Source organism: Neolamprologus multifasciatus, chromosome 7 (assembly GCF_963576455.1).
Source record: "Neolamprologus multifasciatus chromosome 7, fNeoMul1.2, whole genome shotgun sequence".
Classification (NCBI taxonomy): domain Eukaryota; kingdom Metazoa; phylum Chordata; class Actinopteri; order Cichliformes; family Cichlidae; genus Neolamprologus; species Neolamprologus multifasciatus.
This window is the reverse complement of record NC_140445.1, coordinates 3,350,315-3,494,493: the sequence shown is the minus strand read 5'-3', so window position 1 is coordinate 3,494,493 and position 144,179 is coordinate 3,350,315. Positions and strand designations below refer to the sequence as shown.

Sequence of the window (144,179 nt, the reverse complement as noted above, 5' to 3'; positions counted from 1 at the left end):
CTAGAGTTGTGCTCACATCCTTGGACAATGAGGCTTCGCACTCATACAAACATGTTCTGTTACAGAAAGCAATCAAGTGTTCAACGATGGCAAGAAACCAACATTTAATCTAAAAAGAAAGCCCCAAACATTCCTCAGCACGTGTGTTTCAGTATGAAAAAGATAAAAAGATTCAAACCCAGGTTAGTCCCAATTTGATGTTTTCTGAATCAAGGTTATTATCGTTAACGAAAACTAACGAAATAACAAAAACTAGAAGTGAAAAAACATTTTCGTTAACGGAAATAAAAATAAAAACAAAAAAAGGAAAACTAACTAAAACTGGAATGAGTGTTCACAAAACGAACTAAAATTAACTGAATTTATAGCAAAAATGTGTTTAGTTTTCATTGATGTGTGCGTGTCATACAAGAGTCAAGGGTGAAAATGAAGTTTAGTTTCCAGATTTTTTTCTTGCTGTGTCTCATTATGCCAGCAGGTGGCAGCACGTTAGTCGAGTCGTCTGTGTTGCTGCTCCGTCCACGCGCAGAATCATGTCAGGAAAAGTCGGAAGAAAGCGCCAGAGTCCAATTTGGGATTACTTTGAATATGACTGTGTTTTGGATAAAGCAAGTGTCTTGTAGTGGAAAGAGACAAATTATGAGGGACATTTCTAAAGGGAAAAAAATCCCACAAACCTTAAAGTGCACTTGAAAAGCTCACACAAGAAGGCTAACCTAGCTTACCTTGAGAAGGTAAGGTAGCACACTCAACCCTCATCCCCAGAAAACAGAAGCTAACCCCAGGCAAGGCAGCGTGATGCATCCCGAGACAACAGGACGGGGATATCTACACAACTGTGTGAGTCAATTACCTTCAAAAAGTTTATCAATTCACTTCAACCAAAATTACGAACACCCGGTGCTGCGAGAGTTAATAGTCTCATTGGGGCCAAGATATACATTTTATAGTTGCCTGGTATCAATGGTTGTTCATCTGCCTTTATTTATTTATTTAAAGAACCCATAGGTGGGAATGTGAGTTGTCTGTCTCTGCGTGTTAGCCCTGCGACAGACAGGCGACCTGTCCAGGGTGCAGTATGGTAGCTGGAATAGCAACATACCCAAGGATGAGCAGAATGACTGATATGATGAAACTGGGATTTTGTTACACTTAATTATTGCAAACACGACTAAAACTATAACTGAAACTAATCAAAACTAAACTGAAACTAAGGATTTTCAAAAAAATAAAAACTAAACTAAACTAGCAAACAATTGGTAAAAACTAATTAAAACTGATAAAATTGAAAATCTGAAGTCAAAACTAAATAAAAATAAAAACTAATGAAAATTGCAAAACTATTAAAACCCTGTTCTGCATTGATGTTGACGAAACACATTTGTTTGCCATGGTATCTTTGTTTTCTCTTCTCACCATCTCAGTAAAGATTAAATAGACTTTTTTTTAAAATAGATTTTTCAATGGACACAAAGACTTGTGTCTTGGCTGTAAACAGTCTAATCTAAAAGAACAGGAGCCATCCTTTGCTCTATCCTGACCCGAGATCAAGCTATATGCTGATGACAGAGTTATTTAATGGTTGCACAGAGCACTTCCAAACTTCCTGGTACAATCGGCTATATTATAATATCCATAATGTCTAAATTTGGACGGTCAGTAGGAACACTCCTACCAGATTTAGAGCATGATTGATTGGCATTGTCATTAATCTTACCAAGAAAACTCTTAAATTCATTTATTCACACGTATCTGACATGTAAGGCCATCGCGAGAAACCAAAGTTCTTACGACCAGGCTACATTTTTACAGAAACACAAATAAAGTGCTCACTTTTACACGGTTTATCTCTTAACCCTTAGTTTATCTCTTAACCCGTGGGGTCAAAAATGACCTCATTCTCATAAAATATGTTTGTAACAATTCAAAGATTTAAAGATATTTGCCGTTTCTTGCACTTTGATGACAAGAGGACCAGAGCCTACCGACTGAAAACAAACCACATGACAGCTTCCTGCTACATATGGGGCCTGTTCCTGGTCAACTGCAGGCAGAAATTCATCCCTAGTGATTGTGTTACAACTTCTTTCAGAGGGAAGGCCCAGCGTCTGCAGTATATGCGAAGCAAGCATACAAAAGTGATACAAGTGATACAGAAACTGCAATTTCTTAAAATTAATGAAAAAATAAATAAAAATGCAAAATGCCTCATGTCACAAACATGTTTTATCAGGAATACCTCAAATATGAAAATATAAAAACTCTTCATTTTAAAGATTTTGAAGAATAACAACCGAGTTTATAGCAAAATGCATTGTTTCTATTTGGGGTCATTTTTGACCCCACTCGTGGAAGAGTGTAGGTATTGGTAGGTTGTGCATCCAAGGGTTAAAACACACTCCTGTCAGTTTCTACCAGTCGTTACAGAAACAAAAATGTTGCAGGGACCATTTTCTGGCTACAGGACCAAAAAAGTGAGTGATTTAACCGAAATAAACGAATGTGAGAGAACCTTAAAACTGTTTTTGTTCATCTTTTATCATCAGAATGATTTTGCTGTTCAACCTGATCACAGTCTTTATGATCAGTGATGCACAACTAGGCTTCACCTCACCAATGAAATTCTTTAACATCTCCACAGACTGATCAACCAGTCCTCCCCGCTCTGCTTCTGGATCTTCCTGGTCAGAAAGTCATTTGTCAGTATTAAGGTGGATCATGTCAGGAGCCACCGTAGGTACCAAGGTTAGGACACAGCAGTTGAGTAAACATCAGTTGGGGTATCGCTTTCAGTCTGGCTGCTGGCCTCACCTCAGAGTAAACACAGTTCTGCTGGTCACGTATCAAACTGACATACGAATGTGCAAAAGAGGAAAAAAAACTTCTGACTTGTGCCACTGACTGTAGAGTAGACCGATCATGGCTGGGGTGTTTATGTCTCCTCCTAGGATCCTGTCTGAGTGGAGGCTTCACTGCAGGTCAACCTGTGACCTGCTGGACATGAACGTTCCCCCCAAACTTAAACCACAGACGAGAAAGATTTACATGTTTGTCTAATTAAAATACTGGCATTGGGTCCCATTAAAACACACCTAAAATGACCAAGTGAAGCTAAAACACTGCAGCAGGAAGTGTTAAATGATATAATTCAGTTTTCAATATCCAAAAACTGTATCCAAGGATGTGAGCACAACTCTAGTCATTCAAATTACAACAAAAGCAAACTTTCCAAACCTGACATTCAGAAAAAATATATACTTGAAAAGTCTGGTACTGGTGCAAAATCATGATTTGATGTCAGATCTGTGGTTAAAGATCCAGCAATCTTAAAATGTTTTTCCGATTCAATGAGTCAATCAGAGAAAACGTATGCTAGTTGTGTTTCTGAATTCCCAATCCACTCTTTAAAGCTAAAAAGAGGGAATGAACAGAAAGGTCATGACCTTGTTGCGACCATCCTTTTGCAGTTCTGAGTCTGTCATTGAATCAGCGAGTTAATCCAATCTTGTCAGGACCTAAAACACTCAGGGGAAAACAACTTCACTCCAAACAATGCAGACTTCCCTGTGTTGTTTTGAGCGATTTTCAGATTTCCAAAGGACTCTATGCAGTGCTGTGGAATTTAAAAATTAGCCCACTGCTGCTAATCACAGATGATTAACTGATCATCAGCTTCTGTAACCACATCTGTAAAAGCAGATGTTTTGGCACTTTGTTGGTCTTAAATATTCACGTGTATATTAATCTTTTAAGGTTTGGACTTGTCAGTAAATTTGTCCCAAAGTTATATCGTGCTTAAGTTGCAAACAACCTCAGAAAACTGTTAAATGTTAAATTTCATGAAAATACAATCAGAATAAAACTGAATGAGTATCGCTCGTTTGGAAGGGTGGCCAGGAGAAAACCTTGTTTCTCTATAAAGAGCAAGGCAGCGTGAATTAGGTTTACAAAGCTGCATCTGAACAAATTGAAGGGTCGTGCAACACAACAATGACCCCAAGCACAACAGCAAAAAGTGCAATAAACTACAAAAAAAATTGAAAATTGTTTTTGTCTTTTTTAACATATATTTCTAGTTTGAGAAATTTAAGAGTCTTATCCCTCAAAACTGTAAATACAAAAAAGTTGCACAAAATAGCTTCCCACCACAGGAAATTTATTTTGAGTGTCTTCATAGTTTTATTTTTGAAATACACCAATTTTTATACACTGCAGGAAAAACGAAAATAAATATTATAATGCAAATTTGCAAAAAAGCAGCATCTGCATCAAAATAAACTATTTCCAGCAGTGCAATATGAGTCCTAAGCATCCCAGAAACGACACAGAAAGTCATAAAGTCAAAGATAACTTTTAAAAACACCAGTATAGGCTCATGAGGCTATATGGTAAAAAAAAAAACTACATTTCCGCGAAAATGGCGTCACTTCCGGTTTCGGGCAGGTAATGGCGGACATGCAAAAGTTCGCGCTGACGTCTGTTCCAACGTAGGAAGTGTTATGAACAGCTGATCGGATCGGCAAAGCGTGTTTCTGGAATATTATGTTTTTGTTGCTGCAAGTGCTTTTTATGCAGTTTTTGCAAAGTTATATGTGGAAGGAAACTGTGACCGAGGACAAGCTGATGACATAAGATGTAAGTACAACTCCTCCGGTTTCATATGCAAAAAAAATTATTGCGCTAGCTCACGTGGTTGCAGAGCTACCGGGATTTAAAAATAGTTATGCAAAACAGAGCGTGCTGCTCTGACCGGTTTTAAAGGGTTAATGCTTGTTTAGAAAAAAATCCACAACTAAGAAGGTGAACAACTGTATTTGTACAATTGTATTACTTTAATCCCACACGATAGTTTGATTAGTTTCAGAATTTCAAAATTTGTTTCAGTGCTACAACTTTACCGTCTTCCAATTGGGATCAAAAGGGCCAAGACGAGCTGCTTTTCATGAATAACTTGATACGTCTCATTGTTTGTTGCTGTTCTAATTTGACATTGAACTTGGCATCCTGCATGTCTGCGACTCACTGTTTGACACTAAACTATCACGTTTCCAAAACAGCAGTGACTCTCCACATGGCCGATGAAATATTCAATGATGCTTGGGTTTCAGTTCTTCTCCGGCCTGAATCCAGCAGCTTTCTCTCTGGCGTCCCGTGAGGCAGTGGCCACAGGAGCATCGGCGTCCTCTGCAGTTTGGCCCTCGTCAGTCAGAAGCGGCCCCCTGAGATCCATTTATAACCCCAACCCAGGCCTCGCAGGGCAGCACATATTCTCCTGCACTTCTCTGCAAGTGTTAAAAGAGGGGTTCTTAAAAATGGTGCAGCCATGTACGCCGGCTCAGAGCTTTAAATGAGCTTTCATCGAGATGGGGGTCGACTTTTCTCTCCTTACATCCAAAAGCACTCAGAACCAAGGCCGGCCACCTGCTGACAGGTCAGCTATCCTCGAGGATTTCTCCTGTGGTGATGTGTGGCATTCAGTGGAGAGCACTGATCCACTGCCGGAGGTTGTGTATCACAAACGACGAGATTATAAATCATACGATTAAAAAAAAAAGTTTAAAAACTGATTTTGAACAATTTGAAAAAGATTTGAAAATAAGATCAAAACTGGTGAAAACTAGACGTGACAAATTCAAAATAATGATATTCTTACATAGACTGTATATAAAAGATGGTTTTGGACTCCACATTCTGAATGGCCGTTGCCGTGAGTTTCAAAATTATTGACCAAAATGTGTAAAATTGCAAACAGTAATAATAGTACAGGTGTATATTCTGTATACATTTATTCTCAAGGAATTCCCAAATTTTATTTATGAGTTTGAACTTATTAAATGAAGCTTATGCGTAAGTTCAATAAGGAAAATCGACGGTCTCCTAGGTGTTGCTGGCTGAATCCAAGCGTCACATCGCTTCCTTCCCATGCTGTCAAGCTGTTTGTGACATCACTGGTCTTGTCCAATCATATTTCTCCCGGCCTTCTTCAGGCCAATCAGCAGTCATGCCACGTACTTTAAATCTGCACATTCTACTTTACAGACGCCTTCATGCAATGGTGTGTTGGTTGCTTTCAGTTCTAGGGCTGTCTTTCCTCGTATCGATCATGTCTGATTCTGCTGCTGACATGTTCGAGGACACCTCCTTTATGGGTTCCCTTTCCAGGAGGAGGAGCTCTTTCATTGCTTCCCATCAACAATCTGCTATGACAGTGGTTCCGAAAGTTGGGAGCACGCCCCCTAGGGGCCATTGCGGTGGGGGGAAGCAGTATGAATTAAAAAAAGCCTAATGGACAGGTTTTTTGACGGGGCTCCCACACAAACGCAAAGCAGAAGATGAAGCATTGCTAAATATGCTTCCAAACCAACTTCCTTTCAAGCCAAAGTCTAGAAAATATGATTAAGCATATGTTGCCTTTTGCTTCACCTGCAAAACGGTGGCACCAAGTGTGGGTTTCAATAATCAATTTTCCAGTCGATTTATTAAAAACTGAATCGACTTTTGAATATAAATGTATTTTGCCCGAAACTTCAGAATCTCAGGTCAAATCACAAAACTTTTTCAACAACCACCAAACAGCTAAAACAGTGAAGCAGGTACACGGATACCACACAGACGTAAACAAAAGCGCGAACCCAACGCATCAGAATCAGTGAGATGTCGGCTTTCTCACCCGACGACACGGACACGCCATCGGTGCTGAAAGCCGACATCTCACTGATTCTGTTGCTGCAGGATTTGTCTCTCTCCAATCAAAATTCACTGAACCAGCAGCAAAAGAAGATCCGAACTACGCTTCACATTGGATAAACATCATTAATTCCCTCTGACTTTTGCTATTTTGCTTCCACCTCAATAAAAATCACACTTCCTGCACAGCTCTCTCTCTCTCTGTAATTCAAAAACAGTTTCCCATCTAAAAATCTCAGTTTTTTCCATTATTTGCTTGCTTATTATGCACGAGTCTACCATTGTGTACAGCGCTGTCGGCCGTTGTATTTATTTATTTTTCAAGAATGACCTCCGACGAGAAAGCCTCATTTCTGCTGTTCAATACTGAAGAAATATAATTAAACTTATTATAATTATGCCAAACAACAAAACACTGAGCTTCACTTCAGCAGCATCAGGTTATGTTCACGTGTTGATTCATTGTTTTCTTCAGTTTTTCATCTACTGCAGAAACTTTTTAAGGTTATCTGCTATAAAAAGCCGGGCCAAGAAAATCTGCTTCATGTTTTTCTGTTTTCCTCAGTTACTGTGACACAAAGACATCTGCTGTGACGCTTATACCTCTGATGAAATCTCACAAGTGTCAGTCATGATAAATGATCAGAATTATAATATTTCTGACTGTCTGAGTCAAAATGGAATCGAATCAGAATCCAATTGATTATGGAAATAAGTGACGATGCCCTGCCCTAGTGCCGAGGTCGTGGAGCACGCACCGGGCTTTCCAAATCACACACAAACAGTATCCCACAGTTGTTTATGTTTTTAAACCCATTTTGCACAGAGAGGCATTTTTTAAGAAATATTGAAAGCAATGTTGAATATTCTTACACAAAAAAACCAACTACTCGTACAATAATTACACCATAAATATGTAAATAAATAAATAAATATGTAAGTAAATAAATAAATAAATAAATACCTCCGGGCCTCGGACCGATACCGGTCCGTGAGTCGTTTGGTACCGGGCCGCGAGAGTTGAGGCTCAGGTGTGAAATGTATAGTTTTCAGGGTTATAATCTGTTTTTAGCGTTATTTTGTTATTGTTTTTATTGTTTACTCGGTTTTCCTGGGTCTTTCCACGTGTGTTATGAATAAATCTTCTTTTTTTCGGTACCGGTACTAGTTTTATTTTGTTGTATTTATCCGCGACACCTTAAAGGCCGGTCCATGAAAATATTGTTCGGCACAAACCGGTCCGTGGCGCAAAAAAGGTTGGAGACCGCTGTTTTAAAAGAGGTAGTGGTTTATTTTATTGCTGTAACCTGTATGTAGTAGCGGCACTCCGTCTCTATTTCACTCTTCTTTACCACCTTTAGGAGTCAGTCCGGCAACATGCATTTGAAACGCGAGCAAGTCCAGGTACTTTTCTTGCAAAAAAGATGTTTATTGAAACTTTTCATTTACATGGCAAGACTCGGTCAAAAAACTGTGTTGCTTCCAGCTTATCCGACTCCCCAACTACGTAATTACAGTGTGCCGGAAGCCCAAAATACTAAAAAGTGCATTAGAATGTTGCACTTCTATATTCTATACCTTTAACAAAACAGTATTTTGAAATTAACTAGAAATTATATTCTTAATATCAAACATGTATATTTCTCCTCTAATCATTTTACAAGTACCAATAAAATTAACCTTTAATTGGCTCTTACATTGTAACTTTTTGATTTTCTTGTAAAACAAAGGGGGGGCTAGCAAGAAAAGTTTGAGAACCACTGTGCTATGATAAATCCTCTCAGCTGCCAATATCAATCCAGTTCCCAGCCTCAGTTCAATTACAGGAGCTTGTTGCTGCATCAGCCCCTCCAGGGAGTCACGTCTGCCCTTCTCTTCCTCCGGCCCTGTCTCCTGGTGCTTCTGCTCGGCTCAATTCTTCAAATGAACATAAAAGAACCAGGAAGTACAGCTATCACGGTCTGCAGTTCTTGCTGCCAAGGCTGGCAAAAGCAGTTATTAGGTTATCTTGAGTGTTGACTACAGCTGCTCAAGCTATTGGGTGAAGGTAAGTACAGAAACCTGCATTTCTCTGCATGTGTGCATTGAAAAATGAGCCAGCAGCAAATCCTCCAAGCACACCCACACTAAATATTGCTGCATTTAATAGTTTGAACTTATCCCGGAAGAAAGCACCATTAGGAAATATAGACGACACCTCATATTTACACCATTCCCAGACAACTGAAGCTGAACGTATAACTTTATACAGAAAAAACCTGTGAGCTTCACATAATTCAGACAGTTTTTTAAAGCTGGAAAACAAAACTCTAAAAGCCCCAGTCCTTTTAAGGATCTGCCACAAATGTTTTTTCTTAAATGTTTTCGGAAATCAAACATCTGGTACAATTTGTTCCTGAAGTTTGAGCAGCCCAGCTGTTGCCCGGCCATGACAGAGGCATGTCTCTGTGGATGGCGATGTTAATATCTCAAACTAACACATGGACCACCGTGACATTTTCTAGAAATGTTCGTGGTCCCTTGAAGAATAATCTTACTGACTACCCAAAGATAGGATTTTAACAACATTTTCACTTATCCAAATTTTGTAGACGTAGTGACGCCACATTTTTAAAACTCCATGCAGCATAGTTCGAGTTAAAGGCTGCGAGAAAGCTCAAAGCAGCAGAATATCCTCCATCTGGATGTTTTCACAGAGGAGAGCAAAGCGAGAGAAAGAGAGCAGCAGCAGCTTTGTTTATAATAAAGTACTGACCATAGGTTTTGTGCTACATGCTTTTTTTGGGAGTGTTAATTAATTTAGTGATGAAACTGTTACGTTGTGACACTGAGATGAACAATCACCGCTGTTAGTGAAGTGATCAAACTGAGATGGCATTTCCAGATGAAAAGTAAAACACAAAACTGGAATCCATCCATCATATTCTGCCGTTCCAAAGTCAAGTTTATTTATAAAGCACATTTAAAAACAACCAAGGCTGACCAAAGTGCTGTACAATAAAATACAAATATAAAATACAATAAAATGCATTCCTACTAAAGATGCATTCATCTTTAGTAGGCTTGATTACTGTAACAGCATCTTTACAGGTCTACCTAAAAAATCAGTCAGACAACTACAGCTCATTCAGAGCTCTGCTGCTCGAGTCCTCACTAAGACCAAAAAAGTGGACCACATCAGTCCAGCTCTGAGGTCTTTACACTGGCTGCCTGTCCGTCAGAGGACAGACTTTAAAGTTCTGATGCTGGTCTATAAAGCTCTGAATGGTTTAGGACCAAAATACATCAGTGACCTCCTGACCCAGTATGAACCTTCCAGATCCCTCAGGTCATCTGGATCCGGTCTTTTATCAGTTCCCAGAGTCAGAACCAGACACGGAGAAGCTGCATTCAGCTTTTATGCTCCTTATATCTGGAACAAACTCCCAGAAAGCCTCCGATCAGCTGAAACACTCAGTTTATTTAAATCCAGGTTGAAGACTCACCTGTTCTCAGCTGTATTTGAATAAAACACCAAATCCACACTTAGGCTTAAATTTCAAAACTCACATTTTAACTACTGATTTTATCTACTGTTCTGATTTTATCTGTTTTGATTTTATATACTGTTTTGTTTGTTTGTTAATTAGTTAGTTTGTTTGCTTGTTTTAATCAATTTTAAATCATGCTTTTTATTTGTTTTTGTTTCTAATGTCTCTGTAAAGCACTTTGAATCACCTTGTTGTTGAATTGTGCTATACAAATAAACTTGCCTTGCCTTGCCTTGCCTAAAACACAAGAACATAAAACACCTCACTGATAAAACAATAAGTTAATACAGTAAGTTAAACCTTGCTAAAAGCCAATGAGAAGAGGTGAGTTTTAAGAGCAGTTTTAAAAGTTCCTAGGCTTGTGGAGAATCTGATGTGAGGAGGTCAACTGTTCCACAGTCTGGGTGCAGCCACAGCAAAAGCCCTCTCTCCCCTAGTCTTTAATCTGTACCTGGGAACATCTAAAAGCATCAGGTCTGCTGACCTCAAAGATCTCCTGGGGCGGTAAATGCTAAGAAGCTCTGCCAGGTAAGGAGGTGCAGAACCGTTAAGAACCTTAAAAACCAGCAGTAAAATTTGAAAATCAATCCTAAAGTCAAAGTTTCAAGTTCCAAAGTCGGGTTGCAGTGGAAACAGGGTAAGCAGGTATTGCAGTCCTCCTTCCCAGCAACACGTCCTAATAATAGATCTCAAGGCATTCCCAGGCCAGATGACAGATATAATCTCTCCGGTGGGTTCTGGGTCTACCCCAGGACCCCCTTCCGGTTGGGTGTGTCTGGAAAACCTAGAAAGGGATGTGCTCAGGATGCACTTTAATCAGTTCCCCAAATCACCTCGACTGATACGGAGCCAGTTGAGGTGATTTGGGCATTTGTGGAAGCCCATACTGGAATATTGAAAAGCTTTATACCAATTCACTGATTAAAAAAAAGTTGAATTAAAATCTGAAATGTTAGCCAAGCTATTGTTTATAGCCTGTAAAGCAAAATCCTTAATATTAACTACAGTAAATGACATAACAGGAAGCTCTGTGTTGAAATAGGAGTCACGGCTCTGCAGCAGAGAACCGGAATAGTTGCATGATCCCAAAATAAACCCCAAAGGTCTGAATGTCTTCGGTTGGGAATGTGCGCTATGGACACCCTCTAAGCCCGGGACCAGATTCCTCCTTAAAATAGCGTATTGGGTGAAGAGAGACGTTCTGAGGAGGGAGAGGTGTTCTCTGATGGTATTTACACTTTACGCTACTTCATAGCTTTGCTGGACTGTAATGAGACCCGAGAATATTTGTGAGCAGTGAGACTTTAAACTTTGACCAGCTTTTGCACATGTTGGTTTTGCAAAAACAGCAGAAATAAGTGGGATATATTTTATCTTCTATATTGTAAATTAAGTAAATTTGGACATGTCTATCATTGGTTAATAACAACTTTCCATGAAACAAACAAAGCACATGACCACACGCTACATCTGTATCCAGCTCCAGCTCATTTAAATCCTCTTTAGCTGTAATACCTCTGCTTTCCTGAAGCCTGTGAAGACTATGAGGCTGTTAGTCACAGAAAGAGCCTACACTGGAGATCCAGGGGCCACAGGAAGCAACCTGCAACTTAAAGTTATCCTCTCACTGGTTACTCTCAAACTACAAAGACAAAACACTCAGGCTTTTGCTAGGTGTCTCAGCAATAAAGATGAATGAGCCAGTGTGGAAAATGTCACCTTAAAGTGGACTGAGAAGCTCTAAAGGCCTAAAAGTCACTTCTAATAACTGAAAAAGGGAAGAAAAAAGAATATGTGGTGCAGGGTTAACATTTTATATTTTTATTCTTATAGAGTAGCGTCACATTATGCACATTTCTCTCAGTTCCTCCTCAAAACGGTTCAGATATTTTTCACAGTGCATGTTTGATATTCTTATATTTAAAATAGCTTAGCGGACTACATACTGAACTTAGAGCAGGTGTGTCAAACTCAAATACACAGTGGGCCAAAATTCAAAACTGGAACAAAGTCGTGGGCTAACGTTAATATTTATTGAAATATATTTATTGAAATATATTTATTCCTCTAGATATAAGAATGAATCTTTTCTTATGGACTCAAACACGTTTTGCTGAAAAACTGAATATGGAACAAGCAAAGCTTAATACTAAACAATATATATATTAGCTGTTTAATACCAGTAATAACCAGCTCTAATAGTAATTTGGTATGGCTTCGCGGGCCAAATGTAATTAGCCAAATTTGGCCCGCAGGCCAGAGTTTGACACCTATGACTTAGAGGATAGAAACAAAAATATGGATATTATCATTCTAGTACTGATCTGATATTTGGTTCGATCTGCTCTCCTGTACTTCGTCTGATTAGCTGCCTGTAAAGGACAGTAATGCTGTCTAAACCAGGGACACCTTACGTTCATTCTAATAAACCCCACAAGATGCAAAAGAGGGGAAACCTGGTCAACCAGTTACCATTCTGTGCTGCTCAGGATACAGATGCGTGTGAGTATGGAGTCTTTATTTTTTTATTTCTTACAATCAACTGTATAATCTACTTTAACCCTCTCAGGCTCAAATTAAGTTTTTGTTGCTAATGCACAAACAAGTCCTGCAGTGGTACTTCTGAGTAAAAAAAACTCATAAAATATGTATGTGGGGCAATCAGGTTGTTAGCTTTTAACTGTTGCAAATCTGCAATTGAGAGGGTTAAAATACCTGTCGACAGTTGTCATTGTGGTGGATCATAAATTTGATTCGTTTTGAAGTTGTACATCTCTGTTCCTTACGTTTCATGTCATGCCCTTTATTAATGTTTTATTTGTTGCTTTGACTGTTTTCGAATAGAATATGCAGTGGGAATATAGAGGGAGATATGTAGTGAAAGTTTTGCCTGGGTTGATTGTGCGTCGATCCATTGGTAATGCCTCAGGGCTCCAGTAGGTGGGTTCGCGCGCTTCCTCCTTCACTCAATACAGACGAGTGAGAGTGAGAGCTGCGTGCCGTTCTTTCACCTCTCCTCACTATTTCCCCAGTTTAAGGTAACTGTCATGGACAAATCTGTATAAATGTGTGTTACCGTTGATTATTACGTTGTTATCGTTGTTCATTGTAGCGAAAAATGTGAATTGCGGACTATTTTGCTGAGAAGTTTCAGTTAATCTCTGTTGCTGTGTATGCTAGTTTTCGCTATTACTCCGCCATATTGTGTGAAGATTTTTCTGTTACTATGTTTATAAGTTAACTACTGAAAGACATGCAGTACTTAAAGTATTATTTCATTGCTGTGGAAAGTTAGTGACTGTGTCAGCTAACATGTGCGAGTTAAAAAGATGTTTTTGCCTAATGCTACAGTTCATGTTATCTAAAGTATTCTCATCAGCTAATGCAGCGAACAATAGTGACTTAGTTTGGATACAGTTGTCCTGAGACTGAGAGCATCCATAAGAATATTGTTTTGATTGTATTGCTTCTGAAACTCAATACAGACGAGTGAGAGTGAGAGCTGCGTGTCTGTGCCGTTCTTTCACCTATCCTCACTATTTCCCCTGTTTAAGGACACAACATCATGAACAGAAGAGTCTAACGGCACAAAAATAAGTGACTGGGAGAAGATTACACAAACCCTGTACCTACACGGTTGCCTTAAATGAAAAGTTGAAACTTTCCAGTGACTCCACCAACCTGATTTCTGTGGTTCCAGAGCCTGACTGCAAACACCTGTTTAGTTTTCAGCTGAATCAGACAAAAGAGCTCAGACAGAAGATGCATGTGGTACTCAGAGGCCAGAGGTCTCACTATAGAAGCAAGGTGGTGAAGGAGGTGAAATCCTAAAATCCAATCAGAAATATGCTGGGAAACACTGTAACTGTGCTCTTTCTGTGTGCTTTGGTAAAGTTATGGCTACAGGTTCTCTTGCCGCTTCCATACACCTGCACACCAGCAAAACAAACAAACAAACAAACAAAAGACAAAACAACACTCATTAAATAAAATTATAGATGAATTTTACAGACAGCTTTGCCACTGTTATTATTTTTTCTCTAGAGATATGATGATAATTCACGTATATCCATAATTTACATGTGTCTATCCATCAGGATGAGTCAGCGCTGTTAATGGCTCACAGTGAATCAGAGCTGTTATATGTTTCACAGATGGGCAGACACCTGTTATACCGAGACAGGGAGCCACTGTTAGCAGGTCAAAGGTCGTAAGGAAATGCAAACACGATGAACGACTTCTGAACAGACAGAAATATAATTCATCTTTACTGAATTAAGAACTCAGAAACAACACAGAGAATATTATATGTCATATATATGTTAGACATATACTGGATAGTGCTGGACACTGTATATCTGCACAGAATAAAATAATGGGGCTGCTACAGGAAATCATCTTTTATGATGTCACTGCACTTTTGTCCACATTAACTTGGGAACTTTCAGATTTTTGTCCGGAGGCTTTCTTATTATACATTCTTGCATATGCACAAGGAATATGGACATCTCAAAGTAAATAACTGATTTTATGACAAATAAATAGAACAATCCGCCTCAGCTTGTCACTTGTTGCACAGTATGAACGACGGAGATTGTGTCAAACCAACAATATAAAACCCTAAACTGAGGATTAAGTGTACACAAACAGAGCAAAGCTGCGGTGTCAGCAGTCCAAACACTGGTGGAGCATCTGGAAACTTCATCCACTTCCACCTCTGACACTGCTGCCAGCCTGCAAACACCCACCACCCCCTTTACAGGCTGAAGGCCGCAGGTTGAGAGCCTACAGGGAGGGAAGGGGACAACAGTAAGCTTGAGGACCCGAGGGAAGTGTGCAAGGAGGAAACTCCCATGGGAGGCCAAACGATCATGCCATGTTACCAATCAGGGTGACGCGACCTGGAAGTCTTGTTTTCTACATCAGACTCAATATGGTAGACCACTCTCTCCACAGCCAGCCTGGGAACCCAAAACATCAGCAAAGCACGAGAGAAAGTAGAGATCCTACAGGGGGCAAAACTGGACACAGCACAGAAATGACTGCAATTTATTTTATTTTTTCATTTAACGCCAGTAAGAAAACGAACAGTAATTTAATAAAAGGTTCAAATAAAGTACAAAAAGTACTAAAGAAGAAATAACAATGAAACACACACACAGAGACACATATATTCCTACTGGACCCACTGTATAAAACACTTAAAACTGAACTTCATGAAGCGCTATATATATATATATATATATATATATATATATATATATATATATATATATATATATACATATGCTTGAGATAACAAAGCACCAAAAATAAAAAAGCACAATAAAGAATTTAAACAAGGTCAAAGGTGTGAGCAGAAGTAAAAGGGTAAAATTAATTCAAGCATCTTTTCTGCTGTAATCATGAAACAATAGAAACCAATAAAACAATCCTGAAATCTATTCTGAAGTTGACAGGAAGCCAGTGCAAAGACTTTAAAACTAGTGCTATATGTGCTATAATGCAATGAATAAAATCCTCCTGATACTGATCAGTATTTTTAATTACAATCAGCTTCAGTTTCAGTACTGATGCTTTTTGACTCACTGTATCTGGACTCCATGAAATAAAAATGTCTTGTTGATGTCAGAGGTCAGAGGCGACCTTATAAATAAAATTGAATTGAAATAGTAGAATGGCCAAACAGTTTCCAGCTGATAGGAAGGCAACAATAACTCAAATAACCACCTGTTACAACCGAGGTGTGCAGAAGAGCATCACTGCAGCAGAAGACCACACCAGGCACCACTCCTGTCTATGAAGAAAAGGAAACTGAGGCTTGAGGTTCACACAGGCTGACTAAAACTATTGAAAACTGGAAAAATGGGATTGAGGGTTTTTTTTCTGCTGCGACATTTGCGACAAGTGCTGCCCTCTGTCTCCTCACATTAAAGAGGAAGTTTGAGTCAAAACACACCTGAGGCTGCAGCCTAATTCTCCATGCCTGCTCAGGTTACACCCTCAGACCCTGCAGCACTGCTCGATCGACTGATTCTGTGAGCTTCAGTAGGTTTGATGTTAAACCCGAAGCCGACTGGTGGTCCTGCCGTCCAGTGCTGATGCAAAGTCTGAGAAAGAAATCAAGTTCCTCAGAGTCCACCTATTAACAGAGAGGACTTTAGAGCAGGTGGGATTCCAGTTTGATTTGGCATATATGTTTTTTTTAACAACTGAGCTTCCTTCTTCAAAATGGTGAGAATCACACATATTTATGTCAAAATGATCCAGTTCACTGAGTGGAAAGTTCTGACCACAAACGCTGGTTCAGGAAAACTTTTGTTTTCCGGCAGCCAGCCCAGTTCTCACAGCTTCTTCATCTCTATCATCATCTGAACCCCACACCGCACTCCCAGATAGCCTGTCGGGTGGGTGTGTTCTTGCTGTCCCTGGTTGGTTCGAACTGGGGACCCCCCACCCTGCCCCTGGCTGAGTGCCGGATTGCAGAGGGCAGTACGGCGCCTTCACTACTTAGAGAACGAAATTCACCAGGTTCAGAGCTCTGTCTGCGAGTGGAAAATGGGATTATGTCCTGCGGTTTGTCTAAATCCACCGACTGGGGGAAAAGCAAAGCTCTCACTGTGTTTTTTCTGCGGCTGGTGTCTGATTAAGAGCCTGAAACACCATTACAGAACATTTGAGGTATTCAACTGGCGAGAGAGCAGAGCGACGGGCACTGACTGCAGCAGGTGGAGCTTTATGAGGCTGAAATTCAAACATTTTAATGATATAAACAGTTGAATGTATGAATGAACTGAAATCTGACCTGGGTTTGATGAATAAAAAATAAAAGCAGAAACACTATATATAGAAATGCACAAGGACAGCGGAGACCTCAGCCAAAGCCAATACACTGATCAAATGTTACAATTATTTATTCAATAACATGAAATCCCTGAACTTTGGTCGTTTTAAGTCCAAGGTAATGTTTTTTAATGTTACATATTCATATCATCACATATTCACTCTTATCTTCAGAGAATGGGACTACTATTGTTTTTGACAAGTTATTTTTTGATGCTACAGTTTACAGATCTTCCTTAAAAGAAAAACATGGAGGTAACCATAAAATTAGTGTTTTTAAAAGAAGAGTGCTATGGATAAAGTAAATGATGTTTCTGTGGGAATGTGTCATTTTTCAGTGGAAAAAATATATAATAAAAACACGAACAAATAAATATAATACATAATTATGTAATACAATACAATTATGTATGCAATACATATTATAACGTGGAGATGAAGCTAGCCACTGAGGTGTGCGGGTGCATCGAGCAACGACTTGTAACTTTCCACAAGCACTTATTTATTTTTACTTTTATCAAAAGTCAAAGTGCCAGCTTTACCACACTGGAGAGCACACTAGTGCGACTACAGGTGGAGGAATCCGTTACATGAGGGTTAACAATGAGGAAGAGTGAAAAAAAGGTGACCTAATGGTCATAAGACAAGTGGCGCCACCATGTGGCGATACACTGTATTGCAACAGCAACAATTCAATTCAATTCAATTTTATTTATATAGCGCCAAATCACAACAAAAGTCGCCTCAAGGCGCTTCATAGATACAGAGAAAAACCCAACAATCATATGACCCCCTATGAGCAGCACTTTGGCGACAGTGGGAAGGAAAAACTCCCTTTTAACAGGAAGAAACCTCCGGCAGAACCAGGCTCAGGGAGGGGCGGGGCCATCTGCTGCGACCGGTTGGGGTGAGAGAAGAAAAACAGGACAAAGACATGCTGTGGAAGAGAGACAGAGATTAATAACAGATATGATTCAACACAGAGAGGTCTATTAATACATAGTGAGTGAGAAAGGTGACTGGAAAGGAAAAACTCAATGCATCATGGGAATCCCCGGCAGCCTACGTCTATTGCAGCATAACTGAGGGAGGATTCAGGGTCACCTGGTCCAGCCCTAACTATATGCTTTAGCAAAAAGGAAAGTTTTAAACCTAATCCTAAAAGTAGAGATAGTGTCTGTCTTCCGAATCCAAACTGGAAGCTTGGAATCCAAACTGGAAGCTGTTTGCTACTGTTACAAATACATATTGTAACAGTAGCAACTGTTACAATATGTATTTGTTGATCAATTCAATTTTATTTGCTGATAATATTTTACTATAGCCTTTAGAGCATGTCAGTGCAGTGGTTTGAATCATATCCATCTTATAACTCCAGTTTGTTCATGTAAACGGAGACTCCCCGGAGCATAGACCAAGCTAATTATGGAGTTAATAATAAATAATAATAATGGATTGCATTTATACAGCGCTTTTCGAGACCCTCAAAGCGCTTTACAATTCCACTATTCATTCACTCCCACAAGTTAGAGTTCTACAGGGTTCCATGCTAGGAACAATCGTGTTTACATTATGCATACCTCCCCTAGCCAGAATCATTAGAAGAAACATGCATACAAAGTACATTTTCAATGCTATGCAGATGATACCCAGCTTTATCTATCCTTTATCTGTATCTATAAAGCTCTCTATAACACTACAGGAATGTCTTAAAGACATAAAGACCTGGATGACCTCTAACTTTTTTTTTTCCAAACACTCTAAGTACTCTAACTTTCTGCTTCTAGTAAAACTGCATTTCCAGTCTTACCTTCACCCTCTACATCTTCTCGAGCTCTTCCCGGAGCCCTTGGTATTCTCCAGTCCGAACGACATTCCGATATAATTGCTGTATATCCTGGTGGTGTGGATCAGTGAATTGATGTCTCGTTCACTCTTGGCATACAGATTGATGTCATCCATGTACAGGAGGTATTATCAGGATGTCCAAAAAACTCACTGAAAAGCCTTCAGTTAATCCAAAATGCTGCAGCAAGAGTCCTGACAGGGACTAGAAACAGAGAGCATATTTCTCCTGTTTTGGCTTCCCTTCATTGGCTTCCTGTTAAATCCAGAATTGAATTCAAAATCCTGCTCCTCACATACAAGGTCTTAAATAATCAGGCCCCATCTTATCTTAATGACCTTGTAGTACCATATCACCCTATTAGAGCACTTCGCTCTCGCTCTGCAGGCCTACTTGTTGTTCCTAGAGTATTTAAAAGTAGAATGGGAGGGAGAGCCTTCAGTTTTCAGGCCCCTCTTCTGTGGAACCAGCTTCCAGTTTGGATTCAGGAGACAGACACTAGCTCTACTTTTAAGATTAGGCTTCAAACTTTCCTTTTTGCTAAAGCATATAGTTAGGGCTGGACCAGGTGACCCTGAATCCTCCCTTAGTTATGCTGCAATAGACGTAGGCTGCCGGGGGATTCCCATGATGCATTGAGTTTTTCCTTTCCAGTCACCTTTCTCACTCACTATGTGTTAACAGACCTCTCTGTATTGAATCATATCTGTTATTAACCTCTGTCTCTCTTCCACAGCATGTCTTTATCCTGTCTTCCTTCTCTCACCCCAACCGGTCGCAGCAGATGGCCCCGCCCCTCCCTGAGCCTGGTTCTGCCGGAGGTTTCTTCCTGTTAAAAGGGAGTTTTTCCTTCCCACTGTCGCCAAAGTGCTGCTCATAGGGGGTCATATGATTGTTGGGTTTTTCTCTGTATCTATGAAGCGCCTTGAGGCGACTTTTGTTGTGATTTGGCGCTATATAAATAAAATTGAATTGAATTGAATTGAGGTGGCTGACAACTGCTGTTCACTGGGGGGGGGGGGGGGGGGGGGGCAGAACAGCAGTGGGGACAGAGCATCTCCTTGGTAGATCCCGCACTTGATGATGATGATGATGATGATGTGTGTATATATATATATGTATATATATATATATACACACACTGGTAATTAACGGATGGATAAAACTTCATAAAGGATAGATAAACTTGGCCCCACGTTCCACGTTGGCCTGTCGATATCAATTACTCTCCTTGTCAGGACACATGCCAATTTTGGTAGCAATAACATGGATTCCCTGATTAGTAACATGCTTGTTTTGGACTAACACATTATTAGTCAGCTGGATTTAATACTCTGGTGCATTGCTCTATAGTTATACAACTTCTCCTTTTGAATTTGTGAGTCATTTTTTCTCTCTTTGTCGTCAGTTTTTGGTTGTCACATTGTGTCCCAGAGGCCATGCTGTCTCTCTTTGTGGTTATTTTGAACCTCTTAATGCTAATTTTCTTACTTTTATTGGTCATTTTGGACCGTAGTTATCATTTTGTCTTTTATAGTGGTCTTTTTTGTTTCTTTGTGGTTTGCTTGCATCTTTTGAGCTCCATGACCTTTTAAAATAAAACGTAAAGGTTTGATACAGAACTTCTGACTCGCCCTCAACATTTAGTTCAAAGCACAACTATATTCTCACAAAGCTGCAGTTTTTTGAGTTCTAAATAAAGGCAGTCACATACACCACATACAGGAATACGCACTACATTTATAGAGATGCTACACACACATGTGACATTTCCTGTGTGAAGCATCTTGCAGTAGCTTAAGCGAAGATATTTGCAGTGTCTGCATCCCCGAAGGGACTCAAACCCTCCACCACAGCCGTGCCTTGCTCTCCTCGTGGAGCTGCACAGGACACTTGATCCGAGTCATATCAGAGGGTTTAAATGGCTTTAAATGAGGGCTCTGGGGAGTGGTGAAGGGGTAAGGAGGTGTGTGTGTGTGTGTGAGGGGGTGGAGGGTGGCTGGCGAGGGGGCATTCTGGGAACTGGTCATGCTGAGGCCTTCCTTATGGCTCTCTATGAGAAATGGAGAGAGTGTGACAAGAGCCAAATGGAGATGACAGCCAACTGGTTTGACTTCCTCTGCCATTCACACACACACCTACACACACACACACACACACAAACTTCCATCCTCTATTTTTTTGTTTTTGTGTTTTTTTCTCTTCCATAATTTTGTTTTGGAAATACACCAGCTCGTGTTTCGTCTCGCTGAGAGCCACCAGCGCTCTCCAGCTTTCATGTGTCCATCCTGCTCCAGCCCTCTGCTACTTAAGGACCTTTGTTTAGCCGCGGCAGAGCTGAGGGCAGATTTTGGCAGACAGGCAAGTGCTGATAGGGACAAACTCCATAACGCAGAGAGAACCGCGTGCCAAGAGGCTAATAGCAGCTTAAAAAAGGAGAAGCTGGAGGAACAAAGCGTCAGCTTTGGTGGGTCTGCCAGCGGAAAATATCTTCTGCATGCTGTTGTTCTTCAGAAGAGTGATGAGCTCATTATGTGTGTACTGAGGGGCGGCTCAATCTCTTAGGACAGGTCACAGTTTAAAACCAGAATCATTACCTTTGATATTACCATCACAGGTCATTTAAATTCAATTCAATTTTATTTATATAGTGCAAAATCTCAACAACAGTTGCCTCAAGGTGGTTTATGTTCTAAAGTAAAGACCCGACAATAATACAGAGGAGCCCCAACGATCTAATGACCCCTTTTTTGCAAGCATTTAGAGAAAGTGGGAAGAAAAAAACCTCATTTAACAGGAAGAAACCTCTGGCCGAACGAGGCTCTGTCTTGATCAGTTGGGGGTGATGGACAGAAAACAGGACAAGAGATATGCCAGGACTTCGGTTCTTTCTAGAACAGAACTGTGGCTATATTAGATTAATCACAACATAATGAAAATCCAGACCTCCTTGGGTTAAACAGATGTGAAGGAGAACATTTTCTACTCATTTGTCAAAATTAAGAATGAACTGAGATGATCCAAACTGCTCAAACTTCAGAGAAGGTACGTTAAATTCACCTGACTATCTTAACCTGCCTGCTTTAAAGAGAGACATTAAATCTGTTCTTTCAAGATACCAAATGCTGACACTGGGCACAGAGTACCAGAAAAGGTTTACTGTTCTTGTAGAATAGAATAGAGTAGAATAGAATAGAATAAAATAGAATACCTTTTATTGTCACTATACACATGTACAATGAGATACAGAGCATCACCTAGGCCAAACCTTCCCAAAGTGTGGGGCCCGCCCTGTAGGGGGGGCGCAGAGCCATTGCAGGGAGGGCGCGGTATGAAAAGGGGGGGAAAAAACTCTTGGACACTGCTAGCACGGGGCGCCTACACAAACGCAAAGCAGTAGATGAAGCATCGCTGAATATGTTTCCGAACCAACTTCATTCTAAGCCAAAGACTAGAAAATATGGTGAAGCATATCTGCCCTTTGGTTTCACCTGCACAAGTGCCGAGGTAGGTCTCCCTGCAGGATTGGTTTTCCCTTCGTCGGGAGCAGCGCTGGGCTGCTCAAATCACGGACAAACAGGATCCCACATTCTTGATTTTTAGTTCACAAACACTTGTTGTAATGACTAACTACTCCTGACATGTTGGAGATGTTTGCTCTTTATACAGTAAAGTTACAGCTGGATACAAATAACATCAGGCTGATCCTGCCACGATTTGTTCCCTGGTTCAAATCACAGACAAACAGGATCCTACAGCTGTTTATGTTTTTGAACCCATTTTGCACAGAGAGGCATTTTTTAAAAAATGTATTGATAGCAATGTTGAATATTATTACACAGGAAAAAAACAACTACATGTAAAATAATTACACCGTGACGCCTCTGCCTTTGTAAATGGAGGGACAGTAACTGTGTGTGTATGTAAGCGTGTAAAAACTGAAGATAGTCAGATTAACAGTATTTTGTCTCTATCTGCCATTCTGCAATTCATCTCATGTAAACAATCCGATTATTAAGTGATGACGTGACGAATCCTACTTCCGGGCCTAAAGTAGCTGCGTTTAATATGGCTTTTGTGTTGTTAACATGTTTAATGTTTTGTATTTTCTTCTATTTAATCTCAAAAAGCTCCTAAAACAGTCAGTGATCACTGTTGACCTCCCTCGGCTTTTATTACCGCTAATTATTTATTTAAGCTCAGTTTTTAAAACCTTAGGATGTAACTACAGCCCAGCCCATGCAGCAGTATATGAATGACTAACCTCGTATTGTGGATGGATTATCTCAGTTGTTCTCCTGGCTGAAGTTTAGTCCTTTTACAGCATCCTGCCATGTGATTACATTTGTTCCTGACCACTGAGAACACTCACGTTAACTTTTATCGAGTGGAAAAAAAAGTTAGCTTGTTTATATTATGCTAACATAGCTGTGTCGCTAGCGGTCACGTAGCACATCATTATATAGCAGCTAGCCAAACTTCAGTAACCCTACAAACGTCACTGCTGTTTAGTTTTCTGTCTTTATTTGTGTTGGAAGTAATAGCAAAGCTTTACGTTTTAATTTGTTTCCAAAACCCCGCAGTCAGGACATGCTATATTGTATTTAGATGGAAGCTAGCGAGCTAACTTCCTGCTAACTTCTAACTCCGTTAAATGTCATAAATTCCGTTTTCATGGATGCCTGGATGTTAAACTCAATTGTTACACCTGGTAGAGCAGAACGCTGATCATTTTATTAAAGATGAAAGACTTTAGACAGTTTTTCAACTCTCAGTAATGCCATAGTGATCGTTTGATATATGGACCTGCAGCGGAGTTTAGGCCCAGACACGGCTAGTGACGTCAGACTGAACGATCGGATAACGTGGCGCACAGCGTGACGTGAAAAAAGGCACATACCTTTGACATTGCCTGACGAACTCTGTATTCCTCGTCCACACGTAAACGCAAAAAAGGAATTTTAAAAAATCCAGTACTTTACTGATTACTTATTTTCAAAAGTAATTAATTACTTAGTTACTTTTTAAAAACATGATTTACAACCTGAATAGGTGATAAAGTGATAGATCTTTCAGCCCAATTCTACTTTTTCTGCATAATCATCATACAAAATGTAATCAAATGGAAAAGTCTCTTTTTAAAACTTGTTTTATTAGTTTTAATCTTTTAACTTTATGCATCAAGTAAAAATTTAATTATCTGCAACATTCTCTGACTGGAAGAAATTAGTTTAATATTTAAACTTATTTTCTGCACATTCCAGCACATAAAATAAAATATTTTTTTGTGTTTACACTCAGTCTTTCAAATAGATGCAAGTAAAACACAGCAGAAAATAAATAAAGTCAAAGACTAGCGGTCCCGTTGCTCTATTTTCACCTGTAAAGCAGGAGTGGGGTAGGCGGAGGTTTACCCTGGTGCAGGTGTGCCGCAGCGGTCAGTGGAAGAATCCGCGAGTTTCTCTGTGAGTTTCCCATTACGTCGTAGCTACTCGGTGCTTGTTTGGAAGTTTAGGGGTTTTTTTCGCTGTAAAAAGAAGTTTTCTTCCCACGCACAACGGACACTAATGTTTTTGTCACTTTTTATGGAATCAAACTCAATATATATATATCTATCTATATATATATATAGATAGATATATGATCCATTGTTGATCTACACACAGCTGTTGTCACGAACGTCGCACTCGCTTACGTCACTGTCATGAGACATTCTCGCAAAAAAATCACGGTTTTAGTAACGCAGTAACGCAGCGTTCCTACGGGAAAGTAACGGTAATCTAATTACCGTTTTTGCAATAGTAATCCCTTACTTTACTCGTTACTTGAAAAGAGTAATTGGATTACAGTAACGCGTTACTGCCCATCTCTGCATATTGGTCAACAGTATCTCGTTGTGCTGTCTTGGGAGGGAGACAGGACAAAAGCCACACCATGTCTCAGAATGCATTCCAAGAGCAAAGTCAGAAAAGCAAGAAAAAACAGGAGGTGTTTTGATTCTTAGCAGAGCAGTACATGCATCATGTTTCTCAGTGTGCGTGAAGGAGATTTTTAAAATGCAGCTTCAATCTTAAGCTTAAATTTTTATGTTCTGTATCCCTGCCTGTTCCTTCTGCTGCTGGTTTATTTGCTGTTAACAGCAGGTTGTGTCTCCCTCTCAGACCTCAGGATGTAGAATTCATCATGGTGCACATGCTGAAACCAGATCCCCATTGGTTCCTGGGGCCTCCCTTGTCCTCGCGCCGGGCGTTTATGGCAAGCGTGCTACAGTTACAGCACTGCAGTTGAGGCTAGACGGCCTTTTACTGCCAAAGGATGGAGCATTCCTCCATTTTTGTCACAGCTATTTGCTCCTCGCTGCCCCTCTGTCCCAAAGGAGAAACCAGAAGAAAAAGAAGAAGGAGGAGGTAGGAAATTGAGATGATGCAAAGAGCTGGATCACACTCGCTTCGCTTTCCAGGATGAGGGAATTCCGCATCCATGTAAAAGAAACATATGAGCAGCTCTGCTGACTGGCATGTACACAGCACTGCATCATGAGAGAATCACACTGGCATGCAAATGACTCCATTTTACATTTAACCAAGCAGATGCAAGATTATTCTCATCAAACATGCAAATTCTGCGCAGGATGTTAAAAAGTGTATAAAACTAAAAAACTGGCAGAACAACTCACACAGTCTCCACAGGCCTCAGACAGCATGTTAAATATTAAAGTTCGTGACAGTAAAGTTATAAAAAGGCTTTGCTGCAAGTTAATTCAATTCAATTCAATTCAATTTTATTTATATAGCGCCAAATCACAACAAAAGTCGCTTCAAGGCGCTTCATAAACCCAACAATCATATGACCCCCTATGAGCAGCACTTTGGCGACAGTGGGAAGGAAAAACTCCCTTTTACAAGTTATTGCTGCTAAAGGTGTTTCTACAAGTAACTGACTGATGATTCAATGATGCATTTAGTTTTTTACTGTAGTCCTCTGAAAGCGTGCTTTTACCTATCACTCTGTGAGACTAACCAACACATTTGTCAACTGAAGTGATGTCAGAGACTCAAACTGTGTCCAACTGTCAAACAGGAAAGAGGTTTGGAGGTGTGATGAGTCCTGATTGCAGCAATTCAGAGGAAGTTAGTTTGTTAGCCACTCAACAGATGAAACAATACTTAACTACTTATTTCCTACCCTTAACCTTTGGATAACAAATGAGAGAAAAGAAAAAAAATGGAAAATGATGTAAATGACAAGATAGAGCTCTCTCTGTTTGAGAGATGAGGAAACATGATAAAATATAACAAAAAGAGCTTTTTTTTCTGTCTTTTGTGAAGCATTTGAGTCATAAACCTCAGTGTGTCTCTTTTTATTGCCTGTCTATAACAGCCTGTTACTAAAAAGATTACCGTTTTTCTATTCGAGTGTGTAAGCTGATGAAAGACTGCTGGAAAACTTTGAGTACTGACAATAATTCTTGTTAGTTTTCTCTTTAATTACCAGCTTCGTTATTAACAGTCAGGGATTGCGTGTGTTTGGTTATACTGCAGTCCTGTGTTTTTATGATAATGTTAAAATAAGAGTCAGTGATAGGGTTAGGATTGTTCCTAAAATAACTCTGCTTGCTGCTTGGTGTACAATAAGTTTTTCTAACCATCGAAAGAATGTTTGGATCCAAACTGCCGACTCTCAGCTCATCAGATGATCAAATGGTCCTGGAAGGGTGTTGATGTTTGATGGATACTTCACCATTTGTACAGAACAAGAATGTAACAAAGTGTGTGGACCACCAGGACAGAGCTTACAGGACACCTTTGAGCCATCGTTAGGCTCTGACATCCAGAGGACGTCGTTCTTGGCTTGGATCTGCGTCCGTGTTTGGAGTCCCATCAGCCCTCCTCTTGCTGTGAGTCCCCTCTGGCAGCTCAGCTGGAAGTCTGAGAAGACATGGGGACTCAAACTGTCAGTAAACACCAGGTTTCTGTGATCTTAGCTGCAGGTCTGCTGAGCCCCCACAGTGCCGAGCATCCAGGGGAACACCCTGTCTGCAGGGACCAGACCAACTCCAGTAGCACACAGGTCACCTCTGAAACTGCCTGCACATGTTGTGTTTCTTCTTCATTCACCTCGTTCACTCACCATGTTTACACACCTCTTTGCATTTAAATATGAGTTATTATTATTCTCTCTCCCAACCAGTCACGGCAGATGGCCCCGCCCCTCCCTCAGCCTGGTTCTGCTGGAGTTTTCTTCCTTTTAAATTGGAGTTTTTCCTTCCCACTGTTGCCAAGTGTTTCATAGCAGGTCATGTAGGGGAGACCGGGGATAGTTGTAACGTGGGTCAGTTGTAACACTTCCAATTTCTCCAATCAGGGCTAAGTTTTCAATTCAATTCAATTCAATTTTATTTATATAGCGCCAAATCACAACAAAAGTCGCCTCAAATGATGTGATTCATCCTGTACATGCCCAAGTCAGTTCTGCTATCACATGTGAAAAATCAGCACATTTTGTCAAACACAGACAATTTAACACGAAGAAAAGTAATTTGTATGCCAAAAAGTAAGTTTTTCTACTTTATTTCAATTTCTAATAGCATTATCTGCTTTGCAGTTAAACTCATCAAACTTAAATTATGTTATTTGTATGTCTATGAGGATATATTCTGTGTAGGTCTTTAGTGCTAATGTTTTAGCCGTTGGCTGAAATGTTAGCTAGTTCATGGCTATAGGAGTCTGGGTCAGTTGTAACAATAATGCAGATGTTACAACTTACCACACTATTACTTTAACTTATATTAAACAAGTTGGGGCAAAGACATCAGCAGAGAGGTTCACTGGTCGCTTTTGTATATGTGGTTAATGCCATTGGCAACACAATTCCTCCACTGTTTGTGTTCCCACACATACATTATGCAGACCACTGTGTCAGAGATGGACCAGTAGGAAGTACTGGTAGTGGAAATAAATCAGGATGGGTGCAAGAAACAGATTTCCTCATCTTTCTGAAGCACTTTGCAAACCACACCAAGGTAAGCCGTGATAAAAAGTAATGGAATTGTGATGCTGGTGAACAACTACATTTTTTCAGCTTCATTGTTATGTTCAAAATTGGTGCAAGAGTTGTAGGTTATAATGGCCACTGAGCCAATGAGGCCAAACTCAAGGAAGACCAACCAAAATTAATGAAATATTCAGTTGCAGAAAATTCCATAATTTGTCTTTTTTGGGGGGTTGGAATATGTTCAAAAGCTAGATTTCTGCACTCTGTCACACACACACACACACACACACACACAGCTACATAAATGGCTCTAAGTGCATTCACGTGTTGAATAAACAAAGATTACATGTTAATGTTTTGTTAGTACCCTTATTTCATTGTGTTACATTTCACCCCAGGATATGTTACAACTAACCCAGACTATGGGGTTAACTGTAACATTTCACTCTTTGTGTTTGAGACCATACCATGCAATGGGTAATTGTGCTGCAGAGAAAATAGCTGCACTATTTAATAGCAGAGACATGTAAATACTTTGCATTACATTTTGAATCCACTACCTTAAAAGAGCTCCAATTTACAGACAGAAATGTGAAAAATGTTACAACTATCCCCGGTCTCCCCTACTTGTGTTATTGTAAGATATCTACCTCTACTGTTGTTGTCATTTGGTGCTATATAAATAAAGCTGAACTAAACTAAATCAAAGTTTTGTCACTTTGAGGAGAAAGAGCAATTTGCACCTACGTCACATATCTATCAGGTCACCCCACCATCGTATTCTCCATTCTGGACACATTAGCATACATGAGTGCTCCTCACTGTAGTATAATCTTCAAGTTATGGTTGTAGCTTTTCCCTAATAAAACCACTATTCTTGCATGATTTCATTGTATAAAGTGGCCCAGAAAGAAGTCACTGTGAGCACTCTGACATCTGAATCTCCACTCTGCCGCTTTCTGCTGTAGGTGGAAGCTCAAAGGTGAACACGGTTTGGTGTGCTTAAAGTGTGAAGCGAGGCTCTCAGTGTGTTGACTCAAACTGTGGAGCCTCCTCATGCCTGCAGGTTAAAGGGTGACAGACCACACACACACAGACACACACTGCAAAACCTCCAAACACTCGGTGTAATCTGAGTCTCATCTCTGCTCATCACAACATTAAATGCTGTGTGACACAACCAGACAACAAAGTGTATTTACTGCCACTGGTGTGTTAAACATGCCCAAACACACACAGACAACACACTGACACTGTGAGCTGTAACAGGTGGAGAATTTAGGTGGAGATTTCCAAAGACCTCAAACCATCATGAGGAAAACTGAGTCCTCCTTTACGGTTCTAATAAGGATTAAGAAGGAGGTATCAGCCAGGTGCTGCTTATCAAATGCACTTAATTAACTGATCATCAGGAAACATGTTGTTGCTGATGATGATGTTGCGTGTGTGCTACAGCCTTTATCCCAGCCGATTCACCTCAAGGTCAAAGCTTCGCAAAGCTACAGCTGATATAGATGCAAGATTCCCACAACAAGTCTGTGCACACAAATGTTTCCCGCACAAATCTGTGATTTATCAATATTTTTGTCCCTGGGTTTGTTCGTACTTCAGGAACAAATCAGAAGCTTACAAACAAAGACCAGCTTGACATGAATTCAACAAACATGTGTTCATTTCAAATTTACTTTTAATATTGCAATAATTATTGTTGTTATTTTTATTATTGCCTTTTATTGGTTGTAGGTGATTGTTAATAGTTTTCCAAAACAGTCGCAAAATTCTCAGAATTAAAAGTTTTGAAAAGCATGTGAATAAAAAAACCACTAAAGGCCAAAAGTTTATGGTTTAACACTTGAATTTAAACATTTTGTTATTTCTTGTCTTAACTTATTGTCAATGTTCTTAAATGTTCTTACTGCTTATTAAAAATGACTTTCATCATTGCTGGACGTCGTCGCTCACGGTATCATTTGTTGGCATTATGTCATCAATGCTGGAGAATCTGGATTTTTTCTCACCTCTGGCTGACACACCACCTTTACTCTGCCTATTTTCTTCTTTTTCTTTGAAGTCTGTTTGTCTTTTTCATAACTACTTTGATTGCAGATCTTTTTTTTTACACTAACCAGAGTGAGTGTTTCAGGGGGAATAATTGCCGTTGTTTCAGCTCCTCACTTTTTATTTATTTGTTTTAAATTGCCATCACTCCTGTGGAAACACTTTGGAAAGCTACGCCTCTTCTGGCTTCCTCCTTGGATCTCAGACACAATCCTTCCTGTTTTCTACAATCACAGATAGCAGTATCCAAACTGTATAGAGATTACACAAGACTGCTGGACTACTCAAAACAGGCCAGTATGCATTTTTCATACATCAGATGGTATTTTTATGCTTTTGGTTTATTTTTTCTTCTAGGCAGTTTTAATGCAAATATTAACCAATAGAAAGGCTGACTGAAATGCTGTGGTGTGTATATAAAAGAATGCTTGTGAAAGTAAAACTGATCCAGAAGATGCCCAAACTACCAACATAGTCACAATGTCTCCTTCAGTTCAGTAAGTTGACTAAGCAGAGAAGAACTCTTGTAGATAATGATAATAATAATGATCTGCAGCTGCTTTTATCAGCACAACTCTCAATCATCCCTAACTTTAAGCCTTCACTTTTATGGAACGCCAGGACTGCCATAATGAATTAATTAAATACACCATTAAATAATTAATTAAATGTGGCAATAATTAATTAAAATGGGAAATAATTAATTAAATAAATAGTTATGACACATGTAATTAATTAATTATTGACACATTTAATTAATTATTTATGTATTTCTAATTTTGATTAATTATTGACACATTTAATTAATTATTTATGTATTTCACATTTTAATTAATTATTGACACATTTAATTAATTAATTATTGACACATTTAATTATTTATGTATTTCACATTTTAATTAATTATTGACACATTTAATTAATTATGTATTTCACATTTTAATTAATTATTGACACATTTAATTAATTATTTATGTATTTCACATTTTAATTAATTATTGACACATTTAATTAATTATTTATTGACACATTTAATTAATTATTTATTGACACATTTAATTAATTATTTATGTATTTCACATTTTAATTAATTATTGCCACATTTAATTAATTAATTATTGACACATTTAATTAATCATTTATGTATTTCACATTTTAATTAATTATTGACACATTTAATTAATTAATTATTGACACATTTAATTAATTATTTATGTATTTCACATTTTAATTAATTATTGACACATTTAATTAATTAATTATTGACACATTTAATTAATTATTTATGTATTTCACATTTTAATTAATTATTGCCACATTTAATTAATTATTTAATGGTGTATTTAATTAATTCATTATGGCAGTCCTGGCGTTCCATACACTTTAAGCACCAGCCAGTAGTATATAGATATCTATAAGATAACTAATCCCCTGCAAGGTTTTAAAAGGAATAAATTAGCTTTTTTTGTAGCAGGATTAAACATGTTTACTTCTGCTGTAAAGACATTTTAACATGCGTGTCTATGGGGACTGACAAGCTTCTGCATTCACCTTCGAGTGGACATAAAAGTAACTGCAGCTCTTGGTGCCTCCACTTGGTTCCACTTCGCAGCTCTGAATACAAATGTCTGTAAATCTTCTTTTGTGATTTTGAATTTGAGTCAGAAACCTGAAAGCTGAATTGTCCTTCATCACAATGGTCTAATTTCCCACAGACACCTCACATGTGTAACAATGTGTTTCTGCCATCTCTTGAAATAGTCCTGGTTTTAACCTTTCCCTCCTCTGAGCATCGTCATTCATCATTGTTTAATTTCTGCTACATAACACCGCAGCATCCATTTACCCTCCATCCCTTGCTGGAACACACCGCGCTATATTTGTCTCTTCAATGAGGAAGGGGGCATTCCACAGGCTTTCCGGGTAATCACGGCGTCTGGCTCAAAAGGCATCCGAGGAGTCTCGCTGGACCTCAGTGCCAACCTTGGATTTACTTTCCTCCTATTTCAGAGGGCAGCGACATCTTTTAAATGGTGGGGTTTATTCATCCACAACAACAACAAACCCAACCAAAGGCTCGTGAAATCAGGGCCAGCACTGAGACGGGCTTACGGTCCCTGTAACGAGGCAGAGTGTGGTGTCAGGTACCAGCAGTGAAACGGGGCACCACTGTTGGCTCGGCTGTCCCTGCTCTCTGATCAGTAATAGTATTTACCTTGTCTCTCTTTTCCCTCCATTAAGGGCGGTAATGAGAGGAGTTGTGAGTTGAGGAGTTTGCTGCTGATGACGGTCCTGAGGATTCTTAACAGACAGCTGCTGGCTCGGTGTCAGGAGAAGTCCTGCTGATCGGTTTGACAGCTGTGACCCGCTGCAGGCTGGGCCAGCACCGGCGCTGCTCGCTGATTTCCAAAACAAGAAACTAAAATTTCTGCAGATGGCTAACACAACTAATATTGATATTAACTGTACCTAAATATTCTCATTCCATCTCTATATTGTATTATTACTTCTGTCTACTTGTTATGTGGGACTATTCCCTGTCTGTGCATCCTTGATGAGAGATTTCTCCTTATATTAATCTTTTGTTATATGTTGTAAAACGAGTCTATGACTCTGTGCTTGATACATAAACTGCACCTAGAATTGAATTGCTATTTTTTAAAACCAATAATGGACTTGTAATATTTCTCCCTGTAATCTACTGATTAATAATGTAACTATAACTACTTTGCTATGCCTATATGATGGAAAGAGTTTGTGGAAAAATCCAAAATTTAGCCCATTTGCAGCAACAGCTTCCAGCGCGACTGTGTCGTTTTCACCACCTGTGTGCACTTCACAGATTCTTTCAAACTGACCTAAATTCACTGTGGACTGTCACTGCTGATGATTAGAGTTGAGTCACTGGTTACATCCAAGCATTTTTCCCCAAGGAAGAGACCACAGTGTCAGGTTTTGCACCATGTTTTTGTTCCCTGGAGTGAGGCTGTCAGTATAGACTTCTACTGTAATGTCCTGACCAAACCATTTAAACTAGACAGTGGCGCTGGCTCGGTGTCATTTGAAAACTTAGCATAATCCTCAGTCACCATCTAGTGATGTGATACCACTGATTTGCTTTCCGATCCGATACCAAGTAAAATTCAGGGTGGCTGATCCGATACCGATACTTTGTACAAAAACATTTTTTTTACTGTATCTTTTATTGTATCTCAAATTATAGCTTCATAATTATTACAGGACGTCAGATTACTTGTTCTTATCACTTAATAATTGAAGTGATATGTTTTTATATATATCACTTCAATTATTAAGTGATAAGAACAAGTAATCTGACGTCCTGTAATAATTAATACTTAATAATGCAGAATTATTATACAGAAAACTGAAGTTGTATACCATTTCAGCACGTTGCCTGCCTGCAGCACTAAAGGACTCGAGAGACGTCTGTCTCGCCCCAGCAGCACCTGTCCCCGTCCTCGTCTTCAGTTCGCCTCAACATAAGCTCGTCATATTCTGTGATATGATTTACTCTGAGGTGTTTGACGAGGTAAATTCAATTCAATTTTATTTATTTATATAGCGCCAAATCACAACAAAAGTCGCCTCAAGGCGCTTCATAGATACAGAGAAAAACCCAACAATCATATGACCCCCTATGAGCAGCACTTTGGCGACAGTGGGAAGGAAAAACTCCCTTTTAACAGGAAGAGACCTCCAACAGAACCAGGCTCAGGGAGGGGCGGGGCCATCTGCTGTGATTGGTTGGGATGAGAGAAGGAAGACAGGATAAAGACATGCTGTGGAAGAGAGACAGAGGTTAATAACAGATATGATTCAATGCAGAGAGGTCTGTTAACACATAGTGAGTGAGAAAGGTGACTGGAAAGGAAAAACTCAATGCATCATGGGAATCCCCCGGCAGCCTACGTCTATTGCAGCATAACTAAGGGAGGATTCAGGGTCACCTGGTCCAGCCCTAACTATATGCTTTAGCAAAAAGGAAAGTTTTAAGACTAATCTTGAAAGTAGAGATAGTGTCTGTCTCCTGAATCCAAACTGGAAGCTGGTTCCACAGAAGAGGGGCCTGAAAACTGAAGGCTCTCCCTCCCATTCTACTTTTAAATACTCTAGGAACAACAAGTAGGCCTGCAGAGCGAGAGCAAAGTGCTCTAATAGGGTGATATGGTACTACAAGGTCATTAAGATAAGATGGGGCCTGATTATTTAAGACCTTGTATGTGAGGAGCAGGATTTTGAATTCTGGATTTAACAGGAAGCCAAAACAGGAGAAATATGCTCTCTCTTTCTAGTCCCTGTCAGGACTCTTGCTGCAGCATTTTGGATTAACTGAAGGCTTTTCAGTGAGTTTTTTGGACATCCTGATAATAATGAATTGCAGTAGTCCAGCCTGGAAGTAATAAATGCATGAACTAGTTTTTCAGCGTCACTCTGAGACAGGATATTTCTAATTTTAGAGATGTTGCACAAATGGAAGAACGCAGTCTTACATATTTGTTTAATATGTGCGTTGAAGGACATATCCTGGTCAAAAATGACTCCAAGGTTCCTCACAGTAAATGGTGTTGCCACAACACCTCACTTTCTTGCCACATGTATCACAAACCGCATCTTGGCTGTTTGTGGAGGTAAAATATGTCCGGACATGGCGGAAGAGGAAGTAGTTCCTTCCAATGTAGACAATCCAAATGATATAGTTTCTTTCCACTCTGTTCCTGTAAATGATAAAAAACATCGATATTTTAATATGAGAATCGATTCTAGAACAGAAATGACTGGTATCGGAGGAATCGATATTTCAGTATCGATCCGCACATCACTATCACCATCTGGATCCTTCACCAGATCTGCCATCCTGTGACATTGTTGACACGTATAACAGAACTTCTGAGAAATCTGAAAATAGCAGCCATGTTGAAAATAGTACAGAGAATGAATGTGAAATTTAATTTTTTTTTTGATTTTCTTGGATATGTTCTCAGAACATTTTGATCATGTCTCATACATCTTTGATAAAAACGATGGAGATTTTGCCAACATTCAGCAGGAAACAGAAACAACCCCCTGGGACAGAGTCCTGTAAGATTATCAGCGTGTTCCCAGCTCAAAAATTGAGCTTATTGAATCAAAATCTTGCTCAGCCTCAGCAACAGCTCATAAAAATTGCAAAGTTGCAAAAGGATTTCTGGTGGTTTGCTGTTAACACAACTTGAACTTCCTCCATTTAGGGGGTTGGGAAGCGTATCTGTAACCGGAAGGTCGCCGGTTCGATCCCCGGGCTCTCTGCCCTGGTCGTTGTGTCCTTGGGCAAGACACTGTACCCTACCGCCTACTGGTGTTGGCCAGAGGGGCCGATGGCGCGATATGGCAGCCTCGCTTCTGTCAGTCTGCCCCAGGGCAGCTGTGGCTACAACCGTAGCTGCCTCCACCAGTGTGTGAATGTGCAAGTGAATGAATAATGGCATTGTAAAGCGCTTTGGGTGCCTTGAAAAGCGCTATATAAATGCAACCCATTATTATTATTATTATGTTTCCGCTTGTAGTTTCACTACTGTCTTCCTTTGCTGTAGTCTCCTGCATTGCTGCCACCTACTGCACTGGAGTGGAGCAAACTGTTGCATCGTTGCGTGTTTAACTAAAGTGTAAAAAACAGTTGCTAATTTTTCAGATGTAAACAGACTCTGATGTCTCGCCTTCTAGAGTTTTTAGACTGTGATGGGAAAAGTTAAGTGTCAGAGTGTTTAGATGAGGTCAAAGATGTGCCATCACACTTTAATATTCTGGTTTCTCTCGTTTCTTCTTTTAATATATTACAGGAGCTTGCTGTCATAGACAGAGATGGGCAGTAACGCGTTACTTGTAACGCGTTACTGTAATCCGATTACTTTTTTCAAGTAACGAGTAAAGTAAGGGATTACTATTGCAAAAACGGTAATTAGATTACCGTTACTTTCCCGTAGGAACACTGCGTTACTGCGTTACTAAAACTGTGATTTTTTTGCGAGAATGTCTCATGACAGTGACGTAAGCGAGTGCGACGTTCGTGACAACAGCTGTGTGCAGATCAACAATGGATCATATATCGAGTGCAGAGAGAGTATGAGCGTGCAGCGTTTAAAGCGTGGAAGTACTGACCTTACTTTGAGTTTGATTCCATAAAAAGTGACAAAAACATTAGTGTCCGTTGTGCGTGGGAAGAAAACTTCTTTTTACAGCGAAAAAAAACCTAAACTTCCGAGCAAGCACCGAGTAGCTACGACGTAATGGGAAACTCACAGAGAAACTCGCGGATTCTTCCACTGACCGCTGCACACGTGCACCAGGATAAACCTCCGCCTACCCCACTCCTGCTTTACAGGTGAAAATAGAGCAACAGGACCGCTAGTCTTTGACTTTATTTATTTTCTGCTGTGTTTTACTTGCATCTATTTGAAAGACTGAGTGTAAACACACAAAAAATATTTTATTTTATGTGCTGGAATGTGCAGAAAATAGGTTTAAATGTTAAACTAATTTCTTCCAGTCAATTCAATTCAATTCAATTTTATTTATATAGCGCCAAATCACAACAAATGTCGCCTCAAGGCGCTTCATAGATACAGAGAAAAGCCCAACAATCATATGACCCCCTATGAGCAAGCACTTTGGCGACAGTGGGAAGGAAAAACTCCCTTTTAACAGGAAGAAACCTCCGGCAGAACCAGGCTCAGGGAGGGGCGGGGCCATCTGCTGCGACCGGTTGGGGTGAGAGAAGGAAGACAGGATAAAAGACATGCTGTGGAAGAGAGACAGAGATTAATAACAGATACGATTCAATACAGAGAGGTCTGTTAATACATAGTGAGTGAGAAAGGTGACTGGAAAGGAAAAACTCAATGCATCATGGGAATCCCCCGGCAGCCTACGTCTATTGCAGCATAACTAAGGGAGGATTCAGGGTCACCTGGTCCAGCCCTAACTATATGCTTTAGCAAAAAGGAAAGTTTTAAGCCTAATCTTAAAAGTAGAGATAGTGTCTGTCTCCCGAATCCAAACTGGAAGCTGGTTCCACAGAAGAGGGGCCTGAAAACTGAAGGCTCTCCCTCCCATTCTACTTTTAAATACTCTAGGAACAACAAGTAGGCCTGCAGAGCGGGAGCGAAGTGCTCTAATAGGGTGATATGGTACCACAAGGTCATTAAGATAAGATAGGGCCTGATTATTTAAGACCTTGTATGTGAGGAGCAGGATTTTGAATTCAATTCTGGATTTAACAGGAAGCCAATGAAGGGAAGCCAAAACAGGAGAAATATGCTCTCTCTTTCTAGTCCCTGTCAGGACTCTTGCTGCAGCATTTTGGATTAACTGAAGGCTTTTCAGTGAGTTTTTTGGACATCCTGATAATAATGAATTGCAGTAGTCCAGCCTGGAAGTAATAAATGCATGAACTAGTTTTTCAGCGTCACTCTGAGACAGGATATTTCTAATTTTAGAGATGTTGCGCAAATGGAAGAAAGCAGTCTTACATATTTGTTTAATATGTGCGTTGAAGGACATATCCTGGTCAAAAATGACTCCAAGGTTCCTCACAGTGTTACTGGAGGCCAAGGTAATGCCATCCAGAGTAAGAATCTGGTTAGATACCATATTTCTAAGCTTTTCAGCGCCGAGTACAATGACCTCAGTTTTATCTGAGTTAAGAAGCAGAAAGTTAGTGGCCATCCAAGTCTTTATGTCTTTAAGACATTCCTGCAGTTTAACTAATTGGTGTGTGTTATCTGGCTTCATGGACAGATAGAGCTGGGTGTCATCTGCATAGCAGTGAAAATGTATGCTATGTCTTCTAATGATGCTGCCTAGGGGAAGCATGTATAATGTAAACAGAATTGGTCCTAGCACTGAACCCTGTGGAACTCCATAATTAACCTCAGTGTGTGAAGAGGACTCTCCATTTACATGCACAAATTGGAGTCTATTAGATAGATATGATACAAACCACTGCAGTGCAATACCTGTAATACCTACAGCATGTTCTAATCGCTCTAATAGGATATTATGGTCAACAGTATCGAAGAGAGAGAGTCAGAGAATGGTGCATATAATTAAATTTTTGCTTGATGCATAAAGTTAAAAGATTAAAACTAATAAAACAAGTTTTAAAAAGAGACTTTTCCATTTGATTACATTTTGTATGATGGATTATGTAGAAAAAGTAGAATTAGGCTGAAAGATCTATCACTTTATCACCTATTCAGGTTGTAAATCGTGTTTTTTAAAAAGTAACTAAGTAACTAAGTAATTGATTACTTTTGAAAATAAGTAATCAGTAAAGTAATGGGATTACTTTTTTGGGGGGAAGTAATCAGTAATTAGTTACTGATTACTTTTTTCAAGTAACTTGACCAACACTGGTCATAGATGGGCTTTGTTCAGAATCTTTCAGTAATTCAGCCCCAAAGGGTTGCTTGATGTAACCGTAAAGAAAACTGATGGCATTTCAAGGTCAGACTTGTTCCAGGAGACCGAATCTTCTTCATGATATTTGCTGTGTTGGGTGAACATTGAACACAAATGTTCACCCAACACAGCAAAAGTCCGAATGCAGTTTGGGGGAGTCTTTGTTTCCCTGCAGGAGTCAGATGATCTGTTTTTGTTGTGTTTAGTGGCCCAGCTGTTCGGTCTGAAGCATGAAAACACGATGCCTGACATGAGTCCAGAGCTGGGACGTATTTATAAGCTGGGTCATGTGATGAGAGACAGGAATTCAAAGTGAGGGCCGGCGTTCCTACACAGCCACGAGTCCACTGGGATCCTCTGAACAAAGCTGGCTTCTCTTTTCTTTCTGAGGAAGCTGCGGGAATCCGGAGAGGCTGGCATTAATAATCTGCCAAGGTCAACACGATAAAACTACAGAACAACTTCATCTGCAGAGGTTAAGTGAAAGAAAGAAGTTCTTTCTTTATCACACCCACAGGATTGATATCACTTTCAGTCTTTGGCTGGAAAACGTGCTGAGCCAACCAGAGCTTTGTTAGCAGCATTAGCAACAAAGCTCCGGCTCTCCACACTAAGGTGTCTGTTGGCTTTATATTTAACACCAAAGAGTGTGCAGAGTGTGTGAAAACAAAAAAAGGGGTTTAATTGCATATATAACACAATATAAAGCACGGCGCTGGTATGTCAATGCTTTGAGTGGTCAGTAAGACCAGAGAAGCAGAATGAAATTACTACCGATGTTTGCGACTAGGCGTTGCTATTTTTACTAGTCGGTAGCAGACATACTAGTCCTTTAATCTAATTGTTTTACATTTAATTGATTCCCAATGATGGTAAATTGCTGCGTCCTAATGTTATACAGCCATTCATTAATGAAGAATGTGATTAATGGTTTCAAATGAGTTTGTTTAACGACTGTTTGACATTAAATAGTTCTCAAATATAACTTGATATCTGTTTCTTAGTTTTAGACTTGTCGGTTAGTGTTAGTTTTTTCCTCATTTAGCTGACTAAGAAATTAGTCACATCTCTAGTAAAATCCAACTTATTTACTATTTACACTCCTCCCTGTGGCAGAGACAGAACACAGTGACAGGAAAAGGCATCACAAATGTCTCGATGCACGGATAGGTTCATCGTGAGTTGTTGTAAGTAGAAAAGTACAAATAAAATCTCTCATCTGTACAGTTCAGACTTTCCCCAACCTGATCTGTTTCCACGTATTATGGCTATTCAAGCTCCATCATACCAACTCTGCATTTTCCACCTTTGCCACAGAGATTCAATTCAATTCAATTCAATTCAATTTTATTTATATAGCGCCAAATCACAACAAAAGTCGCTTCAAGGCGCTTCATAGATACAGAGAAAGACCCAACAATCATATGACCCCCTATGAGCAGCACTTTGGCGACAGTGGGAAGGAAAAACTCCCTTTTAACAGGAAGAAACCTCCAGCAGAACCAGGCTCGGGGAGGGGCGGGGCCATCTGCTGTGATTGGTTGGGGTGAGAGAAGGAAGACAGGATAAAGACATGCTGTGGAAGAGAGACAGAGATTAATAACAGATATGATTCAATGCAGAGAGGTCTGTTAACACATAGTGAGTGAGAAAGGTGACTGGAAAGGAAAAACTCAATGCATCATGGGAATCCTCCGGCAGCCTACGTCTATTGCAGCATAACCTCCCGAATCCAACCTGGAAGCTGGTTCCACAGAAGAGGGGCCTGAAAACTTTGAGTCCCCTCTTCTGTCTAATGTAGTTCCCTCTCTGTGAACTCCAATTGCAGGAAAGTCAATCATATTTCGAAGGTGCTGGTGCCACCCCATGTACCCCCTTTGGACATGTCCCTGCTGTCCTCACAAAAGAAACTTTATACATAATGTAAACTATGTAACTATATGAAATAAACCAAACTTGCATTTAAATATACGTCAACTGAATAAATAAATTGTGCTCTTCCTAAATGTTCTTCATAAACGTCTGGACAAACTGAGTGTATGTTTGTTTTTCACATCATGTTTCAGGCTAGACCACAGTGACTCACATTCTGAAGTATAATTAATGTCATTTTAGGAGATAAATACAATGCTTGAAATACAACAAAACAGCAATAAAACCATTGGTGGGCATGTCTAAGAAGAAACGCATAACTCAGAAAAACACTCCAGACATACCTGTTTATTTTACTGTCTCGTGACGTCTTTTTATCGGCTATTATGGGATGTACTTTTTTATTTACTTCACTCTTTTGTGTTGAACAACATTTTGTGACAGTTTTTCTGTTAAAATAAACGTTACATGAAGTCAAACTGGGGCTTTAGAGTAGAAAAGGACGTTCAGTCTAAAGTCTCAGGCTTCAGTCCACAAACACAACAAACCCAACACCTGTAGAGCAGTAAATCTGTTGCTCCGACCTAATCCTGTTCTGTGTGCGTGTGTGTGTGCGAATGTGTGTGTGCATGTGTGTGTAAAGCAATCTGCCAGCAGTGGGGGACAATGCAGTAGTTGTAGTGTTGGTGGTTTACAGCAGGCAGCAGGTGTGAAGGCTGACACCTCTGCTGTCAGTCTGCAGGTCTGGCCCTTTTTATTTTTGTTAGAATTAGAAGTATTATTGTCATTGATAAAAATATAAAGTAGAAACTGGTAAGACAAAGCAGTATTTGTCGTGTTTAAGACTTTGAAAATGAAATAAAAGATCCTCTGCCAGACCTCCTTTAGCACAGCATCACCTGGTGGAAGCTGAGTGGCCTCCTGCAGTGTGTCTGTTGCAGTGGGGTCCAGCTCAGGTGATAACTGATGTGTCTGAGGGTCAGGGGCAGCTATGTCGGTGGTGTGAGTCCCGTTGACCTCGGTCCCAGGCTGACAATCAGCCTTTATTTCCTCCTGGAGACCAACCAGCCCCTCCTGTCACTCATCCTGCCGAAGTGAAACAACAGAGGAGGATGAGCGGAGGGTGCTCAGCTCTGAGCCAGTGAGAGGACACAGACACGAGATGAAAAAGATGCAGGAAATTCAGAAATATGGCTGCAGAACCCATCGTCTACTCATACTTAGTTATGGCAAGTCTTGAGCCGTCTCTTTCCGAAGGTCGTTCAAAGTTTTCCTTTGGGAATTGGCTGCTTTTTCTCTCATTTTCAGACCAATCCTTAAGTTACTTAACACCACAAAAGGACACTTAAATGAATGGATGAACCAGTGGTGTGTCCACACACACAACTTAGCAAAGTATGCTCTCATATCATATTTATATGATAAAATGTTTATCGAATTTGAATTTTTGACTACATTTCAATCACTTCGGTTGTTACAAAACTCTATTCATGAGACAGGATGTTTAGTTAATTAAAAACATGGGTGTTCCCATCATTATATTGATTGGTACTCTAATAAATTTATATTATGGGAATTTATATTAAACCTGAATAAAAAAATATTAAATCCGACTATTATTTAGTTTCCTGTCATGTAAAAGTCCAACTTGAAATCAGAGCTACAAACACGTCTTCTAAGTCTTTCGCAGATCTACACTCGCTCCACCTGATTTAATAATTCAGGGACATAAGTTGACTGTTACTGTCCGTCGTATTAGTGTTTCACTAACTTTCATTGCTCAGCTATATGAGTAGTTTATAGGATTATTTATTTGACATGCTTCTGATGAATTGCTTTAATAAGAATCTTCTTTTATGTGACACAAACTTGTGTAGTCTCATTTTAGTGTTTTGGTGACAGGACAGCCTGTGTTGTGAAGTCGTCTTTTAAAAAACTACTATTTATCGTGATGCATTCAATGAATCACTTCAATTCAATTCAATTCAATTTTATTTATATAGCGACAAATCACAACAAAAGTCGCCTCAAGGCGCTTCATAGATACAGAGAAAAACCCAACAATCATATGACCCCCTATGAGCAGCACTTTGGCGACAGTGGGAAGGAAAAACTCCCTTTTAACAGGAAGAAACCTCCAGCAGAACCAGGCTCAGGGAGGGGCGGGGCCATCTGCTGTGATTGGTTGGGGTGAGAGAAGGAAAATACTTTACTTCAGTAAAGTATTGCAGAAAAACCTGTCACACGTGGAGTGTCATACCTCGTACAAAGTGATTTGCTCATCAAACGTCACTTTTTATCACAGTTAGTCACTAGTGGGCAAGCCAGGCTGTGGTTGTGTCGATCACCCTCCGTATTTCCGGCCTGCCATCTATCGATTAGCTCCTTTGCTCATAGCGGTAGCTTCAATACTTCACTTCAAATTTGGCACGATCTGATATCCTCGTGTTGGTGTTGTTCCCAGATCATCATACTAAAGCTTGTTCCAGGATCAACATTGCAAGTGACCAATCAGAATGTTGTGATGTCATACTTTTGCGACTTCGGGAAAAACCGGCGTAAAACAAAAAACTGTACTTAAGCTGCGAGAAACCGCCTTTGTCCGCCGATCAACGGACCCTAACCCTAACCCTTTAATAAACGCTAAGCAGAATTGATATTGTCCTTGCAACATTGGAATTTCATAAATGCACGAATGGGTTGGTGCGCAAAAGAATAACGTCACAATAATGTGATTGGTCACTTGCAATGTTGAACCTGGAACAACATTTTCATGGTGATCTGGGAACAACACCAACACGACGATATCAGATCATCCTCAAATTTGCCAGCCGGGTACACATCACTGTCTCTTATTTCACGTATTGTTGCTACACTAACTGCTGGTCTCTTCTGTAGTTTGGGCATTTCTTCCACAGCAGCTCAAAAGTTTTTCATTTTATGTAGAAACACGTCTGAACTCATAGTCAGAGGATCCACATCCATGGATTTATCTATGTGCACGCTTTTTCTACGTTTTGCAATAATGCGTCTTACTGTCTCTTCCACGTTTAACGTCAAACACACGATATTTAGCAGCACTTGAGTTAATGTACTTTCTCACTTTAAGCCATGGAAAAAACAGACATTATCCGGAGGTCAGGGTCAAGAGCATTTGCTGCCCAGGGACACCTCAGTAGGCACGAGATGCCGTGATGAGCACTGCTGCTGTGGTAGAAGCCTCGTGGGTCCGTTTAAATTATCCAGTATGAGGAGCTGACTTGTGGATCCATTTTGAAACAATATTTACGATCTGAACTTTATCTGTGAGACAGAGAAGCTTCAGTCTGCAACTGCCTTCTCGTTTTACTCTGACAGCAACCTCACGTTCATCCCGGAACGTCTCAGCACGAGGATTTATTTTTCCCCCCCCGCTATCCGTCATTTTGTCAGAGCAGGTGTTTCTATCTCTGTTTCTTTTCTTTTTTCAAACGGCAGATATCTCATTTTGGAACGAAGCTCTTCATTTGGGGCAGGCGTTAGTGATCGGCGGTGGAGGAAAGGGTGAGGGTAGGTTAAACCCCCGGAGACCTGCCCCTGACTCTGGCCATAAGCCAGTCAGGGTGTACATTTCCCCCCCCCCTTGAGTTCCGGAAAATTGGCGAGATTAATGCTGTGGCAGAGGGATGGTGGTGATGGCGTTTCCAGATGGCCAGCGGATTCGGCGGTGGTGGCGGTGGTGGCGTTGGCGCGTCACAGCGTGGCCTCCGACCGCAGCCCCGGCTTTATGAGTCGTGTAAAATTGCTTCAGGCCTGAGGCCCGGGCCCAGTCAGCAGCAGTTTGGGACACCTTGTTATCTGTCTCTCAAATACTGTGTCCCTCCACAGGACAGCATTTCCCATTAGTTTGGTTTTTATGTTTCATTTCATTCAGTTAAAGTGCAAAGACTTCTGCTGAGGATCATTTTGCTTTGAAGTGACATAAATAACATCCCCAGACTGCTTTAAATACAGCGAGGATGCTTAAATAACAGGAACATATCATGGAGAAAGACTCAGTTACAAACACTGCAACAAAAGTGGGTCAACTTGGTTGGAGTGTCAAGTGTAAAGAAGGTCTGCCAATCATTGATACCATATGAAAGTTTTCACATTGACGCATGAGACTAGTAAGTGAAAAACAAAGTTTATGAGTCTACTGGCCTGCCTCAGAACCTTGAGCAATATGTATCGATGAGAAAACCATGTTTTTGGAGAGTGAAAAATGTAAAGGTCTCTATGAGAGTGGATTAGCACAACGCCAGAAGTTCAGCCTCTGGGAGCAGGATTGTGGCCGGGCGGTTTCATGGAAATCTGCACATTAGATTCAAAAGTAGAAGTTCAGATTAGCAGAGGTGAAGCTTAGCCAATGCACGATCTGATATCCTCGTGTTGGTGTTGTTCCCAGATCATCATACTAAAGCTTGTTCCAGGATCAACATTGCAAGTGACCAATCAGAATGTTGTGATGTCATACTTTTGCGACTTCGGGAAAAACCGGCGTAAAACAAAAAACTGTACTTAAGCTGCGAGAAACCGCCTTTGTCCGCCGATCAACGGACCCTAACCCTGACCCTTTAATAAACGCTAAGCAGAATTGATATTGTCCTTGCAACATTGGAATTTCATAAATGCACGAATGGGTTGGTGCGCAAAAGAATAACGTCACAATAATGTGATTGGTCACTTGCAATGTTGAACCTGGAACAACATTTTCATGATGATCTGGGAACAACACCAACACGACGATATCAGATCATCCCTTAGCCAATAGCTCGAGCTACACCCACCTGTATTTCCACCCAGCTGTCATTCCATGTGGCCATGCACCTCATAATCAACAGAACTGTTTTTGCAGCAGCTTGGAAACATGTTTATTTCTGCTTCAACATTAGACATTTTCATTTCTTCATCTTTTGGCTACAGGGAGCCGCCAACATGGATCATTTGCTTCTATCCCTAGCATCTTCCTCTGTTACACCAACCTCTTGCATGTCCACTGCATCCATGATGGATCCAACCGCAATTCAGTTTAATTCAATTCAGTGAAAATCAATTGTATTATCCGAGAACAGTTACCGACAATCAGCACTTAGCGACAGTGGGAAGGAAAAACGTCCTCTTAGCAGGAAGAAACCTCTGGCAGAAGCTCAGGGAGGGGAAAACATCGTCCATGACCAGCTGGGGATGAGGGAAGGAAGACAGGACAAAGACATGCTGTGGAAGAGATCCAGAGATTAATCATAACTAATAATTAAACACAGAGTGACAATCCCCCAGGAGGGCTCAGTGTCACCTGTTCCAGCACTAACTCTATGCTGGCTAATCTTAAAAGTAGAGCTAGTGTCTGTCTCTTAGATCCACATTGGGAGCTGGTTCTACAGAAGAGGGGCCTGAGTGCTGGAGGTTTTGCCTCCCATTCTACTTTCAATATTCTAGGTACAACGAATAAACCAGCAGTCTGAGAAGGAAGTGCTCTGCAGGAACACAATCCAACAAATTTGTTTAATATTTGCACTGAAAGACATATCCTGGTCAAAAATGACTCCAAGATTCCTCACAGTGTTCATGTTCTTGAAGCAAACATCATGTGTATAAGGATCTTTCTCAGCATGAAGCTGTGCTGCTGCTCACTGATCAACGCCTCTTCACTTGTTAGTACATGTCCATCTCTATTTTCAGTCACTCTAACCTGTTCTCTAGGCAGTCTCTCTGCCTGGCCAAACAATACAAAAACACGGGAGTTAGTCAATTAACTCATATTTGAAGCCTCAGATGAACATTGGAGGAACTGCAGGTTCTGGTTTTAATTTAATTTCCTTGATTTATTTTCACCCTGGAGATTGAAGCTTGGATTAAAAAAGAACATAACGTGGCGTTTCAGGGGTCTTTGTGATTCATTTTAACTGGTGCATTGTGTATGTCACAGAACTGGAAAAAAATGTGCGAAAAAATAAAAATGATTCTTTGCATTTTCCCCATTTTATCGCGTAATTATAGGAAAACCTACTTCAAGCATCATCTCAGCAAACAGCCTCTAACATCTCTTACCTCTGGATGAGTTCATAGCCTGCAAATTTCACCTCAGGAGTAAAGAAGAGCGCGATATTCATCCTGCACACTGATGGCTGCTTCTTCGGCGCCCTCCAGCTGCTGCAGTTGTGCACTGCAGCTGCACAGCTGCCGGCGTGTTTGGGGAAAAGGGATAATGCGCATTTTGCAGTTTGTGGATGCAGCGGGTGCAGCGGTGACAGCTGAGAGGAGGAGGTCAGTCCTGGGTGCAGACAGTCGCAGGGGAAACACTGCATCTAAAAATAAACTCGGTGACATTTAAGTTGATTGCTCGGTTCACACTTTCATGCAGTATTTACACTTGAAAAGCGGCGCAGCAGAGACACGAAGCCTGATCGCTGTATGAAGACTTTCTCTACAGTTGCATGAGTGATGCATCACTTATTGTGTTTTAATATAAATATATATTTGTTAATACTATTAATTGTTTTTTGTGTGTATTTTAAGCTGTATTTTCCCTTTTTCTTGGAGGAATAACTCTGCTCTGATAGGACGGTACAGAGGAGGTCAGAGGTTACAATTATATCTGCATACATATATACATTCGATATATATATATATATATATATATATATATATATATATATATATATATATATATATATATATATTGTCGAATTAAATGAATAAACAAAAAAAAATACACAGATAAAATAATGAATAATGAAATATGAAATAATAATGAAATAATATAGTAATAAACCCATACCACATTATGACAATAATAATAATAATTATTATTAATATTAATTGTGATTTTTATTCTACATCAGTTATATTTAGCCTTTAATTTGTGATTTTTTTGTCAACAGTTTTAACCTCCTAACACCAAGTTTAAATCTTCATTTTTTAATAATTAATTTTCACAAATTGTTCTAATTTCCGTTCTTTGTTATTATTATAATTGTAAACGCTGTTTTTTTACTTTGGTCTACAAAGGCGTTTTATAACTGAACTGTATATATTTTCATTTTTTTATATGTTTTGTTATTAATTAATTCGAACATGTCGTCAGTCCATCTTGCAAATTAAATGCATTATAACGCCGTGAATAAAAGTATTTAATTCATGACGTCATGATTCCTTAGAGGTCATTAATATTCTTTCAAATTACACAAATGAAGCGTGACAATGAACCAATGCACAGAAAAGTATAGCACATGGAATAATGGCAGCTATTTAACAGATGCATATTGACTTTGCTGATATCGATACGCATTTTTTAAATGTACGTATTAAACTTACATTTCCCACACGCCCCCCGCCGTGTGCAGCAGTACATTACTGCCCTGTGAGGGGTAATCGGACACTAATTACCGTGAAGCTGTAAACCCCTCCTGCCGGCAGCTGATTGGACAGACCTCGGTGGACCCCATCATCTTGAACCCGCCCCCCACCGTCCCAGGTATAAGGGGCTCCAGGTCCACGGCTGGAGGGCAGATCAGTTTGTGTCAGGACTGTACATTCCCTCAAAAGCCCCGAATCCTGCTTCACGTTTCAGTTCTTCCCTAAAAAAGAGAGAAAAGTTTGGTCATCACTGGATTTTCTTCTTCCCGCTGTGTTCTGGACTGAACCATGGAGTTGTCGGATATCTCTTTCCCCATCCCCACCGCTGATGATTTCTATGACGACCCCTGCTTTAACACCAGTGACATGCACTTCTTCGAGGACCTGGACCCGCGGCTGGTCCATGTGGGGCTGTTGAAGCCTGACGACTCCTCCTCTTCATCCTCATCCTCCCCTTCCTCCTCTTCCTCCTCCCCGTCCTCCCTCCTGCACCTCCACCACCATGCCGAGGTGGAGGACGACGAGCACGTCCGCGCCCCCAGCGGGCACCACCAGGCGGGCCGCTGCCTGCTCTGGGCCTGCAAGGCCTGCAAGAGGAAGACGACCAACGCGGACCGGCGGAAGGCGGCCACGCTGCGGGAGCGCCGGCGGCTCAGCAAGGTCAACGACGCCTTCGAGACCCTAAAGCGCTGCACGACGGCCAACCCCAACCAGAGGCTGCCAAAGGTGGAGATCCTGCGCAACGCCATCAGCTACATCGAGTCCCTGCAGGCGCTGCTGCGCGGTGGCCAGGAAGACGGCTTCTACCCGGTGCTGGAGCACTACAGCGGGGACTCGGACGCATCCAGCCCCCGCTCCAACTGCTCCGACGGCATGGTGAGTTCAAGGAGCGACAGGTGTGAGAGAGGCGCACCATCTTTTGAATTAATCCAAAGGAATTGGGGATATTTTACTGTCTGCTCCAACTCTGATGTTTAATATTAATTTAATTCTTTTATTATGATGAATCGAGACAAATCAAGCAATTCGTTTTTTTCTCTTATTCATGACATTTAAATTTCATGTAAAATAGTGATTTAAAATAGAATCATTTAGCTGCCTGTGTGTAACTTTCTCATTACTGGCCATTTTGTGTCAGAATCGGAATGAAGCAGATTTAGTTTCAAAGTGTTTTTAAAACATTTTCTTGCGTCTCGTCTCAACAAACACACAGGAAACAGATTTAAACCGTTTTTAGACCCCGGATGTAACAAACGGAGAGACGTGGATAGAAAAAATAATATCTGAGTTCAGGGACTTTATTAACGTGGTATGACACAAACAGCTACCGTGACTCAACCATTACCACACACACACACACACACACACACACACACACACACACACACACACACACACACACACACACACACATTTAGACTTATTTTCTGATCGCTCTGCGGGATTTCTCTGGTGGATTCTTTAGTGTCTCTGTCAATATTTAATTTTTCTCTTTTCTTCTTCAGACGGATTTTAACGGCCCCACCTGTCAGACAACCAGAAGAGGAAGTTATGACAGCAGCTCTTATTTCTCCGAGACTCCAAACGGTAAGAAATGATTTTAATACGTGTTTAAAATAATAAACCACGCAGTAAAGTGACGGCAGTTAGCGGGGAAAGACAAATAGAGGACGCAGTAAAAGCAACAGGCCAATAAAACAGTTGATGCTGTGCTTTCTTTGAACCGATTCTTTCTTTATTTAATTGTTTAAAATGTAAAAGTTCAATGTTAATGTTAATTTTAATGTTAGGAGCAACGTATAAAAGTAAGATTATAAACCATACGACGAATTAAAAGCTCATTTTTAATTTCAGCTAATGTAAAAAGAGCGTTTCTTCGTTTTTTTTGGGTTTTTTTTTAGATCTTTTCGACAGTAAATGATTAATATATAATACAGAAGCTGAGATAGTGAGAAAATAGAGTTAAATTAAGCTCTGTAAAGCAGCCTAAATACAAAACAAGCATGAAAACAATTAAATTAGATCTGTGACTAATGCTAACAACTAATTCGAAATAATTTGAAAATAAAGCTAGATTATTATTATTATTATAATTATAATAATTATAATAATTATTATTATCATTATCATTATTATTATTATTATTATTATTATTATTATTGGTTTGGGGTTTGTTTTTGATGATGATTTGATTATGTTTTTTGTGTTTCCATAACAACAGTTTTGTCACCTTTATCCCCCAATATGAATGATAGAAATAATTTTTTTTTTTAAACTCATCCATAGTAATGACTTTTTTTTATTTACTATGATGTCTTGTTTTTTTGCGCAGGCGGTCTGAAAAGCGAACGCAGTTCAGTGGTGTCCAGTCTGGACTGCCTGTCCAGCATTGTGGAGCGGATCTCCACCGATAATAGCAGCCTGCTGCCGCCTGCTGACGGCCCAGGATCCCCACCGACGACAACTGTGCCGGTGGGTGAAGCAGGCACCGCCCCGGCGACCACTCAGGTCTCGTCTCCGACTGCCAGCCAGGACCCCAGCCTGATTTACCAAGTCCTATAGACCCTCACACATAGATATTCAACTCGGACATTACAATAAATTAAAAAAATCCCCAAATCTTGTCAAACCATCATCACACACACACACACACACACACTGAAAATGATCATTTACACCAGCTGAACTGAGAAACCACCACTATGGTTCAGATCAGCTGCTTCTTATGTATTTATTCTCTTTAGATCATGTATGGAAGCTCATTCCTGCCAAAAAAAAAAGATCAGCAGTAAAAATCATTTTAAGTGTTTTCAATTGAGTTGCCAAGAAAAAAATCCTGAGGCTGTGAGGTCTAATTAAAAGTACACATACCTAAGATTTATTTTCAGTTATTAGATATATGTTTAACAAAGGAATGATAAAATCTAGAATTACTGATTTCAAACTTATATGTAAAGAAAGATTTTTTTAAGTGTCCAAACTAAACATTTCTACACGGAGACGCTAATAAAAGGAGGAGCCTGAAAAAAATGATTTTAAAAAGTCATAGTCAGGAGCTGAAGTCTTAATTTTGACCTTGTATGTCATACAAATGAAAAGTTGCTTTTATCATTCCAAAGTTACCTACATTAGTTAATTTTCCAAGCAGGAATGAGCTTCCACAGCCACCCCAGATTCCCTTTCCTGTTTCTGAAATAAGTCGAAATCAGACCACTTAATTCTATAGTTACGTGTTAAATAGAAACCAGTTCGGTTCTTGCTGTATTTTTATTTAATTTTAAGTTATGAAAAATATTTTAAGCCTCAGCTTAGTCTTTCAGATGGATCCCCCCATCTTCCCCACTCCAGCCTTCTGTGTATAGTCTAGCTGATGAAGGACGGAGGCCAAAAACCACCCATTAACATTCCTCCACTTTCGTCTATCTGAAGTCCGAAAGGCCCCAGCTGTTCGATTTCCTCAGGAGGAAAAAGGAACTACAGTAACTGTTTGACATTTTAGAAGGAAACTTGATGTAAAAGCAGTAAAAGCTTAACAGAATCCGGCCTGTGTGTACGGAGGTATTGTAGTGACTTTTTTTCCTCCCGTCAGTTTTGAAGTAGGTTCAGACCTCCTTCCTGTCCAAAACGGATTTTTAATTTCTTTCATTTGTCATTTCACTCACTGCAGCGGAGGACCACTTTTCTGTTTCTGTAAATATTCTGTAAATAAGAGCTGATTTGTTCCAACTGAAAGTATTAATTATGTATTTAATGTTTCTGTCTGTACGTGCTTTTGTTTGTTGTGAAAAATGTTAAACTTTATATTTATACATCTGAAAATGAGTGACAGTCTAAAGACAAATAAATGCTTATTTATACAAAATATATACATATGACTCTGACTTATGATGTCTTGTTTTTTTGTTTTTTGTTTTTTTTAATGTCCAGAATTTATTTTCAAAATTTTATAATTTTTTGTGGGAAATTTTTCAAGAAAATGTTTTCATTGCCTTGATATTTAAAATAATTGAACGCATAAATTTCAAAGCAACTGGTGGTTTTTGTCCATAAAACTACTCGTCTAAGATTACCACAAAGTAAAAGATCTCTCAGCAAAATTAGCAACAGTTTAGGCACTACTGCTCCTATCAAACCAGTGAGCTGGGATGTTTTATTCTAAACATGAACTACAGTTACAGCTACTGGTGCCCCACACAACAACTCAATGCAACACATGCCTTCTCCTCTCGCTAACTGAGATAAACTGCTGGCATATTTGTTTTACATCTATACTGTCCAGTCTCTCCTGGTGGACATGGCAACACGTTATTCACGGTTACATACAATTTTAGACTGATGTGGACCAAAGCCTCGCACATACTTGCCAACCTTGAGACCTCAGAATTAGGGAGACATTCAAAAGGGCTGTTGGGGGGGGGGGGGGGGGGAGTGGTATACATATATATGTACAAAAAACTTAAATTTTACAATGTTTATTTATTGGATAAAATAAGTTAAATGTCACCGTTATTATTGTCCGGCCGGAAACAAGCTGGGGGTGTCCAAATTCAGAGGCTGCGTCCACCTGAGGACCAGGTGTTGTGCCAAAAACTGATTGTTTGCCAAAAACTGATTGCTTGTATTTAAACTGCTATAAATAACTTGTTGGTCTATAATATGTGAAACATATGTCAAATGTATCCCAAATGTATCAAGTCATCCTGAGCAACAAACAACATTCCTGTAACAAGGTAGAAACCGCAATCACTTTTTGGCAGTGACTTTTATGTATCCTTTAAAGAAATTCTTGTTGGCTTTAAAAATGTCTCTTTTAAGAGTAAATTGGCCAAGAGGACAGCTGAAATTGCAACAAATGCAAAAATAGTTCTGTAAATATATTTTAAGTGGACAAACGGGAGCTGATGGATTATAATGTAAGTACAATAACACAGTTACAAAGATACTTGACAAACAGGTACATTTTTAATTTTATATATAACCCCCTTGTAATACCTGTTCACCAAAGTCTATTTAGCAACATACATAACGATATTACACATAAAAAACACACGGAAACATTGGAAATCAGTATTTTTCCGATATTTGAAGTTTACTCAGCTACATTCTCCCTGGAAAATATGTTAAAAGTTTATTTTGCGACCCAGAAAGAGTAATAAGAGTAATATTAAAACTAAGTAGATGCAGTAGTAGTAGCCATTGTTGGAAACTGGAATTGGCTTGGCCGATCTGGGATATGGTTTTTCAATTTTGTTGTCCGGGTGGAAAATTGGGAGAAATTCGGTAGAATGGTGGCTCCTGAAATTCGTGATTCTCCCGGAAAAATCGGGAGGGTTGGTATGTGGGCCTAGCATAGCCTGTAATGTTATTAGGACACATTTTATGAGTGAACTTGACTTTAAGTGACTTACAGATTTCTTTGAAAAATACTTTCTTATATCCAGGTTCTTCCTTTTTGCTGCCATCCTCCTCTCCACCTTGCAGGTCCAGCAGCAAACTAAACAGAGCTCCCTGAAAGGCTCAGCCAATCACATTGGATATATTTGTTAAATGAGGAAGGACTCCAGCAGAGAACGTAATTTAACTCTTTCTGCACCGCTGGGTGAATGAGACATTGCCAGATCGTTTTTTATCTTTGTATCGGGTCAGTACTTTAGTTAAGAGTGATGGTGACTGTCACAATAACTCTGTTAACAATTATAATATTCAAGTTATTTTAAATCCCTAAATGACTAATGAAGGTTTGAGCTTTAAAACGCTTCTGAACAAACACAAACATTGTCCGATCCTGTTCCTGTGACCTTGACTTACATGCTGAGGCTCTGCTCCGTGGTACACAGACCAACAGCGCCATCGTGTGATTCTACGGAAGAACTGCAGCAATACCTCCAGGTTTTGGTTTGTTTAGTCCTTTGCACTGCTGCCAACATCAGCACACGTGCATTTGTGTCATCACTGGTATTTGTGACTCCTCATACTTGTTTGTGTTTTTCCTTTTTGGTGAATAAAATAATGTTTAGCAATTTAGCTCGTCTTGTCTCCCGCCATTGTCACTGGCTGTGCGGCAGCTTGTGACAAAATAACAGTGAAAGTGGTTTTTTTCTTTTTTCCACAAATAAATCTATTTTTTCCTCATTTTTTCTGTTCAGGAATGCAGGTAAATATCAGTAATATGAAAAAATGTAATGTGCTTTCTAAACCTTTTTCAGCTTTTCTTCTAAAGCTAATAAAAATGAATAGATAATAACAATAAAGATATTTAAATATAATTTTTAGGAAAGTTAGAGTAAGTTTCGTGAGGTTATTTAGTAGAAAAAAAAGAATATTTTACTCATAAATATATATTGATTAGTGTGTAATTATGTCTTTCACCAAACTGATGCATTCTCATAAACAGCAGCTGGCGCCTGTTTGTGAAAGCTGCCATGTTGCCATGTCAGTGGCCGAGCTGGACATCGCTGTTCCATCTTATCATGTTTTATGTATCTGACTAGATTTCAGACACATATGTAGAAAACTAAAGGCAGAGGAGACAAGAACCTGTGGGGATTTTGAATCCTGGAGTCAAATATTATTTTATAGCTGCACCTTCAGCCTCACGATATGAAGCATCATAACCGTGTTTCATTGTCATCAAAGAAGCGGAAAAGCAAAGGAAAGAGACAGTGTGACAGGCCTCTGAATAAGATGTTATCCTCTTCTGTCTTACCTAAAGCCTCATCTCCTGAACTGATGTCCAGGCTGCAGCTAACAGCGGCTAACAGCGGCTAACAGCGGCTAACACAGGCTAAACAGCGGCTAACAGCAGCTAACAGCAGCTAACAGAGGCTAAACAGCGGCTAAACAGCAGCTAACAGCAGCTAAAAGAGGCCAAACAACGGCTAACAGCAGCTAACAGCTGCTAACAGCAGCTAACAGAGGCTAAACAGCAGCAGTTACCGACAGAAAAGTAGAGGAAATCCTCAACAACTCACCTCAGCAGCACTGTCATTGGACAGAAGTGAGCTTCACTGACTCATTGACTCATATCAGACTCATGTCACAATATTTGAAGCCTCTTCCAGAGTAGCTGGACAGATTGACTGCGGTAAATAACGGAATGTTCCTTGCATTAAATTCAACATTTAATATGCTTTTATAAGCTCCTATCTTAGATTAAAAATAAGATTTTTTTTTATATAAGTAGTATTATGTATAAACTAGTTTCCCTCCCTCAATTAAAATGATAATATGCATACTGATCACTTGCAAAACCTAAAATATTTGGAGACTCTGATAAAAGCAGGGCCTCTGTTTCCTGCCGGGTCATTTAACAGTGTTGAAGAAACGACTTTAAAATTACACGTCTAAAAATACTGAACTTTATTGATTTACTAAAGAACAACAGATCTACAGACATGGCTTGAAGTGTCACACTTTATTTACAAAAATACTGAGAACCAAACAGTCGAGGGTGAGGAAGCGTGACGGCAACAAAGTTTAATGGTTTTTATTCCTACTGAAGAGCAGCTAAAGGCTCCTGGTTGCATGTTTCATAGTGTGGTTGGTTGGCTGCAGGGTAAACCTCAGCATTACAGGCTTCTTCTGAGCTAAGACCTTTGCCACAGCGTGCATTGCTTCATCAGGCATGTGTCCGAGATGATCTTGGTTTGGTTTCTGTGCACTGGCGGGCCGAGTTGATCTACTTTCTGCGGCGGGCGGCTCCCTTCTTGCTGCTGTAATGCGAAACGCACAGAAATCGGACATATTTCAGAACGTTGAGCTGTTCTCACATTGTGCGATGCCGTCGATGCTGATTTGCATATTTAGACTCAAACTCAAACTTCAGAGAACAGCAGTGAACAGCTCAAAGACTCCTTTGTAGAAGTCAAGCACGAGGAGAGTGCAAAAACATGTTTTGCATCATCACATATGAAGCTGAGAGCATTTCACTGGCTGCAAGCATGTTTGTCCAAAATCTCTTGAGGAAACTGACTGATTAAAATAAAAATCTCTTCTCAGTTAAAGAAACGGATGGGTGTGTTTTTATCCAACCGTACAGATTTAGATTTTTCTTAAAATTTTGTGCAGCAATCATTTAAAAAAGTAACTGAAAATATTAAAATGATCTTTTTGAGATATGGAAAATATCTTAATTCAGAAAAAACATGAAAATCCTGTTTAGTGTATGTTTTGAGTGGGATTTTGGACGGCATGAAGCAGAAAAAACAACCCGGGAAATTCAGCTCGCATGCACAACTCATGCTGTACTTACCTGCGTGGGCTTAATCGATCCAAAGGGACTACCTCAAATCCACCCCCTTTATTTTCGATCGTGTATGCACCGTTACAGTCGTGTTTGCTCTAATTAAGACCTGTGAGTCTGTGAGAAGCTCAGGCTTTAGACTGCTCGAAATGTCCAGACAGTTTTCTATACTTAATAAAGAGCATATTTCCCAAATATGGTCAACGCAGGCACCAAAGCTCCGCCCACCTGCTGCAAGAAAGAAAGCGAATGCAGCTGACATATGGTCATGTGTCATGTTTGATGTCTTAGGGTGAGTACTTAATGTTCAGGGTAGAAGCGTGATGATGCAGCTGCACCCTTCTATTAAACACCTCTGCATTAAGTACTTGAGCTCGTTAGCCTGGCTGACCAACAGAGTCCAAACAACATGCCAGCTGAGATGTTTTTGGCCTGTGTCTGGACCGGGATTGGAACTGAACCATCTGTGGCAGTGTTACTGAATGATTATGACTGTTTGAGGGATAAAACTAGCAGTCTTCTATCTAAAATTCATCATAAGATGCATGCTTGATTTTCTAAGACCTTTTCATGTCATTTTATAATGTTAATGATAAATTAAATGGTTAGGGTCAAGGCTAGGGTGTTATCACTGAAGGGTCTAAATTGACACAAATAATGCACCGTGATAACTTCGCTGTTTTTCCTGCACACACAATAACAGGCTGCTCTCTTAGACACTAAAATTTCCCTGCAGGGTGTCGAGTGTTTCATCATACTGTAACTAGCTTGATGTACTCTGTCCCTGTTAGTTTTCAGCCTTAAACCGACATGAACTGTCTCAGCGTTATGACAGTTATGTCTTGCCGAGGGGAGAGTTATCACATTATCACGTTATTGTGTGGAATTAAATTAAGTTATTCTTTGGGGGGGATTATTGGGTGCTGGCGAAGGCACCAATGACAATACTCACTGCTTCTGCAACTCATCAATGCGAATCCTGAAAGTGAGAACCTGGAAACGACACAGCAGCAGCTTTAACTTGCAGCAGGATACCTTTACCTCGGAGAACGACTCCTTCAGCTGAACGGGCTCAGTGGGCTGAAAGCTGCCGGCCAAAGCATCATGGGAAACCAAGGCAGCGCCGTGCATAGGAATCTTTTCGTTACCCAGAGTTTCTTCTGTCCTGTGATGTCACCAAATTAAGCACGTCTGCTGTGGTTTCCCACAAAGGAGCACGAATATTTAATTCCCCTTTAGCTCAGCGGTGAAACCTCACCAAACCCTGACTTACCTTTATGCTCGCTCAAACACATAGCTGAGGCTGTGTGATGTAAAACTGAGCATCACAGTCACTCAGCACCACCTTTACAGACACTTTGGATTATTCATCTTCTTACAAACGGAGAGTTTGAGTCCAAAACTGGCACCGTGTTCATCCAGTTTCTCTTTGTTTCACCAACGTACAAGCAACTGTGGCTTACAACAAATATTGGAGTTTTACTAATTTAAAAGTGCGGTTGCAGTTCTCTGCAATGCCTCCATTTAGCATTAAATGCATGACATTAGATGTATATTTTACTATAATGCACAAATACTTCTACATGATCTGGAGTTGAACAACCAAACTTGGTATAGAAGCGCTTCTTGGGCCTATAAAGACTCTTGCCAAGCGTCTAAACGACATCTACCACCCCTAACTTTTTCTTTATTTTTCTCAGTAAAATATCTTATTTTTCTTTGCAGTTGTCACCTGCAGTACAGTAGCATAGTCATGTAGTAGTTATAATAATATAAACAGAGAGCTCTTGTGCTAATATAGATGCTATAAATAGATTTATATATAGATATTATATACAGGTAAGCCCATTTTTTAAAGTATATGGAGGCAAGACCTCTGTCCACATTTAAACTCACTGAATATAAAATCAGTTCCAGTCATTTTAAGACTGGTTCTCTGAGATCCTTGTTTTAAAAAAAAACAATCCTGGCAAAAAGTTAAAAACTACGGAGCCCCGCAGGGGACATGGGAGAAAAAAAAATTAAGATGGACTTTTGCGAGATCTCGCAAAACTAACTCGGGATCTCGCAAAAGTTTTAGCCGCAGTTTTAGCTCGAAGTTTTAGCTCGAAGCTAACGGGAGGGGAGGTCGAGACCTACTACAGCCGGGAGGAACACCGCTTTCCCGGCACATCGTGCCTCGACCTCCCGGTCGGCTTCGAGCCAGCGTCCGAAGAATGCGGCTAAAACGTTTGCCGTCTCCCGAGTTTGTTTTGCGAGATCTCGCAAAAGTCCGTCTTAATTTTTTTTTTTCTCCCATGTCCCCTGCGGGGCTCCGTAAAAAACCCCACTCTTATTCCTGGAATTCCATAAGCACGTGTCACCTTTTGGAAACAAACTCCTCCGTCTTCTTTTGTCTCTCTCGCTTTTTAATCAGGTGGTGTGTTGTTTCCTATGTCAGCCAGCGGGGGGCGCTCTGCTCTGACTTTCCCCGTGCTAACATGCAGGGAGCCGGCATGACTGCTGCTCAGCTGCACTACTTACAATTTACTGAGCTCCTCGATTCTCTTACGCAGGGTAGTAACCTGGAGGAAATCAAGAGTATATCGAGGGTTCAAATCCCGAGGTGACCTTGGGATGCCAGCCTCATCAACCAAAACCAAACTACAACAAACAGAGTCATTTGTGCTCTTAACTTTAGACTATTTATGACTATTTATCTATATTATTAAATGGTCAAATTTAATTTAATCAAGATAATTTGAGGTAAAGTAAAAGTCTGTAAATGAACATATTGCTTAACAACAATCAAGTAGATAAAAGTTCAACAAAAGCAAATCTGTGTCCTCTGTAGCTGAATGTTTATTGTATACTAATTATTAATTTGTATGTAACCAATGATTAATTATATATGATTTCTTAAGTCATAAAAAATATTAGGTGTCCCACAAATCTTTGGATTTAGTGAACTATAAAAAAAATCAAGAGAATCAAGTAAATAAGAACAAACTAGTAGTGAAAGAAATCCCACCTTCTGGTTTTTATGAAATTGTAATGAAATATTTTCAATGTAAAATGCCTTAAAAACCTTAAAAGTTTTAAAAATCATATTTTAGCATTCAGTTCAAAACATGTTTAGATTAATGTCAGGATAAACTCATCGACTAATTATGGGAATAAACCAAAAAAATGTGATAAAATATATGGAAAGAGAAGTTTTTGTCTCATAGAAAAGGGAAAACCCAGAAAATTAAATAACACATTTTAAACTGAAAGAAAAGAAAAGCAGGAAAATAGTTTTATGGTATTTAAATAAGTATTAAATAATTCAAATGAAAGAAATGTTAAATATTATGCTTTTCTCATCCCACTGACCTCTCTCAAACCCGTCTTATTGTTCTTGTCTAAATGCATGAAATTGGCTGAGAAGTTCTCAGTCAGAGACGCCATCGTGGGCGCTCACGAGGACGCCGTCTCACCTCGTACTTCTGCCTCTTCAGTCTCTCCGTGTGGTCGAACTTCTCAGACTCCAGCTGGGTCATCCAGTCATGCAGCTCTTTGATCTTTTCCCTGCAGCAAACACAAGAACACAAATAAACCAAGCAGTTCTTCTGACAGGTGGATTTAGCTTCTGGCACATTCAGTTCCTTGTCTTTACTTTGTTGAGATTTTTCATCATTTTCTAGGACGTTCAAACTATCTTACACAGGCGTAAAAGTCTAAGGTTATAGTTTTAGTTTCGCAGCCGAGTCGTACTTCAGCTTATCCTCGTTCAGATGGTCGATGTTCAGCTGCTTGCGCCTGGCGGCCAGGATCTTCTTCTTCTTCTCCCTCTCAGTCTCTTTCTTTCCTCCTCTCTTCTGGTCAGCCTGTTTGGACAGATGCAGGTCAACAGCTGATCCCATAGACACTGTGTGTGTGTCTGTGTGCATGTATACTGACTCTCTGCAGGTGGCTGCTGTACTGGGAGCCCATGCTGGACAGAGCCGACTTCTTCTTAGCATCATCATCTGCCTTCTTCTTGGCATCAGTCTCCTCTCTGATCCGCCTCTCCTCCTGATTTGACAAAAAACACCTCAGAGTGAGACCTCTGCATCCACCACCCGCTCTCTGATCGTCCCGGGTAACCACCAATTTGAACAGAGTACTTACTAACATTAGCTGCACTTATTCATCCTGAACCTGGAAAAACTGGCTTTAAATACTTTGCTGCCTACAAATGGAAGTCACAAGAAACTCCAACTACGTTCGCTCTTTTCAAGGGAACATTTTAAAAGGTTATGTTTATATATCTGCACCAAGACACTTTGTCTTTGCTCCATATATTCATATAGCAGTCACATTTTCATAGTTTGAAAATAGCACACCTCACGTCTGGCCTGGCGCTCCTTTTCCTTCTCAGCGCGGACCCTCTGCTGCTCGGCCCTCTCGGCACGACGCTTCTCCTGCGGGACAGGAGCAAACGATGGGTTAGAAAACAAAGATAACTCATATTTTTTAGTGTTTTTATTGTTGATGTTTTGTCTTTTCTCCCTTTGATTTGTGTCATTATCAGCTTGTCTGTGAGCCAAATTTTATTTAATAAAATGAATCACATTGAGAAGACATGCAGAGCCAACAGAGCTCAGCCTTTAGAAGCCATTCCTTGGCCAGAAATGAGAGCCAGTCACCAACTGCAAAAGGCAGGAAGTATTTCCCGTGTGGATGAATTATTGTGGAAGGCTTTTTGCAATTTTCCAGTTCCATGGAAATATGAACAGATAAAACTACCCATTAGCTAAAAACTTACAATCCTCTCCTTGAGGGCGATCAGCTCCTCCTCCTCCTTCTTCCTGTGCTCGAAGTGAGCATCGATCAGGGCCTGCAGCTCCATCAGATCCTTGTTCTGACGTTTCTTCTGGATGTCCTGCGGGGCGGATCAACAGAAGCAGTATTCAGCTGTGCAAAGAAACACCCGTAAATGAACAAAATCTCTTCTACACCGCAGGCGGACTTACATCAAAGTCCACTTTCTCACCGTCTGGGATTTTTGGGGCGGTGGGCCTGCAAGAGAGCGTGGGGGTTTTGAGTGTACCGGCACACTAATTGAACGTTTTCTTTGTCTTTTTTGCCCAAATAACTTCGATTTAAATGTCTACAGGAATCATTTGAAGTCAGACTACATAAGAAGGAACTTACTTGAACTTTGGCTTCTCCTCTGCGGGTTAAGAAGTGAAGAGGGGATGAGTGCATTTCACCAGATTAGAAAGAAAACAGATTATTTCAGTAAACCCAAGCATTACTCAGTGTGGCTTTGGATCAAGGTGACAGATTAGACAGTTTAAAAGGATAGGCTATTCACTTTTTAAGTTAGGGTTAGAACAACAGTCAAATAAGAGCAAACATGTATTACAAACAGTTTAAACAGGTGTGCAGTTAAAGTAAACCTGAATTGTTAACGTTGGTCTTTGGTTTCACACTGATACAGAGAATATGTCTTTTTTTGTTTTTGGCTTGACCCCAAGCAAAACATTTCCCTGTTTCCTTCATTTATCTGAACCCAGATTCTGGCGGCTTCATGCCATGCAGATGACAAGTGGCATAGCAAGAGTGTGGGGTTGCTGTGCAGTGAAGCACGTGTTAGCATTTCATATTCATTCGCCCTTCCTTCTCCACTAGTGGTTCCAAATTTTTCACCTTCATATTTTGATGCCAATTAGGGCCAGCGCTCCTGGATTCACACAGACAGGTAAAATTTGGACAGAAAGCAGGCGTTCCCTGAGTACAGACGTCAGACCTGGACACTGTAGTCCTTCCCAAAACCAGAATGACAGATTTAAGATTGAAGTTTTTAAATCTACATACCTTCCTCTTCAGTGGGGTCTGCATGCAGCAGGCATCCAAAACAAAAAGCAGAACAGAACAGCGTTAGCGGGAAGCCTGGCAGCTGCAAACTGTACACAGTCTAACTAAGGCACACAGCTGATCTACTCGAGCTTAGCATGTTTAATAAAGAAACTGGTTACCATAATCAACTGATTAAGAAAGCCAGCTGCTTATAAGGGCAAAGTTTTACCTTTACTTTGATAACTAAGATGGTAAAACAGTAGTTCAATTTGTATGGAATCACATTTATGTATAATATTTTTCATGTTAGCTTTAAATTACAAAAGAAATCAAACAAACTGTTTACTAAAGTTATAGAAGGGAATAAGCTGTCAAAAAATCCAAACTTATTCATATTTCTACTGAAGGGGTTGAGATAAATACATCCCTTAAATGTTAATTGATCATTTATGATTGGCTACACCAAGTCCTTGTTTTTATCTAGGTCTCAGCTACACCTTACCCTGCATTCATGTATGTAGTTTTAAAACAAATTAGCATGTTTTATTTTTGGCATGTGCATGTTACATGATTGAGCAGAATACAAGATTAAGAGGAAGATGAAAAATGAGTCTATTTTTTAAAATCTTTTTTTTCCCTTCTATTAGCACTAAGGTTTGTCTTCCCACAGGGAGCAATCAGATGTAGCCTATCCTGCAGGTATGGTACCAATTTTATCCAATTTTTAAATCCTATCAAAGAGAGTAATTGGTTGCATGTTGTGCAGTAGTAAACACAGGGTTGAAATAAAAAAATCTATTTTCTATTTTTCTATTGGTTGTCTTAGATTTTTCAACTCTCAAATGATTTTGTGCTAATATTTTAGCATACAGTAAGCTAGGCTAGCGGAAAAGCCACCTAGCAAGAACTGTAAAATTATTTGTTACTAAAGAAGCAGATGCAAATTTAATGGTGTTTAGAAAGATAACTCCAAAAACAAGTCCCAGCTTCTCAAAGATAACATTTTTAGAACGGAGAGCTAATGGAAAGTTAAAGTATTAGCACAACTCTATTAGCTATAGCTGAAGGAGTGAGCTTATTAGCATGTTTTCACTTTCTGACCTTAGTAGTTCAAACATAGCATTTTCAGCTTCTGCATGAACGCCCTGTCTCTGAATTCATGTGGAGGTAAAAGAAAGGTAGTGTTAGCTTAACATTAGCAGACATGGAGAAGGTATAGACCAATCTCACAGCAAAATGTTCAGTGCTAAACCGATTGTAGTCGGGTTCAGGATACAAACATGTTGTGTGTTTACAATACAGGGTGTATAACTGTGGACATTTTTTGTGGGAAAAGAAGTTGGGAAAAGGCTAAGTCTGACTAAAATTTGGGAAGGACTTCTAACCAAATGCTTTTAGTTTGCAAACTTTGAAAGAGCATAGAAAAAAGTGCGGGTGTGAATGCGTGAAGAGGCAAGTTATGTAAAGTGCTTTGAGTGCTCAAATAGAGCTATATAAGAAGCAGACAATTTACCTTTTACCATAACCAAAGGGTGATTGAACATAAACTAGAAGTGACAGTAAAGTCAAATATAAATAAAATCAAGAGGTTGAACGTCATGTCAACTTTCACTGAAAGACTTTAGGGGCTTTTCAACAATCATGTCTTGTGAAGTTACATGTATACGAACATAATTACATGTTTAAAGCCTTTATTGTGACACTCATGGGGACCAGCATTGCTCCTGCTCGTTTTGCAGTGAGACTGGGCTGCACACCAGGGTTAGTTATATCGAACTAACTGGCTGTAGCTGCCGGAGCGCATGTGACGCCTGGGAAAGGATCCAATACCCTCTTCCCCCCTTCATGCCACATACCTTCAGGCTCAGGCTCAGGTTCTGGTTCTGGTTCTGGTTCTACCACTGGTTCTGGTTCTGGTTCTGGCTCTGGCTGTGGTTCTGGCTCTGGCTCAGGGGCCGCCTCAGGGGCCACCTCTACCTCCACTACTACCTCCTCTTCTACAGCTACACAACATGCAGCGAGTCAAAAGGGGAGAGGAAGGGCAGTGAGAGGGTTAATAGAAGCAGGAGAAATGGAAGAGGGGAGGAGGCGATCAGTGGATGAAAGGAGGAGATGTGAGATATGAGATATGAGGAGGTTCGTGGTGAGGCAGTTCAAACAAACTGTCACCGGATGATGCTAAAGCAGGTGAGACAGCAAGCAGTTACAGGAAAGAAAAGGTCAGTCACTCATTGATGAAATGTGATCGATTCCTGGAAATACCTGCACTGCAATTGGATGCAGTCAAAGACAAAAGAGAGATTCTAACCTGTCGCCAACCAACTTTGTTTACAACCTGTGTCTTCACTTATCTCAGGTTATGTTAGAGTTAACTAGCATGCCACAAAAACCTGTTCAGGGACGACTAACAAATTAGTATCAGTGACGTGAGACTTATCATCCGGAGTCTGGAGGTTGTGTCTTACCATCGTATTCTTCACGTCCGTCCGAGAAAGAGAGGAGCAGAAGAACATTATCAAAAGATCCCATATGTACCCATTTTTTGACAGAATACAAAAGCAAAATGTGGGTACACTGGGGATCCATGCTAAGCATACACAAAACAGTCCTCATGAGCTGATTGGAGCAAAACTTCCAAGTTGTTTTCAAAGTGTGTTCAGCTCAGGAGGACTGCACATTTGCAGATTGTCATGCAGAGCTGCAGGACTCTCTGCCAACAGGACTGCGCCGATTTGTGTGATTTATGTTTCTAAAAGTTTATATTTTAATCTCAAAAAGCATAAAAGGCACTGTCCTGTTGTCAGTGCTGGTGTGGTCATTTGCTTGAAGGAGAGAGAGCATTATTGCACAACTTGAATCTGGAGGAGTCAAGCCAAACCTGCAATTTGTCCAGTTCAAATAACTCTCTACAGGGGATGGAAAGTCAGTTAGACAAGATTCAGAAGTAATCCCGGGTCTTTAGCATGGAACTCCCGACTGTACCTGGACCTAATTTTAGGGGTGGATCATTTTTTTAGATATATAATCAGGAGTGGTGGTGCTACTTACCCTCGACCCCACTGCAAGACAGAACACAAAGGAATGCTTAGAAATGTTGCAGCTCATCAAAATCAAACATGAAAATTTGTGGTTATGTGGTTAATTTGTCGGCTATTTGACTAAATCATCTTAGCTCAGGATCTTCTTTATTAGTGTTGTCCAGCAATTTAAGATTCTAGCTCACAAAAAGGCCTTAAGTCAAACGTTTTTTGGCCAATCTACTGCTAGAAGATTAAAATCGTAGAATTTGTGAATAAAAATGTGGGTTGACTTACACTTCCTCTGTGTCGGACATGATGGCAGTGGACTTTGCAACCTGAAAACAGAAGAGAAAACAGAAACTTTAAGTGTGTGTAAGAAGCGACTGCCCAGCCTGCATGTATTTATAACTCAGGATTAAGTTGCAGATGACTTAAATATGTCTCAGTGGCTCCACCCAGACCATACCTCACCCTGCCTGCCAACACCTCCACAAAATAATAATATAGAAATCTTTGAGTAGAATTATTTAGAAATGATTGTCAATAAAATTGATCTTGCATGTTGCATTAAAGGCATTCCTAAGATCTGTCGCTTCCAAATCTTCTTCAGTTTATAATTAGACTGTCGACTGAAATTCGAGCCTCAGGGCTGAATTTGCTTCTCTCATGATAAGTGAGAAGGGAGCCAAACATAGATTTATGCAAACAGTCATTTTTCCAGCTGCTCAGAGGATAGATGTTGGGCTGCTGTTGGGTGAAAAAAAGAAACCTTAAAGAAACTTTTTCCATCACCATGTGTCAAAGAATAAAAGATGCTGCCACTCTACAGTCATCAACAGTATCCTGATCCTGCTGGAAAATCCCGGTTTGGATCTAAGATCTAATCAAAAGCCTGCAATGACAAACACACATGACCTGGATTTATGCATGATTTAATTTCCCAGCGATTAGACTTTGGATTAGTTGCCCATTAGCGTGAGACCACCATGAAGGCGTCCGACATCACAGCTATTTCCAAGAGACAGCTGCACAGGTCCCACAGATCCAGTTTCAGTGCACCCACTGTTAAAGATTGGGTTCCTTCTCCTGGACCACAACCCATCATTCCACCTTCATTTCCTTATCAGGCTCTCCTCTCACACGGTTCCTTCAATCATCAGGATCCCTATCACCTGGGGGCACTTTGCTCAAGAATTAAAATAAACCCAGGAAGGCCGCCTTGAAGGTCTAATTCCCAAATCTCATAAATTCCAAGCTCGGTGTAATGACAAAATGACGATTCCTTTACATCCACTCGTGAGCCCCTTGGCTCCTGTTCGAGATGATAAACTGTTTATCCTCAAGCTATGTGAGGTTCAGTTTGGGAACATGCCACGCCCTTTCACAGCTTCACCGAAATGTAACGTAAATAAGAGAAAACCTGCAATCCAGAAAAGATCTGAGGTCAAATACCAAAAACAACAACGGGATTAGTCGCCGCTGTTCTCGTGGTGTTATATAACTCGTTAGTGTCACCTTCTGTCTCCTGAAGCGGAAAGCTGCTTCAGACGCTTTAAGCCAACTGTAAATCCCAAAGGCATGAACCTCCGCTGAGTCACTGGACTCAAACCAAACAACAACAAAGTCCAGCTGCTTGTCTGGTAAGAACCCAGAGAACTTTCAAACGTCTGAAACATCAGCTGAGGATTTTAGATAGATTACAAACTTGCCAAAAAGTAATCCAAAGGCTGGGCTTCTTTTGGGTGCTCACAGATACAGAAAGGCACTAAACACAAGTTGTTTACCAAGGTTTCAGGCACTCAGCACCGTCAAACACTGGACTTCATTAACAGGGTTCAAACACAGAAGAGGGAGGCCTTTTTTACTCCGAGATCCACTATTAATTGTTTCCTTCTCACCCCTGCCCTCAGCAGCAGCCTCTGCTACTCATGGCAGTGATTTTAGCACATGTGGACTCAACTGTCCTGAGGTTGGGTGATGTTTGGGGGACATTAGGCCTAAACCTGAGCTTCCTCGCTACCATTCACACTCTCATTCACTCCCCTTACTTCCTTACCTCAGAAAAGCTGAAAGAAACGAGCTCCTGCTGGCCAAGACAGGCTGTAAGGTTCTGCAAACTTACCGCGCTGATTATGTCCTTCTGTTATAGTGATACTCGATCCGCTCGGCCTCCCTATTGGCCAAAGAATGAGTTCAGAGGCGAGGCCGTCCACCGCGGCAGAACATGGTCCACGCCTTTGCTGCCCCCACCTCCTTCCTCTGGCACTCAATAAGGAGATGGATGGGTCGAGTGCTAAGGAGGAAGGCTCAAGTTTGGAGAAGGGGACAGCCAAAATGACCCCAGGATGCTATTCTGGGGCTGCTGCATTAGGCAAGCAAATTTCATCTGAGAGCGAGAGATGTTGGACGTCAGGGAAGCGAGGCAGGTGGTGTTTCTGATCCTCCCACAGAAGTCTGGGACACATAAACATAATGTACAGCATACTGGTGCGAGCATGAGAAGCTGAGAGATTTGTCAGTTCAAGCTGTAAATCCAACATGTTGAACCACCTCTTGTTTTGAGGCTTTGATTCGCTGGCTTAAAAGAATCAATCTGACGGACAAATATAGTCCTGCTAAACAGTGGCTCTGATCCAGATCGTTTTTCTGACTGCAGTAGCCCAGAATGCAAAAGCAAATACTAGATGGAAATGTTTTGCCATCACTAGTGCATGGAAGCATAGTTAAATTTAATGATATAAATATTTAAATTACTAGTTAATTAAATGCGACTTATGTGCTGAACTTGTGTGTCTCGCTTAGTAATGTAATTTATTCTGGGTCAGGGCTTCTGTGTTTCTGTGGGACCTTTGAGTTAAGCGACATTAAATTATAGATGAGTGAGAGCTGCATTCTTATATCCTTCAGAAATCATCTCCAGTCTGAACTGTGATGACTGTCTTTCCATTCAGCTGTGAAGTCTAAATAAGCTGCTGCAGGAACCCTTCAGTAAAGTCTCCACTAGTATATGGTCACACAGACACTGACAGAGCCTGCAATTTCCTCCAGGGGGTGCTACAGTAACAAAATTAAGGACACAGAGAGAAGTCTTGGTTACCTGCGTATGTGGGAGGGTCAAACCATCAGTATCACGAAAACACAAACAGATGAAACTTCATCAAGGATTTCATCTTTGATGTTGTTGACGCAGAGTTACAATTTACCTGACTTCCCTGCTGGGTAGAAACAAATGTAATTAATAACAAATATGATTAAATGCTTTTTTATATTAGCTTTAAAAACACACAATTACAAAATCCTTGAAATGTAGGATAAAATGTACATATTGCATACACATCCCAACCTTATGATGCATGACTTTAAAACAAGTAGAAGATGTAAAAGGTATTTATGTTAAATTTAACTAAAGCTCTTAACAGAAGAAAACTAACCACCCTGGCTTCATGTTGGAAACATTTATGTACTGTTTTTAAGGGATCTCAGCTGAAGTCAAAAATCAGGGCTGGGCTGTAATTTCATGTAATACAAATTTGTAACACAAGATGGCGCAACAAGTCAATCTAACATTTATTGCCCAGTCACTGAGAATTCATTCATTCTTCCTAAAACAGCAGCAGCACACATCAGGAAACATTTCAACACACCAGTGTGGTAAAACAGCGCCTCGTTGGTGACATGTTTAGAGTTATATATATACCTTTAAGAAAATGGCAGCTTATTAGAGAAACATTATTGATGAGTGTAGAAACAGAGATATATATATATATATATATATATATATATATATATATATATATATATATATATATATATATAAATATATATAAATTCCCCACTCGCCCCTGCGGGCGGTTAATCCTTCAAGCTTGGGCCTCTACCAGAGGCCTGGGAGCTTGAGGGTCCTGCGCAGTATCTTAGCTGTTCCCAGGACTGCGCTCTTCTGGACAAAGATCTCCGATGTTGTTCCCGGGATCTGCTGGAGCCACTCGCCTAGCTTGGGAGTAACCGCACCTAGTGCTCCGATTACCACTGGGACCACCGTTACCTTCACCCTCCACATCTTCTCGAGCTCTTCTCTGAGCCCTTGGTATTTCTCGAGCTTCTCGTGTTCCTTCTTCCTGATGTTGCTGTCCTTCGGGACCGCTACATCGATCACTACGGCCGTCTTCTTCTGTTTGTCTACCACCACTATGTCCGGTTGGTTAGCCACCACCATTTTGTCCGTCTGTATCTGGAAGTCCCACAGGATCTTAGCTCGGTCATTCTCCATCACCCTTGGGGGCGTCTCCCATTTTGACCTCGGGACTTCCAGGTTATACTCGGCACAGATGTTCCTGTACACTATGCCGGCCACTTGGCTATGGCGTTCCCTGTATGCCTTGCCTGCTAGCATCTTGCACCCTGCTGTTATGTGCTGGATTGTCTCTGGGGCATCTTTACACAGCCTGCACCTGGGGTCTTGCCTGGTGTGATAGACCCCAGCCTCTATGGATCTTGTGCTCAGTGCTTGTTCCTGTGCTGCCATGATTAGTGCCTCTGTGCTGTCTTTCAGTCCAGCTTTGTCCAGCCACTGGTAGGATTTCTGGGTATCAGCCATCTCCGCTATCTGCCGGTGGTACATACCGTGCAGGGGCCTGTCCTTCCATGATGGTTCCTCGTCTCCCTCCTCTTTCTTGGGTTTCTGCTGCCTGAGGTATTCACTGAGCACGCTGTCAGTTGGGGCCATCTTCGTGATATATTCGTGGATGTTTTTTGTCTCATCCTGGACTGTGCTGACACTCACCAGTCCCCGGCCTCCTTCCTTCCGCTTAGCGTACAGCCTCAGGGTGCTGGACTTGGGGTGAAACCCTCCATGCATGGTAAGGAGCTTTGTTGTCTTTATGTCAGTGGCTTCTATCTCCTCCTTTGGCCAGCCTATTACCCCATCAGGGTACCTGATCACGGGCAGGGCGTAGGTGTTGATAGCCCGGATCTTGTTCTTACCGTTCAGCTGACTCCTCAGAACTTACCTGACCCTCTGCAGGTACTTGCTGGTTGCAGCTTTCCTAGTGGCCTCTTCATGGTTCCCATTCACCTGCGGGATCCCCAGGTACTTGTAACTGTCCTCTATGTCTGCAATGTTGCCTTCTGATAGTTTGATCCCCTCTGTTCTGACTACCTTCCCTCTCTTTGTTACCATCCGACTACACTTCTCCAGTCCGAACGACATTCTGATGTCATTGCTGTATATCCTGGTAGTGTGGATCAGTGAATTGATGTCTCGTTCACTCTTGGCATACAGCCTCCCTCAGCGAGCTGAAGGAGCCCATGCTGCCCGTGGAGGAGCCCGTGCTGCCTCTGGAGGAGCTCATTGAGTGGGAGGGCCTCAGCACACCAGAGGGGCCCGCGCTGCCCAAGCAGGGGGTCAGCACACCGGAGGAACGAAGTCCACGTCCAGCACAGCCTGCACGGCCACGTCTACGTCCACGTTCTGCTTGGCTGGCACGTCACGGATTTGTTGCAGTGCTACACCGGTAGCCGCTGAGCTGCCACTCCAGTGGCCGCCAGGCCCGGGTCAAGTGCTGTTATGCCACTGCCACTGGAACCGTGGCAGGCCACCTGAATTGTTCTGCTGCTATCGCCGAAACCCGTGGCGGACCACCTGATCGGCAAAATTGCTGCCACTGGACCCGGGGCAGGCTGCTGGATCCGTGTTACTGCGGCAACCGGACCCGAGGTAGGCCACCTGAACTGTTTTGTGGGGACTGTTTTGACACCGCTGCTGGATGCGCGGTCTGACTTTTGACCTAGAAGGGGTTTGTTTTTGTTTATTATGGGACTGGTTCTAGCCCTCCATCGTAGGCCTCCCACTGCCCGCCCTGGGTTGGTTTCAGCTCTATTTTGGTTGGTGTTTGTTTTTGGGCCTTCGGGAGCCGGCTCTTAAATGGGGGGTACAGTCAGGGACCTGGGTCCGGGTGATCAAGGTCCCTGAGCAGTTATGGACTTGTATTACAGTGGGGCAAAAAAGTATTTAGTCAGCCACCGATTGTGCAAGTTCCCCCACTTAAAATGATGACAGAGGTCAGTAATTTGCACCAGAGGTACACTTCAACTGTGAGAGACAGAATATGAAAAAAAAATCCATGAATTCACATGGTAGGATTTGTAAAGAATTTATTCGTAAATCAGGGTGGAAAATAAGTATTTGGTCAATAACAAAAATACAACTCAATACTTTGTAACATAACCTTTGTTGGCAATAACAGAGGTCAAACGTTTACTATAGGTCTTTACCAGGTTTGCACACACAGTAGCTGGTATTTTGGCCCATTCCTCCATGCAGATCTTCACAAGAGCAGTGATGTTTTGGGGCTGTCGCCGAGCAACACGGACTTTCAACTCCCGCCACAGATTTTCTATGGGGTTGAGGTTTGGAGACTGGCTAGGCCACTCCAGGACTTTCAAATGCTTCTTACGGAGCCACTCCTTTGTTGCCCGGGCGGTGTGTTTTGGATCATTGTCATGTTGGAAGACCCAGCCTCGTTTCATCTTCAAAGTTCTCACTGATGGAAGGAGGTTTTGGCTCAAAATCTCACGATACTTGGCCCCATTCATTCTGTCCTTAACACGGATCAGTCGTCCTGTCCCCTTGGCAGAAAAACAGCCCCATAGCATGATGTTTCCACCCCCATGCTTCACAGTAGGTATGGTGTTCTTGGGATGCAACTCAGTATTCTTCTTCCTCCAAACACGACGAGTTGAATTTATACCAAAAAGTTCTACTTTGGTTTCATCTGACCACATGACATTCTCCCAATCCTCTGCTGTATCATCCATGTGCTCTCTGGCAAACTTCAGACGGGCCTGGACATGCACTGGCTTCAGCAGCGGAACACATCTGGCACTGCGGGATTTGATTCCCTGCCGTTGTAGTGTGTTACTGATGGTGACCTTTGTTACTTTGGTCCCAGCTCTCTGCAGGTCATTCACCAGGTCCCCCCGTGTGGTTCTGGGATCTTTGCTCACCGTTCTCATGATCATTTTGACCCCACAGGATGAGATCTTGCGTGGAGCCCCAGATCGAGGGAGATTATCAGTGGTCTTGTATGTCTTCCATTTTCTGATGATTGCTCCCACAGTTGATTTTTTCACACCAAGCTGCTTGCCTATTGTAGATTCACTCTTCCCAGTCTGGTGCAGGTCTACAATTCTTTTCCTGGTGTCCTTCGAAAGCTCTTTGGTCTTGGCCATGGCGGAGTTTGGAGTCTGACTGGTTGAGGCTGTGGACAGGTGTCTTTTATACAGATGATGAGGTCAAACAGGTGCCATTCATACAGGTAACGAGTGGGGGACAGAAAAGCTTCTTACAGAAGACGTTACAGGTCTGTGAGAGCCAGGGATTTTCCTTGTTTGAGGTGACCAAATACTTATTTTCCACCCTGATTTACGAATAAATTCTTTACAAATCCTACCATGTGTATTCATGGATTTTTTTTTCACATTCTGTCTCTCACAGTTGAAGTGTACCTCTGGTGCAAATTACTGACCTCTGTCATCATTTTAAGTGGGGGAACTTGCACAATCGGTGGCTGACTAAATACTTTTTTGCCCCACTGTATATTATATGTGTTTTAGATGCACTGTGCTGCTGTTCTGTGTCCACGTTTGTATGTAGGCAGCTGTGTGTGTATGTACAGCTATTTCCTGTAGGCCAAGTGACAGGAGTCTTCAGGCCTGGTGGGTAGGGATGGGTATTGATAAGATTTTCATGATTCCGATTCCATTTTCGATTCTGTTTAACGATTCGATTCTTTATAGATTCTCTCATCGATTCTTATTTTTTAAAAAGGAGAACACTAAGGTCGATTAGCTTAGAACTTTGTTTTATATCTTCTCTTTGAACAAGACAGACATTTAGGAGTAACATGGCCTTATAAACCCAACAGTGAGATCTTAGGAGATCCACAGCCTACGGCTCTTCAATGGGGGGTCACAGGGTCCCCAGGAAAAAAATTGTAAATGTAAAATAATAAAATAAATATTCTTCTGTAGCAATAACAAAGTATAACATAAATTATTCTGTAGCAATTACACAAGAATATTCAGTAATGTCCCTGCCTACAATTAAACACATTCACTTACCGAAAATCATCTGCTGTGGCAAATGGGTGCTGTGGAGATACAGAAATTCTTTTATTGCTGCCATATAATCTGCATCATTATAACTGCATTAATAACATTCTTTACAGCATTATTCCATCTAATAATATTTCTCACAGTATTGATATTGCATTAAAGTTGTTTATTGAAGATGTTCATTTGAGGATCCTTCCATTATGTTAACTTTTATTACAGGTACAGCCAGAAGTATTTCATACACATTGCATATTTGTGCTTATTTCGAGTTGATGTTGGGTTCATTAAGGGTCTTAAGCTTCACTGACGTGACTGTCCAGGTGATACATGATGAGGGAAACTAGAACATAGAAGGATAACTGCAATACATGCTTACAATACATATAACACATATAATCTAGGCCTGAGGCCTTAACTCATTTGGTGTCTCACTATATTTTACTCTACTTGGCAACAGATGACCAGAGTCAATAATTAGCCCCAGAGACCCTGAGGGCTTGAAGTTTATTACCTTGTATGGAAGGTGTTATAGAAAAGAGAAGTTCTATGTCTGTTTATAGCCAATTAAAGATGTACAAGATGTACCATTAATTGTGACTAATGTCTGGACCCTATTTTAATCTGTAATATTAAACCCCACTGCTTTATAAGTGTCCACAACATGTATTTTGGTCAGAAGACATATGCTGATGTTTTCTCCTGGCTGTTAATAAACTCATCGTTTGATCGATTTCGCAACAGTGCAAAACCTTTGACCACAAACTGAGTCACTGCTCGGTGACATTCGTCTATCCTGGCCTGAAAGGAGACGCTACCAGTAGACTGCAGCGAGAACTGCCAGCATCTGAGCCAACCAGACTCTGTGTCTCTCATCACGGTCACCAAAATGCACAGTAATGGCAGGTTTTGTAATAAGGCAGATCGCACTAACATAATATGCACTGTTAGTTGATTATTTATCTGCCGCATTAACGGGAGAGGACGTGCAAACATTACCGCTGCTGCTGGGTTGAGATTCACGAGTCCGGAGTGGAATTAAAAACACGACATTCATTTAAGGTTATCGCGTGTTTTGTGAGCAAATGCTTTTGCATATTCGTAGTGTTTCCTCCCTTAAATGAAATATCTACTTTGCAAGTTGCCCTGTTGTCATCCGTTCTTGTAAAGTATAACCAAACTTTTTAGCGTTGAGCTTAGGTGCCGTGTTTCCTGTCAGGTAAATGACGCTCCGCAACGTGGCGACGTCATTCGGGGCGACTGGAATCGATTGTAAAAATGCCAAACAATTCCAAGGAATTGAAACAGTGGGAACCCATCCCTACTGTGAGGACCTCACACACCTGCAGCTGATCTGGCTCGTTGGGGGGAGCTACATAGGAGTGTAGCTGAGAGCTCCTCTACATGGGATCATTGAGTTACACTCCAAGTTAGTGTGTCTCTAAGTGTAGTGTCGTGCTGATCGTGTATGCCCGCGGGAGTTAATGTTTGACGGCTGCTACTGTTGTTTCCCTGCAGGAGGAACGTGGAAATGGTAAATGGCCTGTATTTATATAGCGCCTTACTAGTCCCTAAGGACCCCAAAGCGCTTTACATATCCAGTCATCCACCCATTCACACACACATTCACACACTGGTGATGGCAAGCTACATTGTAGCCACAGCCACCCTGGGGCGCACTGACAGAGGCGAGGCTGCCGGACACTGGCACCACCGGGCCCTCTGACCACCACCAGAAGAGGACAGCATGCATGGGGAGTGCGGAAACACGGGAGCGGAGAGCACGAGCATGGACGTTTGGGTTAAGACATGACACGGGAGTCTAGAGAGCTAACGGGGATTTATTGTGTTCTTGTTATTTACTTCACTGTACATAAACACACTGCCTTCACCAAAGAGTCCAGCATTTGGGTCCCCACGGTTGGCCAGCGCTAACCGTGACAATACATCAATACAATGGTTATATCCCAAACTTTAATAATATGTATTCATGAAGAAAATGCTAAAAAAAGTGCAATACCCTACAAAGAAATTGAAAAACGTTTGGGGTTTTTTTTTTACACATTTTTCTAGTTACAGAAATTTTAGAGGGATATCCCTCAAAACTGTAAATTTCATTTTTGACATACACTAATTCTTATATTATTGTGCACAATTTGCAAAAAACAGCATATGCATTAAAATACACTATGTCCTAGGAGCTATACAGAAAGGCAAACATGACTTTCGATAGCAGCAGTGAACCTTTGATAGGTTCCGTAAGGAAAAAAAATACGACATCATTTTTGGTTTCTGCAGGTAATGGCGGACATATGATAGTTCCTGTTGACAACATGATGATGTTTATTCCAATGTAGAAAGTGCTATGAACACCTGATGTTTTTGTTGCTGCGTGCACAAAGGAAACCACAACCAGAGACATGTTGAATGCATATGTAATTACATTTTCATATGCAATAAAGTTATTCCATCCATACATCCATTCGCTTCCGCTTATCCTTTTCAGGGTCGCGGGGGGCGCTGGAGCCTATCCCAGCTGTCATAGGGCGAGAGGCGGGGTACACCCTGGACAGGTCGCCAGTCTGTCGCAGGGCCAACACAGAGGGACAGACAACCATTCGCACTCACATTCACACCTAGTGGCAATTTAGATTATCCAATTAACCTATCCCCACAAGCTGCATGTCTTTGGATGGTGGGAGGAAGCCGGAGTACCCGGAGGGAACCCACACAAACGGGGAGAACATGCAAACTCCACACAGAAAGACCCCGGCCTGATGGTGGAATTGAACTCAGGACCTTCTTGCTGTGTGGCAACAGTGCTAACCACCGTGCTATTCCTCTAGCTTATTTGGTTGCAATTCTATCCGGATTTAAAAATACTTACCCAAGGGCACCATTTTTGCTCAGTGCGTTGAGTCCAACCCGCAGCCCTTTACTGCCCAACTTTCCAGTCCTTGCTTTACTGTGTCTATCAAATAAAACTGAAAAAGGCCCCAACCAGTTATTAGGTTTAGGGGCAATCACATTTTCACGTGCAGATTTGGATTATCCTTCCGTTAATAATAAACACCTTTGTTTAAAAACTGTATTTTGAGTTGACTTGTGTTATCTTTATCTAATATTTAAATTAATTTTATGATCTGAAACATTTAAGTGTGACAAACATACAAAAAAATAGGAAATCTGGGAGGGGGCAAACACTTTTTCACATCATTGTACACATCAAAAGCACTAGCAGTGAAACCAAATAGAAACCAAAACCAAAAAGCAACGCAAAACCCAGAGAGTGGTGACGAGTGATAACAGCGCTGAGAGGATGCTTAAATCAAACCTGTTTGAAGGCCAACCTTTAAGGTTAGCCACTGGGAGACTTCTTTTTTCTGACTAGAAAATTAAAATGAGGTCTGATTTTTAGATTTCGTTTCACCATACACAGTTCAAAGAAGTCAAAAAATTAAAAGTCCCATGAATAAGGACCCTTGAAGCAACAAGGATGCTAATAGACTGATAGAACGTTAAGCATTTGTTATTCTTAGGAGCACACTTCACAACCCTCTGTTGGACCTTTGGTGCACCCCTGAAGGACCCCTGGGAGGCCCTCACACCCCAGTTTTAGAGCCCTGAGGTGGTGAAACCTAAGGTGCCGTGGCCTGTCAGTGATGCATCTCGCCTCAGCTCGCCTTGCTGTCACAACTACGCTGCTGTCACTGAGCAGCTCGCAGGGCTCAGGATTTATTTTTGGATTGTCATGGCGCCTGTTCCTTCCATTTGCAGAAGGGGGGTCGAGTTGGGCTCAACATGAACCTGCCGCTCTGACACTCCGGGCTGGGACAAGCAGGCAGCAGCCGGCCGGCCGCCCCCCAAGCAGCAGTCGCACAGGTAAACACACCATAATTACGCCTTTTGTTCTCCAGATAGAGCATAGGGACACTGTTCGCAGGGTTAGTGAGGCAGAATCACCCCCCCAACTCGGCACCAAGGTGTCTAATGTGATTGGGGAGCTCGGGGTGCTTTTTCTTGTCCTCAGTGCAACATTAAAGCACCAGCATTGATGAGCTAGGTGCTAATCACGCACTGTTTTGGCTTCAAAAACACACTGTGTCCTCTCGGTTATTTGTCCTCTTCTGCAATGAGGTCAATGAGATTGACTGTACTCCTATCTTCTTTTGTGTAGTTCTTGAGAATAAAGCTGTTCACTATTTTACAATGAGCTTGAACCTGTGCTCTGTTCTGTTAAGGGGAACCTGCCTGGAGTGCTTTTGAACATCAGCAACAAGTTTTTACCTGGTAAGCTCATCATTTTTCATCAAAAACCTCTGTTTGCTGTGATTGATCGTCATAACTTCAGGTTAATGACTTTTTGGAGTGGATTCATTTGCTTAAGCAGGGCATTGTGGAGCAGCTTGGCCTTTATTACACAGCTATTATTACTCTTTCCTCTTTTGAACTAGCATCCTGAAGGCACTCCAAATACCAAAACTACCAAAGCCTTAAAAGGAGCAGTGAGCATCTCATGTGTCAGGCAGGCAGCAGGTTCAGACAGGGAGATGTGTGCATGCAAGGGTGGGTGGGAGGTCTAAAACACAACCAGCACTGGCCTACATTTCACTGAGGTGACACACATAGTAAACTGAGGATATCAAACACTCGTTTTTGCAGACTTCATGATGTCAGCGTTGCTTTATTTGTAACACGAACCTTCTTGTTACTTCTCATCAAAAACATTTCTGCATCTCATTTTAAGCTGACCTCGACTCTGCTGTCTCATTTTCCATTAATTAAAAAATAACTACAGAACAGTTAGAAAATATATCTCCTAGTCTGAGGTTCATGATCCATTTCTGTTAAGTGGTGCTGTCATGTGATTGGACATTCTCAGTGACAACATATTTCCCAGGCCCTATCTGGTGTCTGGGAGCTGTGATGTCATAAGGTCAGATGCTTTGCATTCACTTTCACCCTTCAGCAGAACTGCACATACACGTCTATATGTGTGCTTTTATTTATGTGGGGCAAGACATGAGAGGATATGTGATGGAGCTGCCCTCCATTTCTGTCTGGTATTAAATATCAAACTATGATTCATGGCCTGACTGGGAAAGCAAATATAACCTTTTTTTTTTTTCAAAATAATAACACCAACACAAGGTAAATATGTTAAATTCTTACATTTAAAGAAAGAAAGAAAAGTCTAGTTTGTTAAGTGCAAAGTAAATCATCTCACTAAATAATAGGGAGATACCCAAAAATCAGCCATTTATTGATTCTACTGGTTTTGACATTGGAGAATGTACAGGACCTGTTCTCTAGCATCACTATTACCAAGAAATATCTATGTATGAAGCTATATGACACAAGTCAATTAGTTAGACTACAATAAAATAAAGGCCTGGATGTAATAACTTTTTCTATATTCAGACAAAATTGTTCTTAAAAATCTAAAAAACAAAAATCACAGAAACATGTTGTCTAAATACACTGGACGGTATTACCTTAGTCTTCGGCAACACTATGGAACCTGGGAGCAATTTTTGATCAGGATATCTCCTTGAGTGCACATATTCAGCTAATATGTAGGTCTGCTTTCTTTCTTTCTTTGGAGTATCTATAAAATTAGAAACATCTTGTCTGAGTATTGCTGAGAAAACAGGGGCTAAAAATAGGGATCACATTTCTCCCACATTGGCTTCTCTTTGGTGGCTGAACAATTGAATTTAAAATTCTTTTAAAATTCTTTTTCTCAAATACAAAATCCTCAATAATCAGTCCCACCTGATCTTAAAGACCTTCTAGTACCATAGTATCCTAACCGAGCTCTTTGAGGTTTCTTGAGTTTCTGAGAGTAGAATGGGAGGAAAAGCCTTCAACCATCAGGTCCCTTTCTTCTCCTGTGGAACCAGCTCCCAGTTTACCTTTCAGCTTTTGTTCAGACCGCTGCGATACGTCATGTGATTCACTGCAAGCTTTTCTTTTGCACTCACCTCTTTTCAGTCCCCATGTTTATATCTCACTTAAGCATGTCAATCGTCTTCATCACCCTTGGTCTGTGTTTTGTCCTTGTCACCTCATTATTTGGTTCATCCTCTTTCACTTCCACCCCCCAACTGGTCGTGGCAGATGGTTGCCCATCCCTGAGACTGGTTCTGCTGGAGGTTTTTTCCTTTTAAAAGGGAGTTTTTCCTTCTCACTACGTGTTTGCTCATAGGGGGTTATTTGATTCTTGGGGTTTTCTCTGTAGCGTCTTAACCTTACAGTATTGAGCCCATTTATGTGGCTGTTGTTGTAATTTGGCACTACATAACTAAACGTGAGGTGAATTAAAACTAATACACATTATCACATTGCAACTCCCCACATTTTACAACCTTAAATCTTGAACATGTAGAATGAAAGCCATAATAAACTTGACATTATTAGTTCTGATATCGATGTATAGCAAACTGTAAATAATGTATTGTCTATTGGGAATCTACAGATTCAGTTATAAGATTTTAAGGTCACAAATTGACAGTTTCTTCCCGTTTCTTTGACTTTCTGTTGAACTCTGAAAATACTTATACTAAAGATACTAAATACTAAAAAATACTAAAGTGACAATTCTTTAAGACAAAGATATAATTTTGTGAAAAGATTTCTGTGTAAGTCAGTAAGTTTACTAAGAATAGACTACGCGGCTGCAGTCAATGGAGAAATATAGCTTGCATTTATATACATTCATCTTACTCACTTCTCCTGTTACACCAAGTTTGTATCTGATGGCTTTAAGGCAGCTGGTCCTGCAGAGACTCCATCTGAGAATCTGCATCACAGCTCTCTGATTTATTGTTTTTAGGAAAGTGATGCGGCCTGTAAAAAACCAGGAGTCTTAAAAAAAGAAAGCAGGTGATTGGCCAGCGTCCGCTTTGCCTTCAAACTAAAATTAGGCTGTGAAACAGGCTTCCAGCATCAGCTGTGAATGGGTATCATAGAGCAGGAGGAGTTCAGCTTGATTCTTTGGGTGGGTGTTTCAGCCTGAATTGCCAATATCCGTCTTCCATCAGGACATCAGTGTTTGAGGCACAGGAAAAACTTTTCGAGAGAAGTTGATGTATTTTAACTCTTGCCAAACTAACGCCTTGTTCATATGCTAAGAATGCACATCTTTTCCATCGTCTCCAATGGAATACCTTTGTATTGCTAAAATTGGGAATAAAATATTTCTGAAACCTTAGTAGTCTATAGTAACCCAATATCATACACTATAGGTGCCTGGTTAGTGGCTAATAAAAGCATGCTAGCACTCTGGTTAAAGGGGTTATTTTTTGCTGTTCATTGCCTTTAATGAAAAATGTAAATAATAATGATAATATATTTGTGGTAATAAGTAATGGATCAGTATACTGCTGCCTGTCCAACTGGTCGCTCATCCCATGGATTCCATTTCTACCCAGACTGGAAACAGATAGTCCCTCTCCTGCATTATAGCCGTGTTGAGTTTGGCATAAGTGGGACGTGAACCAATTCTATGGTAGTGTTATTACTAATTATAGACTTTACTGAGGAAAGTTGGAGAAGCTTCCAAGTCTGAAAAATAAAGTACAATTAAAAACTGAATACTACATATTTGTTCAGAAGGCTAACGGAAGGTGACAGCTGTGGTTGCAAAAAGAGTCACATTTGCATTCTTACTAAACACTTTCCAGATGAATTCACGGTCTCAGGTGATAGTTTTAACTGCAATAAACAGCAAACTAAGCTAAAGTGAAAACACAGCTCAAGTAAAAAAAGAAAGATTTTAATTTAATCAAGAAAATGACTTAAAAACACATACAGGTAAACATTGCAGGACATTAAAGGTGAAAAATGTCATTTAGTTTGGATGTTATTAGCCTTCCGAATTGCAGTATCGGTCCCATACACATCAACTTTAACTGCCCTCCTTTATCTTCTTGCAAGCAGAACAAGCTGCTGCATTGTAATCAAAGTTAAACAGCGGAACAGATTATGTAGACATCTAATGGTTTTGTGAAGAAGTGTATACTGAGGCAGTAAATGTGATATTAAGATAGCAAACGTCAGCTGTGTTTCAAATCTCTCCCAAGTCCAGCTTCTTTTCAAGATTGTTCTTTAGCAAAGGTTTAAGTTCAGAACATGTAACACGTCAAAGGGTGAACCAACACTTCTATGCAATTTCTAAAATGTAGAGGATTTCTATAGGACCCCTCCCCCATACATTTAATATTTCACAAAACATCACCATACAGCGATCAACTAGACTTGAATTATGATTTTACCAAAAACTGCAGAGGAGAAGAAAAACAAATAGCAAAGTTTACAGTCAGATATATACACAATACTAGAAATGCAATGCAAGAAAACATGGAAAGAGAAAATCGGTTAAATATAAACATTAAATGATCAAATGGTTTTGGGCTTGAGCTGATGCTTTCTTGTATAATTGTACAACCTCCACAATCTTGAGAAACCTCTATTTAGCAGTTTCCCTGTAGGTATTAACAACGTTTTTCTGGTTCTGGTTACTTGTGTTAGATGTCTGTATCGCCAGCAGATTGTTGTGAGATCAAGATGGAAACCACTTGAAGAGCAACGCCATTTCAGTAATCACTGTGACATAAATCTGCAAAAAACAACAAGACAATTGTTGCAAAACAGTCAAACTTCCATTTGCACAATTTTCGGAAACATTTTCAGGACCATCTTACTAAATCCTTCATTAATTTAAGTTAAGTTAAGATAAAATGCTGTGAGTCTGGTTACATTTCTGAAAGAAAAAGCTCAATGACCAATGTTAAAGACAGAATTTAAATCAATGATTGACTTACAGTCAGAACTAAAGACGAGGAACCAACCATTATTATAATCTTATTTATTTATTGGCATCTGGACCAGTTTGGTATTGTACAGGTCCAGAGCTGTAATCTTTGTTAGTTTTTGACAGCTTGTGACTTTTTTCTCCTTAGGGTGCTGAAGCACTCATGGCTGTCGCTTATGGTAGTGTCACCCAGCCAGGCCTGCTTTCCCAGCAGTATCCCCCACCCCTGCTTCCCAAGCCTGGAAAGGACAACGTTCGGCTTCAGAAACTCCTCAAAAGGACTGCCAAGAAAAAAGCTTCTGCTCAAGCATCACAGTCTACCGCACCTTTCCGCTCCAGCCTCTCCCCTGTAAATGAAGCAAGCCCTGACCTCGAGCACAGTGACCACTCCACCCCACCTCGCACTCCAGACACACCACAGAGCATCTACAGGAACCAACAGCCACCAAGGTTCACCATCAGGCTTCCGTATCAGCATGTGGCATCGCCATACCCACAGCGTGCAGCTTATGGCAGAGGAGCTAGGATGTCACCTCCAACAGTGGCAATGCCTTCATACTCTTACTCTCAACGTGTCACCACAGTTTCTTACCCAGTTTACCCTGAAGGAGTCTCAGCAGCCCTGGGGCAAGTCACTCAGCCAGGGCCACCCAAAGTGCTGCTGTTGGCTTCTGAGGTGACAGTATCTGCTGCTGAATTGGACAAGCCAGCTTTTAGCACATTAGTTGAAACCCATGCTGGTCTCATACCTACCACAGCTGTAGCAACCGCACCTTCAAAACCTCGGAGTCCAGGTCCAACTCCATTTACAATAGCTGGGGGTCAGCCAGTGATTAGACCTCTCACTGTGTTGACAACACTGGTCAAACCCAGAAGTCCACGTCCAACATTTAAAGCAACTGAACCCTCAAAATCACCCAAACCCATGTTTGATGTCCCTCAAATTAGGATGTACACTGCAAGCACATCATTTTACGAGAATTCCAGGATGCCACCAGTGTATGACACGGCTGGATTAACTGCTATTGGTAGTACATTACCTCAAAGTAAGACACCAGTTGAGACAAAACAAGCTACTCAGAGAACAACACCAACTTCAGATATTAAGAGAGGCATTACACCAACAGCAGAGATTAATGCCACCATTGTTCCTGCTTTGGAGATCAACACAGCCACATCAATATCTGAAATCAAAAGAGTCACGCCAACTGCCGAAATCAAAAGAGTCACGCCAACTGCTGAAATCAAAAGAGTCACGCCAACTGCCGAAATCAAAAGAGTCACGCCAACTGCCGAAATCAAAAGAGTCACGCCAACTGCCGAAATCAAAAGAGTCACGCCAACCGCAGAAATCAAAAGAGTCACGCCAACCGCCGAAATCAAAAGAGTCACGCCAACCGCCGAAATCAAAAGAGTCACGCCAACTGCCGAAATCAAAAGAGCCCCAACAACAACAACTGAAATCAAGAAAGTCACCCCAACAGCTGAAATCAGAGTTAAAACACCAACTTATGAGTTCCAAATATCAAGAACTGCAGCAGGAAGGCCTAAAACACCAGCGCACCATGTAAACCGCGCTGCAACACCAGTATTTGAGATCTCAAGACCCAATCCTCTCTTATTTGCAGTGTCACCAGTCACAGTAGAGTCAGAGTGGTCGAGAGCACCTCAAACAGTGGTAAGCAGTTCATCTGCTTCCCAAAGTGTGAAGACTACAGTGTCTCTTGAACAAACATTAAATAGGGACATCCGCTCAGACATGATGCCTTCAGCAAAACCAATACAACCAAGTATTAGAAAGTCAAAGTCGGAACCCATGCTGTCAAGCAGAAAGAGTTCAACTGGGTCTGAGGAGCCCAAAACTTCAATAACACCAGCAGTGACTGGGTATCAGAGGGCTAAGACTCCAACATACGAGGCATCCCGACTTATGACCACATCACCTGGCTATAAAAGACCAAAGACACCCACCTATGGGACATCACCTTTAAGTGGGTCACCTATAGGCTTTCCGAGACCTAAAACACCAACTCAAGTGTCTCAAAAGTCAAAGTCTAGTTATCGTGGACTCACACCGGCTGAATACGCTGCTTATGGAGGAATCAGAACTTACTCTCCAGCATTTGATATTTCAGTTTCAACTACGCTGACTAAAGAGGATGATAAAGCTAAAAGAGAGATCTCTGAAGTATCAAAAGCCCCCAGCCAAGAACCCTCTGAGCCATCTACAGTCAAAGAAACACCAAAAGATGTTGCTCACTACCACCAGAGAGATGAGAAGGTTGCTGCCACACCTCCAGTCCCTTTTATTGTTGTTACACAAGCATCTGACTCACCTGGAGCGATGTTAACACAAGAGAAGAGCACTGTATCTGGTCAGGTTGCAGCAAAAGGAGATACAACAATCATTCAAGAAATGCCAAAGACTATACTTTCAACAGCAGAGAATGAGAAAGTGCAAACACTTATTCAAGAAACTAAACCAAAGACTCCTGAAACCAAACGTCCTTTGCCTAAAGGTGGAGACCAAGATCCCCTGAAGGCAGTAAAGAAGCTTCTAGGTAAAGAAAAAGTCCCGACTGCTGAGCAGAAATCTGTACCTGAGAAAAATGCTGACGTCGCAGAAATAAAGGAACAAGGAAAAACTGTAAATGTCACTAATATCACACCTAAAGGCTCAAAGCCAAGTACTGCAGCTTTTCCTCTGCTTAAGGTTTCTGCTGCTGTAGCAGACAAAGAACAGGACAAGAAAACAGAATCACCTTCAGGAGATCAATTGGCACCTGAGAAAAAGGACAGTGATGAGTCTCTTCTTAAAGCCATAGTAAAGCCGAAGGGATTGAAATCTAAAGCGAGCGGTTGGTCAAGGCTCAAGACGCACATGGTGGTGGAGCAGGCGGAGCCCAAATTCCCAGAGACAGTCTCTGAGAAGGTGGTCATGGGGCAGGACCAGAAGGAGACAAAAACAGTGGAGGAGAAGGCTGGAGACGAGCTGAGCACCCAAAATGAAAACCAAACCAAAGACACTCCCAAGGCGACACAAATGTGGGACGCTGTCCTCTTCCAAATGTTTTCTTCCAAGGAGAACATCATGCACCAGATTGAGTTAAACAAAAGTGAGGAGGAGAAGAAAGAAGGGGAAAAAGATGAGCTGAAAGAAATACCGTCATTCGCGTACAGGTTGCCTGTGCTGCTTTTCAGTCCAAAATTTGATGCTAAAAAGCTCAAAGAGGCAGCATCGAGGCCGGTCACAAAAATTTCCACTGTATTTGAAATGGGCCTGATTGGGCGAAAAGGTAAAGATGAGGAACCAAAAGACTTTAATAGAACAGCAAGGGGGTTCACCACTTCTTAAGCTACACCCAAGATGAAGTGCCAAGACAAAAGTGTAAAAAACAAAAAAACAGGATTCTATGTTTAATGTACAGATGCAGAAAATCTTAGCCACAGAAACAATGTAAAAGTCTGGAGTCTTAGTCCTGCAGTGCTGAAGAAAACTTCGGTCAGAACTTTATACTTGACAAATGCTTTGTGTGACTGGCTGTCAGGGTGTTAGCATACATGTCTGTATTTGTGGATTAGCTTGAAAGAGAGCTCTGTTTGTCTTAAAGTCATTCAGACATCACACCAAGTGTTGTAAGAGCTTCTCGTTTGTTCTTCAAAGTGTTCACAATAAACAGACACTGTTAGATTATGAATTAGCGAGATTTTAAAAGTGCCCTGTGGAGTTTTCTATTAAGAAACATACATACTGTTAGGTGTTTAAAAGGTCAGGGTGTTGAGTGTAATTTTCATTTGCAAAGCATTTTGAAAAATATTTTATATTTCTGGTTCTTAGCTTTCATCTTTTCTGCTTTGTTGGTGCATTGCTACAAATTTAGGCTTTGGCTTCACTCTACCAACTGTAATGAAAAGGACAAAACCTAAGAGAGATTAAAATTGAGTTATTCTAACTGCATGAAACAGGTCTTATAGTGTATGTAAAAACCACAACATACTGCTAATAGTGATCAGAAAACTCCATAGGGTACTTTTATTACAGAAATGTGGATGCTTAGAAAAATTAATTAACTTTTGGTGAAATAAAATATGTTTTTATGGCTAATAAATAAAATGTAAGTGATTTTATGATACATAACTTGTTCAATCATTATTCTAATATGCAGTTTTATTCAAACTGGTGCTACTTACCTTAGGGTAAGACTTCTCATTATGATTTTGTTTTTCAGGCTGTAGATGGTTGTGTTTTGCGAATAAACCCTCTTAAAATCACACTGCATGAACATTTTTGAGATAGTTTAAAATCACTATGATCTAACAAAAAATGGCAAATTGGAGGGAGTTTATTTAAATCTGACTAATATTATAATTTTCATGTTTACAGGTTACATATTGAGCCGCAGTACATTTTTACACATGCTTACTGGTAGCTGTATACAATGGTAAATGCTGCATAAGCACTGGGCTTTGCTATGAAAAATATAATTCCCATATAAAGTTCAAATTACTTAAAATTATTTTAGTGATTTTCAGCTCAACATGTTAAATTTTACTGTGACTTAAAGACGGTTGATGAGCTAAAAGCGTGTGAAAGTTGTTTGAAGAACGATGAAGAGCAGCCTCCACTGTGATGGAGGTCAGTGGGATAATGATCTGTGAGGTCAAAGGTAAAGATGCACAGAAGGGATTTGACTGTAATGCATGGTAGGCACTCCAAACTTTATTTTAAAAGCTTTGTTTGTTTGCGTTTTGTCCAGCCCGAGTCAGGAGAAGTCTTTCACTAGTGATCTTTTTAACGTGTGTGTCGGAGCTACTGATTATTCTAGGTACAGCTTATAAAAGTCATCTTTAGTTGCTGACACTGTCAAAATAAATTTTAAGTAGAGTTACCCTCATGTTCAGTTTATTTACAGTAACACAAGAAATAAAAACTGCTCTGATTTTTTACTTTCCTACAGTTGGAAAATGTAAAAGAAATCTTACTCTACCAAATTCAGTTTTCATTTTCATATCTCTATCTAGGTTACTCTGTTTGAACATAGCTTAGCATTTCATAATAAAACCAAATTGTGACTTCTGTCTCTATTACTGTATTTTCGTTATCACTGCTGTTTTATTTAAAGTGAAGCACTTTGAACTGTTTTCTTTTTCTTACGTGACGCTTGCTGTACTGCCGCCCTGCACAAAAGGTAATGAGAAATAAACTCAGTCTGACTTAAATGTTTCTCAACATGTACATTTTTCTTGCCCATAGGTTCAATTCAGCGTGGAACATCAGGGGCAGAGATAGCTCAGTAGGTAGAGTGGTGGCCCCATGATCGGAAGGTTGGGGGCTCGATTTCCCTGAATAGCTCCCCTGAGGTACCCCTGAGCAAGGTACCGTCCCTACACACTGCTCCCCGGGCGCCCAGTGGCTGACCACTGCTTCACTGAGTGAATGGGTTAAATGCAGAGAGGAATTTCCCCACGGGGATCAATAAAGTATACATTATTACTACATCTAGGGATGCACTGATACCGATACTGGTATCGGGTATCGGGGCCGATACTGTAAAATGTGTGTGTACTCATACTCGTAAAAGTTAACCGATACTAACTTATTTCATTAATCAGAGGGTGGCTTGTCATTTCTGTTGTAGTTTTTTAGATTGGCCACTAGGGGGACATCCCGCGCTAAACAGGCACAGGGTTAGGCGAGTGAGACTGGCAGCTCCAGATAAAAAAGAGAAACTGGAGGCTGCTGTAGCTAGGCTAAACAAAATGTCAGCAGTGTGGAACAGCCAACTTTAACTCAGGTTTTGGAAAAGCGATGAAAAATGTCAAGAGAAAATCCACGGGCAGTTAAAATAACAGAGGCTCTGACTCATTTTATCGCTCTGGATGACCAGCCAATGCCGGTTGCAGAAAACATAGGATTGAACCGTCTTCTCAACATACTCGAGCCGCGATATGAAATTGGACACTCTGCAATAATGTAAAAGTTTATTTTATTCTCAAACCTAATTTGTATTTATTTTATTCCAAACAGAAGTGTTTATTTATTATTCTGAAAGCTCGAGACAGTGCCAATAGTTCAGTGATATTTTGTTAAATTACAATGTGGAGACTCTGCAATAATTTAACAGAAGTGCTTATTTTTCACTTGAAATTTTTTTTGTGGTCATTTTTATTACGATATTATTTTTCATCGGCAGAGAATATAATAAAACCTGTCTTCCAATTCATTGCATTTGTGTGTGTGTGTGTGTGTGTGTGTGTGTGTGTGTGTGTGTGGTAGAAGTATCAGTTTTTGTACTCAGTATCGGCAAGTACTCAGATCCAAGTATCGGTATCGTATCAGTTTGAAAAAATTGGTATCGTTGCATCCCTAATTACATCAGTATATTTTTGAGTCATGCAATGGATTGAATGAAGAAAAGAGACAGCTGAAACAGCTTCCTAGTGATCACAAGCTGAAAGACACATCTGAACATCACAACAGATCAGCAGTTTACCCTTTACCCTGATTCACACGCTTACATACTTACTTACATTCAGGCATCGTAGTGGAATCAATGCTTAGAGTTTAATGATGCTTTGATGTGGAATAAACTTTAAACTGCCAGGGCTGCACACTGCACATATATTAAATACAAAAATGCCACTAATTTGTTCTGCTAGCAAATTCTCTAATGAAAGTCACTGAACCAAGCAATCCAATCTGAAAACAGGCTCCCTTTCTGCTCTGTAGTCAAGATGGTGACCACTGAGGGTAAGAACAGAGTGCTACTCAGAAGACTTTGTGTCATCATATATAGGAACGGTGGTACACAGTTTAAGAGACAGCTAGTTAGTCTTTTACTTCCTTGTCTGTGATCTTACCCGACTCTCCATTGGTGAACTTCCCTTCGTTCTCGTCGTCCACAGGAATCTTCTCATATTTGCCGTGTCCAGTGACGACAAATTTGTACTTTTTATTAGCCGCTGAGCTCTGAGGAGATAAGCGAGAGCTCATTTTGAATATTTTTTACAGATTAGAAATCTGAAGATGAAAATCCAGGTCAAGATTTTCATATCACCATCACTGATGACATTTTTAAAAATGATTTCTCCACCAGGTGAGAGTGGTGGAGGCCTCTGAAGTGTAAAATGAGAAAACTGACTAACTCAGGCATCAGATAACTGTACCGTGAAGTTGTGAAAGGGACTTTTTTACATTAAATATCCTTTTCCAGTGTTTTATAGACCAAACAATGAACACTTCTGATGTGCACAATAACAAAAGAAGCGAGGTAAATGCAAACAAATTATTCTTAATTGAGCTTCACTTTACATTTAAGACTCTTCTGTGCTTGTATTCTATGTTTATACCTTCATGTTTTGTCCGGGTCTCCCCAACGAGTCTCCGATGACCTCCCACATGTTCTTCTTCTGCATCACATCTCCGGGTCTCAGATCCTGTTTTGTTTTTAAAAAAAAACATGGCTCAGTCTTCCATGAAATCTGGTGCATAGACTGAATAAATCTAGCTGTTCTTGATTTGCATTCCACTTACATAAAAAAGGAAAAGACATACTTTTATTGCTTTTTTCTTAGTCGTTTCTAAATATTGAATTGTTTATGGAATTTCCTGATTTATTTGACATTTTTAGGATAAAGGAAATGGAGTAATCCTGTTATATAGAGTTATCTCTGACGCTGCCACTAGAGGGAAACCTCACATCGCAAACTGCACCTGAACGCATCACTGTGAGCTCAGCTATTACACAGGAGAGGCGAGTTTAGTGCAGCTGCTCTCTTCATTAAAACCGCGCACACACAGATTTCCTTTGAATACATAAAAAACAGCTTAAAGGACAATCCCGCTGCCTGTGAATGCCAAACAAAACTGCACCATTAACATCTGAAACCACTCTTGTTGGAGTGAATGTGACTTACAGCGGGTCTGCTGCTCAGCTGTCTGCTGCCGTCTGAGGGGCCTTTCACCCACTGATTGATCAGATTGGCCACGCCCACCTTCAGACCCTCAGTGTCCTGATTGGTGAAGCACAAACAGGATACAATGTTTCACTTTCATCTTCAGCTAAACTCAGATGTTTAGTTGAGTATTTAACTTTGTTTATTCAGTTGTTCCACACTTTCATTAAAGCAAACTAGGTTCATTTAGCTGGATAACAGCGTCCTGGCCTCAAAGGGAGAGGCATAATAAACCTTCAATACAGCAATATATTTAAATACTAATGATGATGATAAGAAAATACGAAGAAAAGAGATGAAAAATTAAGTAAAATACAAAAGTTTTAAATTATGGCCTGTTTACATTTTTAAAGTATTATTTTTAATAGATTACACTTTTTAAAAATACATTAATTTTCTTTCATTTATGAAATTGTTAATGTATTAGACTTTTTTAGATATAAAATTAAAGTAAAAAAATATATTTTTAATTTAATTTAATTTAATTTTTAATTTCCTTGGGTGGATAATAATGTATAATTTATGAAATTGTTAATGTATTAGACTTATTAAAATATAAAATTAAAGTAAAAAATATATATTTTTAATTTCCTTGGGTGGATAAAATTAAATGTGATTATTATACATATTAAAAATATAGTATAAAAATTAAAAATGACAATTCAATTCACTTTAGCAATAATTTTGCTTCTTTTTAAGATATAAAATGTTTAATTGGTGTAATTAAATTGCAGTCAGTGCTGGACCTGCAGAATAAATTCGATGAAAACTCCTTTGTAATGTCCATAATTTGTGTTTGATAAATAAATATATCTCCCTTAATTTGGTTCTTCACTTTTCTCTTCATGACCTGCTGAGAAAAATCGAAGCTTGGACAAATTATTTTTAGCCCATAATAACCGCTCTCTGTTTCACTAACAAGCGCCTGTTTGACCGTTCACATCAAAGAATTCCCGTAAAACAGAACATATGAAACAGGTGAGGATGGATCTGTTTGCCAGACTTTAAATAAACACGTGAGGTTTTAGCCGTTAGGTCGGACAAACATAAGGCTTTAAATGGGTAAAAATTTCAATAATGATCTTCCACAAGCACATGCAGACGAACAGCATGATCGGGTGAAGCAAAAGGCATTTGGTTCTAAAGTGCAGTGTTTTAATGTGATGCTAGCAACTTTATGGTCATCCTTAAACCCCCTAAAAAGCTTGTGATTACCTATTAAAATGACCAAGAAAAGTTCCTTTTAGGTCAAACTGGCTCTGCTTTAACTACATACCACAGATCGTAGCTTTACATGCATTTACATGAATGTAACACAAAGCAGAAATCTAAATGTACCCTGTTAGATTGTTTCCTCTCACCTTGCAGGTGGCTCCCTTGCTGGGACTCTGGCTCCAGGCCTCTCCAGCCTCAAACAGGTTCTTCTTGGAAGCGACAACCTCAGGTGATTGAGGCAGGTCATTCAGTGATGCCTTCACTGCCCGAGCCTCCTGAGAGTTCTGCACAAAGACAAACCTCACGGTTAGCAACAAGTGGCAGCATCCAAGGCTGAAGGATGAACATCATCTTATTGACATCTTATCTTATTATCACGACCTGATATTTAAAACCTTAGAATTTATTTCAAAGAGGGTGTATTTGTTAAAAAAAGTTTGCTAGCATAAGCTGGTATGCTATGTTTCTTTGCTATTGTGCTGAAAACACAATATACATCTAATTGCGTTCAAATTGTGGTTTATATAAATGACATAGTTTAGGCAGATTTATGTGGTGTAATCTCAATCTAAAAGATTTATGGTGAGAATATTCTCTCTCCTGCACACCTTTAATTTATGTGCTTTTGTTAAACCTGTTTTTGTGCTGCAGACTATAAATCAGCATGGGAACCACCTGAGGTGAAAAGGAAAACGAGGAATGGAAAGATAAAAATAAAAAGCTGGGATCACCACGTTTTCCTGTCATGCATCCGTTTTACACGCACAATTGAAAATATGTGCGGGTGATGTAATCGCCCAGGTGCTGCTGAGGTTTGTGGCCGCTGCACAAAAAAGGTCAGAGCAGCTGCTGCTGCCCCCAGCTGAGTCCAAACAATGTGAGTGCAAAGGTTCAAACCTGCAGCGGAGCAAACATCACGCGCGTCTCGCTGCAGAAAACACCCGAGGGTTTGCAGAAAATTCAAATCAGAGGAAGGAAGCAACTAGTGCACAAACATTATCCCTGATGAGTCAATGCTTTCCACGTATTGTACCGAAATTATCTCAGTGACTTTTTATTTTTGTGCCATCCTCACGCTTAACCAACTGAAAGGATAATTGTCAGTCTGTTGTGAGGCCGTGCCTGTAATGAACACTGCAGCGAGGCAGATATGAATGAGACCAACAGGCTGTGATAGATATCTGTGGGCAGGAGGGGGGGCTGATGAAATCATTCATTAGCTTCATCAATGCTCCCTCTGTCTGCATGCGTCTTTGTGCAAGTCATGACTGAATATGGTTACGTCACGTCTCCCAGAAACACGAGTGGAGGTTTCATGTGAACACGAGGAGAGTCTGTGGGGTCTTAACAAGCAAGTGAAAAAGACGGTAAATCTTGAAAATCAATAAAATATTAAAGAGTCATGGACAATGGACGTGTGTGCGCTGACCTCCACAGCGTGGGCGTACTGCTCCAGCTTGTCGTCGATCTTGGATGTCAGGAGGAGAGGCTGCGTCTTCTTGAAGCTGTTACTGAGTCACACAAAGCAGCAGGAAATTAAAACCAGAGACTCGGAGTCTGCGTCACATTCATTTTAATAGATTGCTCCCTTAAATTTAAAATAAACAATTTAAATGTTTCAACTCTAAACTTTATTTTTATGATCCTGTCATTCATGTATCGTCTGCTGCTGATTATCCGGGTCACAGGGGGGCACAAACTCCATGGCCAACTCTTCCAGCTCTTCTGGGCCACACCAAGATATTCCCAAGCAATAGGAGAGATATAATCTGCGGGTTTAACTGGAGCTCTCCTCCCATTTGAACAGATCTCACCCAGGAGGAGTTTCCTCAATTGTGAACAAGTCCCTGAAATACTTGAACTCTTTTATTTGATTAGGAAGGGCAGAAACTCCTTCCCATTCCGGAGTCGCCATGCCATTGTTTCCGGACTCGGACCACGTCCTAACACTTGGTGGTGCTAATTTTTTATTACCGGTATGTTTAGATCAAAGCGCTCCCGTGATGGGCATCAATGTAATCAATATATTGAAAAATGGGATATTGGGGGTGTCAATAATGCAGTTAATTATTTTTTTTCTCTTCCTGTACTCTCTCAGCGCACACATTTGATTTGAATAAATTGGCCAAAAAAGACAACACACACTTAAACCAAAGTTATGGTCTGTGAAAATCTATTACTGTGACAGCTCCAGTCCAGTCTGAGAATGCAGGATTTCATTAAGCTGAAATATGACGTTTAAATTTAAACCTGTGATTGCTTTATATTGTCAGTTCAAAACGTGTGGCTCTCAGGTTTGGCCTCATGGTTCACCTGATGATTTTAGAACCTCCCAGGCATTTGCAAAATAAAGTTTGTGTCTGTCTGTGTCTACATTTTTACAACTTCCCAGATTTCCATGTTCACACTATAATCAAGATCAAAAACGTTGGGTCAGACAAACTCACGTTGGCTCCAGAAACTGAGTCAAAGCTGGATTTGCGGTTGATTAAATTAAAGTCTGTCTGAAATGTTTTTGTCTTGTGGTCTTTGCAGATCCAGCAGATCCTCCTCCCTATTTTTTGGCTTTCCCCGGCTTCAGATAAGAGCTCTGACATCATTCTTTCATGGCAGGAGGGAAAAACTCATTTATCATCTGAATCTTTGACTTTGACATGTCTGAGGCGCCATCATGGGGCAACACCCGCTTTTAAAAGGAGGTTTGACCTGATGATGTCATGCAGCTGAGCAAACATCAGAGGCTGCTGCTGAGGTTGTCATAGCTGGAAGCCGTCAGTTAGTTTTAACTTCTGCAATAAAGTTTAAGGAGGGAAAGTTTCTACCTGTTAATAAATGTTAAATTCAAACTTTCAGTTGTAGTAAACCACATGTCTGTAGCACTAAAACCACTACACAAATGTAGTAATAAACAAGTACAAATCCTTTACAGAGGTTTTTTATGAACTTATACACCTCTGGCCGTGACACAAGATGTCCCAGACTTAATTTATGAGGATGATCAAAAAATGTATGGCTACCTCCAGGAATCCTCCCTCCTGTCAATACTGCAGTGATCACACATGAGCAAAGCTCCTGCTTAGAAAAAGTCCCTCTGGCATTCATCCATCCAGACCAGACATGTTTCATTAACGGCAGACACTCATCAGCACTCGTAAACGATTCAACTTAATGCAGGAAAGAAATATTTGAAAAAGTCAACTGCGAATTCCTATTTGCAGCACTTGAGAAATTTGGGTTGAGAAAACAATTTAATCGGTTGGATATGAGCAGGGCTGCAGATAAGTGGTCCGCATGTGCGCATTCGCTGTCAAAATAAAAGACGCGCACCAGATAAGAAGCTGCAACGCGCGTTTGCGTACATAACATTTTCTGAGCCTAGCCCCCGGCTAACTATCGAGCTAGTGGCTAACAGACGTCTCCGAAAACGTCGGAGCACTTTTGAAAATATGTGGTGTCTTGATAAACTGAACAGATATTTGAGGTTTACACAGCTACATTCTCGCCTGAAAATATGTTAAAAGTTTATTTTGTGACCCAGAAAGAATAATTAGAGTAATATTAAAACTAAATAGCTGCCGCCATTGTTGGAAACTGAGCTGGGCTGCTTCTTCTTCTTTGGGGTTTAACGGCAGCTGGCATCCTTGTACATGCAGTGCTGCCATCTTCTGTTTCAGTCCGTTATTACACTCTTAAATCCTACTACTCATTCCTGCGTCTTTTGTGATCTTACAAAGTTTCAAACGACGCGTCGACTATTAAATCAGTCGTCAACGATTTTAATAGTCGACTTAATCGTGACTAGTCGACTAATCGTGGCAGCCCTACTATGCACTATTCATAAAACTGCTATGTGCAATAATAAAGATAGTAAACTTCTAATACCAAACATAATATTCTCCTTTATGCAGATGATGTGCTCTTATTTCATCGGGACTCCCATTCTTTGCTGCCACAACCGTTTAAGTCCAGCTACTCTGTAAACTGGTCAAAATCCATCATTTTACTTCTTTGTATGAATGAGAGGGTGTGGAAGACGTTTCACCTCCTCCAATTGCTTTAATCGCAGACTAAATTTAAATGAGCACCCACACACTCAGTTACACCTCTCATTTTCTGTACCACCTCTGCCCAGCCTGTAAGTTTCTTGCTTCATGTAATTAACTATGTATTTTAACTTCAGCAATTTACAGTTCACGAGTACTCTGCAGGCATTAACACTGTGGGAGTCAAAGGTTGAGCTGCCTGATGCCATCACACCTCTTCTGAACACAGTTGTCTGTAAATTAAAGCATCCTCACAGAAACGTTCCTCCTGCTCAGAGCTCCTCAGAGCTGATAATATCCTGCTGCAGACTGCCTGGAGCCACCATACCTCACTAACCACGAGAGAAAACACAGCCGCCTGCATCTGGACAGAGTTAAGAGGAGCCATAAATCACGGCTTAGGAAAGGCGATGCACTGAGAGAGGTGGAGAGGTCACGTCCAACCCTTTTCATCAGGGTTTACGTTCAGACGCTGGAGAGTTAACCAGCAGCCAAAAAACTGAAAAAAGAAGCAGGTCACTTGCGTCAAAAGGATTAGCTACTACTTCAAGTTTATCAGTGGAAATACCTCACATCCCTGCTTCCAGTTCCTATCACTGTAACTTGCTTAGCTTTAGCATAGCTAGTCAGAAAAAAATAACTCAGTTAAAATATGTAGACACGTATTTTCTCTGATAACATCTGAATTTGCCCCTCTGTGGATACAGTTGAATATCACATGCTCCTCCACTATTCAGATGCTTGGATAAAAAAATCTGCATTTTTCTTTGATCTGGAAGATTGTGAACAACATTCAAACTGAAGCTACATTCAAGATTAGCTCATTTGTACATAAAGGCCACAGTTCTTTGACTTGTATCCTTCCATTAAGGTAGCCTTCAGATAACACTCAGTTGACCTGATTGACTCAGTAGAAACTTTGAGATCAAGCTGTGCTCTTTGTCTACCTGTCAGACTGTCTCAGGCTTCTAGCAGGACATTGCTGACTATGCAGAACTGTGAGAGCATGGAGTATGTTGGGAATGCCAAAAACAACTGAGGTACAAAGGATTATATAAAGATGCAACCATTGCAGATGCAAACTTCCCTAAAGTGCAATCCCTTGGGTGAAGAGGCTAAAATGTGTAGATTGGCGTCACTGTGGCATTTTCTGTTTCTACCCACAAAAAACAAACAAAAAGGAGCCAAAGAACTGACATTGCAGAGTCCAGAGTGTCATATCACACTCACTACTTCCATCCATTTAATAGGTTTAATATTTCTATTTGGTGAAATAATGCATATGTAAATCTGATCAGGATACTGATGAAGATCCTCACCTTTTCTTCAGTGAGCGGTTCAGGGACTCCGTTCTCTCTGTGATCTGAAACAGAAGAAGACGTATGACGCCTTTTGTTTTTCTTTTCGGATGAACACGTTTCTCTCCGTGTCACTGCTGCAGTTCATGAATGTGTTAATTAAAGCTCAGCTCTGGGTTTGGCCTTGGACCTCCCAGTCCCAGACAAACAGCGCTGAGGTGGCTGGCCTTCATCAAACGGCACGAGTCGTCAGAGAGTCAGAGGATGATGGAAAAATGTGGCTTTTTACAATATAAATTTATACAGCGTGTTACATTACCCTAAGGACATACACCTACAATAAAACTGACAGAGTCACTGGGTTAAGGATGAAGAGCAACAACTGAGAAAATGTGTTATACTGTAAAGAAAACTTGAATTCAAGGGGAAAATCATCCCTCTGCATTATTCTGGATTGATTTTCAGACCATGTTCTTTTTATTTATCCCCAAACATTTCCAGCAAAAGGCCCACACAGAGTAAAAGATCTGCTGTGGGAGGTGACGATTTTCTTTTAGTGTACAGGCTCAAAGGGCCTGCATTATTCAGTGTTCTTACTGGTAATGCTTGTTTCCCCAGTCTAAGTAAATGAAACTGACCCTAGATGGACACCAGCACTGGTACCATCTGTCAGCAGAGCTCATCCAGCTGACCTGGACAATTTTGCTGTTTTTTTAATCCGCACTCAGGGGTCCGATTGTTAGGACAGGAGCAGTGTATCTCTGACCTCTGAGTTACTGTTTTATATATAGTTATAGTGTTGTGTGTGTGAAAGCCTGTTGTTTGAAATTAAATTTAAAAAAATGACACTGCATAATTTCTTCTGGTAAAAAGCCATAAAATGTGCTTCCAACATGCAGCAAAATGCATCAAACACTGGACATAAATGACAATATTTAAGGTAGAGGTGAAGCCTGTCTGATGTGAAGCATGGCTAGATTTGAGTTCTGTGCGGAAAAAGTCACAATGTCAGATTTTAACAATTTTAATCTTGGTGTTGTACTTGCGTGGTGCCATTAACACCACTTTAACTGAGAAAATAAACCTGAGGATTTCACTTAATCTCATAAGTTTTTACCCATTATTGTAAATGTCTCTTTTGCTATTTGGATTCATTTTTTTCTGTGTGTCCTTAAACATTTGGTTTGTTTGAATCAGTTCATGTTCACATAAATTCAGGAATATAAGAAGCAAAAAAAGAAGACATGCCAACATGCACACAGTGTCATGCATGTGGACGAGCCACTCATCAAAAATCCAAATACAGAACCCCAAAGTCCCAAACAGGGTTTGGTTTCTTAATCTTTATGAACCAGATTTTTTTTTTAAATAAGAAAAGAAATGTCTTCCTGGACTGAAAGGGCTCCATAAACGACCGCAATGTGCTGAAAACACACACATAGGCATTTACAGTTCACACAGTTCATCAAGCTCAAACAGTGAAACATTTCGAGTGGCAGTGAGATCGAGGACAACACTGCGTGCTGTTCCTGGTGCAGCCAGGCTGAAGTGGCTTTGCAATCACACACACAGAGGTACACACACATGCAACTTACAAGCTGAGACTGAACCCATCTGCTGGGAAGATAACACACAGCGATCAGTCACTGAGTTACTTGTTTTTTTAACCCAACAGGTCAAACAGTAGGCTGCATTTTGTTAAATCAACATTACAGTAATGCGCTAGACGGAAGGACGGATCACCCGAAACAATCAAACTTTTCTTTTTCAAATTCCTCTTTATCTGCTCACATGATAGCTCTTGCTGACCTGAACAGGTAAGATTAAATTCTGACAGCATTCATGGCTGTGCCAGTTTGTTCTTAAGTGAACTTTTGATGTTTTTTCTCTCATATATCCATTTTATATCCACATATGTGAATTCACTGTGAACCACAAGCTCAGGTTCAGACTGATCTAAATGCTCAGTGCTGCAGCGTCTGTTTGAATATTGGATCTGACTGCCATTCATGATCATCTCAGGCACATAGCTCTGCCTGTGAGGACACAAGTCCACCCACCTGTGGCTCAAAACTTTTGTTTGAACTTGACTTGTTTGCAAATATAATATATATAAATAATCAGGCCCCATCTTATCTTAATGACCTTGTAGTACCATATCACCCTATTAGAGCACTTCGCTCTCGCTCTGCAGGCCTACTTGTTGTTCCTAGAGTATTTAAAAGTAGAATGGGAGGCAGAGCCTTCAGTTTTCAGGCCCCTCTTCTGTGGAACCAGCTTCCAGTTTGGATTCAGGAGACAGACACTATCTCTACTTTCAAGATTAGGCTTCAAACTTTCCTTTTTGCTAAAGCATATAGTTAGGGCTGGACCAGGTGACCCTGAATCCTCCCTTAGTTATGCTGCAATAGACGTAGGCTGCCGGGGGATTCCCATGATGCATTGAGTTTTTCCTTTCCAGTCACCTTTCTCACTCACTATGTGTTAACAGACCTCTCTGTATTGAATCATATCTGTTATTAACCTCTGTCTCTCTTCCACAGCATGTCTTTATCCTGTCTTCTTTCTCTCATCCCAACCAATCACAGCAGATGGCCCCGCCCCTCCCTGAGCCTGGTTCTGCTGGAGGTTTCTTCCTGTTAAAAGGGAGTTTTTCCTTCCCACTGTCGCCAAAGTGCTGCTCATAGGGGGTCATATGATTGTTGGGTTTTTCTCTGTATCTATGAAGCGCCTTGAGGCGACTTTTGTTGTGATTTGGCGCTATATAAATAAAATTGAATTGAATTGAAATAGGATTAATTAACAAGTAAATACAACCAGCTTTCGATACATTAGGGTTTGATGACCAAGTTACTCAATCAGAAATGTTGTTTAGGCCTAGAGACCAGGTGGTAACCCTCTGGCACACCTGATCACTAGGGGAAAAATACGCATTACCCAACCCACCGGTGGTTGCTGCATGTTCTTGCTGTCACACTGAGGGTGCTGCACCAAGGCCCTGCTTGTGGTTTGCTAGCAGATTTCTACAGTTACCTGTAGTTTGCATGAAAGATGCTGACTTGTCTGCAAACACTCGGCATTTAGCGTGACGCCAACAAGAGATAGAGAATGTTTGCAATGAAAGTAAAAGAGTAACACCTTTTTTTTGTCGCACTCTTCAGACTTAAAACTACTCTCTGAGCAGGCAAGTAAGTCTTTATCTTCTATGCAAACTGCAGCCAATATGTTAAAAACCAAAGCAATTCTAAGGAGGCCTTCAGTGCAGAACCGTGTGTCTCTTTGTGACCATTTTCAAACTAACAATCACCAACCAGTTGGGGAATACGCATTGTTCCATAGCGACCGGTTGTAGCCAGATGGTTGCTGACCAGTCTCTAAGTTAGAAAAATGAAACAGTCAAACAAAAGAAGAAGCAGTTACCAACAGAGAGATTTTATAACCAACGTTAGAAGCCGGTGCACGCTCTTTACCCTCTGTGTGGAAACTTTTGGGCTGAAGGGACTGAACATCTCGTCTTCATCGACACTGGACGTACTCAGGTTCTTCATCCTCTCTGCTGCCTCCATCCTCCTCCTCTCGATTTCTTCCTTCATGCGTCTTCTCTCCTCCTGGGAGTCGGATTAAAAACACTCTTCAGCCCCAAAGCCATATAGATCTAACAGCCACTAATACTAGAGACTAAGTAGCCATTGTTTTACTTTTGAAGCTGAATTAGTTACTTTTAGGCAAGGCCGTGATAACTCCATAATAAGCTAAAGATGTTCCCACTGTACATCCCTGATATATTAAGAATTTGGTTATGAATTTTAGACATTTGGCATGCTGCATTCTTCTTTCACATTTTACATCCTCACTGATATGATAAACATGGATAAGACCACAAAGATGATCTTTGTAACTTTCTTAAAAAAAAGAAATCTACGGAGCCCCGCAGGGGACATGGGAGAAAAAAAATTAAGACGGACTTTTGCAAGATCTCGCAAAAGTTTTGCGAGATCTCGCAAAACTAACTCGGGATTTTTGCGAGATCTCGCAAACGTTTTAGCCGCATTCTTCGGACGCTGGCTCGAAGCCGACCGGGCGGTCGAGGCACAATGTGCCGGGAAAGCGGTGTTCCTCCCGGCTGTAGTAGGTCTCAACCTCCCATTAGCTCGAAGCTAACGGGAGGTCGAGACCTCCCGTTAGCTTCGAGCTAATGGGAAGAATGCAGCTAAAACTTTTGCGAGATCTCGCAAAAGTTTTGCGAGATCCCGAGTTTGTTTTGCGAGATCTAGATCCCGAGTTAGTTTTGTGAGATCTCGCAAAAGTCCGTCTTAATGGTTTTTTTCTCCCGTGTCCCCTGCGGGGCTCCGTAGAAATCTGACGTTCACAGGCTAGTAGATTTTTTTTATTACCAGCTCTTAAAATATGAAGAAAAAATCTGAAGCTTGCATTACATTTAAAGCCCAAATAAAAATGTTTTACTTGAAGCTGAGCGTCATTTCCCAAATTCCCAACCCCCCTCCTGCAGTTGTGTATATATCTCTGTGCATTTCAGATACTGCGCTTTTATTGAGGCATGGTCACCTCTTCTTTGGCCAGCCGCTGCTGCTCCTCCTCCTCCCTCCGACGTTCCTCTTCCTGTCGGACCTGTCGCCTTTCCTCCCTCCTTCTCTTCAGCTCCTCCAGCTCTTGCTCAGCCTCAGCCTGTCGTTGTCTCAGCTGCTCCATCTCCTGGCTCTCCTTCTCCTGGAGGCTCCGCCGGATCTTCTCCAGACGTTGCTCTGTCTCCAGGATGGCCTCCGACTCCTCTGGTTCAGCAGCTCTGCTACACACAGCACTACTGTATAGGATATAACAGGCTTTGATTTACGCCCTGGCTGTGGATCTGAAATAAGATCCAAATATTTTTTATCCAAAGTCTTTAAAGTACTTTTGGGATTCTGGAAAATGTCAACTTGATATTTGTAGGTTTTTTGTGTTGTCTCAAGAAATGATTTACTTCTGCTTTGGCTTTTAAAGCTTTTAAAGCTACATAAGGTACATAATAATACAGCAAACAAAACTTGTTACACACATGGTGGATCTCTTTGTTTTGGTGATAAATGATGTCACTTCCTCATTGGCTGCGTTGCCGTTTGAGTTGGTGTGTTTTGGCTCTTGGTGAAGAAAAACCTTGGATGTGTAGGAGATTTTGACTTCTTTTCTTTTCTCCACCTGTTAAGATCGAACAAAATAGATTTTTAAATGCATGTAATAATATATACGCTGAAGTTTGCTTCAAATCTTTTTGAACACATCAACTCTTTTCTTGAATCATTTGAGACTCAGACTGTTCTAATATGATTTTAGACCTTATATGAACCGTCTTTACCATCTATCAATAACTTGATATTTGAATAAGTAAAATATTTATCTAGACTAATGTTGAATATTTTTATTTATGACACTTCCACAGAAAACTCAGTTTTCCAGTATGAAGTCCTACCTCTGGATGTGGCCTTTGACTCTCCTCGCTCCTCCTCGAGATCAGCTCACCCTTCTTCCTTAGTTCCTCCTCCCTCTCTTTCTCCCTCCTCGCTCTCTCAGCTCGAATCATTTCTTCTTCGCACTCCTTCCTCCTCTCCATCTCCACCCTGTCTCTGTCTTCCTGCTCCTGCCTCTGGAGTTGGAGAGAAGTGATGGAGGCCTTCGTGCTCTTTATGGGCGCAGCTTTTTTTATCCTGTCTTCCTCTTCGTACTCGTCTTCATATCCTCCCTGGCTGAGCTCCTGCAGGCGCTGTTGCCTTCGCCTCTCTCTGCGTTGGGTCCAGTCGCTGAAGCCTTCGTCCTCCTCCAGAGACTGAGAACCATTTGGCTTCAGGCTGCTGCCATACCTATGGAGAGAAGAGATGGAAAAAGAGTCAGGACAGGCAAGATCATGAGATCCTAAACGTGTTTAACAAAATTCCAACCATCTGACATATCCCATTTGCATCCTAGTACTCAGGCTTTCAGTGTGATGTGTATTATAATAAAATACAACACAGCGTGAGACAAACTGAGCAACGCTTTGCTTAAACCGTGTTATTATGGATAAAGTGCCCATTAAGTCAGTTAAATCTATCAGATTTGCTACTCTGTGGTCTCTGTTTTTCCATTACTCAGCAGCTAAGTCAACAAACTAGCTGATTAGTTCCCAGCCGGGAACTTGGCTGAAGTTCCTCAGGTTGCTCGATTCCACAATTTATGTCAAACCTCAAAACAGGGAATACAAGTTTGATACTTCAATAGCTCAACCCCTGCTTTGTACACCGCTCTATTAAAATTGAAAGAAAATAACGACGCAACAAGAATATCTTTAAATTAAATCTGGAGACAACTCCCCCTAAAAAAGAAGAAGAAAAATCAGGTGCAGGATGTCGCCATGGTGGGGAAAATAGTCCCTGTAGATTTCTAGTCTGGAAATAAATGAATGCGTGGTGGAAAACGTCTACTTTCACGTTCCAATACGTTCATTTTGAAAAACAACAAGTGTACAAATGCAGCATTAATCTTGAAAGTCCTGTTTCTGACGTAAGGAGCAGAGCTCGGTTTCAGTCAATCAAAAGGCATTAAGTGATTTTAGCAACAAGGTCTGCAGAGCTTTGTTGAACACAAGTTTCGACTTGCTACAGGATGGCATTAGTCTGGGAATCATCTTGACTGGGAATAAACCCACTGCACCGAATGCATGGAAATCATCCTAGCCAAAAAAATGCAGGATACAAAGATAACAGTCACTCATCAGAGGTAATCCATCACATTAAGTGTCCTTCAGTAAAATATTTTGGGAAGCAGTTGGCAGACCACCATATCATTAGAGGACAGATCACCACAAGCAAAAAAGACAACATTTCCTACAAGACCTAAAAATATAATAAGCTGATTGGTCTGTCATGTCTATGATGAGCTCAGATTAAACTGATTGGAGTAATACATTCTTCCACTTGCCAGCTTCTGTAATCACAGTGCCATTACAGGCCTACCAGAGCTGAAACCATGACCACTGAAAACAGGGAGTGGAAGCTGACCATAAACACACACACTTTAATAATGTTCCCAATTTGTCCTGGGTGGTTTTGATGAATTTATCGCAGGGAGGTCGAGCTGCTGTCGTTAAGGCTACACATCAGGTTTGATATTTAGTTCTCAGGTTATAAGCAATGAAATTGTTTGACATTCAACAGCAGCGAATGACTGTTTAATCAAAAACAATTGTCCATTCAGTCCATTTCATTGCTACTCAAATCTAAATCTGACTGCAGTCACTCTCAGATTAGTGAATCTTTGTGAATAATTGCAGACTAATTTATAAACACAGATTGCAGTCATGTTGCAATCAATCTGAGTGAGTCTGTAATGCACGACAAACACAGCTCTTATACAGCAGGAGACGCAACTCAACTGTTTGTATTCTACTCATATTCCTATATAAAAACAAGGTGAGTACCTATGCGAGTCAAACTTGCAGCAACTACATCAATTTATGAATTTCTGTTTCATATCTAGGGAATTCTGTCTAGACTAGCGGTCCCCAACCCCCGGGCCTCGGACCGGTACCGGTCCCTAACTCGTTTGGTACCGGGCCGCGAGAGTTGAGGCTCAGGTGTGAAATGTATAGTTTTCAGGGTTTTATCGGTTTTCAGCGTTATTTTGTTATCGTTTATATTGTTAACTCGGTTTTCCTGGGTCTTTTCACGTGTGTTATGAATAAATCTTCTTTTTTCGGTACCGGTACTAGTTTTATTTTGTTGTATTTATCCACGACACCTTAAAGGCCGGTCCGTGGCGCAAAAAAGGTTGAAGACCGCTGGTCTAGACGACAAAGAAAACAGATTTGGGATTTGTGCCAATTTATTACAGTTAATGGCCGTAGAGCCACAAACAAATTGCATGCAGATGCCAACTTGACCCTGTTCAATCGCAAACTGATAGCAGGCCGATTTTGCCTTTTTCTGTCGCTTTGCAGACAGACGCTGATCACGAGTGTCACAGACGTGGTCCCAGTTTTTTAAGCAACCACTTCAAAAACAACGTGCAAGTTCACTGCAAGTTGTTGCAATAACGTCAGCCGTGCAGCCGTCTTCAATCACTGTTTTCGCTGGTATGACAGTAACATTAACCTTAGACCAAAGAGAACACCAGCTTACTGCAACCACATTGACACATGCATTATTTTTAGCTCGTTTTGAATTAAAAGGACAGGTTACTGCAATACCATCCTACAATATAATTCAGACCTTAATGCACCATTGAAAAAAATTCCTGAATAATGCACGAATCCTTTTCTTCTCAGGGACCAGTGTTGGTCAAGTTACTTGAAAAAAAGTAATCAGTAACTAATTACTGATTACTTCCCCAAAAAAGTAATCCCGTTACTTTACTGATTACTTGTTTTCAAAAGTAATTAATTACTTAGTTACTTAGTTACTTTTTAAAAACACGATTTACAACCTGAATAGGTGATAAAGTGATAGATCTTTCAGCCCAATTCTACTTTTTCTACATAATCCATCATACAAAATGTAATCAAATGGAAAAGTCTCTTTTTAAAACTTGTTTTAATCTTTTAACTTTATGCATCAAGCAAAAATTAAATTATATGCAACATTCTCTGACTGGAAGAAATTAGTTTAATATTTAAACCTATTTTCTGCACATTCCAGCACATAAAATAAAATAATTATTTTTGTGTGTTTACACTCAGTCTTTCAAATAGATGCAAGTAAAACACAGCAGAAAATAAATAAAGTCAAAGACTAGCGGTCATGTTGCTCTATTTTCACCTGTAAAGCAGGAGTGGGGTAGGCGGAGGGTTACCCTGGTGCAGGTGTGCTGCAGCGGTCAGTGGAAGAATCACAGAGTTTCTCTGTAAATTTCCCATTACGTCGTAGCTACTCGGTGCTTGTTTGGAAGTTTAGGGTTTTTTTTCGCTGTAAAAAGAAGTTTTCTTCCCACAACGGACACTAATGTTTTTGTTACTTTTTATGGAATCAAACTCAAAGTAAGGTCAGTACTTCCACGCTTTAAACGCTGCACGCTCATACTCTCTCTGCACTCGATATATGATCCATTGTTGATCTGCACACAGCTGTTGTCACGAACGTCGCACTCGCTTACGTCACTGTCATGAGACATTCTTGCAAAAAAAAAAAAAAAAAAAAAAAATCACAGTTTTAGTAACGCAGTAACGCAGCGTTCCTACGGGAAAGTAACGGTAATCTAATTACCGTTTTTGCAATAGTAATCCCTTACTTTACTCGTTACTTGAAAAAAGTAATCGGAATACAGTAACGCATTACAAGCAACGCGTTACTGCCCATCTCTGAAACACGGGGTTGAGATCATCTCATTCCATAAAAGTCTGATTTTAAAACACAAGTGGGTGCACTTTAATGCTGAAGCTACTCCACATTTCCAGTCTAGAATATCTGTCAGATCTGCAGCTGCTCACACAAAGGTGTGAGGTCCTCGCTGCCTGCTTCCCTCTGCACACATCGAACAGCCACAGGAGGAAATCAGCATGGAACATGCTATATACGATCTCATATTCTACTATGAAATATTTGAACTTCAATTTAGGCGTTAATTATTATGGAGCGCCAGTTATGTTTTGTCTAAATGGACTTAGCCCTGAACACTTATTCAACAGTCAGAAGATCTCCCACTCAATCCTGCTGATTAAACTAATAAGTGTGCTTCGTGTCTTTGGGAGCTGGCAGAAAGGAATTCACTCAGCATTCCCCAGATGATTAAGACATTCTGGTCAGTGGGGCCCCAACTGTGTGGTGGGAGCCTCTGCCTGAGCTCTCAGAAACTAATCTGTCCAAACAAACAGCAAAGTTTCTACTTCAGAATGAAGACGTCCAACACGAAGTCATCGAGTCCTAATAGGCAGCACTCGGTCACGCTCAATGACCTCTCCTGATTTACTGCATTTTATGAAAAATGGTACTGTTCCCTCTGAATGAAGGTAAGTGCAGTTAACGGCTACTCGAGGCCGGCTCTAAAAGCGAGTCGTCACTCATCCCGCCTAATCAGTTTTGGACAGCAATGAATTTGCAAGTGCTCAGAATATTTCTTCTCATCAATGTTAACAGAGTGGACAAAATATTATTAGATGATCGACAGAGCTGATGTTTAACTAATAAATATGAATTAAATTGTATTTAATGAATTACAGATTGTATATAAAAGATTGGACCTCCCCAGTGTGACCAAAGCAATTGATTGATGCCATTTATAGCCAAAAAAACCCATAGCTAATGGCTCTGGTCTAGGAGTGGGCGATATAAACGATATACGATAAAAACGATATAAATTTGGCCAACGATAGAGATTTTGACTCTATCGCGATAGTGCATGTTGATGATGTCATCAAGCTGCGCCTGTTTTGGTCGAAAGCATCGCAGCAGCTAAAACCATTATAATCTCCAAATTATGCCGAGAGTCATAGCAAAGAGATGAAGCAATTTTGAAATATGGGGAAAGCCAAAAACTGCGCTTCCTCCACTTCCGTAACATTGATTCATTAATGTTGAATTCTCTCGCAGCTGTTCTGTTCCCATGTTGTTGCAGTATATTAATGACTAACCTCGTATTGTGGATGAATAATCTCAGTTGTTCTCCTGACTGAAGTTTGGCCCGTGTATAGCATCCTGCTATGCGATTGCATTTGTCCCTGACCACCAGAATCCCTCACGTTAACTTTTATCGAGTGGAAAAAAAGTTGGCGTTCAACCTCCAGCTTCACTGTGCTAATGTTATGCTAACATAGCTGTGTCGCTAGCAATCACGTAGCACAACATTATAAACCAGGTAGTCCAACTTCAGTAACCCTGCAAACGCCACTGCTGTTTAGTTTTCTGTCTTCATTTATGTTGGAAGTGGTAGCGGAGCTGTACGTTTGAATTAGTTTCAAAAATCTCTCAGTCAGAACATGGTATGTCATGTTTAGGTGGAAGCTAGCGAGCTAACGTCCTGTTAACTTCTAACTCCGTTAAATTTAATAACTTCTGTTTTCATGGATGCATGGATGTAAAACTTAATTGTTACACCCGATAAAGCAGCAACGTTGATGATTTAATTAAAGATGACAGAATTTAGACCGTTTTTAACTCTGTGTTCGTTTGACTTTGGGACCTGAAGCTGACGGAGTTTAGGACCCAGATTACTCAGTGAAGCTCCTCACTACGGCAGCCGTAATGCTCTGACAATCCATCAAGCAGTGTGGCTTACCAAAGTTGTACTAAAACACTTTTTAACAGATTTCTGCACCCAGAAATCGGTTCGAGGTCAGTAAGCACAACCAGAATTTATACATAATGCACACTCTCGAGTTTTGAGAAAATTAAAGGATTTTAAGTGTGCCTTATAGTGTGGAAAATACGTTATACAGAAGAAAAGAATATATCGTGATATATATCATTACCGCACATGCTTCAAATTATATCGCGATATGAATTTTAGGCCATATCGCCCAGCCCTACTCTGGTCATTAGCTATTAGCTATGTGGCTACACCCCTACTTTAAGCCTCAGCAGTATACAAAAGAATCAGAAAAGAAAGCATACTGATATTAAGGAGGGAAATCATGTGCAGAGCAGGCAGTAAACAGGGCTAATCCTTCTGTAACTTTGGACTCTTTAACATGGGAGTCTATGGGGACTGACTTACTCTTAGAGTCTAAAGTGGACGTTAGAGGAACTGCAGCTTCCACAGTGGCTTCATTTTTCTGCCCTGAAGGTCGGTGCCTTGTATCAGCGCACTAAAACATATAGCTAATGTACATCAGTCTGAAAACGTATCTGCAGACTTAGAATTTTCACATCTTTTTGAATAAAAAGGATATATTTGAGTTGTTTCTGATCATTTTTCTTCAGTGGAAACCAATGGGCTTGATGCTTAGAGCCACAGAGAGAGGCTGGTGGAATCAGAAACGGAGTCACTGTAGATCCAGTAAATGATAAAAAGCAGCATCTGCTTCAACCAACATTCACAAGCTCAAAATCTGTCAGCGCTTCTGAGCTCACTGATCTTGCGGTGAAAGAAGATTTTAAACCAGCATTACATCACCTGCATCTCACAGAACACCTTTCAATTACAAACCACAGCAGTGGAGCTACCTCATATTGAGTCACCGCAGCCTGAATCCAGCTGAGCCTGTGACGTGATGAAGGAAAAGGTGTTGAAGATGCAAGCTATAATTAAGAGCCTGAAATTAAAAGTCAGCTGAGAGACCACGAGCTCCGACATGGAGGCTTTGTAGTAAACATTCTTTGGCGGTTGTGTAATGAGAAGGCAGCTGCGTGTTGGTCTTCATGTCAATACGACAGGATGGAAGAGGTTGTTTGTGGCATTTCCCAGTGGAAACATTTGTTTTATGTAACCAGACGTCCGTGAACCCCTGTAAAGCAGCCAGGCAGGCCGGGGGGAGCGTAACCGCTGCAGAAACAGGCTGAACTTTGCGGTTCATGACTGGGAAACGTGATGACAAAATCTTTTAACTGCATCATCAGGAAATTAAAGATAAACAAAACATGCAGACACAGTCAGCAGCTTGTTCAGGAAGTCATTGGACATGAGATGAGTGAATGAATAATGTTTGCACTTAGTAGCTTCCTGGGTTCTCATGACTGCATGGAGAAGGAATTCCACCATATTTAGATTCCTCCTACTTCCATGATTTAGAGGGAGAACATAGCCAGACGAAGCAAATTCAGGCCTTAAAATGGAATTAGATATCTAGATATCCACTGAAATCTACGGACTCAAGCTTCAGACTTTTATTTTGTATTTGTTAAAATTAAATCCTGATACCAGGGTTCATCTACGAGATGACTATGGCTAGAACGCCAGTGGTTCCGTAACTTTGAATAAAACCTAACGGAGCTTAGTGCAGGGCAGGTCGCAGATGTAATTATACTGTTTCTTGAGCAGGTCTTGAATAATTGTTGAAGCCCAGCACTATATGGGGAAAAGATCACCAACTCATCTGCATAATATTCAGTCAGTCATGTTGTTGCAATGCTGAAAGCTCAGTTTGCAGCTCCGTGATGAAGGCCCATGTGTGTCTTTAACATAACACAGTGAGAAAGTGCTTTAAACATCCATTTTTCTCTGAGGGCCAGCAGGAGGTGACTGCTGAGTGGCTAAACAAACTGCAAAAAAGTTCTATGGGGAACAATGTCCCTTCAGTTTATTAAGCGTTTCCTGTGCAGTCTTAAATCATGAATTTTAAGTCTTACCAGCGACAACATGATGTAAATTTTGAACATTACGTCACCCATTAGAGTCAAATAGGAAAAAATAAAGCAGGGTGTGATTTCGTGCGGGCCTTCGCAAGTATTGAAAGAGTGTGTCTCAGTATCACAGTCAGATCTATCTCATTGCGTCTGGTTTCAGTGATGACAACATTCAGCTAGAAGCTTCAGAACGAGACTTCACTAAATAGAAAAAAAAGATACAGATAGACATTACTCATGCTTCTTTAAGAGCCAGAGCTGCTTATAAGCAAGAAGTCACGTGTTTCAAACTGTTTAAAGAAAGAAAAAATAAGCAATTGAGGCAAATATTCCAAAACAGCAACTAAAACCCACCAGCATGTTCCAGATGTCCTACTCGGAAAAAGGCTGCTTTTCGTACAAACACCATAACCAGAGATCACATTCTTTATATTTTAAAAGGAAGCTGAAGGGCCTCTGCAATATTTTCTGTACTCACGTGTTCTCCTCTGGCGGCATCTCGCCGTCCAGCGATGACTCTCCGGGCGCCGAGCCGCTGTTCCTCCGGCATAAAGACTCTCGAGCTCTCCGACGACGCTCCCTCTCCACCTCCTCGGCATCCTCGATGCTCCTCTGGGCCGTCAGCCTGGAAAGAAAGGAGGACTCCATTTCACTAAGAGTGCAGGCAGGTTTGAACACGTTCCATTGCCAACCATGTCATGATCTTTGGGACTTTATCATATTTCCTATTATTTTATTCATCCCTAAACAGCATATTTACAGAACAACATGAGCGGGGAGCAAAGACCGAAACAAAAAAACGAGTCTGGCTTTTCCCCCTAACATACAGTCTGAAATGTTTACACCAGTTTTGTACTTCAGTAATCAAAAATACTGCCTGTATTTTTCAGTCTTATTAATGTGTCAGATCAAAAGACGTGAATTTTTCCAGCAGTAATTACTGCAGTAACTTTATTTTGGGGGAATAATTAGTACTTTTCCATGTGGTATTGCTCCACATGGCGTACTTCTTTCAACAGAGGAGGTTGGGAAACGTCACAACCTTCATCATGTATCACACATGACCCAGATTCCTGACTCACAGTCGTCTCTCTTCCTGAACAGCGAGCCTCTGAGGCCAGAACATCATCTGCCGGGCCTCGGATGAGAAACACCGTCGTCTGTTTGCGCGTCAGATAAACACAGTCGTGCTACGCTTCATGTCGACATGAGATCACAGTATTTATTACAAACACAGTTGATCTTTATTTATCAGAAGACAGACGCGAGCACTCTTTGCAACAACGCTTTGATTTACACCAATGTCGGGAGATTTAAAGACAGCACCTCGCCTCACACAGGAAACGGCAACTTAAGAAAAAAAAAGTGCAACGTTTTCTTTGTTTACTTGGTGGTCAACAATGAAAAAAAAAACTAGATATGTTGGTTTCAATTAAAAGAAGCAATTTGCAAATCAGCTTGCAGAGAAAAATGAGCTCACTGGTCATACAGGATAACGAATAACAAAATGAAGCAAAGTAAACAAATTAACACCTAAAGAAAAGTTAATATAAAGTGAGTGAAATGATTTGGGAAAAAAAAAAAAAAAAAAAAAAAGGGATGCACCGATACTGGTATCGGGTATCGGGGCCGATACTGTAAAATGTGTGTGTACTCATACTCGTAAAAGTTAACCGATACCAACTTATTTCATTAGTCAGAGGGTGGCTTGTCATTCCTGTTGTAGTTTTTTAGATTGGCCACTAGGGGGACATCCCGCGCTAAACAGGCACAGGGTTAGGCGAGTGAGACTGGCTGCTCCAGATAAAAAAAGAGAAACTGGAGGCTGCTGTAGCTAGGCTAAACAAAATGTCAGCAGTGTGGAACAGCCAACTTTAACTCAGGTTTTGGAAAAGCGATGAAAAATGTCAAGAGAAAATCCACGGGCAGTTTAAATAACAGAGGCTCTGACTCATTTTATCGCTCTGGATGACCAGCCAATGCCGGTCGTGGAAAATCAGGGAGATAATGGTGGCAAAACTTTCTGAAGAGGTAAAGACGAGCAGTGTGTGCGCGATGTCAGTCGTTGGTTTAACGGCACAGTGGACTGATGATCCACGGGCAGATGAGGAGTTTGTTCGTCAATGCCGAATACTTTCGTTATTTTGTTAGTTTGTTTACAATATGGACACTCTGCAACAATTGAAAAGTTTATTTTATTCTCAAACCTAATTTGTATTTATTTTATTCCAAACAGAAGTGTTTATTTATTATTCTGAAAGCTCGAGACAGTGCCAATAGTTCAGTGATATTTTGTTAAATTACAATGTGGAGACTCTGCAATAATTTAACAGAAGTGCTTATTTTTCACTTGAAATCTTTTTGTGGTCATTTTTATTAAGATATTATTTTTTATCGGCAGAGAATAAAATAAAACCTGTCTTCCAATTCATTGCATTTGTGTGTGTGTGTGTGTGTGTGTGTGTGTGTGTGTGTGTGGGGTAGACGTATCAGTTTTTGTACTCTGTATCGGCAAGTACTCAGATCCAAGTATCGATATCGTATCGGTTTGAAAAAATTGGTATGGTTGCATCCCTACCATAGAGGTTGAAACACGAGCAGAACGGTGGTTACCTGTGACTTCTGCCCTCGCTACCTCTCCAGGCTCATACCTGCAGTGTCTGATTAACCATCGTTTAACTATCTGCCTGATTAGTCATTGTTTTTGGCAACAAGCATGTCCATTTTCTCAGCGGCACTTTGTGTTGTTAATGAATGGATCATATATTACATTTCATTGCTTTGACATCAGATTTGATAGAACTGTAGATTTTTCTAATTTAGACTGAAGGGCTTAAATAAAGTGTCTTTTTACTCTTGTCCAAGTTTCTAGATAAATAGCTGAAAGCATTTTTTTTAATTTTTTTGAATTATAAAGTATATTGGTGAGAGTCTTGTGTTTATCCAGCTTCTTTCCCAGAAGAGGCATCTGGAGGACTAACAGTTGCGTGAGCTCAGGTGTCGAGTTACTAAGCTCACATTTGGCTTCTGTGTCACTAATAGATTGCTAACGGCTCCAAGGCTCCATCTGCTCCTCCGCCCTCATCTTTTCTTCAAAACAATGGATTGATGCAGGAGAACCGGCTGCATGATCTCTGATATTTACAGATAAGACTTATTTTTGGCACAGTTTGGTCTAAGCTGCGTTGTCACCTCCTTTGACTCGTCCTTCTTCCTGAGATCTCAGAGATTTCGTCTATATCAACAAAGTCTTTGTTTCCAGCTGTAGTTTACTGGGAATAAAAGTCTGTTCAGAATGAAGATCAGCTTTGGGTTCGGTGTTTTCTTTATGTTAATCTCCTGCCAACTGAGAAGCTTCAACACTTCAGATTTCCTCTACTCTGGCTTTAAGTCTTTGCAACTGAAGTGTGCAAAGTTGGTCATTTAATTTCTGTAGGTATTGAAGTAGGAGGATGTTGGTGCAAGCCTCGGGACTTAAATTAAATGTGGAACAGAGCTCACTGGGATGGGTGCAAACTGCAAACTGCAAAGAAACAACAAAATCTGCAGATCTCCTCACCCTCAACGAGGTCACTTGAATAATGTGTTTCCCACTCTCTAAAAAGCATGGTTGGAAACTGGCTGGTTGACCTTTTCACAGATCATTTCCTCAAGGGTGGGTGGACACCAAAAGCATTTAGTACAAGTCCTTCAGATGAATGATCGTGTCTCTGACGTGGCATGTGGTCACACTGATGGCTCAGCTCATAGCTTTGAAGTGTTTTATACTCCACATTGATGTATTAATATACTAAGATGTATACTAATATACGTCTGTCATCCTGACATCGAATAAACCGTCCTGACACAATGACCATTGAAAGCAAACGCTGCTTCCCCTCGCTTTCTCCATTTCAACACAGACTATTCGTTTCTGGGCCACCTCAGCAAAACCCCTGCTGACCCACATCCATCTATGCTCGGGCCTCTCCACCCCTTTCCATTCTTTCATTTCCTTTTGCTACTCCCTGCCTACAGGAAGGATGAAAAACTGAGGGAGGAAGACATATCAGAGCTGATAAGAGCAGAGTTCATCAGCACGCTGGTTCAGGAGATATGAATCAGCACACACATCTTAGGTACTTTTCAAAGATTCGATGTTTCCTGTGCAATAAAGGGCCAAGTATCCCAGATTGGGATTAGGTTGGGTTTGGATTAAGAATGGGAATGTCATCTTTTGTGCCAGGGACAGAGAAATGGTGGCCTTAAAAAGAGGAGGAGCTAAAACAGCTCATTTTAGATGGAGGACAAACTGACTGGCTGGACCGAGGCCCAGTACAATATGGGCAAGGATTATTTTGAACTGTGAATCACACAAAATGACTTTTGAATTATTATTTTTTATAAAAAAAGTGGCTGTAGTCATTATTATGGGAGGAAAGGAGGTTGGGGTGGATGGATGGGTCATGAAAATCATCAAGACGGCAGAATTAAACTTAATAATATGACTTTCCAACTCCAACAGGTGGAATGTTTCCGAGGAAAATTTGGAAACTGTCAGCGCAATACCTGCGCGTAATATCTTGTGGCAAGTATAAACCAAAATGACCTACAAATGCCAAAGAACTATTCAATAATCCTATGTGAGCCCTAAAGTGGAGCACAGTTGGCACATAAAACCTGGCTCTGCTTGATTTGCTGCTGTCAGCAGTTTGGGTGTTGAAAACTGCCGAGCTTTGACCCAGCAGACTGTTTGAGTGAAACTCACCACGCCGTCCTCTCATTACGTTTCCTTTCTGCAGTCTGCACTGTGGGATTCTGTCATACCTGGCAGCTGCTCAGGCTGATTCGGGCTAAATGATTAATCTCCATCAGAGTGTTTCTAAAATACCGGGATTACAGTTTGCTTTACTTCCTCCTTCTCGTGATTTGTGTCATCAAAATCAAATCATTTGCAATGTTTAATCATTGCTGCAGAGCAGAGATGTCGGCGCCTAAACCTGGCTCACAGCTTGGAGTTGCTCTGCACTCTGTCAGGGTAGTTTTGCTTCTCCAGACAATTAAAACAAGCACAGCGCACTTGTTCTACCTCAGCAGGAATCAAACAGGTTTTTCTCCAGTCTTGTGTTGCTCTTCTGTAAACTGACACCACAGGCATGACCGAGCACGCCGCTTCCCTGAACCCGTCCTCAGATAACGGCCGACAGAGCGCCCTCCAGCCCTTGAGGTCAGTGTGATCGACAGATTACACAAATAAACAAGAGGGAACATGGTTACAGTAAACAGAGCAGCAGATGTGCTTCATGAAGGTTTTTATCAAAACGTTTATTTCTTCGCTCTTGTGGTGTGTGGCGTGCAATGATATTGGCATTTCCACTTTTTCCTTCCATAATAAATATCTGTGCATCCATTCTTCAGTTTTCTTAACCGCTTATCCAACCTAGGGTAGCGGGGAGGCTGGAGCCATCCCAGCTTTCACCTTATGTGGTCATTCGATATTTTTGGAAGAAAAATGAAAAAGAAAAGCGACGATGGGCAGATCAGCCATCGGAAAAAAGGTCACAAGGTCAGACAGAGGCAAGACCAAGCAGACAGCTGTTAGAGCTGCAAGAAATCTAAATGCATTAGTTACAGCCAGATTTATTTTTTGTATTTCTGCTGTAAAGTTTGGCCTTTTAACAGGTAGTCTGTGAAAACTGACTCACTTTTGGAGAAAACCTCAAGTGGCCATTAGAGGAACTGCAGCTGTGTACACTTCACTTTCATTTGGATGAAACCAATCCAATGCAACTCTAACGGAAACTTAAAATCGTCGCATCCCAAAACTGTACTGCTTCTTTAAGAATAAACTGCTTTCTTGTGTTTTGGAGACACAGCCGGTTGCTAGCGGATCTAATAAAAGAAAAAGAAACCCTAAGCTTTGTAATCACCAGCATTTGTAGCAACCAGCAGAAAGAACCAGAAACACGACACACAAAGCCACAAACCAGATAAAAGCTTTGCCACCTGCCAACAGAGTCACTAAACCGCACACCGCCATGCTCTCCCTGTCTGCACTTGTCCAGGCTTTAACTTTATTGTCCGACCATGTTTCACGGGAACAAGAACAAAGGAGGGATTCATCTCAGGAGAAGTGAGGTTAATGTATTAAATCCTCCGCTGCTCTTTTGCAAGCACACACTTTGTCATCGCAGGGCTGACTGGCTTCAGTGACATAATAACACGGTTCGCTCTCAGGCTGAAAGAGTGCCAGGCTTCGTGGGACAGGCGCGGATGATGGGAAGACGTTTGCAAGATGAGGTCATGGCTGTGTTGAAACAAGTCAGGACAGCGGATCAATTACAACAGAAAAGATTTCCATTTTCCTATTTGAAAAAAAAAAAAAAGTTATGGGAGTCACCAGACGAGCTGTGAAGAAGCAGCCGAGCATCACAGAACCACAGGGTCAAAGTGTTATTCATCTTCACAGAATTTATGAAGAAATATCCCCCATCTGTCCAAACACAGGTTATTTATATTTGAGGCCCCAGATATTTAAATACAGTGGAACCCCGACTTACGAAAGCCCCATTTAACGAAAAATTCAAGTTACGAAGGTATTTAACTGCAATATTTCTGCCCGTGTTACGGCAAAATGCCCGCGTAAAGAAATCCGCTGGCTCTGATTGGCTGAGCCCAGAATGTCTACAATGCCCACAATGCCTTCCGAATCATGTGACAACCCCCTTGGCTTTCGTACTTGCGCTTCGCTGTTCCACTTGAACGACGTATTGTTGTTGCAGTTAGCAATTAGCCTATAGCCTATCGTTCACTCAAAAGGCGCGATGGGTGCTTCGATTAATTCGTTCCCTCGGGAACAAATTAATTTCGTAAGTCGGGGTTCCACTGTGTGATGATTTAACCCCTGAAATTATTGCCAAGTCTGCATTTATAGCTCAACCCTTATACCGGTTCTTAAAAATGTTTCAGTACATTTATAAAAAACAAACAAACAAACAGTGTTGTCCAAAATAATGATTGTATGTCACACAGAAAACCTCTCAGCACAGATTCTGCAGCTTAATAGGGGTGGGGGAAAAAATCGATACTGTGTAGCATCGTGATATTTTGTTTGCTAATAATGTATGGATACAGGGACAGCAGAAATCGATATTTTGTTACAAAAAAGGTTTTTGTGCTCTGACTTCAGAGCATGTCGATCCTTTTTCTGAGCAAGAATCCTGACATTCCTTCACTGTCCAAATGTGTTTAACTTTTTTTTGGCAGCAATAAACATGACAGTTTACTTATTTTAATTTGCGTTCAGTTAAGTTGGACTAGACTGTAATACAAACCGTTCAGTTTGTCAACAATAAAACTGAAATGAGAGAAAGACTGAGTGTGAGACTTTGTTATTAGATAAAATGAATATTGATAAAGTTTACCTTTATGTACAGAATCTGAATATCGCAAAATATTTTTAAAAAATTGCAATCATATCATATCGTGCGTTAAGTATTGTGATAATATCGTATCGTGCGTTGTATGGTGATTCCCACCTCTACAGCTTAACCTGACCTTCAAATATTTGTTTCATCAGGGAAGTCCTAACGAGGTTAGCAAACTCCAGGACATCAGCATTACATACTCTGTGCATGCATACAGACAAGATGACACTAATAGATACACTAATAATAAAAAATATATATATATATGATATGCATGAAATTGTATCAATCAAGCAAATCGTTATTTCAAACATAAGTATCAAATATATTAGAAAAGTGGTGATAAAAGAGTTTAGAATTTATCTTTACAATAAATACGTATCAGTGTTCTTTTCCCTTTGTTTCTATGCAAGAGACAGGGCGCTAATGCTACGGTGTCACAGTCACTTAGCCAATGTGCTCGTGTCAGAACAAATTCTTTGGTTGGGCAATCAACGGTTTCATAGGAAAGAAAACAGATGATTTTAGAGATGATGTATTCATTCAGAGGTCTGAGAAATGGACTACTAGTGAAAAACAAGCCCAAGTTTGCGCAACTGTGGACTAAAACCAAATATAACAGTGACATCTGGCTTAACTAACGTTTGCATCTACGTGACGTTTTCTCTAAGTCGACTCCAAATTCACTGACATCATGTTAAACATTTCTGTTTTATTAAAACTGATTGCTTAAAATTCATATTTTCAACACATTTAACATCAACACTGGAACACTCCGTTTATACTACGGATTGTACCTGTAATGTGATTACTGCAGGAATTGCTTGGTGTTGATTTTTAACTTTGCTTTGTGCCTTCAAAGAAAGATATTCTGTTTACTCATTAGGGAAGAGTTGTGAGTGGAACCGTACCCACAGGTGTTTATTGTTAACTGGTTATTATGTGACATTTCAGGTCATTTTAAAGAGAAACAAGGAAATAAGGTAACAAAGTACTTTCTTTGGTGTACTGCATTACTTATTAATGTACTGATTAATGCGTAACACTTTTTGATTAACGACCCCAACACTGAAACTGATAGCGGTCCCAGCACAGAGCCTTGGGGCACAACAGTAATCCAGTTTCAGCTGTGTAGCTGCCGTCATAGGCAACTCTCGCATTTAAGTTCATTTTATTAGATATGTAAGGTTGAAACAATTAGTAGTTGAAATATTAAGAAATAATAAATAAATAAATAGTAATTCACGTTTTGTTCATTAGATTTATATGTTTAAATGTGTTATTTGTGCTAATTGTGCAATTAGATAGGAACCTTTTCTATAGTTCCGTCTGTTGTTGCTAAGAGGGTATTTTTTGGCTGTCGCACTCAGCAAGCTAATTGAGAGACGAGCTACGAGGTTTGCACGTCTACAGTAAGATAAATAAAAGAGTGCCTTTTTTGGACCTCCCCACGACTTAAGGATTAAAGTTTTATTCCCTTTGAGTGAGGCCAATGAGGCCAATGTTTTCTTTTGTTTATTATCGTTGTATGTAAATACGCTAGTGTTGCGTGATATTCGAGTGCAATTACCGTGTGAGGTGTAATGTGTATTTTATTGATCGTTTTGTTGGAATGTTTTGTTATATATATAATGCTTAAGGGCTTTATTAAGAATATTCATTTAAGTTTGTATTTCTTTTTAGTTCTGACGGCATTGTATCGGCCGTGGTTGGACATCATTACATGTTAAAGCATGTCGAAGAATCCTCCTGTCCGAAATAAATGTCAGTTAAAACGCAAAGAAGAAGTTGAGCTTGATGGACAATTTTAAACAATATTGTGACTTTAACGAAACAAGTGTTTAATTAAAGCCTCAACAATATTACAGCCGGCCATCTGCTTTACAATCCACCACTTTACATTCCGAGTGCAAGAACTCCAACAAGAATTAATTTTTTATTTTCTCCAAACAATAAAATTGATGTGATGATCCAAACTTTTTCCTGCATCAGGAGGTGAGAAGCCAACATATTGGCAAATGTCATAATAAGTCTTCAGCGACTAGGAACTGAATTATATACATTAAAGGGCTCTCAGAGATGAACAACAGTTACCAGTTTGCCCTAAAACTTTTATGCATTCACATTCAACTTTGGATAAACTGGTGATCTCTGGTGATCCTCTTATTTTTTCATCCAGCAACATCATTAAATTCTTAATTTTACCATTAAATCGGTGCTTAAATCAGGACCTAAATCCTGCAAACCATAAGCCACAGCTGCACTAAATTTATAGCATGCAAACACAGTAATCATCGCCCCAGTTCAACATCAGAATGTTACCTTGATGTTTTGCTTAGATCACTGCTATGGCCAACTACAGGGGCCATAGCATGCCAGTAGACTCTGTAGTGTGTTATTTGTATTAATTCCCTTCCAAAACCTTGCATCATTACCTGGTACCCATAAAACGGGTTGTACTGAATTTATTTCTAGAACTGTGTCCAGGGAAAGAGAGGAAACCAAGGAAATAAACTTTATGCTTCTTTGTGCATTTAAATGGAGGATTCCAGCATCTGAAGCACATGTGCCTCTTGTTCCTCACCCTGACAACGGCTCAAACATTTTTGACAAGGAAAATGTGCCTAAATATTTCCGTTCCAGCCTGGGGCTCTTGAATCAATAAACCTATGACACTCACTGTCCCTGGAGGAGAATATTAAACAGGCTCGAGCTGCCAGATCTCTTTCGAACTAGAAACAGAGCCGCCATGTCCTGATTCAAGTGATTCAAATGTCCTCAGCTCTATTCTGGTATCTTTTCATTCAGAAAAGGTTCAGTCAAAGACACCAAATGATTATTTCAAATATGAAGAAATCTACAGACAGACCGGCAGCTTCAAAAGCACTTCTGAATACCTGAGATTCTGCACAGTGTTTTGTAAGGTAAGTGCTTTCTCTCTTCTTTGTTTCAGGCATTTTAAATAGTTTCTTAGTTAGTGATGACCAGTGTTGGTCAAGTTACTTGAAAAAAGTAATCAGTAACTAATTACTGATTACTTCCTCAAAAAAGTAATCCCGTTACTTTACTGATGTTTACTTATTTTCAAAAGTAATTAATTACTTAGTTACTTAGTTACTTTTTAAAAACACGATTTACAACCTGAACAGGTGATAAAGTGATAGATCTTTCAGCCCAATTCTACTTTTTCTGCATAATCATCATACAAAATGTAATCAAATGGAAAAGTCTCTTTTTAAAACTTGTTTTATTAGTTTTAATCTTTTAACTTTATGCATCAAGCAAAAATTTAATTATCTGCAACATTCTCTGACTGGAAGAAATTAGTTTAATATTTAAACCTATTTTCTGCACATTCCAGCACATAAAATAAAATATTGTTTGTGTGTTTACACTCAGTCTTTCAAATAGATGCAAGTAAAACACAGCAGAAAATAAATAAAGTCAAAGACTAGCGGTCCTGTTGCTCTATTTTCACCTGTAAAGCAGGAGTGGGGTAGGCGGAGGTTTACCCTGGTGCAGGTGTGCAGCGGTCAGTGGAAGAATCCGCGAGTTTCTCTGTGAGTTTCCCATTACGTCGTAGCTACTCGGTGCTTGTTTAGGGTTGTTTTTGTTGTAAAAAGAAGTTTTCTTCCCACGCACAACGGACACTAATGTTTTTGTCACTTTTTATGGAATCAAACTCAAAGTAAGGTCAGTACTTCCACGCTTTAAACGCTGCACGCTCATACTCTCTCTGCACTCGATATATGATCCATTGTTGATCTGCACACAGCTGTTGTCACGAACGTCGCACTCGCTTACGTCACTGTCATGAGACATTCTCGCAAAAAATCACGGTTTTAGTAACGCAGTAACGCAGCGTTCCTACGGGAAAGTAACGGTAATCTAATTACCGTTTTTGCAATAGTAATCCCTTACTTTACTCGGTACTTGAAAAAAGTAATCAGATTACAGTAACGCGTTACTTGTAACGTTACTTGTAACGCGTTACTGCCCATCTCTGGTGATGACAGAATAAATGCCAACTGAAAATAAAGCAAAAAGATAATTAGATATATTTCTGCATTGCAGTAAAAAAGTGGAACAAATCATCCTGCAGTCAGACACAAATAGTCTCGATTAGAACTCCAGCAACATCCCCAGAGACAGTAATCACCATGTTATGGCTGGATCTCTGGGTGTCCAAACCCCCCCATGCAGAGCACAAACAGACCACTTATGTCCGAAGTCTGGGAATCCTGCAGGTTTGTTTGCACACAGGCTTTAACGGAGAGGGCGAGTGAGAAAGCTCCTGCCAGTAAAATGTAACCCAAAAAAGTAACTTCAAGCAAAATTTTGTCATTACAGACCTCAAACTATTCTATAAATGTGGATCAATGGAAAATGAAAAGAACACAGGGACGCAGCAAAAGAGGAAAACAGAATCTTGTGTGATCGCTCCATGAGAATCCAAACAAATCCGGAACCCAGCAAGACCATCTATCCCTAAACAAACAAACAAACTGTGTATCCGATTGCATCCAAACCTTTATTTTACATTAAAGAGGCAGACAACAAAAAAGCAAAGGCGGAGAGGTGAGTGACCTGAGAACAGAGAAGCTGGGAAAGCTGTTGCCATGTGAAAATGTCAGGGTGGACTTTTAACAAAGTTCAAATTACTTGAGTGATTCATGTCTCAAAATCACAAGATTTATCCGGAGAAGTTAAAAGGTTATTCTCTGTTTCTACCTTAAATGGAAATTTTCCATGGAATTTAACACGAAATTTAACACATGTGATGTTTTTACTGCATACATGTGTGACCGAGAACTTATTTTACTGCCCATGGCTCCACGTGTAAAAGTTCACCATCCACTGGCATGTAGCACCAAATCACAACAACAGTTACTTCAAAGGGCTTTATACTGTGAGGTTAAGACCTTACAATAATACATGACAATAATATAAATAATACACGTCATCCGGGGAAGAAGGATTTCTTATCTAGTGTTGAATGCTTTGCTATGTTTTAATGTTGAGTATATTTTAGTGTTGCATTGTATTTATTGGATCTCCGATCTTATATGGAGACTCCGCCCCCTGCTTTCCCTAATTAGACACACCTGGAGGGTACAGGGGACAGCAATCAATCAGGCCTCCCTTGTTGGCAGCGGCCAATAAGAGGGCCTGGCAGGTCGCAGAGGAGAAGAGAGAGCCATGGAGTAGGTGGCGGCAGGCGCAGCCACAGGAGGTGTCTGTGCGAAAGGACGCAGCCGAAGGTAGCGTGAGCCACAGAGCGGTAACTGGCGGCAGGGCACGGCTGCAGTTGCAGGAGAAGGGGAGAGGGCCTTTGGTCCATGGATGGCAGACTTCGTCCAGGTGGCAGCAAGATGCCAGGTAAAACCCTTCAGGCCCGGAGCAGCGGCGGGCGGAGTTTGGAGTCCCGTTGTAAAAATGTATAAAGACACCTCTGGTACATTGGATGATCTGATATCGTCGTGTTGGTGTTGTTCCCAGATCATCATGAAAATGTTGTTCCAGGTTCAACATTGCAAGTGACCAATCACATTATTGTGACGTTATTCTTTTGCGCACCAACCCATTCGTGCATTTATGAAATTCCAATGTTGCAAGGACAATATCAATTCTGCTTAGCGTTTATTAAAGGGTCAGGGTTAGGGTCAGGGTTAGGGTCCGTTGATCGGCGGACAAAGGCGGTTTCTCGCAGCTTAAGTACAGTTTTTTGTTTTACGCCGGTTTTTCCCGAAGTCGCAAAAGTATGACATCACAACATTCTGATTGGTCACTTGCAATGTTGATCCTGGAACAACCTTTAGTATGATGATCTGGGAACAACACCAACACGAGGATATCAGATCGTGCCTGGTACATTAGGATGGCTGACTGCTTGCGAACTGCGGAATCGACCTTTTCTTTTAATTATTCTTGCCCCTGATCAGGATACATTTTTATGCTGTAAATAAAATATATATTTTATTATTTTAACCAGATTTTACATGTCTTTCTGTTTCCTTCTAACTTACACCCTTGACACACATACTCTGATAACTCAACTTTTAGACCAACAGAGTATCTAAACTTCAAGTCTGTAATAATCTAAAAACGGTACTTTCCACTTTTTTTTCTTTTCCAACTAAATTTAGATGTAAAAGGAAGTTTCGGGGTGTTTTAAGGCTGTGACTGGATTAACCCACACAACTCTCTGCTACTTCCAGGTATAGTTCTCGTCAAAAGACGGCATTGATATATTGAACATCCAAGGGAACTAAAACCTAGGTGATGCTACAAATGGCTCCTAACAAATTTAAATCCACAATAATGGGTGCAGTTTATAAGCTGAAAAAACAGATGTTGTGTATGTGTGAGGGACGATAGCAGGAACGTTTTTGGTTCCTGGGTTTTTAGGCTATCATTTGATGTTTACTGAAGGGAGAGAGATAAAAACCTGTCGTCTGTTCTCAGAGATACGACCCCTGGAAACAGGAAGCCCCGCTGTGTTTACGTTCCCTCCATCCCTTTAATGAGGACAACCTGCAGAGGGAGGGAGAGTTCAGGGCCCCCATCACTCAGCAGCTTACGCCACTCCAACTCCCCCCAAACATTCTTCGCTCTATCTCCCTGCACCATAAACACTCAGGAAACCCTCCCATGTGTGGGGGATTCGAAGGTCAGAGGTCGCAGCGCTCGGGCTGTTTTGAGGCAGGTATGCCTCCTGGGTGACATCACTGCTGCGGGCTGAGCCAGGCCCCACCAAGCTGGCAGGAGGAGGGCGGCGTTTGTCTCCCACGCAGAGCTGATTAAAAACAGATCAACTGCCTGCCTCGACCCGATGCAATGATTCGAGCTCACACTGACGACATATTCTGTGTTTGTTCCTGTTGAGATCTATCGTGAAATAATATTTGTATCTAGTAAACACTGTCAGTGTGTCAGATACACCAATCCTGCTCAGGTGGAGGAGAAAAGCTCAAATATTTCAGAGGTTTGCTCGCGTGGCATCGACAATGTTTTCCCCTCACGCCGATCGGTTGTCCTTTAAGCTAAGTTACGTGCTTACACGGGTATTTTTAAGATTAAACCTTTTCTTTGAGTTCTTCTGATCACACACATCCAGTGTTATGCCACTGAAAAGGGACATTATGGAGAAGTCTCTGCAGAGCTTGCATTTCTGATTGGTCTGGGTGATGTCACTGCTTTTGATTGAGTTTCAGTTATGTTTCTATGCATACAAAGACTTTTTTTTTTGTTTTAAACTTAAACATTTTAAGCTTATCTTTATATAACAAACATGGAAAAACACTATAAAGATATTCCTTGTTATGAGATAGCTCATGCCCAAGTAATCCTGAGTTGGACAGAAGGTTAAGAAAATGGATGGAGGGAGGCCTGGTTGCTTCATTCTTGGCAATTTAACATCAGTTTCCAAATTGTGCATGCCAGATATTTGAATAAACCGTCCCAGAAGTTTCATGTTTTTAGATTCTTCTGTGTAAGAGAATTTTAAGAGGGCACAAAAGTAAAATGTTTGCATAAACAAACGCTCCACCCCTGTGCTGACTGAAGGTGCACACACAGGCTGTACAAAAGATGTTGCTATCAGATTTTAAAAGGGAATAACTTTGATTTATCTTTAATGAGCAGAGGGGGCGACTCTTCTGATTGTACTGAAGTTCATGAATAAACTGTCGTCAATAAATACTTCCAATTTAAGTTATTTGATAATAAATTTGTTATGAAATTTGCGATCACAGTCAAAAAGATTATCACGAGTAAGCTCATTGGCCAATGACCGGTGAGTCAGCCAATCAGTGTGGAGTGCGTTCATTTTCTCAGTCGCGCACTTTGCTCGTCACATCCATCCCATTTTTAATGTGACCAAGATGCTCAAGTTAAAAACGACTCCACAAAACAACGGCTGATGTCATGTTCTGCATCCATCTTTTATATACAGTCTGTGAGTGTTACCCATCTACAAAACAAAAGATTGATTCAGATTGTTGCCAACGAATGTTAAGTTGATCTAAGCTAATCGGTTAATGTTTTCCATGAATAAATCGACTCACTTTAAGTCACTCGAATGTTAATAAATTCCTAAAACATACATGGGAATCTCTGAAATGATTATAGATCAAATAATAGGAGAACACATTTGTATCTGGAGGAAGACACTGGTGTAAAAACTCAAATTTACTTTCCCGTAGGAACGCTGCGTTACTGCGTTACTAAAACCGTGATTTTTTTGCGAGAATGTCTCATGACAGTGACGTAAGCGAGTGCGACGTTCGTGACAACAGCTGTGTGCAGATCAACAATGGATCATATATCGAGTGCAGAGAGAGTATGAGCGTGCAGCGTTTAAAGCGTGGAAGTACTGACCTTACTTTGAGTTTGATTCCATAAAAAGTGACAAAAACATTAGTGTCCGTTGTGCGTGGGAAGAAAACTTCTTTTTACAGCAAAAAACCCCTAAACTTCCAAACAAGCACCGAGTAGCTACGACGTAATGGGAAACTCACAGAGAAACTCGCGGATTCTTCCACTGACCGCTGCACACCTGCACCAGGGTAAACCTCCGCCTACCCTACTCCTGCTTTACAGGTGAAAATAGAGCAACAGGACCGCTAGTCTTTGACTTTATTTATTTTCTGCTGTGTTTTACTTGCATCTATTTGAAAGACTGAGTGTAAACACAAAAAATATTTATTTTATGTGCTGGAATGTGCAGAAAATAGGTTTAAATATTAAACAAATTTCTTCAAGTCAGAGAATGTTGCAGATAATTAAATTTTTGCTTGATGCATAAAGTTAAAAGATTAAAACTAATAAAACAAGTTTTAAAAAGAGACTTTTCCATTTGATTACATTTTGTATGATGATTATGTAGAAAAAGTAGAATTGGGCTGAAAGATCTATCACTTTATCACCTGTTCAGGTTGTAAATCGTGTTTTTAAAAAGTAACTAAGTAACTAAGTAATTAATTACTTTTGAGAATAAGTAAAGTAACGGGATTACTTTTTGGGGGAAGTAATCAGTAATTAGTTACTGATTACTTTTTTCAAGTAACTTGACCAACACTGATCACCGCACCTTCAGTTTTGAGCTGTGCAGTCTTTCTGGTATTACGTCATTGCTTCTGTCAGCTCCCCAGACTGAGGACATCTGCTAAGTGGACTGAATCACAGTGACACACTGCCTCCTCCAGCTGTTATCTGTGCATAAACAAAGCCTGAATACCGTTCTCACTGTGACTCAGAGGTTTACTCTGAGCCGCCTCATTACGACACCTCTAGAGTCGCCGAGACACCACGAACGCTCGTAAGTGAATTACTCCGTAATGTCAGGACAGTCTATGACAAATACACGCATCAGTTCTCTGGAGAAACTTTGAGTCGATGGAAAGTCTCCAAATAGAGAGATGAGTTCAGACATTTGTCAAGCATATGATGCATTTCCTTACACAACTTCAACAAACACAACTGGGACTTTTACAACACAGAAACACCAACTCAAACTCCAGCGTTCACAGGTGGAGTTCAAACACTAGAGACTTGAGGACAGTCATCAATACATGCAAGGATTGTAAACCCAATCCAGACAGTGGACCCAAAAAGATGCAACATGCATAAATCTCCACTGGAAATTCATTAGTTGGGCACTCTGTTATCCCAGAGTGACACAGTCTCAAAGTTAAGAGTCACACATGCTTACAGGTTACTCTGAAATGACCTAGATTAAAACAACGTGAATATAAAACATAGCATGAAAGACCTGGATCTCAAATTTGCTTACGGGGATACCTCCATGGACTGAGCTACTTTGGTTTCCCTCGCAGCTTCCGTGGTGCACCGACTGCTCTGAAGGATGTTACCTCCTATTTAACTCAAACAGTCTGTTTTAAAACTCATCTGTACAGATGTGGCAAACCTGAAAGCCAAGTCAGCCAATAATTTATGTCTACGAGGGATAAAACAGATAAAACATCCTCCCTCTACCGCGCGAGTACCTCAGCATGTGAGCGTGCGTTATCATCTCTGTTAGAAACCACAGTCGCACTGGAACCTCACACAGGATGAAAAACAAAATCCTTCCCAATAGACAGGACGTGCTGCCACCCGCACGAGCCCAGAAAACAAAAGACGAGTCAGGTGACCTTTCAACTCTGACACTGGTCACTGACACCACTTCCCTGGGCGTGGGGCTCGCCTCAAACCTCACTTTACAGTCTTACATTTCCTTTTAAGTGTGTTTTTAATAGAAAATAATAGAGTACAAAGTAGATTTTAATATGATTCCTTTGTTCTTTTTAGGTACACCGAAAGGAAGTAAGGCGATTCAAAATCCCTAAATCCCCCCAAAACCCTGCATGACCCAAAACACTCCCAGTAATCCCACTGTTCCCATTATGTTTACAGCACAAACACACACTTTATCTTGATGTGCTGATATGAAACACTGAGGTTTCCCCTTCAGTCATGCTCCAGAGCTTTAGGGGAAAACCTCACGTCCTGTTTATTGAAGCAAAAAAAGAAGTGAGTGAAATGCGAGTGTGTGTTTGTGTGGCGTTTAAATATTAACCCGATTCTTTCTCTGTGAAACAAACATGAACCAGCAACACGAACGGAAAAACGGATCGACCACATACCTCATCAGGTTCTGTAAACCCTGCTTGCTGGAGTTTCTCCTCACCAGAGCGTTGGACATGCTTTCGCTTCTTTTCTTCTTCTGCTGCTTGGAAATCTTTTCTCCCTGCGGTGGAAATAAAACAGACCACACCGGCCGCTGAGATTAGCTTTCTCCTCTTGTTCCAAATCGACAGTGAAGGCAGCTGTCTGTCCTGCAGCCGTATCAAAGCCCAGAGCTCAGAATGAGTGAGAGAGCGTGTGTGATACACTGTTAAAGACTCTTCACACACACACTGTCTTATTGTTGTAAGTCTCACCACAGTGCTCTCCCCTGCAGTGCTGGTTGGGAATGTCAGCAAAGCTCAGAGGGACTCCCTCCTCTATCTCTCTCTTTCTCAGAGGCTGGGTTTTTAGTCATTACACTCCCCCCCCTCCCACACACACACACCTCACCCCCTCCCTCTGTCCTACATGTGGTTTTCATTGAAGAGCTCAGAGCAGCAGGGCCCAACATCTCTCTTTTTCGTCTCTTTCTTCGCTGCCTTTCCCTGTTATTCTGGGTCATGTGGTCTCCCCCGAGGGGGTATGAAAGATGATACCCTCAACACCCCACCATCAGCCCCCCCAAAATATTCACTACTGAAACATCCTCAACTCCTCCCCAACATTTCAACCCCCCTCCAAATGCCCTAACAGCACTTTAGCACAGAAGAAAACATGGAATATAATAAAAAATATACACAAAAGTACTGATATTGGAGAGAAATACAGCTTATCCTATGGATGCAAGGAGTTTTGTTTGGTTTACATACTATACTTGAATGTTCTAGTGACTTTGGTCCACCAGCACTGAAGCAGGAAACTCTATTCTGCAGAAAGGTGAGGAGGCTGGATGGCGTGCACAAAATGTGATATTCTCTGGTATTACAAAGAGGTAACTTGCAGTGTTGCAGTTTCATGAGCTGCCACTTGAGGCCAACTCCAAAAAAAGAGTCAATCTCAATAAACTCTAGTTTTAAAATGTCCAACTTCACTGCAGAAATAAACTTCTTTACAATGTAGGGGGGAAAAAAGAAAAAGTGTTTTGGCTTCAGACGATTCATCTTGGAACCGATGTGGATTCCCGCCCAGGAGTGGATCAGTTCTTCACAGTCACAGGACCTCTGGAGGGGTCATGGTAGAGTCTGAGGAATGGGGAACATCCACCTTTTAAATACCACGGGTGGTTTATTGTCTGTTAATTTAAGTCGACACTGAAAGCTGTCAATGTGTTAACCATGACTGTTATGATCCTCTAAGTTGCAGCTCCCTGGTCTCACAGGTACAGAGTATTAGGGCCACTTTAAGAAAAAGAAAATAATTTGTTCGTCATTTCAAGACTAAAGTTGAAATTTTGAGATTAAAGTCAAAAATTTATTTTGAGAAAAAAGTTGAAATGTGTAACTGCCACGACTGCAGCGCCCTCTACAAAATACCTGGTGTAGGTGAGTGGCCTGAGTGTGTGTGTGTGTGTGTGTGAGTGAACGGCTGGGCCTGGGGCTTGCTGAGCCTTGGCCCCTGTGGGAGATTGTCATGGAGGGGGAGGTTCAAACTCTCCACCCTCCCTGTTGGACGCTGCTGCCCCTCCCTGAGATGTGGGTGCTTGTTGGTTCTGGGGTGTGTGGCTGGATGTTCAGGCATGGTCGTTGACCTGCTCCTCCTCCTGCTGGGATGGGTGCACAGATATCACCAAGGTGTGCGGCTTCAGGTCTTCAGTACTCTTAGAGGCCCTGGATGGCCTGGTTCTCCTGGAGACATCTCTTCTGCCTCTGGCTCCTGGGGGGGCGTCATTGTGGCTTTCCTCCCTCATTTTCAAGTACATTTTGAGATCAAGACACACACACACACACACACACGACAAGAACTTAACTTATGTGCCTGTGCATTTTCTAATTTTTGTATTCTAGGTGCTGTATGTTTCTTTGTCTTACAGGTGCGGCAGTTGACAAAATATTGTGCATTTCTGTTCGTACTCTATACTTTTAATACATCATCTATCCCCCCCCACCCCTCCCTGCCTGGCCTTTCTTAGACATTTTCATTCTGTATACCACAAATAATGTAATACCTAAAATAACAAATAGAATTTAATACATAAAGAGCCTATAGAGAATTTATGATCTTGGAAAAGCAAAATGTGTTTGGCACAGCAGTGAATTCAGATCATAATTCTGATTGTAAAAGCAGCCACACGGGATAAAAAAGAAAAACTTTTGTGCCACAAAGTTTGTGTGTAAACTACATGTGCCTACTCTTTCATTTCAACATGTATCCATGATCCTTAAAGGAGAATCACTACGAGCGATGAGATGAATGTGGATGGCAAGAAAGATGAGACACTCAGTTGCAGACAGCTATACAGCTGATTGTTCCAAGTGTACTTTCAACTCAGCAATAAAAAAATTTAAAAAAGCCTTTTTAATTAAAAAGTCCTTTACTCAGGAAAAAGTTTTCTCAAACTACTGTTCATTGCTGACAGGATACAGAGGTTTCATGAACCTTAACATATACTGTCAATACTTTAAGGAATTTTAAATCGTTGCAGATTTAAATCTACTGCGCTCATTTAAATATTGGTTTAATGCTACAGAAGAAACAGTGCCACAAGATTGTGTAATTAACAGTGCGAAAGACACGATTAGAGAAAATACAGAAAGAATCATTTTTCCCTTGAATGGAAAAAACCGTTCCACTTCTGGAAATAATGATGCCATTGCAACCTTCGTCTGGACTGCGACGTCCACTCTGGCTGAACTCGTAGCCGTGTGCCCTTCACACTCAGACAAACAAACTCCGCGTTTTGGTCTTCGCCCACTTCTTCAAAACCCTCACACATTTACAACACACCGCTGTTGCTACGGTTACCAGCTCAAGCAGATCTTACTCAGTGGCACGTCAAACAAAAGGGCATTCTGGGAAGGGAATTCGTGGTGTGGCGGCCCCCTTCGTGCTCAAGCTCATAAAACTGAGCAGAGAAGTGACTGACCTGAACAAACTTGACACTCGCACACTGTAAAACAAAACAACCCCCCCAAGAAACAGATCAGTTTTTTGCCAACTTACGTCTACTGAGACTTGAAACCCAAAGCCTTGAAAAAAAATTTAAAGAAGGAAAAAGGCCAGTTTTTTTTTTTCTTTGAGAAACTGTGTGTACATCCTCTGGTCTCCATAAGAAATGCATGAGAAGACAGTGCTTCATTAACCTTGATTAATGCTCTCAGTAAACTGGCTCCAAATACTAAATCCTCCAAGTGCTAAAAACTGCACTCATGACTGCCACCTGAAGCTGCCTCAAAGAGTCTTTCTCTGTACACTGTGCCATTTTAAAATGCCCAGTACAAAATTTGAGCCTCTATGGATCGTTTTCCACTTTATGGCAAATGGACTGGTTCTTATAAAGCGCTTTTCTACTCATCTGAGCACTCAAAGCGCTTTCACCCATTCGCACAAGCACATCTTTCTAAGTGCTTCAGAGCTAACATTCACACACATTCATACTCCGATGGATGCATCGGAGAGCAATTTGGGGTTAGTATCTTGCCCAAGGATATTTGGCTTGTAGACTAGGGGAAGCCAGGAATCGAACCACCAACCTTCCGATCAGTGGATGACCTGCTCTACCTGAGCTACAGCCACCCAACAGCTCTATGATTAATGTGCTTTAATTAGTTTTAATTCTTTTTTCAAAAAGTCTAATTCAGTACAGGAAGCCCTAGTTTTTTAGGGTATGAGAGGGAAAAAAGCAAGATTACATCTCAATTTTTTATTTTTATTTTCTTATTTTAACAATTCATCTATTTGGATTTTGTTTGTGCTTCAAGTTAAGGTGATGACTCAATCTTTTAAACTGACACTCGTGCCAACACAGGGAGTTGTGGGGTGCGTCTTTTACATTCAGTATAGTTTAAGGTCTCATTGGGTAGTTTCAAGGTTTACTGAAACCAACCTCATTGGTCCATTGTAGCCAATAAAGTTGTTACTGTAGGAGGGAAACAGGCTTCATTCATTACATTCAGTCTCTAGACGCTAAACAGATGAAGGTAAAATCTCAAAACTTCATAACAGACTTCAAACAATCTGTGGCATTAGAGTGGTTACATTCATCTTTTATATATTATGTTTATTAGAACTCTGAGCGTATAATTTACATCCAAAGAATGTTTTAGTCCAACTGTTGCTGTGGAACTGATTCAACACAAGAGCTTAATGGAAGAAGTGGAGCCATTAATAAACTGTGGTGAAGTGTTCGAGTGTTTCTCAACATGACGCAGTGAATTTCCCCATCAGTTTCAGTCAGAATTCATGTTCTCTCTACAAGCATGTTAGTGTTGGACTCTGAAGTGATGTTCTGTGGTAAGAGCTGTAGATTAATTCTCCCTGCGGTGGAGCAGCATGTTGGTAGATTTCTAATCTTTCCCGTTTCATTGCTGGAGAAAGAGAAAAAAAAAAAGACTTGCATGAGGCCCGAAGCGTTTCGTTTCACAGCAGGATGCCAGGGCTGAACTTTTGTGGTTTCTGTAGAAGTAAATGAAGCTCATGTGGATGATTTACACGAGTGGGGACATCCAGCTGTGAGTCAGACATTTGTTCTCCACAGTAAAATAGACTTTCTCCAACAAACATTATGAGAATAGCATTCATGTGACAGTTGATTGCCACATTTATCACATCTCTCTTTGCTATTTCAATTATCCAACATTTTAATAAGTGCTTTAAGACTGATATGCCGTGAAAATTCCACTATCAGAAGGAGGAGCATTAGGAAAACAGCTTAGCTTGAGCTGTAATAAGTACAATCACCAGCCGAAACTGTTAAACACTTTAGAAATTGTTGTTAATGCCGATATGTAAATCTGCCAATCACATGCCAGCAACTCAATAGCTTTATACAAGCGGACAGACAAAAATCAACAATTGAAGTTCAAGCAGAGCAAAAATTGTGGTTGAAACATGATTTAAGAGACTTAGGAATGGTTGTTGGTGCCAGAAAGGCTGGTCTGAGTATTTCAGAAACTGCTGATCTGATCACACAACCACCTCTGGATGGGTCTCGATGGCAGAGGAGAATGGCCAGACTGCGTCAAGCCAATAGTAAGGGAACAGTAGCGCGAACACTCATAAGAATGAAGAAGATGCAGAAGAACATCTCTGAACACACATGTTGCATGCTACAGCAGCAGAAGACCAGACCAGACCAGACGCGACGCATGCTACAGCGGCACAAGACCAGACCAGACGCGACGCATGCTACAGCGGCACAAGACCAGACCAGACGCGACGCATGCTACAGCGGCACAAGACCAGACCAGACGCGACGCATGCTACAGCGGCACAAGACCAGACCAGACGCGACGCATGCTACAGCGGCACAAGACCAGACCAGACGCGACGCATGCTACAGCGGCACAAGACCAGACCAGACGCGACGCATGCTACAGCGGCACAAGACCAGACCAGACGCGACGCATGCTACAGCGGCACAAGACCAGACCAGACGCGACGCATGCTACAGCGGCACAAGACCAGACCAGACCAGACGCATGCTACAGCGGCACAAGACCAGAACAGGTGCAGGCTACAGCGGCACAAGACCAGAACAGGTGCATGCTACAGCAGCAGAAGACCAGACCAGACCAGACGCATGCTACAGCGGCACAAGACCAGACCAGACCAGACCAGACGCATGCTACAGCGGCACAAGACCAGACCAGGTTCAGGCTACAGCGGCAGAAGACCAGAACAGCTCCAGGCTACAGCGGGACAAGACCAAAACAGGTGCAGGCTACAGCGGCACAAGACCACACCAGGTGCATGCTACAGCGGCACAAGACCACACCAGGTGCATGCTACAGCGGCACAAGACCACACCAGGTGCATGCTACAGCAGCAGAAGACCACACCAGGTGCATGCTACAGCAGCAGAAGACCAGACCAGGTCCAGGCTACAGCAGCAGAAGACCAGACCAGGTGCATGCTACAGCAGCAGAAGACCACACCAGGTCCAGGCTACAGCGGCAGAAGACCACACCAGGTTCCACACATGTCAGGTAAGAACAGGAATCTAAGGCTAGAGTTAGAGGCTCACCAAAACTGGCTAATAGAAGACTGGAGAAAAACTCAGTGGATTGATGACATTTCAATTTCTGCAGCAACATTCAGATGGTAGAGTCAGAATTTGGTGTAAACAACATGAAAGCCTGGATGCACCCTGCCTTGTATCAACAGTTCAGACCACCGGGGGTGTGGTTTCAACCTAATAGAGCGCCTTTGGTATGTGATGGAATGGGAGATTAACATCATGGATGTGCATCAAATCGGCAGCAAAGTGCTATGCTATCATATCAAAATAGACCAAAATCTCTGAGGAACATTTCCAGCACCTTGCTGAATTTGTGCCACAAAGAATTAAGGCAGTTCTGAAGGAACAAGGGGTTCCGGCCTAGTACTATCAAAAGGTGTGTCTAATGAACAGGCCATGGAGTGTAATTCAAGTCTGAGAACATCATCATCTTTGTCGTCTACACAGGGGGACCACAAAAGAAGCAAAGCAGCTCACATTTTTCTGTTAAACATATTTTGGAAGCTTGTATTGCAGGTATTTAAAAGTGGATCACCTCAGGAGAGGTTGTCCATTCCTATATATCTATGTATATCTCCTAACTGATTGTTTTTCATACACAATAAGTCATGCAAAAATATAAATTTCAATAAAAATCTAAATCTATTTTATGATTAATATGGACTAGATTGCACATGTAAATTGGTGATATTACTTCTTGTGCATTTTTTTAAAATCAGACTGATATTTACATTATTAAATCAAAATTTACCATCAGCATACCACGCTGGAAGTGTACAGCTGAAGATCTTATAGATAATATTGTACAAAGCCGCTCACAGACACAGGCAGCTGTGTTTTATCGCCTCCACCTTCCTCGCTGGAGAACAAACACTTCCATCCATCAGCAGAGACACAGCCCTCTCTCTGTGTTGGTTCACTTTCAGCTCAAAGCAAACAAATCTGAGCTGTGCCGTTTTGTATTTCTGAAGGTTATCTGGTTCTGCCAGGTATCGACCTGCCACTGGTCCATTTAGATTTACACTCTAGAGGTAAAATATCTTTCAGATGTCACACCTGGATTCAGTATCAGAAGCAGTTCTAACAGCTGGATTTGCAAAGGTAAACTCATGGCTTGTTGGCTTACTCTTTTAAGATTTTCATTATGAACGTCCACATTTAATGGCAACAGTGTGTCTACCCATTCTGAATTTCCACAATAAAACCTGCAATTTCTCCTGAAAATCTCCTGTAATGTGTGTCCCTCTCAGGTCTTAATATTTAATTGTAACAAATGTAAGTTTTTGTGTTTGTCTAATGTTACTCGGCTTTTCTAGACAGCATATTTGTCAAAGCGAACTAGCAGCAGGCAACCAAGATACAAGCAGAGCTGTATACCCTTATCGACCTCTCTTAATTGAACATGATTGACTGAAAGCAGGGTAAATGTTTAACATTTCAGAAGCAGATGAACAAAATAGTCATTTCTAACATAAATAATATAATACAGCTTGCTCTGCCAAAGCAATTAGTTATTTTTTCAAAAAGTGCTACAAATCCTGCAGATTTTTTGGGCTGTGAGATAAAAATCTGCTTATTTTGGCAGAAGCAGGATTAAATCTCCAGGTCCTCGGAATAAAATAACATTTCGATCAACCAGATCTGCCAACTCTCTGCTTTCTGAGAGAACTGGAGAGATGTGTTGATCCAATAGTTGCAGGGATCGTGCCAGCTCAGGGAGTGTTAACCTGCGACCCAGAATATGTTCCTACCTCTCTGCTATCCGGTGCCAGAGCTGCTCTCATCACCTCCCACTCAGGGCTAGGCAGCGAATCTGAGATCTCCCCACCTGACACCAAAAAACCTATCAACCTCTCCTTGACAGACGAGTTTAACGCAGGAATTCAATCATAAGTAATTTGAGAACAGCAATCAGGAAGCACTGGATTTCATATAAGTGAGACGTCATATTTTTCAGGTTGTAAATTCAACACATGAGGCCTTTTTGACTTTAGTCGGTTCAATTTTTCTTTTATTTTCCAGTTGCAGTCAAAAATTTTACAAACAAAACAATCAACACCCACTAAAAAATGTGCTGGGAGGTTTGAGTGCATAGATTTCTGGATGTTGTAGCCATCCACCCACAAACGTGGACAAGTCGCCAGTCTATCACAAGACTAACAGAGAGACAGAATCATTCACACCTACAGCAAATTTAGATCAACGATGAATCTAACAAGCAAGTCTTGTTGGACTGGGAGCAGCAATGAGTTGCCTGAGAGAACCCGGAGTTGACTGTTCCAGAATTAGTCCAGAAATAGCTACATTTCCTATGCACAAAATTTACATCGCACTGACCCACATGAATCCTTGCACAAGCTGCAGAAATAACGTGTAAATCCTCACAGCCACAGCAACTCATTGTACAGCTGTGAATATCTGTGGAGGCATCGGGTTTCAGATTCTTCAGATGATTAAACTGTGGAAACAAACTGACAAGAGGAAAGATGATCCGAAAAAAAGAAAAAAGATCTAAGGCTGAAGATGACGGAGTGAACATCTGCTTCTGGATGATACCGCCTCAGTTCTCTGAAGGGTTTGTGTGACGGTAGCACACATAAACTTGATATTAGGCCCATTTTTAAGCCCTCGAGGTGTTTTTACTCAAGAACATGATCACTTTGTTTTCTGCCTGTGGTGGTAAATAAAGACAAGTTTCCATGCCAGCAGAGATCTGCTGACACCCGGCTCATAATGAAACCTTTTTAGTCAGGATAAACCTCAGAGACTGTAGTTTTTCTTTCAGCCGGGTGGCAAAGCGCCAAGGGGCATAGAAGAGATAGATCCTGAACTCTCAGCTTCGGACACTGTGGGGTTCCCTTGGCTGACATTCCTTTTCAGTTTTTCATGGTGGTCAGGGACATTGGCATGAGATTAGAACATTAGGGTAGTGAACCCAAACTTTAAAGAGAGGAACACAGAGTGTTTTACAAACAGTTAAAAAACACAGAGTCCATCGTAGTCGTGAAAAAGCAGACCAGCTTTTTACCCTTGTTGGAATTGTCATGGGAATTGTATTCAGTCTCTGTGTTTTGCAGACTGGGAGAGTGAATATAACAATGTTTCTTAATATTTTTTCGGAGATGTCGCAGGAGCATGTGGCGCAGGACCACTGCGACATAACATCACTCTCTAATAGTCAACGCAAGCATGGTACATCTATACTCATCACCACGTTTTATCCAATACACAGTGCCCGGGTCATTACTCATAGAAAGTAATGCATTACTTTACTTTTAAAAAAAAAAGAAAAAGTAATGCATTACTTACTGTTCCTTTTAAAAAAAAAAGAAGTAATGCATTACTTTTTTTTAAAAAAAGGTACAGTAAGTAATGCATTACTTTTTAAAAAAAAAAAAGTAATGCATTACTTTTTAAAAAAAAAAAGTAATGCATTACTTTTTTTAAAAAAAAAAGTAATGCATTACTTTTTAAAAAAAAAAAAGTAATGCATTACTTTTTTTAAAAAAAAAGTAATGCATTACTTTTTAAAAAAAAAAAAAGTAATGCATTACTTTTTAAAAAAAAAAAAAAAAAAGGTACAGTAAGTATTTTTCTTTTTAGATTAAGCAGAAAAAAAAGAATATTGTACTATACATTGCTTAGTGTGTAATTATGTCTTCCAACAAACTGATACACACTCACACACTTAGAAATTATATATTAAAACAAACAGAGGGCACTGAGGAGTGCTACCAACTACTCACCTGAGCTCCTATACAAGATGGTGCAGTCTACACTCTGGGCCCAGTAGCTTTACTGTAAGTGTGGGAGGCCTCAGCGACGAGGGCTAACTTCCTGACAGAGATAAAACTAACTCCAAACAAAAACAAAGAGTTGGTTTTATAATAAAATAAATATAAAACAAGTGAATCTTTGAAGGCATTAGCCAGGATCCAGCACAATCCAAACAAATATGGGTGTCAACACACAGGCTCACAGATCTCAACCACTCTGGGATTCCACATATAGTACAATTTGTTTGACTAACATAAAGATCAAAGCTAAAACAAAAGGCAGTGAAATAAACATGAATGTGTATAAGGTTGTTTTGGGTATGTTAAATTATGCATTTCAGCTACATACCATAAACACCAGAGAGAGAAGCCACAGGTGCCTCGCATCAGGCCCTAATTTGAGATTTGTTGGGGAAGGAGTTAGGACTCAGGGTGCGTTCATGAAAGCGTGTGGTGATGCATTCACTGACACCAGGCAGCATTCTCCACCACAAACATCACAAACAACAAGTACTGAAAACAAGCCAGTGGGTGTGTCTGTATGGGTTTTTCTTTTCTTGGTTTTCCAAGTTGGGATATAGTCTTTTTTGAAGTCCTCATCTTAGGAATGGTTACTGGTAAATATTAGTAAGTCCAACAGATGGGGGATGTTACTGCTTTCCATGCAGCTCAGATTCATTTATTCTAAATCAGTTCTGTCTGAAGGGGTAAAGTTGTGTACAAAATACTCAGATAGGCTCTGATCAACTGGAAAAAAAAGGCTAATGGCATCATAATACTTTTTATTCTGTTTAAAGAATGAAATCTGAAGTAACTTATTTCGAGAAATTAACCTGGATTATTTGTCTCTTGTGTTTCAAACAGCACAAGAACTGACTGCTTTGCTGTATTAAAGAACCGGACTGACTCAGTGACATGTGGAGGTGGTAAATTTAAACCGTTTGCATTGTTTTCTGTTTTTGTTCAGTTGTGCAAGCTCCAGGCCTTTATGGGCTTTAGTCAGGATGGCTTTTACTGCACTCAGATCCCACTGAGAACTTAACGGCATGTATGAGAGTAGTGATAGCGCATTCAGGTAGAGGAATGCAGCCTCATTAAAGCAGCAGTAAGTAGAAACAATGCATTCCTGCAGAGTGAGGTAAAGATAAACCAAGCAAGTAATATCAAGCTTGAGAAAAAAATTAAAATACCCTCAAAGAATCGAGAAAATATATAAAAGTTCTATAAAATATGAAATCAGAAATATCAGTTCAGTGAACATCTCATAAAACTAGAGTTTGTAGCTCAGGTTTGGTCTCCACCAGCCACTAAAAACAACATTCATTATATTTCTATGACAGAAAGAGGACTAGAAATATCCTAAGAATGCATATACAAGCCATTCTTACCCCCAGGTGCAATAATGATGCTTTGTTGCGTCAGTTATTTGATTCCCCACCAGCTGTGGCGATATTTGCTCCCTGGAGAATATGGTCTTGTTTTAGAGATCTAAGAAGTCCGTGTTTGGAGGTTGGAAGGATGGTAAGTTGCTGGTTTACCTCCCAAAAGGCCATTGTTTGTGGCACGTTAGGACCAAGGTGTTTTGCAGAATTCTTTGCTTTTTTACTGCATATTATTTTTCTTGCCATCCACTTGGTTTTAGTCGCTGGTTAGATTTACAAATGAAAACCACTTGGTTAAATATTGCATTTTTTGGTAAAAAGGCCACAGTTAAGTCATGGCAGCTGCCCAAGCATTAGCTAGATACGAAGCAACTGAGAACTAGCATGAATACTCAAGAGATATCTCATGGACTAACTGATTAGTCAAAAAAAGATGTGCATTATGGGAAATTATGAGATATTTTCAGTCACATTTAATTAGAATAATGGGCACACAACAAACTGAAAAAATGTTCTCCAGATTCGTTTATTGCTTAACCCTTTAAAGCCGGTTGGAGCGGGCACGCTCTGTTTTGTGTAACTATTTTTAAATCCCGGTAGCTCTGCAATCACGTGAGCTAGCACAATAAACATTTTTGCATATGAAACCGGAGGAGTTGTATTTACATCTTATGCCATCAGCTTGTCCTCGGTCACAGTTTCCTTCCACATATAGTTTTGCAAAAACTGCATAAAAAGCACTTGCAGCAACAAAAACATAATATTCCAGAAACACGCTTTGCCGATCCGATCAGCTGTTCATAACACTTCCTACGTTGGAATAGACGTCAGCACGAACTTTTGCATGTCTGCCATTACCTGCCCGAAACCGGAAGTGACGTCATTTTCGCGGAAATGTAGTTTTTTTTTTTTACCATCAGGGCCTCATGAGCCTATACTGGTGTTTTTAAAAGTTATCTTTGACTTTATGACTTTCTGTGTGGTTTCTGGGATGCTTAGGACTCATATTGCACTGCTGGAAATAGTTTATTTTGATGCATATGCTGCTTTTTTGCAAATTTGCATTGTAATATTTATTTTCGTTTTTCCTGCAGTATATAAAAATTGGTGTATTTCAAAAATAAAACTATGAAGACACTCAAAATAAATTTCCTGTGGTGGGAAACTATTTTGTGCAACTTTTTTGTATTTACAGTTTTGAGGGATAAGCCTCTTATATTTCTCTAACTAGAAATATATGTTAAAAAAACAAAATCGATTTTCAATTTTTTTGTAGTTTATTGCACTTTTTTGCAATTTATGTAATTGCTATGCACTTAATGCAGACATATTATTAAAATTTAGGCTGTAATGGTTGTATTGATGTATAGCAACTTGAAATGCTCCCAAAAAATGGCTCCACAGCATGTAAAAATATAATATAAGCTCTGGCGGACTTGGTTCTATGGTAGGTTAAAGGGTTAAGCTGTTAGTTGTGGCAGCACAGACACATGTGATCAATGTAATGACGGACCCAAGGTGTTACAGCGTGCTTCCTTACAGTTGTGTGTTCCATGCATGGCAGCACATCACCCAGCTGCATCACAAATTCCTTATTAAAAAAAGAACATCTAAACTCGTCTTTATTAGCTTCAATAGGCCAGACCACAAATATCACACTGCTTGCTGTGGTCTGGACTCTCAGCAGGTATTTCGTTGGATTAGGGGTGTAATTAGTGGGAAAGACCAACCTTATTTCGCAGGTAACTGGATCAGCCTTTAACAACCGAAGGATTTGTGGCATCTTGCTGATGGTGCACATTTTGTTCCAGATGTAAATCCAGAGGTTGAACATTATCTGTTATTATAATACAATTAGAAGATTGTATATTAACTGTCAGACTGTGTTCTCATGGAAAATTACATTTGTCTGAAAGGAGTCACTAGTGACGTGCGATGCCACTGATTTCCTGTCTGATCTGATACCAAGTGAAATTCCGTCTTGTATCAGCGATACTGATCCGATACAGATACTTGATGTGCTTGGAAAATCTATCTTTAAAATGAGTGTATTTCAAACTCTGCCTTTATAATGAATACAAAACATTAGATTTCATCTTATTAAATACTTTGAGTTGTATTTTTATTTTTAGAGTGTACGCTGTATATTTTAAAGATACTATTTAATTAAAAATACTCTACAATTTAAACAAATACGATTCTATATTTTTTAAAGCTGCGGTGAATTCCCATCATGTAAACATAGACACAAAACTCTAAGCCTGGACTAAGTCACTTTCCAGAATTCAGCAGTGTTACACTTCGCCAACAGCTCCACATCTTCTCCCTCCGTACCTGGATAGTGCCCGCCTGCAGCACCTGTCGCTCTCCTCCTCTTCAGTTCGCCTCATCATGAACTCATCATCATCAACATCATCTGTGTTATAATTTATTTTTGTTTGTGTTTGACAAGGTTTGTGTCACAAACTGCATCTTGGCTGTTTGTGGAGCTGAAGTAGGGCCACACATGACTCTGCTTACGATCATCATCTGACAAACCCAATAGTAAAGTTACTTTCCACTGTGTTCCTGTTAATGACAAACTACAAATTTACCCCAAATTACTTAAATATCGATATTTTAATATGAGAATCAGTGTAATTCAATTCAATTCAATTCAATTTTATTTATATAGCGACAAATCACAACAAAAGTCGCCTCAAGGCGCTTCATAGATACAGAGAAAAACCCAACAATCATATGACCCCCTATGAGCAGCACTTTGGCGACAGTGGGAAGGAAAAACTCCCTTTTAACAGGAAGAAACCTCCAGCAGAACCAGGCTCAGAGAGGGGCGGGGCCATCTGCTGTGATTGGTTGGGGCGAGAGAAGGAAGACAGGATGAAGACATGCTGTGGAAGAGAGACAGAGGTTAATAACAGATATGATTCAATACAGAGAGGTCTGTTAACACATAGTGAGTGAGAAAGGTGACTGGAAAGGAAAAACTCAATGCATCATGGGAATCCCCCGGCAGCCTACATCTATTGCAGCATAACTAAGGGAGGATTCAGGGTCACCTGGTCCAGCCCTAACTATATGCTTTAGCAAAAAGGAAAGTTTGAAGCCTAATCTTAAAAGTAGAGATAGTGTCTGTCTCCTGAATCCAAACTGGAAGCTGGTTCCACAGAAGAGGGGCCTGAAAACTGAAGGCTCTCCCTCCCATTCTACTTTTAAATACTCTAGGAACAACAAGTAGGCCTGCAGAGCGAGAGCGAAGTGCAAAAAGCAAAAAAAGCCTTGATAGTGTCACAAACCATTGACAACACACAGGACTCCTCACTGTCAAGAGATTGTTTAATGTTAGAAATCTCCTTGTCCGTCCATCCAGTATTTTCAAACAGACTGATTTCGATTTTCGATGATGCCAAGATGTGTCATTACGCTGATGCTTTAAATGTTATGTCTCACCATGCTAAAAGCACAATCACTCAACAAAGTTCTACTTTGATGCCAAATCTGTACTACCCCGTTCATAATTAAATAATCACTAGATAGCAGTACCATCCACCTAAGGTGTGTTAAGGCTTAGAGTTAAGAATGTGGCTGGTTTATGTGACAGGTAGATTTGTGCAAAAGTCCCTGTAGCTAGTCGGCATCACATGTGCCTAGAGACAAGCCAACAATCATCTGGGAATCACTGATCACCGTGGAAAATGCGTATTCCCCAACCAGTTGGCGAGTTTCACAGCGACTGCCATCATCTTCAACAACCACTAGCAGCGGGCTTGCAACCTGTGGATACCAGGAAGCCGCCAACAGGTCTCCAGATGTGTGTGATACTTTTGAGCTAAACTTGTGAAGCCAATTTTTTATTTTTTATTTTTTTCATGGTTGCAGGTGGGATTACTCAGAGAGTTATGAACAGATTTGCACAAACAAAATTACCAGAGGTTCTCAAGCTGGTGGCCTGTCCTAACACGGCACTTAACCATCCAAGTCCAAGTGCATGTTTACACATTCTCTAACAAATCTATTCAATTCAATTCAATTTTATTTATATAGCGCCAAATCACAACAAATGTCGCCTCAAGGCGCTTCATAGATACAGAGAAAAACCCAACAATCATATGACCCCCTATGAGCAGCACTTTGGCGACAGTGGGAAGGAAAAACTCCCTTTTAACAGGAAGAAACCTCCGGCAGAACCAGGCTCAGGGAGGGGCGGGGCCATCTGCTGTGATTGGTTGGGGTGAGAGAAGGAAGACAGAATAAAGACATGCTGTGGAAGAGAGACAGAGATTAATAACAGATATGATTCAATGCAGAGAGGTCTGTTAACACATAGTGAGTGAGAAAGGTGACTGGAAAGGAAAAACTCAATGCATCATGGGAATCCCCCGGCAGCCTACATCTATTGCAGCATAACTAAGGGAGGATTCAGGGTCACCTGGTCCAGCCCTAACTATATGCTTTAGCAAAAAGGAAAGTTTGAAGCCTAATCTTAAAAGTAGAGATAGTGTCTGTCTCCCGACATCTAGATTTAGAAAAATCTAGTTTTTATGCATTTTGTGGCTTAGCTATGAAAGCGGTGACACGCTCTCCTCTCACATATTTATCAAGAACAAAACAATTTTTACTGCAGCAGCTCTCATTGAGGAAGCATCGTAGATCCGTGCTGGGGAACACATGTGGACCGTGCCGAGTCCAGCTGAACTGCACACCCATCTTTTCAAATAGTTCAGAGCATTGTTTGATTATCCTCGAGCAGTCAAACAAACCGGAGGCTCATATGGACTGCAGAGCACCCAGTCACCCCAAAAGTTTATGTGCATCTGGAAATTTTTGAAAGGACAATAGCTTAACGAAGGCATATAAAACTCAAATAGATAAAACTGGGAGGACTAATCTGGAACAAAGTCTGGTTTCATGTATGTTGAAGGAATGCTAGGCTTCACACTAAATAGATGTGTTTAATAAAATCAGCAACCAGCAAACTTTGGGCTCAGATAGCACCAATAATAAGAACAAGTGTACTTAGTGGAGGGGTATTAATCAGCTCGAGCATTACAGTTTTGTCCACGTGCTTCCTTACGACCTAATTTAGCTTTATTTCCTCAGTTTAAATATCCATAGTATCTACAGCCGGCATCTCTGAAAGGCAGCAGCACAGTCTGAAATCAGATAAACCTTGTTCTGTCTGCTCTGACTGATTTACACCAGTTCAACAGTTTGTCACATTCACAATATAAAAAACACAAAACGTCCTTCTCCTCGTAGAAGTGAGTGGACTGCAAAACTGCTCAGTTCAGAAAAGAAATCCATCATCCATCCAGTTATGACAACTAGCGTGCAGAGAGGCTGTGGGCAGCTGTGGGAGGAGAACTGCTGCTCTCCATCTGAAGTGAAGCCATATGGGATCCAGGACAAATGGGAGAAAGTTGATGGGGTTTTGAGCAGGCACTAATGTAACAGTGC

General features: G+C 40.7%; 4 protein-coding genes across 13 annotated transcripts; 2 read left to right on the top strand and 2 right to left on the bottom strand.

Moving 5' to 3' along the window:
- Window positions 1-47,790: 47,790 nt before the first annotated feature.
- Window positions 47,791-51,528, top strand: myod1 (myogenic differentiation 1). Its single transcript, XM_085168761.1, has 3 exons — window positions 47,791-48,540; window positions 49,170-49,251; window positions 49,997-51,528. The coding sequence occupies exons 1-3, from the start codon at window positions 47,953-47,955 to the stop codon at window positions 50,224-50,226; spliced, it is 900 nt and encodes a 299-aa protein (XP_085024887.1). The 5' UTR covers window positions 47,791-47,952; the 3' UTR covers window positions 50,227-51,528.
- A 3,607-nt stretch (window positions 51,529-55,135) lies between these two features.
- LOC146513490 (troponin T, fast skeletal muscle isoforms-like) lies at window positions 55,136-66,977 on the bottom strand. 5 transcript variants are annotated; one of them, XM_085168762.1, is made up of 14 exons: window positions 66,788-66,926; window positions 65,026-65,066; window positions 64,760-64,770; window positions 63,568-63,714; window positions 61,730-61,747; window positions 61,064-61,082; window positions 60,883-60,928; window positions 60,675-60,791; window positions 60,253-60,330; window positions 59,828-59,941; window positions 59,642-59,754; window positions 59,365-59,455; window positions 58,430-58,470; window positions 55,136-55,376 (listed from the first exon to the last, which is right to left on the bottom strand). In XM_085168762.1, exons 2-14 carry the CDS (start codon window positions 65,043-65,045, stop codon window positions 55,343-55,345), a joined length of 849 nt encoding a protein of 282 aa, XP_085024888.1. In that variant the 5' UTR covers window positions 65,046-65,066; window positions 66,788-66,926; the 3' UTR covers window positions 55,136-55,342. The 5 variants fall into 5 exon arrangements, with proteins under 5 accessions (XP_085024888.1, XP_085024890.1, XP_085024893.1 ...); XM_085168764.1 differs by lacking the exon at window positions 61,730-61,747; XM_085168767.1 differs by lacking the exons at window positions 61,730-61,747; window positions 63,568-63,714 and having other exon boundaries at window positions 66,854-66,977.
- Window positions 66,978-76,523: 9,546 nt separating this feature from the next.
- Window positions 76,524-85,930, top strand: prr33 (proline rich 33). The gene is made up of 3 exons (XM_085168746.1): window positions 76,524-76,725; window positions 77,085-77,133; window positions 81,807-85,930. The coding sequence occupies exon 3, from the start codon at window positions 81,822-81,824 to the stop codon at window positions 85,011-85,013; it is 3,192 nt and encodes a 1,063-aa protein (XP_085024872.1). The 5' UTR covers window positions 76,524-76,725; window positions 77,085-77,133; window positions 81,807-81,821; the 3' UTR covers window positions 85,014-85,930.
- Window positions 80,605-137,708, bottom strand: lsp1a (lymphocyte specific protein 1 a). Of its 6 annotated transcripts, XM_085168750.1 has the most exons (15): window positions 137,690-137,708; window positions 137,311-137,401; window positions 127,467-127,570; window positions 109,893-110,039; window positions 101,638-102,025; window positions 101,227-101,366; window positions 100,737-100,992; window positions 99,641-99,778; window positions 96,192-96,235; window positions 92,259-92,340; window positions 90,976-91,113; window positions 89,576-89,671; window positions 89,009-89,095; window positions 88,520-88,628; window positions 80,605-81,463 (listed from the first exon to the last, which is right to left on the bottom strand). In XM_085168750.1, the coding sequence occupies exons 3-15, from the start codon at window positions 127,523-127,525 to the stop codon at window positions 81,441-81,443; spliced, it is 1,707 nt and encodes a 568-aa protein (XP_085024876.1). In that variant the 5' UTR covers window positions 127,526-127,570; window positions 137,311-137,401; window positions 137,690-137,708; the 3' UTR covers window positions 80,605-81,440. The 6 variants fall into 6 exon arrangements, with proteins under 6 accessions (XP_085024876.1, XP_085024875.1, XP_085024877.1 ...); XM_085168749.1 differs by lacking the exon at window positions 137,690-137,708 and having other exon boundaries at window positions 137,311-137,654; XM_085168751.1 differs by lacking the exons at window positions 137,311-137,401; window positions 137,690-137,708 and adding an exon at window positions 127,764-127,852.
- Window positions 137,709-144,179: the final 6,471 nt, after the last annotated feature.

What these genes read in the sequence shown, in the direction of transcription:
- myod1 (XM_085168761.1), top strand. Translation starts at nt 47,953, where the DNA reads ATGGAGTTGTCGGATATCTCTTTCCCCATCCCCACCGCTGATGATTTC. An exon ending in CCAACTGCTCCGACGGCATG is followed by an intron (nt 48,541 to 49,169) that starts GTGAGTTCAAGG and finishes TTTCTTCTTCAG; the next exon opens with ACGGATTTTAACGGCCCCAC. An exon ending in TTTCTCCGAGACTCCAAACG is followed by an intron (nt 49,252 to 49,996) that starts GTAAGAAATGAT and finishes TTTTTTGCGCAG; the next exon opens with GCGGTCTGAAAAGCGAACGC.
- LOC146513490 (XM_085168762.1), bottom strand. Translation starts at nt 65,045, where the DNA reads ATGTCCGACACAGAGGAAGT. An exon ending in AGCGCCAGGCCAGACGTGAG is followed by an intron (nt 59,942 to 60,252) that starts GTGTGCTATTTT and finishes TTGTCAAATCAG; the next exon opens with GAGGAGAGGCGGATCAGAGA. An exon ending in ACAGCAGCCACCTGCAGAGA is followed by an intron (nt 59,755 to 59,827) that starts GTCAGTATACAT and finishes CTGTCCAAACAG; the next exon opens with GCTGACCAGAAGAGAGGAGG.
- prr33 (XM_085168746.1), top strand. Translation starts at nt 81,822, where the DNA reads ATGGCTGTCGCTTATGGTAGTGTCACCCAGCCAGGCCTGCTTTCCCAG.
- lsp1a (XM_085168750.1), bottom strand. Translation starts at nt 127,525, where the DNA reads ATGTCCAACGCTCTGGTGAGGAGAAACTCCAGCAAGCAGGGTTTACAG. An exon ending in GGTTTACAGAACCTGATGAG is followed by an intron (nt 110,040 to 127,466) that starts GTATGTGGTCGA and finishes CTTTCTTTCCAG; the next exon opens with GCTGACGGCCCAGAGGAGCA. An exon ending in AGCGGCTGGCCAAAGAAGAG is followed by an intron (nt 99,779 to 100,736) that starts GTGACCATGCCT and finishes TCCGACTCCCAG; the next exon opens with GAGGAGAGAAGACGCATGAA.